Consider the following 140,270-nt stretch of genomic DNA (forward strand, 5'->3'; position numbering starts at 1 on the left):
AAATAAATGGTCCTTCTCACTGTGTATTTATTATCACAATATGAACTCTGGTAGGAAGCTGCCGTTGGTTGCTTTTCTTCTGCGTTCCGGGGTCCATACATGAACCGTTATGGCGTGTGTGTAGAATAGACGGTACTCCTGTTTATGCTCTGCAAGGAGAGCGACAGAGTTCACAGGGTTAGTCACCCTGTCTACGGTCACCCGGAAAGGAGGGGAGCTGAGATTGGGGCGCACGCTACGCGGAAGGCAGGTGAACAGACTCCCATCCTCCCGCCCTCCGGCTCCTAAGGGAGGCCACGCATCTGAGACGCTCCACCCTAGCCTAGACTGCTGACACTACCTCAGTGCTTGGATTTTCTTCAAAATACGTGGAGTGCCCCGAGTGTGGCTTCCCTGCTGAGGACGGGTCTTTGTCTCCATGGGTCCCTGTGCACTATCCTTGCAAGTTGCAAGGAGATCCGCTCTCAGCGTCCTCCCGGTGTTACCTTCCCCTGAAGTCCACCCACAAGACAAGTCATCAGATCCTGCTCCCAACGCCGCAGCAACCCCAGGCGGCCGGGCAGGCCCCAGTCCCCTCGGCCTGTGCCCAGGCCCTTCCCCACGCCGCCCTGGGGGAGGGGCCCCGCGGAGGACACGTCGAAGAACGCTGTGATATCATAAGGAAATTTAAATAACATTTTAACTGGGACTAGCTCTTAATTCATAAATCACAGTGAAACTGACATGTTCCTAATATTGGGCTTTCTGGGCTGACTTACAGCCTCTGATGTGTTCTCTGAAGTGCAATATCAAGTGCCATTCTCTTTGCATTTGTCTGTATTTTTCTTGTTTTCTTCAAGTGCACACACATGTTTACAAGTCGTAAAGAGATTCTTCTGTACATGCTAGGCATCTGCTGATGATACACTAGCATGACATCGTCACGTAGCCTAAAATATCACTTCTTTATTAATTGTAGTGGGGTTTTTTGCTAAGTCTTTTGAACTTCCATGTAGATTATTTAGTGTTAGCTTTCGGTAGTGATGGGGCATGGAGTAGTACCTCCGTGTTGCATCTCCCACAGACTACGGTGCCTTCCACCCTTTTCCCCTCGCCATCCCTCGCCCCTCACCCCAGGACAACGCCACCAGGTTTCACTGTTCCATTTTCAGAGTCGCAAATCATCTCTTCCAACACCAATCAGCTTCCTGCGCCCTCCCTCCAGGAGGATGCTTTTCACTTCTGCAAGGACGGTCCAGTCTGCTTACCTCTGGTTCTCATAGACCGTACATTTTTCTTACCTTGTTGCATTGGCCTGAACCAACAGGACAAATGGCATTATGGACTTTGAGATTTAAAAAAAAAAAATCTTCCTAACATAAAATTCTCACATTTCAATTCTGAGTCTGATTTTAGCTACCTAGTTTAGATGGAAATATTTGAGAATGATTTAGAGATTATAGTTTCTTTACATCACTAAGAATGCTTTCCTAATCGTTTTGTTTTCTAAATAGCATGTGGTGATATATTTTTGCCTAGTGGCTCACGAATGTGAGGACCTCATCGATTCTAACAGAGACCACGGCGTTGGGAGGGTGGAAGTCAACTGACACGTAGTGAGTCACACGAGCGTCATGCTCGTGTCAGGAGAAGCAGCCTTGCCGGAACTGCGTTCCAGCTTCACCCATGTCCCGCTGACAGAGGGGATGGAGACGCGGGAGAACTCCGCAGGCCGAGCGGGCACCTGCGCTAGCAAGTGAGCTCCATGGGCCCCGGGCCTGGGGGAGCGAGAGGGAGGGGAATCGCACGCCACTCGGTCCCCACTCGGTCCCCCGACCCCTCCAGCCCTGTCCCAGCCCCGCGGGCTGCCACGCCACACGCCACGGCCCGGTGACCTTCTAGCAGCAGAGGTGCGCCCTGCACTTCCCTGGGGACGGGCGCTCCGGGACCCGGGCGCTGGCACCGCCAGAGCCTCCCGGGCGCCGCGCTGGGTCACAGAGGGGGCTGCTTTCCGGGGCCCCGCCTCGGGAGGGGGCGAGGCGGCCCTCTGGGACCCTTCTACAAGGAAGCCAATCTCCCCACCCCCACCCAAAGGCTCCTTCCTCGGCACCGCTTCACCTCCCAAGCCGCCCACCCTAAGGCCGGCCGCTTGGAGGCCGGGACTGCAGTGAAGAAGTCGATGGGGCACAGGACTCAGACCGCAGCACCCCTATTCAGGACTCAGACCGCAGCACCCCTATTCAGGACTCAGACCGCAGCACCCCTATTCAGGACTCAGACCGCAGCACCCCACCTAGACCCAGCCCTGCCTGGAATCCCTCATATACTTATCATGCTGTGGTCTTATTTTTCTGTCTCTAATCCAAAGGGCCTCATCTTCATTTCAATGTACTTACGTGTTTACTATTTTGAGCATTTTCTTTTATTTAAACGGCCTCGCGTCCATCCTGCCTTTCGAGCCAGTCATTTTGATATATTTCAAGCTTGGTCGCTTTTCGGCATAATGTTCTTAAAGGTGATTTTTTTTCTTCCAGTCTCAGGACATGAAGAGGAGAATGGTATTGGAGTGACGTGGGTCCCTTGCACGGGTTCATGTCCGTAGTAACGTTCAGCAGAAATCAACCAATCAGAGAACTGGGACGATCAATCAGGAAGTTGAGGGGTTCCAGTGAGCACACATTGTTCATGGGGATCCTTCATTGGGTGTCTGTCGTTGGTCGTGGATTTCCAGCTTGCCGCTGAGCCGCCTCTGCTCGTTGCTCGACGTGCACGTCAAAGCTGTGCTTCCACAAAGCTCAAGAAGCATCTGGAAAGGCGGGCGCCGTGGATGCTCTGAGCTCACTGCCAGGACGCGTCACCGTGCCGGAGTGCGACTCTGGTCTTCTAAGCGCACAACCGGCCCTTCCGCAGTCAGTTTGAATCTCCGTTCCTTCACATAAAATATTCATCGAGTGCGGCTTAAATAGTACCCGATGTCATTTTAATAAATCTCAGCTTCCCCGGCGAAGGCCCCGCTCTCGTGTTTATTTGGTGTCTAAGCAGCAGAGCGGCCACTCGTTTCTGTCCCCGGGGTCTGCCTTCGTGGTCCCCGGCCCGCGGCCCCGGGTCAGAGCCCGACCACGCGCGGTCTCCGAGCGGCAGCTGTGCTCACTCAGCGCTGGGAAGGTGGAGCGCGGGGCTGGGGCTCCCGGAGCGAGGGGCGCGTGCCGAGCCCTCCGGGGCGATGGCCCGGAATCGCCTGCGCTCCCGCGTCACGGGCCAGCCGGGTGGACGGGGCGGACGCTCGGCGTCCACACAGGCAGGAACCACGTCTGTGGGAAAAGCCAGCGCCGGCGGGTCACAGGCAGGACCCCGGGGGCGACCTGGGGGACAGCGGATCGACTCCCGCGTGGTTTGTTTAAACTCAGACGTCCTTCTGAGAACGGCATGGGGACGCAGAGTGTCGGGAACCGCAGGACCCGGGTTTCCTCAGAGCTCCGGAGCGGAGACGTTGACGGATGGGCTGAGTGAACGAGCGGCCCCTCCCGGGACGTCTGGATGTTGGCTGAATGACTCTAATCTGCGACCGCAGGCACCGAGGACAGCCCACACCGCACCGGGGCTCGGCCTGACCTCTGGCCTCTCGCCCACAGTTGCCCAGCCCAAAACAATCTCTCCTGTCACCTTCGATGTGTTACAGTGTGAATCGTAGCAGATTTGAAGTTTCCTTTGTGTTTGAGTTGAAATCTGCTTTGATGTCGTGGCTGCCCGAACGTGACACGGAAGGGTCACCCCCCACCCCCACACACACACCTTCCTTCCCGTTGGCACGGATCCAGACGCATCCTCACGCGCGCCACTGGTGGGGACACAGCAGGTGCGCAATTGCACGCATCCTTGCCTCGACCAAAGAGGAACAACAGAACACGCATCATTGTGGAAGCTGCCCCCATCACACACTGCTGGTAGAAGGTGGCAGCCTCGTAAAACTGTCCGTGAATCTTTGCTCGTGAGCACAGCTACCTCTTGAACCCACAGCCGGCCTGGGGCAGAGACTCCCCGCCCCCTGGGCCACAGCCTCGGCCCCCGGCTGGCAGCGGTGACCCAGATGTGGTACCGGAGGCCAGCGCCGGGGGAGGCCAGCGCCGGGGGAGGCCAGCGCCGGGGGAGGCTAGCGCCGGGGGGGGGCAGCGCCGGGAGGGGGCAGTGCGGGGGGGCAGTGCCGGGGGGGGGTGCCAGCGCTGGGGGAGGCCCCCCGCACAGGCCGCCGAGGCCGAAGGCCAGGCTGGCTTGAGCACCCAGAATGCACCCTGTCTGCTTCCGGCCTCCTCCCGGCTCCTCCTGACCTGGACCGGCTCCTGCCCCTCCCCGGACTCCCTTGCCACCCCAGGAGAGCCCCAGGGGGTCCTGCAGCCAAAGGACGCCATGGAGCTCTGGAGCTGGGCCACGAGAGGTCACCCCCAAGGATGGGCTCACCACTGGGCCTGGGGCTCCGTGACCGTGCCACGGACAGCGGCCTAGCGTTCCAGCCAGGCCCTCCCTGTCCACGGCAAGGCCGCCTGCCGCTCCCCGCGCTCCTCCATGAAGTGGGTTTGCCCGTGGCTCCCGTGGGGTCTGTCCCTCCTCGGTGCGATTCTCCGGTCCTCCTGGCCCCTCCTCGCAGCTCACCTCTCCCTCCTCCACCTCGCTCCTCCTGGAAGGTGGTGACCCGAGGACAGCACCTCCTGGCCCTGGAAGATGACCGCAGCCACGCTCCGGGCTTGGACCAACAAAACACGCGAGGCAGGTGTTTTGTGTCACCTCTGGGCGGAGGAGCAGAGAAGCGCACGGCAGCCTGGGCTCTGATTTCCAGGCTCTTCTTCCCCTTCCCGGAGCCCCCAGGAAAGCAGGTGGGCCGATCAGGGTGAAAGGCAGAGCGCTGGCTACCCGGCAGCGCATGGAGAAGGCTAACACGGAGCCCGCTTCCCCACAGGGAATAACCTCCGCTCTGTTCGACGCCGTCAACCAGGAGTGGACAGTCCCAGCAGCATCCCTGCCCCGCCCCCCAGGCGAGCCCCGCGCCCCAGGTGAGCCCCGCCCCGCCCCGGGAGAGCCCCGCCCCGCCCCAGGCGAGCCCCGCCCCCCAGGTGAGCCCTGACCGCAGCACCAGGAGAGACCAGGCCGTGTGGAAATCTGGTCACCAGTGCCCAGCTCACAGCTGCCCGGGTGGACGTCTGTCCCTCTGTCAGGTGTGAAGTCCCCTGGCGTTCCCTGTGTGTCAGGTCAGGTGTGAAGTCCCCTGCCGTTCCCCGTGTGTCAGGTGTGAACTCCCCTGGCGTTCCCCGTGTGTCAGGTGTGAAGTCCCCTGGCGTTCCCCGTGTGTCAGGTCAGGTGTGAAGTCCCCTGGCGTTCCCCGTGTGTCAGGTCAGGTGTGAGGTCCCCTGGCGTTCCCCGTGTGTCAGGTGTGAAGTCCCCTGGCGTTCCCCGTGCGTCAGGTGTGAAGTCCCCTGGCGTTCCCCGTGCGTCAGGTGTGAAGTCCCCTGGCGTTCCCCGTGCGTCAGGTGTGAAGTCCCCTGGCGTTCCCCGTGCGTCAGGTGTGAAGTCCCCTGGCGTTCCCCGTGCGTCAGGTGTGAGGTCCCCTGGAGTTCCCCGTGCGTCAGGTGTGAGGTCCCCTGGCGTTCCCCGTGCGTCAGGTGTGAGGTCCCCTGGCGTTCCCCGTGCGTCAGGTGTGAGGTCCCGTGGCGTTCCCCGTGCGTCAGGTGTGAGGTCCCGTGGCGTTCCCCGTGTGTCAGGTGTGAGGTCCCCTAGCGTTCCCCGTGTGTCAGGTGTGAACTCCCCTGGCGTTCCCCGTGTGTCAGGTGTGAAGTCCCCTGGCGTTCCCCGTGTGTCAGGTCAGGTGTGAAGTCCCCTGGCTTTCTCCGTGTGTCAGGTGTGAAGTCCCCTGGCGTTTCCCGTGTGTGAGGTGTGAAGTCCCCTGGCGTTCCCCGTGTGTCAGGTCAGGTGTGAAGTCCCCTGCCGTTCCCCGTGTGTCAGGTGTGAGGTCCCCTGGCGTTCCCCGTGTGTCAGGTGTGAAGTCCCCTGGCGTTCCCCGTGTGTCAGGTCAGGTGTGAAGTCCCCTGGCGTTCCCCGTGTGTCAGGTGTGAGGTCCCCTGCTGTTCCCCGTGTGTCAGGTCAGGTGTGAACTCCACTGGCGTTCCCCGTGTGTCAGGTGTGAATTCCCCTGGCGTTCCCCGTGTGTCAGGTGTGAAGTCCCCTGGCTTTCTCCGTGTGTCAGGTGTGAAGTCCCCTGGCGTTTCCCGTGTGTCAGGTGTGAAGTCCCCTGCCGTTCCCCGTGTGTCAGGTCAGGTGTGAAGTCCCCTGCCGTTCCCCGTGTGTCAGGTGTGAGGTCCCCTGGCGTTCCCCGTGTGTCAGGTGTGAGGTCCCCTGCTGTTCCCCGTGTGTCAGGTCAGGTGTGAACTTCCCTGGCGTTCCCCGTGTGTCAGGTGTGAATTCCCCTGGCGTTCCCCGTGTGTCAGGTGTGAAGTCCCCTGGCTTTCTCCGTGTGTCAGGTGTGAAGTCCCCTGGCGTTTCCCGTGTGTGAGGTGTGAAGTCCCCTGGGGTTCCCCGTGTGTCAGGTGTGAAGTCCCCTGGCGTTCCCCGTGTGTCAGGTGTGAAGTCCCCTGGCGTTCCCCGTGTGTCAGGTGTGAGGTCCCCTGGCGTTCCCCGTGTGTCAGGTCAGGTGTGAAGTCCCCTGGCGTTCCCCGTGTGTCAGGTGTGAGGTCCCCTGCTGTTCCCCGTGTGTCAGGTGTGAGGTCCCCTGGCGTTCCCCGTGTGTCAGGTGTGAGGTCCCCTGGCGTTCCCCGTGTGTCAGGTGTGAGGTCCCCTGGCGTTCCCCGTGTGTCAGGTGTGAACTCCCCTGGCGTTCCCCGTGTGTCAGGTGTGAAGTCCCCTGGCGTTCCCCGTGTGTCAGGTCAGGTGTGAAGTCCCCTGGCTTTCTCCGTGTGTCAGGTGTTAAGTCCCCTGGCGTTTCCCGTGTGTGAGGTGTGAAGTCCCCTGGCGTTCCCCGTGTGTCAGGTCAGGTGTGAAGTCCCCTGGCGTTCCCCGTGTGTCAGGTGTGAGGTCCCCTGGCGTTCCCCGTGTGTCAGGTGTGAAGTCCCCTGGCGTTCCCCGTGTGTCAGGTCAGGTGTGAAGTCCCCTGGTGTTCCCCGTGTGTCAGGTGTGAGGTCCCCTGCTGTTCCCCGTGTGTCAGGTCAGGTGTGAACTCCCCTGGCGTTCCCCGTGTGTCAGGTGTGAAGTCCCCTGGCGTTCCCCGTGTGTCAGGCGTGAAGTCTCCTGCCATTCCCCGTGTGTCAGGCGTGAACTCCCCTGGCGTTCCCCGTGTGTCAGGCGTGAACTCCCCTGGCATTCCCCGTGTGTCAGGTGTGAAGTCCCCTGGCGTTCCCCGTGTGTCAGGTGTGAAGTCCCCTGGCGTTCCCCGTGTGTTAGGGGTGAAGTCCCCTGGCGTTCCCCGTGTGTCAGGTGTGAACTCCCCTGGCGTTCCCCGTGTGTCAGGTGTGAAGTCCCCTGGCGTTCCTCGTGTGTCAGGTGTGAAGTCCCCTGGCGTTCCTCGTGTGTCAGGTGTGAAGTCCCCTGGCTTTCCCCGTGTGTCAGGTCAGGTGTGAAGTCCCCTGGCGTTCCCCGTGTGTCAGGTGTGAGGTCCCCTGCTGTTCCCCGTGTGTCAGGTCAGGTGTGAACTCCCCTGGCGTTCCCCGTGTGTCAGGTGTGAAGTCCCCTGGCGTTCCCCGTGTGTCAGGTGTGAAGTCCCCTGGCCTTCTCCGTGTGTCAGATGTGAAGTCCCCTGGCGTTCCCCATGTGTCAGGTGTGAAGTCCCCTGCCGTTCCCCGTGTGTCAGGTGTGAAGTCCCCTGGCGTTCCCCGTGTGTCAGGTGTGAAGTCCCCTGGCTTTCTCCGTGTGTCAGGTGTGAAGTCCTCTGCCGTTCCCCGTGTGTCAGGTCAGGTGTGAAGTCCCCTGCCGTTCCCCGTGTGTCAGGTGTGAGGTCCCCTGGCGTTCCCCGTGTGTCAGGTGTGAGGTCCCCTGGCGTTCCCCGTGTGTCAGGTGTGAGGTCCCCTGCTGTTCCCCGTGTGTCAGGTCAGGTGTGAACTCCCCTGGCGTTCCCCGTGTGTCAGGTGTGAAGTCCCCTGGCGTTCCTCGTGTGTCAGGTGTGAAGTCCCCTGGCTTTCCCCGTGTGTCAGGTCAGGTGTGAAGTCCCCTGGTGTTCCCCGTGTGTCAGGTGTGAAGTCCCCTGCTGTTCCCCGTGTGTCAGGTCAGGTGTGAAGTCCCCTGGCGTTCCCCGTGTGTCAGGTGTGAGGTCCCCTGCTGTTCCCCATGTGTCAGGTCAGGTGTGAACTCCCCTGGCGTTCCCCGTGTGTCAGGTGTGAAGTCCCCTGGCGTTCCCCGTGTGTCAGGTGTGAAGTCCCCTGGCGTTCTCCGTGTGTCAGATGTGAAGTCCCCTGGCGTTCCCCATGTGTCAGGTGTGAAGTCCCCTGCCGTTCCCCGTGTGTCAGGTGTGAAGTCCCCTGGCGTTCCCCGTGTGTCAGGTGTGAAGTCCCCTGGCTTTCTCCGTGTGTCAGGTGTGAAGTCCCCTTCCGTTCCCAGTGTGTCAGGTCAGGTGTGAAGTCCCCTGCCGTTCCCCGTGTGTCAGGTGTGAGGTCCCCTGGCGTTCCCCGTGTGTCAGGTGTGAATTCCCCTGGCGTTCCCCGTGTGTCAGGTGTGAAGTCCCCTGGCTTTCTCCGTGTGTCAGGTGTGAAGTCCCCTGGCGTTTCCCGTGTGTGAGGTGTGAAGTCCCCTGCCGTTCCCCGTGTGTCAGGTCAGGTGTGAAGTCCCCTGCCGTTCCCCGTGTGTCAGGTGTGAAGTCCCCTGCCATTCCCCATGTGTCAGGTGTGAACTCCCCTGGCGTTCCCCGTGTGTCAGGTGTGAAGTCCCCTAGCGTTCCCCGTGTGTCAGGTGTGAACTCCCCTGGCGTTCCCCGTGTGTCAGGTGTGAAGTCCCCTGGCGTTCCCCGTGTGTCAGGTGTGAAGTCCCCTGGCGTTCCCCGTGTGTCAGGTGTGAAGTCCCCTGGCGTTCCCCGTGTGTCAGGTGTGAAGTCCCCTGGCGTTCCCCGTGTGTCAGGTGTGAGGTCCCCTGGCGTTCCCCGTGTGTCAGGTGTGAGGTCCCCTGGCGTTCCCCGTGTGTCAGGTGTGAACTCCCCTGGCGTTCCCCGTGTGTCAGGTGTGAACTCCCCTGGCGTTCCCCGTGTGTCAGGTGTGAAGTCCCCTGGCGTTCCCCGTGTGTCAGGTGTGAACTCCCCTGGCGTTCCCCGTGTGTCAGGTGTGAAGTCCCCTGGCGTTCCCCGTGTGTCAGGTGTGAAGTCCCCTGGCGTTCCCCGTGTGTCAGGTGTGAGGTCCCCTGGCGTTCCCCGTGTGTCAGGTGTGAGGTCCCCTGGCGTTCCCCGTGTGTCAGGTGTGAGGTCCCCTGGCGTTCCCCGTGTGTCAGGTGTGAGGTCCCCTGGCGTTCCCCGTGTGTCAGGTGTGAAGTCCCCTGGCGTTCCCCGTGAGTGAGGTGTGAAGTCCCCTGGCGTTCCCCGTGTGTCAGGTGTGAAGTCCCCTGGCGTTCCCCGTGTGTCAGGTGTGAAGTCCCCTGGCGTTCCCCGTGTGTCAGGTCAGGTGTGAAGTCCCCTGCCGTTCCCCGTGTGTCAGGTGTGAAGTCCCCTGCTGTTCCCTGTCTGTCAGGTCAGGTGTGAAGTCCCCTGGTGTTCCCCGTGTGTCAGGTGTGAGGTCCCCTGCTGTTCTCCGTGTGTCAGGTCAGGTGTGAACTCCCCTGGCGTTCCCCGTGTGTCAGGTGTGAAGTCCCCTGGCGTTCCCCGTGTGTCAGGTGTGAAGTCCCCTGGCGTTCTCCGTGTGTCAGGTGTGAAGTCCCCTGGCGTTCCCCGTGTGTCAGGTGTGAAGTCCCCTGGCGTTCTCCGTGTGTCAGGTGTGAAGTCCCCTGGCGTTCCCCGTGTGTCAGGTGTGAAGTCCCCTGGTGTTCCCCGTGTGTCAGGTGTGAGGTCCCCTGCTGTTCCCCGTGTGTCAGGTCAGGTGTGAAGTCCCCTGGTGTTCCCCGTGTGTCAGGTGTGAGGTCCCCTGCTGTTCCCCGTGTTTCAGGTCAGGTGTGAAGTCCCCTGGCGTTCCCCGTGTGTCAGGTGTGAAGTCCCCTGGCGTTCCCCGTGTGTCAGGCGTGAAGTCTCCTGCCATTCCCCGTGTGACAGGCGTGAACTCCCCTGGCGTTCCCCGTGTGTCAGGCGTGAACTCCCCTGGCGTTCCCCGTGTGTCAGGTGTGAAGTCCCCTGGCGTTCCCCGTGTGTCAGGTGTGAAGTCCCCTGGCGTTCCCCGTGTGTTAGGGGTGAAGTCCCCTGGCGTTCCCCGTGTGTCAGGTGTGAACTCCCCTGGCGTTCCTCGTGTGTCAGGTGTGAAGTCCCCTGGCTTTCCCCGGTGTCAGGTCAGGTGTGAATTCCCCTGGTGTTCCCCGTGTGTCAGGTGTGAAGTCCCCTGCTGTTCCCCGTGTGTCAGGTCAGGTGTGAACTCCCCTGGCGTTCCCCGTGTGTCAGGTGTGAAGTCCCCTGGCGTTCTCCGTGTGTCAGGTGTGAAGTCCCCTGGCGTTCCCCGTGTGTCAGGTGTGAAGTCCCCTGGTGTTCCCCGTGTGTCAGGTGTGAAGTCCCCTACTGTTCCCCGTGTGTCAGGTCAGGTGTGAAGTCCCCTGGTGTTCCCCGTGTGTCAGGTGTGAGGTCCCCTGCTGTTCCCCGTGTGTCAGGTCAGGTGTGAAGTCCCTGGTGTTCCCCGTGTGTCAGGTGTGAGGTACCCTGCTGTTCCCCGTGTGTCAGGTCAGGTGTGAACTCCCCTGGCGTTCCCCGTGTGTCAGGTGTGAAGTCCCCTGGCGTTCCCCGTGTGTCAGGTGTGAAGTCCCCTGGCGTTCTCCGTGTGTCAGATGTGAAGTCCCCTGGCGTTCCCCATGTGTCAGGTGTGAAGTCCCCTGCCGTTCCCCGTGTGTCAGGTGTGAAGTCCCCTGGCGTTCCCCGTGTGTCAGGTGTGAAGTCCCCTGGCGTTCCCCGTGTGTCAGGTGTGAAGTCCCCTGCCGTTCCCCGTGTGTCAGGTCAGGTGTGAAGTCCCCTGCCGTTCCCCGTGTGTCAGGTGTGAGGTCCCCTGGCGTTCCCCGTGTGTCAGGTGTGAGGTCCCCTGCTGTTCCCCGTGTGTCAGGTCAGGTGTGAACTCCCCTGGCGTTCCCCGTGTGTCAGGTGTGAATTCCCCTGGCGTTCCCCGTGTGTCAGGTGTGAAGTCCCCTGGCTTTCTCCGTGTGTCAGGTGTGAAGTCCCCTGGCGTTTCCCGTGTGTGAGGTGTGAAGTCCCCTGCCGTTCCCCGTGTGTCAGGTCAGGTGTGAAGTCCCCTGCCGTTCCCCGTGTGTCAGGTGTGAAGTCCCCTGCCGTTCCCCGTGTGTCAGGTGTGAACTCCCCTGGCGTTCCCCGTGTGTCAGGTGTGAAGTCCCCTGGCGTTCCCCGTGTGTCAGGTGTGAACTCCCCTGGCGTTCCCCGTGTGTCAGGTGTGAAGTCCCCTGGCGTTCCCCGTGTGTCAGGTGTGAAGTCCCCTGGCGTTCCCCGTGTGTCAGGTGTGAGGTCCCCTGGCGTTCCCCGTGTGTCAGGTGTGAAGTCCCCTGGCGTTCCCCGTGTGTCAGGTGTGAAGTCCCCTGGCGTTCCCCGTGTGTCAGGTGTGAACTCCCCTGGCGTTCCCCGTGTGTCAGGTGTGAAGTCCCCTGGCGTTCCCCGTGTGTCAGGTGTGAACTCCCCTGGCGTTCCCCGTGTGTCAGGTGTGAAGTCCCCTGGCGTTCCCCGTGTGTCAGGTGTGAAGTCCCCTGGCGTTCCCCGTGTGTCAGGTGTGAGGTCCCCTGGCGTTCCCCGTGTGTCAGGGGTGAGGTCCCCTGGCGTTCCCCGTGTGTCAGGTGTGAGGTCCCCTGGCGTTCCCCGTGTGTCAGGTGTGAGGTCCCCTGGCGTTCCCCGTGTGTCAGGTGTGAGGTCCCCTGGCGTTCCCCGTGTGTCAGGTGTGAAGTCCCCTGCCGTTCCCCGTGAGTGAGGTGTGAAGTCCCCTGGCGTTCCCCGTGTGTCAGGTGTGAAGTCCCCTGGCGTTCCCCGTGTGTCAGGTGTGAAGTCCCCTGGCGTTCTCCGTGTGTCAGGTGTGAAGTCCCCTGGCGTTCCCCGTGTGTCAGGTGTGAAGTCCCCTGGTGTTCCCCGTGTGTCAGGTGTGAAGTCCCCTACTGTTCCCCGTGTGTCAGGTCAGGTGTGAAGTCCCCTGGTGTTCCCCGTGTGTCAGGTGTGAGGTCCCCTGCTGTTCCCCGTGTGTCAGGTCAGGTGTGAAGTCCCCTGGTGTTCCCCGTGTGTCAGGTGTGAGGTCCCCTGCTGTTCCCCGTGTGTCAGGTCAGGTGTGAACTCCCCTGGCGTTCCCCGTGTGTCAGGTGTGAAGTCCCCTGGCGTTCCCCGTGTGTCAGGCGTGAAGTCTCCTGCCATTCCCCGTGTGTCAGGCGTTAACTCCCCTGGCGTTCCCCGTGTGTCAGGTGTGAAGTCCCCTGGCGTTCCCCGTGTGTCTGGTGTGAAGTCCCCTGGCGTTCCCCGTGTGTTAGGGGTGAAGTCCCCTGGTGTTCCCCGTGTGTCAGGTGTGAACTCCCCTGGCGTTCCCCGTGTGTCAGGTGTGAAGTCCCCTGGCGTTCCTCGTGTGTCAGGTGTGAAGTCCCCTGGCTTTCCCCGTGTGTCAGGTCAGGTGTGAAGTCTCCTGGTGTTCCCCGTGTGTCAGGTGTGAAGTCCCCTGCTGTTCCCCGTGTGTCAGGTCAGGTGTGAAGTCCCCTGGCGTTCCCCGTGTGTCAGGTGTGAGGTCCCCTGCTGTTCCCCGTGTGTCAGGTCAGGTGTGAACTCCCCTGGCGTTCCCCGTGTGTCAGGTGTGAAGTCCCCTGGCGTTCCCCGTGTGTCAGGTGTGAAGTCCCCTGGCGTTCTCCGTGTGTCAGGTGTGAAGTCCCCTGGCGTTCCCCATGTGTCAGGTGTGAAGTCCCCTGCCGTTCCCCGTGTGTCAGGTGTGAAGTCCCCTGGCGTTCCCCGTGTGTCAGGTGTGAAGTCCCCTGGCTTTCTCCGTGTGTCAGGTGTGAAGTCCCCTGGCGTTTCCCGTGTGTCAGGTGTGAAGTCCCCTGCCGTTCCCCGTGTGTCAGGTCAGGTGTGAAGTCCCCTGCCGTTCCCCGTGTGTCAGGTGTGAAGTCCCCTGCCGTTCCCCGTGTGTCAGGTGTGAAGTCCCCTGGCGTTCCCCGTGTGTCAGGTGTGAAGTCCCCTGGCGTTCCCCGTGTGTCAGGTGTGAACTCCCCTGGCGTTCCCCGTGTGTCAGGTGTGAAGTCCCCTGGCGTTCCCCGTGTGTCTGGTGTGAAGTCCCTTGGCGTTCCCCGTGTGTCAGGTGTGAAGTCCCCTGGCGTTCCCCGTGTGTGAGGTGTGAAGTCCCTTGGCGTTCCCCGTGTGTCAGGTGTGAAGTCCCCTGGCGTTCCCCGTGTGTCAGGTGTGAAGTCCCCTGGCGTTCCCCGTGTGTCTGGTGTGAAGTCCTCTGGCGTTCCCCATGTGTCAGGTGTGAAGTCCCCTGGCGTTCCCCGTGTGTCAGGTGTGAAGTCCCCTGGCGTTCCCCGTGGGCTCCAGGTTCCTGGTAGGTGAGATAAGTCAGACAGGTTGATGAGAACAGGTTGATAGACAAATGGTGCCCACTCTGCTCAGGAAGTTAGACCTGATTCCCCAGGCTGGATGTCAGAAGGCGGGCCTTTGGGAGGGAGCGTGGCGAGGGCGGGGCCCCCCGAGGGGGCTGGTGCCCCCCACCTCTCCTGTGAAATTCCCAGGAGACACCCCGCCGCCCCAGGAGCCGCGGCCGTGGACTCCGTCTGTCTGCCAACGCTGTGGAATGGTGGCGACCTCTGTGTCCGTCACCTTCCCGCGGCGTCCTCGGGGCCGGCTCGTCGTCCCAACTCCGCCCGGGACCCACTGGCCAGGGGTGAGTGTGGGCGGTGGCCCCGTCTCCGAGCTCTCCGGCCCCTCCGTGTGAAGCCCCTCCGGGCATCACTTCCTGAACAAAGGGCGGGCGGGGAGGGCAGCGAACTCCTCTGTACGCGCGTCCAATCTACTCTCAGCTCGGGGCTGGTAGCCCAGGCCAGGAACCCCAGCAACCCAAGAAACCCAGTCAGGAGGAAGACAGCTGGAGCCAACCCCAGGCCCAAAGTCTGAGAGGCCATCTCTGATTAAGCAAGCCTGGACGCAGAGCCCGGGGGCAGAGGCCCCGCCAAGCAAGCCATGCGGCCACAGGCCCGGAGCTCAGACTCTGGTACTGGTGTACACGTGCGCACGCACACGCGCACGCGCGCACACACACACACACATACACCCGCTCTGCACTTCAGCCTTTTCAGGAGTGTATTCTAGAAAAGCACACCTGGCTCGGTGGCCCAGCAGGGCGCCTGGCTTTGCCCAAGTGCCTGTCACCGGCCCCGGCGAGCCCCCAGCCCACCCCGCAGCCGCGCGTTGCGGAGGAGGCTTTTCATGGGTGCAGGTGCGCACGTGCGGATGGCGGAGCCTGCCGCTCGCTCTGGGCTGCGGGGAGAGGATGCGTGGGCCCCGGCTGAGCTCGGCCGGCCGGGCGGGAAGCTCCCGCACCCCACGCGGGGCAGCCACGTGGACGGCAACCGGGAGAGCTAGCCAGGTTCCCAAACCCCGTCCATCCTGCCCGTGGCAGCCTCGAAAGCCACGGATTCTGAGCCTTCCGACACAACTCTTGCAGGGTCTCCTAGAGTCTCAGAGTCCTGAGTGTCACCTGATGGAAGGGACTCGCAAGGGCTCGGGGCAGGGCCTCCTGCCCTCCTCCTCCTCGCCAGGCATCTCCTTGAGTCCACGCCACCTACACCAGCCCAGGAGGTGACGAGATTTGCCCCCACAATGCTGTGCCAAATAAACGAGGTGCTTTGTGTTTTACTTAGAGACAATGTCGGGGATGCATGGTGAGATGTGCTGTCACCAAAGAAGCAGAAGGAGAGACGTCCACAGAACTTTCCCTCCCTCCCTCCCTCCCTCCCTCAAGCCCATCTCCTCTACTCTGGGCTTGGCGTTTGGGTGAAAGAGTGAACTTCTTGGCGGGCGGAAGCGTCTGGATTTCCGAGGATGGAGAGATCGGGAGGTTCACACGCCGTGCTCTGGTGTAAATGGAGTCAAGGTTGAGCAGAAGCCACTCCCTGAAGAGCATGTGCACACGCGGCCGCAGGGCGCCCTGAGAGCATCCAGCCGGGCCCCCCTCCTTCTCCCACGCCCCCCTCCCCCGCACCCCTCCCCCCAGCACCCCTCAATCATTCCTTCTTGCTCGGGATGTTTCCGCCAACCGCGAGAGACGCCTTAGGGCCGGGGGAGTACGGTTTAAGAGTGACCAGTGGAGCCCGCGCGTGCGAGGCCCGGGCTGTGTGTGGTTGTGCAGCATCACACTGGCGAGCCGTGGCTGGGGGCTGCGGGCACAGCCGCAGGTCGGTGAAGCCAGGGCTCCCGCATGCCGTGGGTGGGCTCAGAAAGGACCTTCCTTCGTAGCGGGGTTCCTGCCTGGGCGGGGGGGGGGCGGGCACTGGTGTGGGGGGGAGGGGAGGGCTCTGGTGAGGGGGGAGAGCCCATCCTAGTCCACATTTCCCTAACGTAAACCCCAGGAAATGTGCGATTCACCACACACTGGTCTCAGAACCCCGGCTGACTTGCCTGCTCACGTGAAGAGCCTGGAGTTGGGGAAGATCACCGTGGGGTTAGCAGGAACAAGGGCGTCTCAGGCCCCCTGTGCGCTGGGCGCAAGAACACGGGGTGTCCCAGGCCCCCTGTGCGCTGGGCGCAAGAACACGGGGCGTCCCAGGCCCCCTGTGCACTGGGTGCGGGAACACAGGGCGCCCCTGGCCTCAGGGGCACTGGGCACGGGAACAAGGGCGCCCCTGGCCTCAGGGGCACTGGGTGCGGGAACACAGGGCGCCCCTGGCCTCAGGGGCACTCAGTCCCACACCGGAAGGGAAGCTCTCCGTAGCGCCCTCCTTGAAGGCTCGGGTCTCCGCAGAGCTGCCGAGCTCTGGGCCGATGCACAGCGCACAGGGTCCTCACAGCCAGTCCAGACGTTCGCGGGTGCGTGAGCTTTCCGGGGACGCTCCGGTGCGGCCTTCGGGGCCCCCGCGGACTGGGAGAGCCCGCTGTGCTCCCCGGGACTTGCCGTCCGCCGTGGCGCCACGCTCAGGACAGACAGACTCGCCTCGGGACGCTGCCCGTCCCCAGCCCCGGCCGGCCTCAGGATTCCCAAGCTGCCTGCGCACCGCGCGCGTGTGGAGGGAACTAGTCCGGCTGAGCCCCCCGGGTGGAGGGGAGACTCTGGATATAATAAATGACTGCTGAATAATAAGCTAAGAAACGGGGTGAAAGAATAAAGAAACGGAGCACAAAGACAAATTGCAAAACCAACAATAATCATATTCTAACAATATGCATTTTAGCAGTGATTTGTAGACAAAGTCGGATTTTCAATCAGAAAAGGGAAGTAAGAATGATGGATGAAAGACGTATAATCTTCAGCTGAGAGACAAAAGAGTCCGGGGTATTAATCACTGTCTCATAGAAGTCAGTAGAAATCTGTAAATGGAGACCACCTTTTAGTTTTCCTTCTTATAATTCAGTTTATTTTGATGAAAGTCAAGCTCGGGCTTCACTCTGTGGATGTTGAATAGAAGGAGGGCTGGGTGGGAATTCACTGTGGTTCTCCCTTCCACAGCACCTGCGCACCCAGACGCCCGATGTCAGGTACAAGCGCAACTGGCCTTGAACTTCCAGGAGCCGGGGGACGCCAGGCTTATTCCCAGTGCCGGTCTCCACGTGCTGGAAAGGGCTGGGGGGCCGCTGCCGCCGCGGCCTCCTCCCAGAGCCGGGCCCGCCGGGGCCTCTGCCGCCCCCCTGCGGCCCCTCTCTCCTCTCCGCTCCCCCGGCTCCCAGCCCCCCGCACCCTGCGCCTTCCTCCCTCCCCCCGCTGGGCCGGGGGCTGCGGAGGGGCCCCAGCTGGCCCCGCGTCTGGGCCGTCGCTCCTGGTCTTGGCCCCCGGAGCCGTGTGCCCGCGTCCTTAGGCGGGAGCCACGCAGCTCGCCGAGGGGCCTCCCTGCTCCCTGTTCAGAGGTTCAGAGCTGCGACGCTGGGGGGGAGCCCGCCCCGCCCGTGGTGGGTGTGGGGGGCTCGGGGGGCCACAGACTGGGTGGTGTGAGGGGATGTAGCGTGCGTGGTGAAGGAACGATGTGTTAGAGGCTTGTGCTGGATATGGTGTGTGAGGGCTAGGGGGGTGCGTGTGTGCGCGTGCGCGTGTGTGCGTGTGTGCGTGTGTGCGCGTGTGTGTGCGTGTGTAGGACACACCCCTGAGGTGAGTGCTCAGAGTGGGGCAGATCTCCCCTCTAGCCGCCCCCCCCCCCGCCTCTAGCCGCCCCCCCGCCCCGTTCCACTTCCGGCTGCACAGGATCAATGCAGGCCCCTTCCCCCTCCCCCCCCCAATGCCCAGCTGTGCAAGTCTCACAGGGGCGAGGCCGGCCAGCTGGGACCGGAAGCCGTCCTGGTGGGGACCCCGCCGGGAGTCTCACACCTGGGGGTGGGCGCCGTGGCCCCGGGCACCTGTGGGGACTCCCCGAGTCAGGGGTCCACGGGCCAGGCCTCCCACTGACCGGCAGGCGCGTCTGTGCACCCCGGGGGGGCACAGGGCGTGGCGCCCCCAAGGGTGCCTGGGACGGCTGGGCGGGTGGGCCTCAGCACCCTGCCCTGGCGGGTGATCCGGCGGCAGGCAGAGTGACAGGAGCGTTCTCTAATTTGGACCATTTAAAATGAGCTGATTTTATGGCTCTCATCTGTGAAATGAAAAGGAAAAGAGCATCTTTCCTCTGAGTAACGCCATGTAAATTAATTAACCAGAGTTAAACATACGGAAAAGTGAAACCGTCGATAAAAGCGTTCGCAGCAGCATGGCTCCCGTCTAAGGGGACAGGAGCTCCGTCCTCACCGCGCCCCACTCGCCAAGGCTCCTCCCCGGCACCCAGGGGCCAGGGTGCGCAGAGAGACCCAGGCGCGGCCCCCGTGGGCACCGCCGGCTCAGAGTCCACCCGCAGGACGCTTCTGCAGCGCCCCCGCCCCCCCAGCCCCCCAGGCCTCCCCTCCGCGTGGCTCTGACCACAGACTATGCCGGGGCGGCCAGCGGCATCGCGAGCTCTCTCCTTCTGCGTGGCTACGGGCTCTGATCTCACTCCAGATGCAGTGAGTGCGAGCGTGTGTGTGCGTGTGTGTGCGCGCGTGTGCCTGTGTCTGCGTGTGTGTGAATAGTGGCAGTGGCGGCGGGTCCTCTGGAGAGGCGTCATTCCTTTACATAGTGGGGTGCGGCATGAACCTGGGGGAGGGAACTTCAACGGTTCCCCTCTCGGCTCCAGCCTTGGACCTGAAGAAAGGGCGTTTTCCCCTTTAAGGAAAGCACTCGGGGGAGCTCCGTGTCCACCGTGGCCCCCAGAGCCTCTGTGCCTCAGTGTCCCTCTGCCCCTCTGCCCCCCACAGCAGCTGTGGATGAGTTGCCCCCACCACTCCTGGGCTCGGCGGCGGCTTCCCTCCTCCCTCTCCCCCCCTCCTCAGGTGGACTGTCCACCCTCTCGTCCTGTGACCTCCCCGTCCCCGGAGCCCCTTGGCACGTGTGGCCCACCAGTTCTGGCGGTAGACCCCCTTCCACGGCCGTGCGGCACCCCGGGCCCGGCCAGCTGGGAGTGTGGACGGCACACAGCCAGAGCTCAGTGGACGTGTGCTGAGGCCCGGTCTCGGCCGGCACCGCCCCGACCCAGGCAGGCTTCGGGGCCGGTAGACAGGGCCCTCTGGACAAGCGGCTCAAGATGGAAGAGCCTGCCTTCACACAGGATCCACGACCGGAATCTGCGCCCTCCAGGGACTCCACCCACCCCTCCTCAGGGTCGAGCTTAGCCGCCAGGACACCCAGGACACACCCAGGACACACCCAGGACACACCCAGGACACAGGTAGGGCACTAAGGACACAACCAGGATGCAATCAGGACATATCCAGGACATGCTCATCACATGCCGACACTTGGGAGACACGGGACATTCCCAGGACACACTTAGGACACAATCAGGACACACTTAGGACACAATCAGGACACACCCAGAACACACTCAGCACGCCCAGGACACACTCAGCATACTCAGGACACTCAGGACACACTCGGCACACCCAGGACACACTCAAGGCTGGCCACTGGCCATTCAGCTTGGCGGTGCCTTCCTGCTCTGTGGGCTGCTGGCCGTCCCGTGGCCGTCAGCTCAGAGCCACAGCCCTCGGCCGTGGGCTGGGGCAGCCTGTGGGGGTCACAGGCCCCTCTGGGGTCGGCGTCCCAGGGCCTGAGTGGGCCTGAGAGGCTGTGTTGGCAGACGCTGAATCCCCACACCCAAGAAGGTGGTTCTGGAAGTTCATCTCTGCTTCCCAGAACAAAAGGAAGCATGGCATTGTCACCGTAGCCAGACAGACATTCGATGGGAAATAAGCCAGCTCCTCCCCAGTACTGCGACCTTCCCGTGCCAGTTTCCGCGTCTGCACCTGCCTTCCAGTGTGGCCGGGGTCTTGGGATTTGTCCCCCAGCAGGGGTGGTGGCTCTGGCACCCAGGGTCACCTTCAAGAGCAAGCGCGCGAGATGGAAGGAGAGGAGGAGGAGGGAGGAGCTGGGCCGCCTCTGGCAGCCTCCGCCCTGAGGGCGCGGGGCGGCGGTCTGTGCCCTGTGCCCGGCCGCCCGGTGCAGGGCGGCGCGAGCTGGCGGGTTCCAGCAGCGGCCTCTCCTCCACACCTCTGATGTCTTTCCAGACTGCGGCTCCTGCGTGGATGAAACAGATGACTTTCTGGGCCGGCTCCCGCTCTCAGCAGGCAGGAGCAGCAGTGACTGATTGGTTGAAACATGAGGATTAATGGGTATTTATATTTCATTAAATTTTATGCTCACTGGAGAATAATGTATCACTCACAGATATTGAAACATATGTCAACCCTATCCACTTACATATAATTCAATTTGACTTAAATGCATTGATCAAATTTTATTAAAGTCCAATATATCTTCCAAAAAGGCCTGCTAATGCGGGGCTGTCCCTTCAGAGTTGCCGAGGGAGAGGACGGCGGGGAAACGCTCACCGCAGGCTCACCAGGGCTGCCGGAGAGAGGTTCAAGTGGGAAGAGGAGGCAACCTCCCAACAGAGGCCTGACTGCGTCACACACACACTTACCCCCCCCCCCCCCCCGCCCAGGGGCTCACATCCACCGTCCAGCTCCAAAGGTGGGGGGAACGGCCCAGGGCGGGCTCAGGGCAGCCCTGGGGATGCCTCCCGGAAAGGAGTCAGGGAGTGGCGGGGGCTGTGGTGTGGTGTGCCTGGCTGTGGTGTCGCATGAAACACCCGTCCGGAATCCTACCAAGGCGATACTGGAACAGACCGTCTGGGTTCCTGTCCCGGCACTGTGCTCAACTGTGCCGCTCCCTGCCCTCCCTACCCGGCACCCACTCACAAGTTCAACTCTCCACCATCCTCCCCGGCCTCTACTTACAGGTCTGGTTCTCTACTTCCCCTTACCCACCCCCCCCACCTTGCAAGAAGCATCTCATCCCTGGTGTAGGGAGCATTTGTTCCTAGTTCATGGATTGGATTGGAAACTCAGCAAGGCGAGTCCAACAGAACAGCCACGCCCTGTAGGGTGGGCATACACAAAGCACTTGCCTTCTCACCATGACACCAGGCCTACCTCTGCAGGCTATACGCAAGGGCCCCCCCCCAGGCCTACCTCTGCAGGGTATACGCAAGGGCCCCCCCCAGGCCTACCTCTGCAGGGTATACGCAAGGGCCCCCCCACAACCAGCTCCAGGTCTAGTCAGCGAGCTCTATGAATGAGCAAATGATGGATGGATAAGTTAGGGGTGGATAAATGGGACAGAGGATGAATGGATGAATCGATAGGTGGGTGGAGAGAGGGATGGAGGGACGAGTAGATGTTAGATGGATAGGTGGGTGGATGGCCTAGTGGGTAGATGTTAGGTGGATGGATGGATGGCCTAGTGGGTAGATGTTAGGTGGATGGATGGATGGACTAGAGAGTGGATATTGGACGGATGGATGGAATGGTGAGTGGATTCTATATTGAAGTGGTAACACCATATATAAAGATGATGTCATGTGAGAAACATCATGAAGCTGGTCCAGGACCTTACCACAGGGCTTCATAGAAAATGCTGTGTGGGTGGACAGCTTTACTCAGAGCAGGGCCATCTTGAGCTGGCTGGTGCATCAGAGCGCACGGCCAGCCACAAGAAGGGGAAGGGCTCAGGGGCAATGTGTGTGTTTGCATGTGCGGATGAGTGTGCCCTTTGCTTCAGCTCTCATACCGTCATTTCTGCAGCCTCATTTTTCACACGTGTGTGATGTTCGCCGGTGATCCCACTGTCTCCAGAGCTGTCTGGTGAGTCTAAATGCAGAACGGCACCAGCACGTCTTACGGAGAAGATGCCAGTGTCAGATAAGCTCCTTCAGGCAGAAGTGAGAGCGTGTTGCTCAGAATTCAGCGCAGATGGATCTATGCTGTGTATTAAGCAAGAGGCCTTCAACAGAATCACACAGGAAATTAGTTTACGTGTGGACTGGGTGATGAAATGTGCCCCAGGGATCACAGGAGCCTCTGCCTGTGTCTCTAGAGCGACGGTCAGTGTGCGCTGGCTCAGTGTTTGTGGGCATTGCAGGACCGGAGCGCCGTGGGTCTTGGTGATTGACTGTTCTTGTCCCCCGAGCTGGTCCGGTGGTGGCAGCAGATTTCCTCAAGTGAGTGATGGGCGAGAACCTCGTGTCATGTGTTCTCATCCTTGGGGGAGGAGCCTGCCCGCTTGGGGGAGGAGCCTGCCCGCTTGGGGGAGGAGTCTGCCAGGCAGACCTGCGGGGCCCAGCCCAGCGTCCTTCCAGAGTCCCTGGTGATTCAGTCATCAGGCAGGGCCGGGCGCCTTCTGTGACGTCATACAATAGTTTCCTAGAAACAAAACCTAAACCAGTGAGTCTTAAAAGTTAAAAAAAAAAGAGCCAGTTTTAATCTGCATATATGGGACTGTCACAGTGAAAGCCCTCTTGTTCAATGAATGTGTGCTCGTAAAAAAAAAATCCCTTAACTACAATAGCTCAGCAACTAAGAGCAAAGCTTGACAAATGATACCGCATCAAACTGAAAAGCTTTTGCACAGCAGTCACTAAAGAGATAGCCTACAGAAGGAGAGATCTTTGCCAGCTACACATCTGACAGGAATTGAAAACCAAAATATACAAGGAGCTCAAAAACCTAAAGTCCTGAAGAAGAAAAGAAAAACTCAATTCATAAATGAGCAAATGAACGGAACTGGCAATTCTCAACAAAAAGTGGGCAAGTCAAAAAGCACATGAAGAACACTCAAAATCCTCGGCCCGACGACACTGAGATTCTGCCTCACTCTAGCCGGAATGTCGGCCATCAAGCGTGCATAAAACACTGGTAAAGGAGTGGGGGCGGGGGGAGGCATGTTCACTGTGAGGGGCTACACCCGTGCCACCACCGTACGAGTCAGTGTGGGGGTTCCTCAAAGCTCCGAAAACAGAGCCACCCTACCATCCTGCTGTGCCACTCTTGGGTGGAGGCAATAAAGACCCTCAGACACCCGGGTCCACTGCCGCGGTGCCCACCGCAGCCAAGACAGGGAAACAGCCAAGATGTCCTTCAGCTAACGAGTGGGTGGAGAAGATGTCACGTCCATGCACGTGAGAGCACCGTGCAGCCACGAGGAAGAATGAGATGATGTCAATTGCAGGGAAAAGACGGAACTAGAGGGTAAGCGTGTTTGAAAAAGACAAGGACCACATGATTTCCTCGCGTGTATGAGTGTACGTGCGTATGGGCGTGTAATGAACTTGTAACTGTGGAACTCGGAGGGGCTTAGATGGGGAGGAAAAGAGAAAGGCACAGGGTGACCAACACCAAAATACAGGAGCCTGCGAACTAAGAAAGGGTAATAAAGCCAATGAACGCCACTGAGTAATACCTGTTAGCGGGGAGGGAAAGAGCGAGACTAAGCAAAGGAATGGATCTGATTGAAAGAGTACACAGGCATGTTTAAAATTCCAGCGAAAGCCCTTTGGACAATTAGCAAACGTGTGAAAATGAAGGAGCGGGAATCTAAAACAGGCCCTAACAGGATAGGGCTAATAGTGGGCAGGAAGGGCAAAGGAAGAAGGTAAAAGCGGGTGGATGTGTGGAAATACTGGATATGCGGGTATGGAGTGAAACCGTGGTCACGTGGGGAGAGAAGGGAGATGCGGTAGCTCGAGAAGCTGCGGGTCGACCGCCCATTGCCAAGAGGCGCTGGCCACCTCTCCATTCCCCCCCAGTCCCCAGCCGAGCTGCCCGTCACCTCCGCTCGGATACCAAGTGCCAGAAACAGGTTTCATCACGAAGAGCGTCCCTCAAGCCATCCAGAGACCTGGGTGAGGGACCCCCAAAGCCCTCTCTACCAGATGCACTTACTAGAGTGCCGGCTCCGGGCTCCCGGGACATGGCGCTCACGGGACCCCAGCGCGGGGGTGCGCGCTTCCAGGTGCGCCGGCTCTTCTTGAGACATAACCCCTGCGTTTATCCACCGCCGTGGAAAAGCATTCATTCGTTCCTGAGCTGACAAACCTGCAGCCACGGTGCGGAGCGCTCGGCACTGCCCACTGCAAGGGCGGGCGGGGGCCCAACAGCTGCGGGTGAACTTGGGGTGCTGAACACCGAGCCCCCGTTACATCATTAAGCATCATGATAAAGGAGTCCTTCTCCAGAACCGTGAAGTCCACGAACCAGTGGATCCTTAGAAAGAGGGGTTCACACGCTTCCTTGGCATGGGCAGACGCACACTGAGCAAGCAGCTGGAGTTAGGGGACCTGGGTGGGAGCCCCGAATCTGTCAGTGTTTGTAGCCAGGCCGTCTTGAGGAAAATCAAAGCCAGGAGCTGCCCATCCATCGTCGAAGGCTGTGGTCGCCTACACCAGCCCAGAATGCCATTTCTGTTCCTTCAAGGAAACCAAATGTCCCCATTCCCCCCCCCCTCCCAAACCCCGACCCCAGTTCTGGTACAGGGCCCCGCTGGGTGACAGAACTGCCCAGGACACAGGCACTCCCTGTGCGCTCTGGAATAAGGGCAGGGAGTGAGCCCGGGGTCGGTCTCTTCACAATCAGCCTGGAGAGGAGAGGGGTTGAGCTACCGGAAGCTCGCGCGCCCTGCTTCTCTGGCCCAGCGAGGTGCAAACCTGCGCACAGGGCTGGTGGCTCTGTCGGGGTGCACAGCCCCGTCCCTCCTCACCATCCCCAAGTCTGCAGAACCCTGGGAAGACGTGTGCACCAAGAAGCTGGCTTTGTTCCGAGGTGACTCGCCCAAGAAGGTGGCGCTTCCTGCGTGCGCTGTGCTCTTCCGGAGTTTTGCTGTGTCGCCTCATGCGCTCACTACTGTGAGAAAATTGTGTGTTATGAACTTCTGTGTTTCTCTCTGATGGTGCGAGGAGTCCAGAGAGAAGGGGCGGTGCTGCCTTTGTGTCCTGCCATCTCTTCCTCCCTCCTTCACCTCTCTAGCCCCGCCTCCTGCCTCTGTCTCTCATACACACGTAAGAAGAGAAGAAGATATGACAAGCTGGGCATATGGCCTAGTGGCAAGAGTGCTCGCCTCGTATACATGAAGCCCTGGGTTCGATTCCTCAGTACCACATAGATAGAAAATGGCCAGAAGTGGCGCTGTGGCTCAAGTGGCAGAGTGCTAGCCTTGAGCAAAAAGAAGCCAGGGACAGTGCTCAGGCCCTGAGTCCAAGGCCCAGGACTGGCAAAATAAAAAAGCCATGACAAGCCCCCTGCCTAGGAAGGAAGGAAGCGTGCAGAGCTTCCAGTTCTGCTAGTTCCCTCGCTGGGCTGCTGATCCTTGCTGCCTTGGGTTTTGTTTTTGTCCTCGAGCCGGAGTGCAGCCCTGGAAAGGGGGGCACCCTTCAGTGTTGAGAGCCGGGCTTCAGCAGAAGCGGTGCCGGAGGAAGGGCCCCCGTGGTCCTCACTGGTCCTGCTGGGGGCCGAACCTGCAGAGCCTCACGCAGGGATCCGATCCCAAGAAGCAAAGTCCTGCTGGGGGCTGAGCTCTGAGGGAAGTACGGGCCGGCACTGGAAGAGCCCACCCGGCAGGGCGGAAGGGCGGCTCCCAGTGCCCTCTCTGTGGCCTGCGGCGGGGTGAAGCAGCCCCCGAACCGGCGGTGTCTGCGTGGCCCGGTGGTTTCCTGATCTTTACCTGGCCACAGTGAGAACCACCAGAGGCAACGGTGGCTTATAAACCCATGCGCTGTCTTAGCTAGAGATGCTTCTGGAAAGACTGTTAGAAGGTTTTGGTGAGCACATTCCATTTTGTTTGTTTTACAATTTTAAATCAATAGAGGGCAGGAGTTTCAAACTGATTTCAGGACTCGTGTAGTATTCCTCCTTCCTCTAAGGAGGTCCCCCCGTGGACTGTGTGTTAATCATGGGCCGCAGTGGGCCCAGATGCCCTTCTGACACCGTTCTTCAGTGCCATCACAGAATTATTCAGTTGTTCCTGATCTCATCACATTCGTTTTACCCAGAATGACCAAAGTCTTCTTAGCTATTTCAACCCATCTCTCCAGAGCTAGAGATGAATAGATCATAAATGGATGGGCGGATAGATAGGTATACAGATGGAAATAGATAAGTAAGCAGATAGATGGAGAGGTAGATGGAGATACAGATAGTAAGTCTAAAATAAAACCAGTAAGGTGGGCTCGTGACACTCGGTGGCAGAAGAGCGAGATCCAGCACAAACTGCCTTGTGCCTTTGTTCCCTGTCTCAGGGGCTTCGTGGCCCGGGGGTCCGGGACCGCCCGGACGGGCTCAGCTGGGGGGAGGACGACGGGGTGGTCGGTGCCCAGGGGAGGCTTGGCCGGCCCCAGCTGGTACCCCGGGACCCGTGGAACCGGCAGAGCCCAGGTGCCGCCCCAGAGGGGCGCCGCGCCTGTCCCCCCCTGGTCTCGCCGTGGCTGAGGACGTGGCGGTCGCAGCGTGTGGCACCTGGGGCTTGAGTGCCGACGGGAGGTCAGCGCCCCCCATGCAGCTGGCACGGCGACGCCCAGCTCGGCGTAACAGCTCGTGCTGCGCGTTCAGATGGCGTCCCCGAACGGTCCACACTGCTGGCTCTTGCAGCTGCGGTGAAGGGGACGTGCCCCATAGCACGCAGCTTTGTGAACCTGGGACATCGGGGTGCATCTGTTCCGCCAAACTGTCCTCTTCCACACTTCCCCAGAAGACAAGGGGCCACATCACCCACACTGGCCCTGCCCGGCCCGGCTGCCGGGCTCACACCGGGCACTGGCAGAGTTTCGGATGAGCCCGCCCTGAGCTGGCCGGCCCCCTGCGGGCCCGCGCTGCCCCTGTGCCGTGGCCAACGAGGCCACGTCCACGGCAGCACTTTGCTGGCTGCCACAGGTACAAACTACCTGGGTATTTAGCTAGCAGAGTATCTAATAGGGCGGCATCAATCTTTCATAGTCAGAGAATACATAAATTATAAACAAATATGTCCTTTGGTCTCGTGGAATAGCATAATGATCAAAGAGACACAATGGAAATGCATTTGCTTCTGCGGGCGCCGTATTCCCCAGCTCTGGGCTGTGCTGACGGACAGCCAGTGGACTGTCAGCTTTTGTTCCATCTGTCAGAGTACACTTACCTCCTGTGGTTTTAAGTAATCAATATGGGGGCTGAAATCACCTACTGCTACCTCCGCTACCTCCTATTTTGTCCACTCATAAATTATGGATCGCTGCACAACATCAAGTCTACAATTTCGATTGCATTTGCTAATCATTGATCAATAATTCAGGAGCTGCCCCTCCCTCCGGGGGCCCGGTCTCCTGGAACATATGGCGCGGGCTGACAGCTAGCGGCGCGCGAGTCCCTTATCACAAAGAGCAGCCGCAGAACAACTTGTTTAAAGTTGTCCCTGCTCCTTCCCCTTCGTATTCTTTATGGGGACGACTTTGTACTTCGCCAGGCAGAGACATAATGAGTGCCACTCGGTCCCCACAGAGGGGCAGAGCGGCGGCGGCGGGGCCGGATTGACACGGACCCGCACCCCGCAGCCGCGCGCAGCTTTCGGCTTTATTTTGTGGGTCTGTGTTCTTGCATTTGTCACCGATCCAGCGTCCCCCCCCACCCCGGGCATAGGGGTCCCATCCTGTGCTATCCATGGCCCCGTGTCTGAGGGTGCACCGTGGAGCTCTGCGGGTGCTCTCAGCCTCTGTCTCTCTCTCTCTCTCTCACACACACACACACACACTCACGCACACGCCAGGAACCCAAATGGAGGCTCTGCCCTTGCGAGGACTCCTTAGCAGAACCAACCGGAAGCCCAGGCTGTGGAAGGCTGGCTTGTGCTTTTGCCTTGGTGGACACGGTGCCATTCAGCTCCGCGCTTGCGTGCGCCTCTCAAGGAGGCGTCCACTTGAAGAGCAACGTTGCTTTTCCCAAGCCCCCCTTCCTTGCTGGGACCGAATCCCTTCCTCCCAGCTGGGTGTGGGGGGAGGACGGAGGGGGGGACGGAGATGTCGCCCCGCTCCCCACCCCTGCAGCCCTCCGCGGCTGCTGCTATTCATGGCTCAGCACCGGGCAGGGTGCAGACAGAAGCAAGCCATTCGGGCCCCGATCTGGGAAGCCTTCCCCACAAAGGCGGCCTGGGAGCCTCGGTTAACGGCCTGGGTGCAGCCCGCAGCCCCCGTGGAAGGAGGGAAAGGGCAGGGGGGAGCCGTGGCCGTCTCCTCCCCCCGCTGGACGCAGCTTCTATAGAAGCCCAGCCCGGCCCATTGTCACAGCCCCCAGGGGGGCGGCCGCCCCGGCTCTCAATAACTGTAACTTTCAGAAAGTGTGAAAAAGAAACAGCGGGAAGGGCCAGAGAGGAGGGCAGGAGGAAAAGGTTTAGAACAATTTCCTGGCAGACTCAGGCCTGGCAGGAGGAGTGGGGCCAAAGGGAGGAAAACAAAAGTTTCCCTTTGAGTCAAAGAGAAAAGGCGGGAATGGGAAGTGGCTTTTGAAAAAAATCTAAGTGAAAATGGGGACTTTGAGGTGAGGTGGGAAGCAAAGAAAAGGGTCGAAAAGAAAATACCACTCAGAGAGCGCTCTGGGAAGCCCTCTGACCTCTGGCTTTCCCTTCCCCCGGGGGCCTGGCTGGGTCCTGAGAGAAAGGACTGCGGGGAGACTGCGGGGGACGGGCCATCTTGTAGCCCAACTTGGGTTGAACACAGAATGTAACACCGGCGACAGGTTAACAGGTAGAGCTGCTATCTGGCTAGCCTCTGCCTGTTTGTTGGTCTGTCTGTCTGTCTTTGGGTGCATCCGCGTCCTCTCACCTCGGAGGGTCAGAAGCAGCCCCGCCCAGCCTCAGAGCGCGCTCTGCTCTTGCGGCCCCCACCTCCCCTCCTGGCCTCCGGTCTCCACTCCAGAAACGTCCATGACCTGCTCTATTTCCTGCTGTCCCAGAAGTCTCACTTCACGTTCCTCCTGTCCTGTTTCACTTGCAGCTCAGGTTGCCTCCTGCTCTAGCTTTGGGGTGAGCACTGTAAGGATGGAGACAAGTTTGGGGGCACGGGTATGAGGTAGGGTGGAGCTCCCGCCGCCTGTGTGAGCGGCCCTGCCCTCTGTGGACCCGTCAGAAAGCTTTCCTCCTCCCGTCCCCACACCCCGGGCTGCTCGGGCCCCCGGAGAGCAGCAACAGGTGTGCAGAGCCAGGGGCTCCCACTGTTTTCTCCTGACTTTGCTGGACGCTCTGGTCTCTCTCCCAAGGGTGTGCGCGTGCGCGTGCGTGTGTGTGTGTGTGTGTGTGTGTGTGTGTGTGTGTGTGAATGCAGATGTACGCCTGTGGCTCCTTGCACCTGTCTGCACCGTGCATAGAGCAGCGCCTTCCTCTGGGGGGGAAGAGCAGCGCACAGCCCGGCCCCAGCGCTGAGGCGGGAAGGGGGGGGCTGTCCCGCGGACCCCAGTCCTGCTTGCCTTCCTGCCTGCCGGCTGTGTCACACACGGCAGAGTCTGGAGTTCCAGTCCCTCTCCGCTCTGCCCCGCAGCCGTCCTGGAGCGGGGCTCTGTGCCCGGGGCCTCGCCTTCCCCCCCCCCCCCGGCGGGGTGTTCCCCCTGTGCCGTCCACGTGGCGGCCCCTCCGCGCTGGGCACCCCAGTGCGGGGCTGTGACTGCGCCCCGAGGCCCCGCCGGGGCAGCCACCCCCTCCCCCACGCGGGTGACTCCCGCGCAGGGCGGCGGTTCCGGAACCCTGGACGCACACCGTCTGGCTTGCGGTTTGGGACACACTGGCTTTGAGTCGCCGCTGCTTCTCGTTCCTGCCCTTGAACACGGGTCGAGTGTGTAGATGACATTGTGTCTCCACTGGAGATCGCCAGCCTAGAGGGGAGGAGTCCGGGACTCGGGATGGGCACCGCGTGCGCAAGCCGGCCATGAACCTAGCGCCGGAGAGCACGGCCGCCCCGAGCCGCTCCCAGGGCTCAGCTCCTCAACCGTGAGCGGCAAGCCCAGAGCAAAGGCTTCTCACGGCCACCCTGCGGGCCCGTGTCCCCTCCCTCCCGGGACAGACCCACTCCGGACCGGATGGGACACGGTGGAACGCCGGTGCTGGTCTCATGGTCAGCCAGGCGTTGGTGAACTCTCTAGAAGCAGCTGATGGGACTGTGGAAGTAACTTCCCCCGGACGTTTAGTATACACAGTCTCCCTGCCGCATTCCAACGGTGTAGACCTTGGAAATGGAAAAGCGAAACTCAAATATTTTAGATAACTGAAAGGAGAACGAGAGCGTTTTTACCGTTTGCTCATGGTCCCACGCGGCATGCTGTTTGAAAGCTTCTGCACGGATGATGCTCAGTATAAGCTATTTCTCATTCATTATTCTATTACAAAATAATAAATGAGAAGCAGGGGCCCTTCACAGGCCTCTTTGTTCTGTGCTCGTAGCGTAAGCAAGCCCGCAGAGATGGGTGTGTCTCCGCAGACCCTTCCGTCCCATCCCGGGGGGGGGGGGGGGGGAGCACGGGGGGGGGGCGCGGGGGAGGGGAAGTACAGAAGAACCTGCATCCATGTGTATTAAAATTCTCCCCATGTCCAGGCAAGCAAATCAAAGTCCAAGGAAAAGACTAATATTTTTATTTTGCTGAACACATGGCTCCATAAACAGTCACTGGCACTTTTTCTAGTATTTATCGACATATGATCCAAGTGGCATAAAATTCCCTATTTTCTAGGGCACAATTCAGTGCCTTTTAGTGAATCCACAAAAATTCACTTTTTGTACCACTGGCACTACCATCTCATTTGAGAACACCTTCATCCCCTCTAAAATAACCTCCATCTTTCCCCCTCCCCTCTCCCTCACAACCGCTGGTGTATGTTCTGATCTTGAATGCTGCCTCTCTGGGCTGCGAGCACAGACAGGGGTCAGGACGTGAGCCTGGTCTGTTCAATAAGAGTGGTTTAAACACCAGGTGTCATTTAGGTACAGTGTAGACGTCGACCCAGCTACCCTATAGAAGAGTCGGAGCAGCCAGGCACCAGTGGCTCACGCTTGTAACACTAGCTCCTCAGGAGGCTGAGATCTGAGGTTCAAGATTCAAAGGCAGCCCCAGAAAGAGAGTCCAATAGGCTTTTCTGGAAGTGAAGCTGTGGCTCAAGTAGTAGAGCGCTAACATTGAGCAAAAAAGCTCAGGGACAGAGCCTATGCCCGGAATCCAAGCCCTGGGACTGGCAGAAAGAAAAGAAAGGAAAAGAAGACAGAAGGAGAAGAAACAGAGAGAGAGAGAGAAAGAGAGAAACAGAGAGAGAGAAGAAAGGAAGGAAGGAAGGAAGAAGGAAGGAAGGAAGGAGGGAAGGAAGGAAGGAGGGAAGGAAGGAAGGAAGGAGGGAAGGAAGGAAGGAGGGAAGGAAGGAAGAAAGGAAGGAAGGAAGAAAGGGAAGGAAGGAGGGAAGAAAGGAGGGAAGGTAGGAGGGAAGGAAGGAAGGAAGGAAGGAGGGAAGGAGGGAAGGAAGGAGGGAAGGAAGGAAGGAAGGGAGGGAGGAAGGAGGGAAGGAAAGAAGGAAGGAAGGAGGGAAGGAAGGAAGGAAGGGAGGAAGGAGGGAGGGAAGGTGGGAGGGAAGGAGGGAAGGAAGGAGGGAAGGAAGGAAGGAAGGAAGGAGGGAAGGAAGGAGGGAAGGAAGGAATGAAGGAAGGAGGAAAGGAAGGAGGGAAGGAGGGTAGGAAGGAGGGAAAGAAGGAAGGAAGGAAGGAGGGAAGGAAGGAGGGAAGGAAGGAGGGAAGGAGGGTAGGAAGGAGGGAAGGAAGGAAGGAAGGAGGGAAGGAGGGTAGGAAGGAAGGAGGGAAGGAAGGAAGGAACAGTGTGTCTTCATGGAGCTGGGCAGAGTGAGAAACACAGATGAGAAAACAGAATGAGGAGAGAACTAAAAACAGAAGCAGAGCCTAACCTGACTGGACCTCCATCGTGTGTGTGCGTGTGCGCGTGTGCGCCTGCGCGTGAGCGCGTGTGCGTACCTGCGTGTCGCTGGGGGTTGGACACAGGGGCTCACACGTAGGCAAGTACTCTAGCAGCTCAGCACATCCTCAGTCCTGTGCTTTCTGGCTTGTAGCTAGACGGACACTTCGCAGGGCGCGCCTCTGTTCTGTGCGCGGTCCTTTCACCCGCAGGGCTGGCGTCGCGCGTCTCTGTGGAGGTCCGGCCACGCTCGCTCTCCGAGCCCGTCCGCACCCGGCCCCCTCCCGCCTTCCGACCCGGGTTACCTCTCCGAAGCGTGCTCCTGCGCTCGCGCAAGCCCATCCCGCTGCGGCAGGATCACAGCTGAGTCCTTGCCGTGGGGACTCGGTCCCCCACCTGCACCCCCCGTTCTCTTAGGTGGGATTCCCACCAGGGCTGACGTTTGACCCCCATTCGTTCCCAGGTCTCCTGAGCTTGCGCCCCGTCGCCTTCCGCCGCGGCTGACGATGCGCACGAACCCTCGGCAGACTCCAGAGCCTTGGCCATCACCGCCCCACCTTGGAGATGAGAGGCTCGCTAACACCTGCCTTTGTGCGTGACCCCTAACCCAGGGATCTGTTCTGCCATCGCGGCAGGGCCTAGGGCGGCCTCTGCCGCCTTGTGCCCTCCCACGGGGGCCGGCTTCTACGGCAGGTGGAGAGGACAGACGGTCCCCATGGACAGATTCAAGTCACCCCGATAAAGTGGGGCTGTGAACACCCACGGGCCCTGCCCGAGCCACAGATGGTGCTCCAAGTGGATCCCCACGCCACAGACCCCTCAGAGTCCGCACAGGGGGTCTAGGCTCCGTGGAAGGAGGGAAAGGAAAGTGTCATTGTTGAAGAGCCAGCCACCACACTGGACAAAGACTCCTGGTCCTTAGAGGAGGAAAGCGGCAGAGCGCGCAAGGGTCGGGCAGGACCGTGATAAAGCCGATGCACCGTGCGTAGAGCAGAACTGAGGCAAACCAGGGGGAAGTGGGCTCAAGGGAGGTGAAGGGGCCGAACGACCCAGGTCAAGAGGCTTTGCACACATAAACTGCTTTGTAAAACGGCAAAAAGTCAATACGTGCCCTAAAAATTAAGAAAAGTGAGCGAGGGGGTGGGTGAGAATGTCGAAAGCGGTGGCATCGGTCACTCGGCACGGTATTCTTACACTTCTTTGTGCAACGGCAGCTCCTTTGTGAAGCTACTTAAAGAGAATACAAATATCCCCCCACACTGCCCCCCCCCAAAAAAAAAGGAAAGGAAAAGGAGCACGATTCTGAATTCTACCACGTGACCACACCTGAAACTCCAGATGGCTCTAGATGACTGCAAGCGTGCTCTGCTGCAGAAGCTTCTGGAAGCTACGTCGTCCACCTGCCTGCCTGCTGAGGTTTGGATTCTAAATGTCTGCCCCAAGGCCCGCATGCAGAGGCCCGCAGGCCCCGGGTGGCGAGGCCCCAGAGGCGGCGGCGGGCTGCGTGGGGTGGAGGAGGAGATGCCGGCGCCCTGCGCCCTCTGCCCTCGCGGCCTCCCGGCTGCCGAGGGATGAAGCTCTGCTCTCCTGCACGCTCCTGACACAGTGCTCCGCCTCAGCCCAGGCCCAAAGTCAACACGGCCACCGCCGACAGAAATCCCGGGAGCCGGGAGCCGCGCCAGACCTTCCCCGTGGAAGACGGTTGGCCGGGTGCGGTGGCCACAGGCCGCGGTAGGGAGGCGGCAGCGGTCTCCGCTTGCCCTGTGCGGTCCTCCGTGACCTCCGCTCCCCCGCTTGCCCTGTGCGGTCCTCCGTGACCTCCGCTCCCCCGCTTGCCCTGTGCGGTCCTCCGTGACCTCCCGCTCCCCCGTCCCGGCTGCGGGAGCCGCTCGGATCTGCGCCTCGTGGCGTGCCGCTCTAGTCCCCGCTCGCGCACGCCCAGCAAGCTCTCGGGAGGAAGGAGCGTGGGATTCTCTCGTCCTGTCTCGCGGCGCGACGCACGATTGAGTGCTTAAGCCAGGGCCTTTCGTGACAATAGTGACGTGTTGATGATAATGGGGCTGAATTTCCTTCTGGGAAAAGTCTCCGCACTCTGAGAGCACGGCTCCCTGGAATTCAGTTACGATGGGAAGTCAGCTCCTTCATGTCTTCCGTGCGCCACGAGGCTGGTGGTTTAATGAAGGTTAGGATGATGGATAGGAAGCCCCGGGCACTGTGCTCGTCTCCTGTCCATTCCCCTCTGGCTCAGAGGGGTTTAAATCTGCCCACTCCACTCCAATCCCACGTGCTCCCCACACCCTGGCGCGTGCATGAGATAGATTAGCATGCAAAGCCAGTCCTCAAAATGGCAGGCTACTTTTTAGATGGAGGTGAGCTTGGAAATACAAAGCAAGCCCAAGTCCCCTAATGGTAGCAGGAGTTCTGATCCCTGCCCTGCCACCACGCTGAGTCCTCCCTCATCACAAGGCCCAGCATCCACGGGGGTCAAAACACCGGTGGGCCGAGGCTGCAGGACGGGCCTGGCCCCTGGGCGAGGCGGGAACTGGGAGCCGGGGTCCAAGCCAGAGAAACCGGGGTTCATCAGGCGGTCACGTGAGGCCAGCCCCCAGGTGAAGCGAACCTGTTGCTCAGCTCCTGTGCTAAAGACGGGGGCTCGGGGCGGGCACCTGAACCTCTCTGAGAGGTACGCCCGGGATCGAGGGTGGTGCTGAGCACCCAAATCACCTGCCGTGCCCCCTACATCCGGACCCAAAGCTCCCGCAGCGCTCGGTGCCTCCTCAGGGGCTACAAGGACTGGGTACTGTGCCCAGAGCCACGGATCTGGCCCACTAACAGCACAGGTGGCCACGAAGGTCCCTCCATCTCCTATCTTCATCCCAGAGTGCACTGCACACATCCAGTCCACCGGAAGGCAAGCCCGCCATTAAGCTTTGCCTTACATCTGGACTCAGTGGCACTCCTAGAGAGGTATCAGCGTGCCCACTGGCCCTCTTCTTCTTGTTAGGGCGGGGAGGGACTGCGGGGTGGCTCCCACACAGAAGGGAGGGGAGAGCAGAGCTGCCGTGGACAGCCTCTCCTCCACAGAGACCGAAGTTGGTTTTCTCCACCTCCTTCCCGCCAGCTCCGCAGGAACGGTTCGGGGATCTTGTTCTGGATCCAGCTCAGCCTGTGAACTGGGTGGAGCCCCCTAGAACAAAGATCACTGGCTAATGAAAGCTCCTAAAGGAAGCACAGGGCTCCATCCTCCTGTGATGTCATTTATCGTCATGGATACCCCCGGTGACACGCAAGCAGAGAGGCCTCGGAGCACCTTCCGCCTGTTCACTCAGACAGGCCACAGGTGTGTCCCTCACTGTCCATATGCGAACCATTGTTCCCGGCACGATGGGTAATAAACCATCCAGAAGCTGCCGCTTTGGGCTGAATTGGTAGAACATCACTTTAAGATTTAGAAACGGCAGCCCGTTGGGCAGCGGCCTATAAACAAAAGCCGTGCGCTTTCTCTAAGGGCGGGCAGTTTCTAAGACAGTCGCGCGGAGCCCGAGGAGAGGAGAAGCGCACGCGGGGGTCCAGCCTCCTCCCCCAGCCCCCGATCTAAGGGCCACACACGAGAGGCACGCTACACCTCCCGGCTACCCGGGGGAAGCGCCGCACGCCATCTCCCTGGGAATGAAGTTAATTGGGTTTGCTGTAGGGTTGCTGATCTTCCTGCTGGAGCCTCTGCCCGGTCTCTCTCAGCCCTCCTGGTCGCCAGACTCCGAGGCCACCCCGTTAGTGGGGACTTTAATTAGCTCTGGCGTCCCCTTCATCATGGTAAACGCAGAGATGATGAATGGAGATGCAAATGACGGCGAGGTGCCCGGGCCATCGGCGCGAGCATCATTAATACCTTGCCACCGCGGAATCGATCACTGTCAGCCCCGAGCCGCGTGCGGCGGGGCTGGTGGCGGGGCGCCAGAACGCCTTCGGGGGGGGGGGCGGGCCTGGCGTGGGAAGCTCTCCTCCCGCTGGCTTTTATTCATCTTTTGCTGAATATCGGTTGGCAACCACAGTTCCAATATATTTCCAGCTGGGATGATAACTATTTTGGGTCAATAAGCAAATAGCTAATTTAGAGCAAAAGAAATACCAATAAGAAACGGTGCTCGGGGCGGAGATGGCGAGGCGAGTCGGTGCAATGGGTAAATCCGACCGTGCCGGGGCTGACGGCCATCCCGCCGTGAGAGACCCTGGGCCGCCGGGGCCTGGGGGGGAGGGCGGGGGAGGGAGGGTGCCGCCGTCCTCAAGGGCCCGGGAGGCTCCCCAGGCCTCTGAGGCCCCAGCCCTGCTGGCCCCGTCACAGGACGGCCTTCAAGCAGCCGAGCACGCTCCCAGCTCGGGGCCTCCTCCCTGGAAGCCGAAAGCCCAGCCCCAGCCCCTGGAGACGGGGCCACAGCGCTGCTCTGGGGTTGTCAACTAGGTCTCCACCCGGCAGGCCTCGGCGACCCTCCTGGCCTTCCGCCAGACCCCCTCGAGTCCCTGACCCCTCACACCTCTCCTTAGCTACGGGTGCTTGCTCTCCCCTCCTCTACCTGACCTGCCCCCCCCAGCCACCCTCCCCCCAGGCTTCTGGATCGCGCGAGGTCTGCGTGCTCACACCCCAACACTCAAGGCTCTAGGTGGTCACAGACCCGCCCCTGCCTGGGAGACTCGGGGCGCGCAGGGGTTTCCAAGCCGGGGGCCTCGCCCACCGAGGACGCCCCGGGCTTCCCCCAGCCTCCGTGGTCCTCGTGCCTGGAGGCGGCGGGGTCCCCGGGCCGGCAGGCCCCACCTGCAGGATGACGGGCTGTGGCTGGTGGCAGGAAGGACCGGGCGCCCCTGCCGTGGTGGGGCGGTGGGCGGGGGGGGGGGCTCGCCTCAAAGCCAGCAGCCTAAGCAGTCCTTGCTACCTTCTGCCAAAGCCGCCTGGTCCTCATGGGAGCCGGGAGCCGTGCGTGGGCAGCTACGGGGATGGAGTGAATGACCGCGAGCACAGGCCATGTCGTCCGTGCCGGTGCCCGCCTGGCCTCACCGACGGCCTCTGCGTCAAGGTCGCGGGATCCCGAGGAGCTGCTCGATGGGACGGTCCCGCCGCTCCCAACACCGGCACGCCGCCCTGGTGCCCGCTGGCTGCCACCCCGGGGAATACTCTCGACTTGCGTGAGCTGATCCTGGGACCGTACGGCCAACCGGCTCGACCGAAGCGGCACCCAAGAGTCTGGGGGGGTCTCTGTGAGCCCCTCTCCCTGCCCCCCATGGGGCCCCACAGCTCCTCGAACCCCGGCCCCCGGGAGCCCCTTGGTGACCCTCCGCCCCTGAGCTGTAAGCAGCTCCATCAACAGAGCGGCTACAGCGCGGGCTCCAGTGTTCAGCTGAGCCACCAGGCGGCTGTCAGAAGCGGCCACCAGCGGTGCGGTCGCCATCTTGGACACGGGCCGGTAGAGCCTGGAGGGAGTCAGGTTTGGTCAGCATATGACTCTGACAGAATGACAGGCCCAGGATCCAGCTCCCTGTGGGCACCAGCACGCCCTAGAATCCTGCGAGCTAAAGCAGGTGACTCTCAAAAGCCACTGAGGGCATCGTGTTGGCCAATCAGGCCAGCACCCCCCCCACCCCCGCCCGTGCTCTCCCGGCCGTCCCTCCACCTGGACTGACCTCTCCTGGTGGTCAGGAGCCAGCGCTTTGCCTTTCCAGCACAGGAGGTGCCCGGGCCTGGTCGGATCTCGCGAAGCGTTTGCAGAATAAATGGGCGTAGATAAATGATTAGCTCTGATCTGTTGGGACACCTCTTCTCCTGGCCAGCGGAACGGGTCCCGGGAGCAGTGATGTGTGAGAGGTCAGAGCTGGCTCGCGTCCCTCGCCGCTGGGAGCCTGGCCAGAGCCTCGGTGATCACTCAAAACCCAGCTGCCAGAGCCCCGGCCCCGCTTGGCTCGGCTCAGTGGCTCAGACCTACCTGCTGTTGGTGACTTCACAGCCATTTTTCAGTGGCTTCAAAAGTTTCTCCTAGCAAGGAATAAAACTTCGCAAGGGCAGTCTTGAGTGGCAAAGGCAAAGCAATTAAATTTGAGGTTATATATGAAATTTTCTATCCAGTTTTTTTTTTGTTATCAGGTTAATAATTTATAGACACGTCAACCTAAAAAGACAAATGAGGTGGAGGGTAAAACTGCTCTTGTTCTTTCCACTGATATCTCTAGCTCTCATATGTCTTTTAAAAGAGTTGTTTTGCTGCCATTAACATCTTAAGATACTATTTTCAAGCAATATTTCTTTCCTTAATGAGCAATCATAAACACTCATTTATTTAAGGCAACTTAATTTCTCCCTAAAATAAGTAAAAGTAATTCCCATACGACTATAGGTTATTTTGTTCTGTTAATGTAATGACAACAAAATATAAAAGGAGACAAAAATGTTTTGTTACCTCGGTACCTATTAAGGCTTTGGCATTCTTTCTAGAGCGCTCGCCAATTTCAATAACATCAGGGACATGAGGAAATAAATTAGACATTTTAATTGTGAGATTATACCACGCTGATGGAGGAGCTGGAATGGAGCCAAAACAAATGTTAATGACAAAACAATAATCTGAGCGAGGCAGAAAACATGAGGCTCTATGAGCTTAAAAGAAGCAAAATTAGAGACACTGCTCCGCCTGTGAAAGTGGCTAGCGGCACACCGTGTAATGGCGGCCAGAGACCACAAGCTTATTCTAGAGAGCACGGGCCGCTTTGAATGGCAATGCAAAAGTATGATTGGGGCAAGCTTCGGGTAGCGCCGATACCTGATGTTTCAGGTAACTGCTGGAAAATTAGATTCCTCAGGAAAGTTTAGAACCGTCCACGCAGGGAGGCCAAAGCAGCCAGGCATCTGTGACCCTCGGTAAGGACACACGCACCCCCGGGGAGCAGGACGGTGAACAGTCACGCCTGGCTGGGAGCGCGTCACTCCTCAGTGTCCAGACAATAGGTCTCTTCTCACACAATTAGCGACTTGGCAGCGGGGCAGGCCCGGCGGTGCCCGCGCGAGCGCCACTGGGCTAGAACCCGATCAGACGCCGGTCACAGGATCCGGACTGCACGGAAGGCCTGGAGGGACGGCAGCGATGCCCGGTCCGCGGGCTCACCGGGGTGCTCGTATCTCGTTGTCTATCTACATGTGGGGTCCACAGGTGGAATCCACACCCAGGGTCCACACGTGGAGGGCCACATGTGGGGGTCTGCGGGCTCCCCAACCTGCTAAGAGCAGACACGGGACACAGAGTGTGGCTGCCAGCCCAGGGCGGAGGCTGGGTGGCTCAGGGAACCCTAGCTGGCTAACTTTAAATCCACGTTATTTTACCTTACATACAGTTAAACACATAGGAAAGTGTTGGGTGGGTGAGCTTTGATGGATATCGACCCCTGACACCCTGCTTCAGCCAACACAGGGCACACCTCTCACCCGCCACCCCCCCCCCCCAGCCAGCACCGGGGGGGACAGGTGCCCCGCAGATCGCAGCTTCTCGGCGTTCTGTGCATCGCGGTCACTCATTTTTACCGCAGAGCATTGTTCCACTGAACACATACGCTGCCTTTTACCCACTCGAGTTTTCCTAGCTCGGGCCCAGAAGAGTACACATCCCGTGCTAGGTACCAGTGGCTCATGCCTGGGACCCTCGCAATGTGGGAGGCTGGTATTGGAGGATCATATTCGGAAGCCAGCCCAAGCAGGGGGGTCTGTGAGACTCTTTCCCAATTACTAGCCACCCCAAATCCAGAGATGGAGCTGTGTCTCGCACGGTAGAGAGAAAGCCTCGAATGAAAAAGTCCAGGGACAGCCCCCAGGTCCTGAGTTCAAGCACCAAGACAGCACGTGTGCAAGGAGGGGGGTGGGAGGGAGAGACAGAGACAGAGAGAGAGAGAAAAAATGCTAGTCCCTGGGACATTTCACAAGTCATTTCATCGATGGGCCTTGTCATTCTCTGAGCTGGATGTTTAGGAGTAGGTCACATATTGAGCTTGTGTTTGGTTTCACAGCTGCTCTGCCTCTGCTGGACCGCGTCTCCGTCCTGCCAGCAGCCCCCGTGGGCCACGCTGGAGCCCACGAGAGCCCCATTCGCTCCATCGCTCCATCCCTTTGCAAGGCTGGTTCTTCACATTGTAGTGGGGTTGGGGATTGTCTTGCAATAAATGTGCATGCGCCTGATGTATCTTGCTGCTCCATGCTTGCTTAGGTAATTTGCACATCTTTTATACAAAATAGCTATTCAGATAGTTCACCATTTTTATTAGAATGTAGGTCATGAAGATTCTTTTATTATCGTAGTCTATTTCTTCTTGGAGATAGATGAACGCCTTACACAAACACATGGTATAAAATAAATGCCCATATATATAGTATATATATACATATCTATCTATCTATATATTAATCAAACACACATGGATATTGTGGAAGAAATCTTTGATCATATACATGTAGTGTGGCTGTTTTCTTCAAGGCTACCCTTCATGTAACTTAACATAGTCATGACCCCAACATCTTAAAATAGATACAGACCATTTAATGAATTTTACTTTCTATCAAAATGAATTTCTCATGACAATTTTGCATGACATATCTATTCTCTCATTTTAGTTCCAATGTTTATTTTTATATTTCAAATGTAGAGGCTTTTGGTTGCTGAAAATCAACCCCAGGGCCTTGTGCATGTAGGTGAGCACTCTACCACTGGGCTACATCCCCAGTTCTTGTAAGTATGAATCAGGGTCTCACTGTCTAGCCCAGGCTTACCTTGAACTGGTGATCTTCTTATGTCATCTACCAAGTGCTGGGCTACAGCCATGAACCACATGCCTGGTGCCTAAAGCACATCTAGCACAGGCAGACAGTTACTTGGGTCTGCTGTTTTTTCCACCAGCCTAAAGCCTCTCCTTTTTAATGCCCTATTGAAGGAGCTGGGGTAAATCCACCATCTTGCTATCCAGTTATTCAATCTTTAGTTTTGTTGTGCGATTCTATTGCTATTCTGTTTAAATTAACAGAACAGTCAATATTTCTTTTTATCTAATCTATTATCCTCTAACCTGTATTGATTTTTAGTTTTTAGAGATTCTTCTAAGGCTAGTAATATTCTTCCTTAAGTTACCAAGATCCACTTAAGTTACATATTGGGGCTCAATATTCAATATATTCATTTGTCAGACTTCTCATTTTGTGCATAATACATTAACTTCAAAAGTGCCTTTTCTAAATAGAAATGATACACCCACGAAACATGCATCATACAGGGCTATCTTTCCCCTTGTAACGTCAGTTGTGTCTTAAACTATTAGAAGAATGAAAACCAAGAGTTTCACATCCACTTAGTCTATTTCCCCTTCTGTTATTTTTTTTCTTCCCTAAGATCAGGGCCACAACTCATGAGATTTTCTTCAGCATGAAACTTCTGCTGGTAGCTCCGATGTAGCTGAACACAGGGCTTCGCTTTTCACCACGTCTTTTCCTCCGTGATTTTTCAGAGGATGTTGTGATGATGTAAGATCGGCTTTCTGCTTTGGAAGGCAGAAGTTCGCAGCCCCTCGACACCCAGCCTCGTTGTTTCTTCACGGCAGTGAGCCCGCTTCCTCCTCCCCAGCTGGCCCATTGGGTTTGGATGATGGTTTCAGGATCTTTTTCATCTGTGGAAGCACTGTGCATGTAATTCTCTACCACTGTCCACCTCTTTTTGGATGTCTCCCTCTCCGTACACTCACACACACACAGACACATATGTGCATACACGCGCATACTCATGTACATGCACACCAGTGATCGTCTTTGATCTGATCACTAATTCCTTATAATTAGAACACACAAGTTAAAGAAGTTTTAGTCCTTGCTTTCTCAATTTTTTTCTGTCTAAAACTTACTTCCTGCTTCTGACTTCCTCATGAGTTTGTGAGTGTTAGGCTGTGTGATCTTTTGCACAAATCCTGAGGTGTGGTCTCATTCCTCAGTCTGTCCTCCCTGTCTTTGGATTCTGTCCTGTCTTTCCCTTATCCTCCAAGTTTATTGACTGTCTTGGCTGGCAGTCATGGGGTCTGCTCCTAGGTTCTTCGCTGGACCTTTTCTTTTTCAGTTCTAGAGTTTTCTCTTGGTTCATTTCTATACAGTTCCATTTCTCTCTCTAGTCTTCCTCTGTCAGTTGTTTATGGTGTGTGCATGCGCGCACGCGCGCGTGTGTGTGTGTGTGTGTGTATTTGGTTCTTCAAGTGCAATTGTAATAAAGTCTTTGACTACTCGCACCCCTTTCCTAAGGTCTTTGTACCTTTGGCAATCTCTCATGCACTGATGGGCCGAGTACGTAGTGTGCCTCGGCAATCCTCACGTCCATTATGTTTCTCTGAAGTGTCATGCTTTTTGTTTCTGCAGCAGTCACTAACTGCTAATCTCATTTACTTGGGACAGACTTGATTTTATCCTTTGTAACGTGGACCTGGTGCATTGTCCTTGTGGCTAAATGAAGTCTTACTAAATGCCGGGGGCTGACTGCGGAACCTCCCAGACCTCCAGATCCTGTCGGAGTTGGAGCTCAGCAGCCTTTCCTCTGGGTGAGCCCCGGCTCAGCCTGGCAGCCTCTCTAGTCAGTGCTCCTCCAGGTCTGCACTCCGGGGGCCAGCTTCCCTTAGTCAGGGGCTCCTCACCCTGGCCGGCCCTCGCCCTGGCCGGCCCTCACCCTGCCCGGCCCTCACCCTGGCCATTCTCCTGTTCACAGAGCACATCTCCTCCGGCACTGGTCACCTCACTGTGGGTGCAAAGGCCTGGCCTGAGTGCCTGTGAAAAGCTGGCTTCCAGTCAGGAGGGACGGGTTTGTGTGTTCCAGGAAGTAGCAAGTCTATTACCTAACCTAAAGCTACCTCAGGGGAGAATGAGGTAAAAATGGTGCAACTGGCGGCTTAGTTTATTCTATGTAGATAGCAGATTTAGATAATTATGTTCTCAGAGTCAAGTTGTTTGGCTTGAAACAATCAAGTTGACTCTTCTTGATTAAATAAGAAGATTTTTATGGAATCTGCACCTTTCCTCAAATCACAGAGACACATTCTGAGATACAATCTTTGTATGTGGAAATAATTACAGTTTTAACATTATTTTCTCTGTTCTTCTCATTAATTTACTATCATTCCCATGTTTGTATGTGTCATTAGGCAATTTATGTCTCCTGATTTAACAACCTCTCTTTTGTCCACATAGACTCATAATTCAGATGGAACGTAATTGTTCATGTATTTTCCAAGTTTGTAACCTCACATTTTTACCCTTTGCTCTGCTGGGTGGCTTCGCAGAGGAGGCCCTGGAAAACTGGGCTAACGTGAAGGTTGTAACTTGGAGCAGGGAAGGAAACCCCATTAACTCCAAACTCTCGACGCTGCTTTATCACTTTAAATACAAATCTAGGATCATCCACCGTGTAATTTCTGTGTTCATGCAGAAGCTGCAGAATGCCGGCAGCAATGACTTCATCCACTGCACCGTGTGTAAGGAGCCGTCTCTCACCGGATCCCTATTTGGAGATCTGATGCTAGGATAGGCCCACACCTGGCTGACAGACAGGTCCTGGGCCAGGCAGGTGTGCAGAGGGCCACGCCCCTGCCTCTGGACAGCAGGGGGCAGACGGGCGAGAGGAAGACGTCCTGGCGGAAACCAGCACCTTTGGGACCAAGAAATGCCTAATGAAGTTAGGGCAGGGGAGGAGCCTGCAAGTTCCAGGGAAGCAAGATCAGCGGGAAATGGAGGCCATGAGCATGAGGGGAGGAAGGAAACAAAGAATGAGAGGATAGAGGGAAGGAAGGGAGAGGGAGGGAGAGAAAGGAAGGGAAGAAGGAGGGAGGGAAAGGGGGAAGGGAAGGGGGGGGAAAGGTGGGAAAACACTGAAGCAGGCAACGCTCCCTGAAGATGGAGGGAGAGGGCTCAAGTCCGGAAGCTTGAGACGAGGTCCTGACCACGGCCGGGACGCTGTCTGCGCTGAGGGTACTGAGAGGGGGCACGCACGCGGAGGGCTGTGTCCTGGCTAGGCCTCCAGGGACACTGTGGCGGCTGGCGAGGAAGGCCACAGGAGAGCCAGCACGCTGGGCTTCTCCGTGGGGGCCGGGGAACCCCGCTCGGCTTCGCCTGAGCCGCGTGGGAGGGTTCTGCACCGCCGTCGCTCTGGGGAAGGGGCCTCGCCAGGCCCTTTCGGCTTCTGCAAACACGTCAGCACGATGCTGAGCGGTGTCTCCCGTGGCGGAGACGTCGGCACCACCGCCCCCACGCTGGCCGTCTGTGCAAACGGCAAGGCTTCCACCTTTGAGCTTCTTCCCCGCCCGGCGTCTCGCCCTCCCCCGTGGCCGGGGCCTCGGCTCTGGGAGCAGGCTGCGGGCTCAGCGGCTCGGCCCCGTCGAGGCCCGGCGCCAGGGCCCAGCTGCACAGGGCAGCGTCCTTGGAAACTTGCTCGCCCCACCTGGACCTGGCCTGCCATCTTTTAACAGCGTGTCTGGGCCTCCGGGCTTGCTGCTTTGGGCTGTCACTCGGCTGCGTGGAGAGGGCCGAGGGCAAGATTGGGAGCTCCTTTCTGCCAAGATCCACTCGGATGTTTACAACCTAAGTCCAGGGCCACGCAAAATTGTCAACTTAAAAATGAGCCAGCTGTATTTGGTTAAACTCTTCACTAGCTGCCCCCTAACGCGGTTGCCGGAGCGGTTCTTGGTGAGGTGCGCGATGCTGGCGAGTGGGGAGCTTGGTATTTGTAACTGTTCCAGGCTTGTGTCCGCTCAGTCAGTCTCGAGTGAGCTGGACGAGAGCTGCTCATAGCACCCAGTTGCTGAGAACATCGATGCTTGTGCCCTCAACGTTCAGCACTGCTGCGTAAGGCTTCCAGAGCTGGGGGGGGGGGGGGGGGGCGGGGAGTTCCGCTCCTCGTCGCTGAGCGACTCCCAGCTGGAGGTTATCAGGCCGTGGCCGGTTCCAAATCAAATTCCACCCCATTCCGTTGTCGACGTCCGTCAAACCTCTCACCAAATGTCTCCGTTAGTTTCCCACGGTCACCCGCGTGTTCAAGTGCACGGAGGCTTCGTCCTTCCAGAGTGGGGGACGCACCGTGGCCCTTTCCACAGCCTCGGTGTGGCTTCGAACGCTTCCTGTGCGGAGCCAGGTTGCTGAGAAGCCGGTTGGGCCGGCGGGTTGACGCTCACTCTGGGAAGTACTCGGCGATGTCCACCACACACGCCACATCACACAGCCACACGCCGCACTGTGCTTCCGGACCGGGGTTCCTCCTTCTCCACGACCTGCTTGACCTCATCCTGGAGTTCCTAAACCTCACGAGCACAGTCCTGCACGGCCACAAAACCACGCAGTGAGAAACAAGGTCACCGTGCTCACAGTCAAGGTCATTCAGGAACTGCTTCAACTGGACACTGTTAAACCAACCCTCTGCTTTTGACAAAACATATGAATGACGCAATAGTTCGTGTGTGTGTGTGTGTGTGTGTGTGTGTGTGTGTGCGTGCAGCAGCACTGGGGTTTGAACCCAGGGCCTCACACTCTCCCGTAGTTTTTTCCCTTGAAGCCGGCCCTCCACCACGTGAGCCGCGTCACCACTTCCATGACACTGCTGTTTACATCACGCTGCGGAGTCACAGCCGCGCACAGACTTTCTTGGTGTCTGATGCAGTGGTGTATAATCAAATCACTTGGATCAAGACTGAGACAATTTGGTTCTTTCTTGACAAATGTGATGTAATTAACCCTTCTTGTGAGCCAAGCTTGGCTGCAGCCCTATCCGTTGTAATCCACCTCATTTCCAATGCTAGCTCACGTGTTTTCATTGCTAGAACAAGGTTCTCATAGTCCTCACCTCCTGGAGCTTGGTGTGTAGCCTTTGGTTTCTTGTGTGTGTGTCACACTGGGGTTATTTAACTAATAAAAGCAGCAATTTGGGTGATATTTATTATGTCCATTGTCTCATGAGCGGGGGGGGGGGGGTGTGGATAAGGGAACTAGGAATCTTTAGAATCCTTCAAAGTTGCTTTAAGTATCTTCTTTTAAATCAGTAATATGATCTGACATCCTTCTTTGAAATACCCTAACACCCTGAAACAATTTTAGTTCTCCAGGCACTAACAACATCATGGCAGACGGCCCCCACCTTCCCACAAAGTCTCCCTCTAGGGGAGACCTCAGCTTCTTAGCACTTAGGGGTCTCAACACACACTCCTGTCATGCGACTCCTGTGAGTAACACTGTCTCCATCATGCGACTCCTGTGAGTAACATTGTCTCCATCATGCGACTCCTATGGGTAACATTGTCTCTGTCACATGACTCTTGTGAGTAACGTTGTGTCCACCCCATACCTCCCAAGAGTAACATTGTGTCGCACACCACTCCTGTGAGTAGCATGGTCTGGGTCGGTGAGGCCCAGGGAAAGCTCTTCTCTGGGAGAGTTTATTCTGATGCAGTTGGCCTCCCAATCCAGTGGGTTCCGGATTTAAAAGAGATCTTTAAGAAGTTGTGCAAATGAGCTGTAATTTGACAAATCAGTTGGTGCATACTGTACATCCTGATGAAGGTCATCCTGTTCCACATCCGTGCCCATTCCTCCCAGCCCTCCTCGAGGACAGACCTTGGGTTCACAATCGTATCCCCCCTTCTTCTCCTCCCAGCCCACCCCTCCTCGAGGACAGAACGTGGGTTCACGATCATATCCCCCCTTCTCTTCACCTGCGTTTCCCCTCCCCTTGATCCTATGGAACCCCTTTCAAGTGTTCATTTTGTTACACTTTGACTCCACTTTTCTAAGGAACTATACGACTTGAGTTTTCTGTTAGATCTACCATATTTTAGTTAACACATTTGTACAAACACGCATGCCACCCAACATATTTACTTCTAAGCTTATAAGGCAATTCTAGCCTTCCACATATAAGGGAAGACATGACTCCATTGTCTCTCTGGGCCTGACTTACTTCACTTAATTTAAGTTTTTCTAGATCTTTCCATTTCGTTACAAATGATAACAATATCATTCTTTTTTTTTTTTACAAATTTTATTTTTTTTTGGCCAGTCCTGGGCCTTGGACTCAGGGCCTGAGCTTCTGTCCCTGGCTTCCTTTTGCTCAAGGCTAAGCACTCTGCCACTTGAGCCACAGCACCACTTCTGGCCGTTTTCTGTATATGTGGTGCCAGGGAATCGAACCCAGGGCCTCATGTATACGAGGCGAGCACTCTTACCACCAGGCCATATCCCCAGCCCCAACAATATCATTCTTTTTTTTTTTTTTTTTGCCAGTCCTGGGCCTTGGACTCAGGGCCTGAGCACTGTCCCTGGCTTCTTCCCGCTCAAGGCTAGCACTCTGCCACTTGAGCCACAGCGCCGCTTCTGGCTGTTTTCTGTATATGTGGTGCTGGGGAATCGAACCTAGGGCCTCGTGTATCCGAGGCAGGCACTCTTGCCACTAGGCTATATCCCCAGCCCCAACAATATCATTCTTGGATGAGTAGAATTCTATGCATTGTGCCATCTTGACACTCCAGATCGGCTTTTCTTTGATTTTTGCTAACATATCACCTCAAACTTTGGTTTGCATATGACTGCAACAAATGAAGAAGCATGAGTCCACTGCTGTTGGGAAGATAGACACTCAAGGGGACCTGCATTTGTGGGATGTTCCACCACTTAATGTGATGACTCTCCAGTGTGTGTGTGTGTGTGTGTGTGTGTGTGTGTGTGTGTGTGTGTTGCCAGAGGCACACTTATTTTGCTCTACTTGTTCTGATCCTGAATTTTGGATCTGGGGCACATCCAACATTCATGTCATCGACTCTTGAGTTCTTTTCTGTGAACTGTAATTTGCTTAATCTTCCTCTGAGGTTCAGGTTTTACAAGGATCCCTGCCATGTGGGTCAAGGTAGGACTGGAGATACCGACTGTTGACAAAGAAGTCGACAGCTTTGTCGTTGTCACGGGCGGTAAGGCCCTCAGTGCCTCCGGGAATCATCTCAATGCCTCTCATCTCATGGGCACCGGGCACCAGGGTTCTGCCACAGTGTGGGAACACGCGTACCGTGTGAACACTCACAGCCAGCCGGGCATTGACTACCCCCCCCCAAGGGCAGAGAGGTGGGCTGCAGGCCGCTGACGGGAAGCAACCGAGTCTCTCCTGCCGCGCGCGTGTGTGTGTGTGTCCTGACCGAGTCTCTCCTGCCGCGTGTGTGTGTGTGTGTCCTGACACTGAGTCTCTCCTGCCACGTGTGTGTGTGTGTGTCCTGACACTGAGTCTCTCCTGCCGCGCGTGTGTGTGTGTCCTGACACTGAGTCTCTCCTGCCGCGTGTGTGTGTGTCCTGTGAATCCCGTCTTTGTGTGTGTGTGTGTCCTGTCATGCCTGTGTGTGTCCTGTGAATCCCGTCTTTGTGTGTGTGTGTGTCCTGTCATGCCTGTGTGTGTCCTGTGAATCCCGTCTTTGTGTGTGTGTGTCTGTCCTGTCATGCCTGTGTGTGTCCTGTGAATCCCGTCTTTGTGTGTGTGTGTGTCCTATGTGTCCTATGCATGTGTGTCTGTCCTGTCGTGTGTGTCCATGTGTCCTGTCATGCATATTTGTCTGTCCTGTGTTTCCTGGATGTTCTTCAATTGCACCTCAACATTTACATTATTATTGTGCCTTAAAATTTACATTATTATTGTGATCCCCATAATGTAGATTTATGCTGCTATGATAAAAGCTCCTAGAGTTACTGAGTTTGTGATTTCTTTTTCCTTTTACGTCCTTACCTCTGGCCTCGAGGGATGAAGTTGGTGTACACATGTGCCCCAGCACACTTCTGTGGTGTGTGTGTGAGGCGTGTGTCAGGAACCCTAGTGGGGAAGGCCCACCTGGGGTGTGCGCAGCGGCATACGGCGAGACCGGCCCGTGGGGGAAGCTGGACGGGGACTCTCTCTTCCTACTCACTTTCGCGTTCCAAGCTGGCGACGTCCTGTGATTGCCCCCCTTGAACTTTAGACTCCGGGGCACACTCTGGGGTGCTCGGCCTTTGAACACGGGCTCTTCGTCACCAGGGCTCTGCGGAGGACTCGAGGCCTCTGGACTTCTTTGGGGGGAATGGTGCTCGCTCCCTGAGGTCGGGGGGCTCTACATCTCTCTGAGGGTCCCGCTGCTTGGACAGAGAAGGGCTGCCGCCCCAGGGGACCGCTGCACGCCTTCCCTCTCTCCGCGATCGTGTGAGCCGGGTAAGCTTCCTCTCAAGATGACGGGCACCCGGCCCGCGCCTCGGGAAAGCCCGGGGCGCCGCAGGTGGTTGCTGAGGAGGATGTCAGGGGGGATCGAAAAACGCTCGACTTTGCCGCTCAAAATAAAATGTGACTTGAAAGGGCGACACTGGTCGCGATGCACTGGATTCATACGTTGCTTTGCTAGATGGCGGCTCCTTTCTACCGCTCCTTAAAGATAATAAAAAATACGGCGTGTTTCTATCCAGTAAATGGTTCCAGCGCCTTCAGTAGTCCCCTCATTTCAGGTAGTTTTGAACCACACTATCGCTCCGTGTTAACTCAGCGTCGTAAGTTCCTCCACTTTCCCCGGTGTCACTTGCGGTGTGTGACAGTTCCGCAGCCGCCCCCGCGCCTGTCACCGAGGCTCCGGCAGCGGTGCCCTCCGCGTGGAGGTGTCTTTGTGGCCGACGGCCGCCTTCGGTGCCGCGCCCCCTTCCCCTCCTCCGTCCAGAGCGTGGCTGGGGAACGCAGGCGCGGGAGGAGAAGGCACCGGGGTCCGGACGGGTCCTGGTAACCGAGTGTCGGCTCGGACGGAAGTCCACGGGCCCCATGACACGCGGTGCATGCGTGGCCGTGGGGGGGGGCACTCCGCCCCCTCCAGAGGGCCTGTGGACCCCTCGTGCCACCCCAAAGCTGGGCTCTGGGGCCTCGCGTGTTCCTGCCATCGCCAGCTCTCCCCACACACTTATGGGGCTCCCCCGCCCTGTCCCCCGCTCCCTCCAGCCTTCCCCAGCGTCTCTCTGAACCGGCACCTGACCCGGCGCCTCCTCTTCCCATACCGGCCGAGGGCTCGGCTAGAGCAGCCCCGGCAGCCAGACAGAGGCAGCGGCTAATAAACCCACCCGTGACCCGGCGCTGGGGACGGAGCCGCGTGCCAGCGTGGGTGGAAGGGTTTGCAGGGACAGACAAACCGTGTGGGATCCCAACGGGTGGCCTGGCATCTCCTGCTGCCCACCGCGGTCGGCTCTCCCATCCGACCTGGCGACCGGCCGCACTCACCCGGCGAGGACGAGCTCGGCGACCCACCGCGCGCGGTGTGCGGATCGATTCCGGCACCTCCGAGAGCGCCGTGCGCAAGAGCGGGGCCCTCCCCGCAGGTTAGGACCCCCCGCCCCCCCCTGCCCCAGCACGCCTCATCCGGAGCCCGAGGGGGGGGGCCTCTGGTCAGTGGTCATACATGGAGAAGACCCGCGGCCCGCAACGCAGCGGGAGTGACAGCCCCGCGCCGTCGCCCCCCACGCGGCCGGACAGGTGACGTGTCAGCAGGAGTCTCCTGCGGTGTGCTGGTCGTGTCCCACAGCCAGGGACACGAGGGCTCGGGGGCGCCTGCAGCAGTGCAGCCCCGGCCGTCGCCAGCCCCCCTGCTGCGGGTAGGGCGAGGGCGGCCATGCGCCACGGCCCAGGGAGAGATTCCAGAGGATTCGGGGCCCGACATTGTTCTCCACTTCTTTTGTTGCCGTGAGCTAGGTGCGTCCTGATGGGGCCCCGCGTGCGGTTTCCAGGCCTCGCCCCGTCTCTCCTTCCCACACCGCCCGCCCCTCCCCCACGCCCTCTGCCGGTTTCGAGTTCACCGCGGCGGCCGTGGCGTCTGGTGTGTTGACTGTTGGTGTGTGTGTGCTGAGCGGGGTTGCCCTACGTGGCCCCCGCTGGGCCGCACCTGGCTGCGTCTCCCGGCTCTCTGGGGTGCTGGGGTCCCAAGCACGCCCGTTACATTGGGGATGGAAGGCCCAGGCTGCTCGGGCCCGGCACGAGGGCCGCTCGGGTAGCGGGAGCGTCGACGGCACCCGGAGACGCACGCGTGTCACTTCCCGCAGGAGAGGCCTCGCCGTCGGCCGTGCTTCTTGACTTCCTTGTTCCAGTGCAGGGAGTACACATTACGTTAATCGTCAGAACAATATAACTTCCGCTTCATTCGGGCGGGGGGGAGAAAGGAAGTCACTCCATCACACAAAACCACACATTTTCCTGCACATTAGACTACCCCAGTCCAGTGGAGCTCTAAATTACATTTATACAGAATATGCACCCTAAGAATCCCAACCATTATTATGATTTTTAAAGAAAGTATTAATAAACACCCCTCCGAAGCCTGTCTAAGCACACTGACATGTTTACTGGTAAGTTTCTAGAGATTGCCAAACTTCATAGTTAACCTTAGTTAATGTGAAGGAGCAAGTGACTTAGTTAAAGAAGACGAACCGCCAACAATACCTCTGCTTTCCCTTGGCAAAATGCGGCTCTCTGATGTTACAAAAGAAAGACAAGCAGCTCACTTAATAGGCCTTTTATTTGCTAATCAGACCGCCCATTAACAATTAATTGGATCAAAAGTTCATAGGCCATTATTTCTATGTCAGTTCCATGCACTGCCCTCGGGGCTGAAAGCGAATGACCTGCTCAGGTTATAAATAATTTCCTACAGGGACTCACCTTACCACCGCCACCCGAGCTGAGGTCACGCTGCTGGCCGCGGTGGACGCGCAGGCCGCCCTCTGACAAGAAAAGATGCAGCTGCTCTTATCAGACATGCTAATTTAAGCCCCGTAATCTAAAACGTGCAAAAGACATCTTGGGCAAATCGGAGCTGCCTGGGCCGCGTCTGCCGGTCCCCGCAGGTGGCCCACGCTCTCCGAGGGACGAAGCAGGACCCGGCACCTGCGGAGAAATCGTCCCGCCTGACGGCCCTGTGGGGCCGTGCCGTCGAGGTCCAGACCACGAGTCACCACCTGTGGAGCGGTGAGCTGACCTCTCCTGACAGCGCCGCCACGGCCGGTCTGCCCTAACCTCGCTAGTCCTGGCGTGACTCACGCCTTTGATCTCCTTCCTCCTGTAAGGGGAAGAAATCCCCACCAACCAACCAAGAGCTGCAGTCTGAAATCTCCTAGTGTCACAAAGATTGTCATTTGACAGCAAACTTACCGCAGGTGCCCTGCAGCTGCCCAGTTGCTACTCAGACAGAAACAAGACAGAATTTAAAAAATTCATTTCAAAAGCACAGAAAGTATTTACAGCAAACACTCCTAGAAAATAAACATGAAATGCAGCTTACCATCAGTTCTTTGCATGGAGCCTTGATTCAGAATTCCTTCCTGTTTTCAGGGAGCAATGTCCCCCACAGGAGGGGATACAGGTCCCATCAGGAGCAATGACCTCCAGAAGAAAACTAAGGTGTTGGCCAAAGCAGAAAACGAGGAGGAGTCATAGCCTGCTCTTCCTCCTTCCACATAGATCCTGGACCCACCTGAACCTGCCCGGAGGCCAGAGCAGCCAGGGTGGGAGGATGTACAGGGGCTCCAGGCTGTCTGTTTTCAGGGGGAACCTCGTAGCCTTGAAGGGCAGTGGCAAACCTGGAAACCGCTCATGCTGAATGGGGCACCTGCCAGCAGCCCCAGGACTAGGGGAGGCATCGTTTAGGACGTTATTATCAGTGCCTTGGCAGGCTTACTGAAGCCATGCGTCAGGTTTCAATAAGAAGCCGCATTCACTTCCAGAGTATGTGGGGGCAGGGCAACTTCTGGAAGCAGAATATCCTAGACTTTGGCTACAGACAGGGGGGCAGCGAGCCCAGGCATGCACTGGAGGAAGGGGTCTGTGCTCCTGGGCGTGCACCGGAGGGAGGGGTGTCCGTTACAAGGCATGCGCAGAGCGAGGGCTCTCTGCTGTGATTGGTGGGGCTCTCGATACCCGACCTGCAACACAAGCCTAGGTCATGGCAGGAAAGGCTGCTTCCGACGGGGCGCACCGAGAGGGCCCCCTTCCCAGAAATGGAGCCTGCGTCTTCAGGCACCGTGAGCAACTGGGACGGTGAGGCCCGGTGAGCTGTCAGCCGCCACCCGGAGAGGTCACCCGAAAGGAAGAGCTGCGGGCGCCAGTCACAGACAGGTTATCCCCGAGGGCTTAGCACACCCCGTGACTCGGAAACACCGCGCTGACGGTGAGTGATCAGAAACCAGTTCATCGTGTTGGAATAGTTCTGCTTCCTGGGAGTTCACTGCCGCTCAACAGATACTCATCATCAGCTAATTCTGTGCAGGAGCCTGGGGTGACGCGGGGGCTCCGGAGAGGGCGATGGGGAGCCGAGGCTCCTGGTGGGCACGGCGCTGCCCTCAGTCTACCAGGCGGGCCTCCGAGACCCGCATGGGCAGAGCCAGAAGAGCTGTGGCCCGAGCCTGGGGCCCTGGACTCCACCGGGCCCGAGTCTGGGGCCCTCGACTCCGCTCAGCCTTGAGTCTGGGCCCCTGGACTCCACTGGGCCCAAGTCTGGGGCCCTAGACTCTGCTCAGCCTTGAGTCTGGGCCCCTGGACTCCACCGGGCCCGAGTCTGGGCCCCTCGACTCCGCTCAGCCTTGAGTCTGGGCCCCTCGACTCTGCTCAGCCTTGACCCTGGGCCCTGGACTCCACTCAGCCTTGAGTCTGGGCCCCTCGACTCCGCTCAGCCTTGAGTCTGGCCCTGGACTCCACCGGGCCTGAGTCTGGGCCCCTCGACTCTGCTCAGCCTTGACCCTGGGCCCTGGACTCCACTCAGCCTTGAGTCTGGGGCCCTTGGCTCTCCTTAGGCTCTGGGGACATCAAACCCGCTCCCCAGCGCCTCTGCCGTCTACTGTGGGCCTTCCTTCTGTCCTTGAAAGGACACAGAGTAGGGCTTAGCGGGGTCTCCTTCCACGTTACCCCAGACACCGCCGGGGCCAGCTGTCCTGGAGACATGCTGCTGCCAGGCACTGCAGTCCATCGCTGCATGAAGGGCGACCCTGTCGCTGGACGGTGCCCGTCCCCGGGACTCCCAGACGCTTTGGTGTGGAGTCCGAGCCCGTGAGGCCGCCCCGTCACCGGGGAGCGCTGGGCCACCATGCTCAGTTCACATCAGCTCGCGGGTCCCGGAAGCCATGCTGGCTGTGCTTAGCACCCTGCCTCCTCCACTCGGGAAGCCTCACAACCTGGTGGCAGCTCCCACCTCCACCCCTCCGTCACGTCCCCAGGGAGAGAGTCCAGGCGGGACCCCTGGAGGGCTTCCGTTGGGTCGCAGACTGACTCCTCCCACACCAGGGCACCGGAGCTGCCTGAGAAAGCAAGAACTACAAAGCCGAGGGCGCATGCCGGAGCCGCCCGGGACTCACGCGCCCTGGAAGGGGCGAACCCCGCAGGTGGGATCTTCCGCAGACCTGGCGTCTCCCCCCGCCAGTGAGCGAAGCAACCCATGTGCAGAAGCGCTCCAGGGGAAAGCCAGAAGACAACAGACGTGAGCGAATTAGCTTCGTGATGAACAAAGGATTCATCGCCTATGAAAGAGATGGGCGAACAAGTGCGCGTGTTTATTATTTTAAGCCCCCAAAGGAAGGCTCTAAGCCACAGGTTTCGGTCTGTGTTCTGACTCACAGCCTTGCCTTGTGGCCCGGGCCGGTCTTGAACACCGAGGCTCAAGTGGTCTTTCTGCCTCAGCTAACCCAGAAGCTGGAACTGGCAGTGCACCCCACCCTCCCAGCCAACTGCAAGTAGGTCACAGCCCGCGGAACTTTAAAGATGCTGGCGGCTCCACGGAAAGCATGGAGGATAGTCCCACAGCAAAGCAAGCACGCATCGGACAGCAAGGACGGCCAGCTGAGGGGGCTTGAGTCCCATCAGATTTCTCAGGGAGAGGAAGGAGGTAAAGAAACAGGGAAGAGCGAGCTGTCGCTTGCTTGCGCCTGTAATCTGAGCTGCTCAGGAGGCTGAGATCTGAGGATCAGAGTTTGAAGCCAGGCTGGGCAGGAAAGTCCATGAGACGCTTATCCCAAATAAACCACCGGAAAAGCCGAACGCGCGGCCGTGAATCGTGATAGTGCTTACCTGGAGCAAAAAAGCTCAGGGATAGCACCCAGGACCTGAGTTCAAGCCCCCAAACTGGCAGGCACCCGCGCGCGCGCGCATGTGCGCACACACACACACACGCGCGCACACACACGCGCACACACACGCACACACAATGTGCAGAGGATAAAAGGAGTGGCCCTCGGGGGAGGACGTATTTTTGGAGTCAAGCTGAGTCAGCTCCCATCCCGGTTTCCAGACACCCTCCGGGAGGCTTGTCCAGCCCGACGCCTCTCAGTGCCTGCGGTGGATGCGATGGGGAGGACGGTTCACCCGCTCTCGGGCGCTCGGCTCACGGGGAGAGAATGCAGGAAGCACAGGCGCGGAGCTGCGCGCTGACGGCGTGACCGCCGCGGACGGCCCCTCTGGGCCCTCGATCACAGGTGCTTCCCGCGCTAATAACACGCACAGGTGTGGGGTGTGTGCCTCACAACCCTCCCCAAGAGATAGGAAGCGAGCCACGGGGAGTGAAGGCGCTGCCGTCCCGTCCCTCCTCGCGTCAGCCCCGGGAGGATGCGCGCCGCTCTCCAGTGTCAGCACGCCACCCTCCAAGCGGGGTGAGTCTGAACGTTAGGCCGTTCCCTTCCCTGAGCAAGCCGGCGATAAGCAAAGCCACGCGGGGTCCCAGGCGTCCCCCAGGGCCGAGGCGAGTCACCCGACCACGGCAGGAAGCGAGGAAGGAGCGGAGCGGGCGCCGCTGGGGATGAGTTAGCTCGAGTCAGCCCCGCACTGAGCTCAGTTCCCGCGGGTGCCGCGGGCGGGTCTGCTCGGGCTGGGGCCGGGGCCGTCTCCAGAGCTCGGCGCGGTCACTCTTTGGTGGCCGGCCTCGGTGCTGGGAGGCCTGGTGAGCCCTCGACGTGGCGGGCCGTGCTAGGAGGAAGCCAGGCCACAAGGCTGTGGCTCGAAGAGGATATTGGCACCTGTCTCCTGTAGCTCTCGACCCTGGCTTCCATGGGGGCCGACGGCCCTGTGAGCCAAGAACGCACGCCACGGTGCTCCGGCCTGCCACAGAAACGAAGCCAGGGGCCAGGAAACCCAGGAGGGAACCTCCGCAGTCATGAACCAAAATAAACCTTCCTCTCTGTAAGTTGACTGTATTCGATATTTGTCACTGTGACAGAAAGCTGACTAACACGGTGCCGAGAGTCAGGAACGAGGGATGGAGTACCATTGCCTCCAACAGACACCTCACGGTGCCAAGATGGGGGAGAGAGCATCTCGGCAGATCCCACAGACACCCACCAGAACACGGGGCTTCTGAAAACATCATCCGCAACACGGACGAAATGGGGAAAGGTCTAGACATAAACTGACAACCATCCCCGGGAAAGAAAGAAATGGTACGCACAGCCCTCGTTTATTTCTATGAATGACGGTAACTATTACAAATCTATGACAAAGTAACTCCCAAGCCCTGGGGGCCTAGCTGATGAATCCTGTCACAGCTAGCCCTGTCAGCACAGAACACGAAGGCCAACTCCAGGCCAGACAGGGGATGAAGAGAGACTTTGTCTTGGAAATAGTCAGCCTACAACAGGGCTAGTGGAGTGGCCAGAGGGGCTCAGTACCTGCCTACCAAGCTGTGTGTTCAAAACCCCAGCGCCATCAAAAACCTGGTACTATCACAATCCCGGTACTATCAGGGCTCTCTTATCACCAAAAAAAGTCCAGAAATAGACCTGTACATATGCAATGAGCCAACTTCCAGCTTTCGATCACTATTGCAAATCATTTGAGATAATAAAGAAGGAAGATGGCTTTGCTCATAGTTGTAGAGGTGACAGTCCATGGTCTGGGAGAGCCAGCTCCTTCTAGGTGTACGAGTAGAGCGAACTACCTGCCACACAGCCAGAGACCAACAGAAGGAAGGGGAGGTGGGGGGATCCCACCCCTCCCCAGGGACAGGACCCCAAAGGCCTACGACCTTCCCCCGGGCCCACCTCCTACCCTGAACACAGCGCGCAGGAGCAAACTTCAGCTCTGTGACCCTGCAGACGCTCAAGGTCCCAATGACCGCAGAGGCCAGCAAACTCCATCAGAGAACGAGAAGTCTCTAGACAACTAGATATTTGTCTGCAAATTCAAAACTGCAGAGGGACTTGCGTCCTCGCTTGGCTCTCTACAGGAAGACACTCACGCAGCTCGTAGACCGACGTGGAGGGGCTGCAACCATGAGCCCTGCGTTCCCTGCGTTTCTGGAGCGGAGTCCTGCCGCCTCGGGCTGGTGGGAGTTTGGGGAAGCAATGGCAAGGGGCAGACGCCATGAGGAAATGTCCTGAGTTGGACACGGCACCACACACCACACGATTCGTTCTGTGTGGGTAAAATCCTAGAAAGGGCGACAACACTGGAGTGACGGCAATGTGACCGTGACTGCTGAGCGCGCATCCCATAACCATGGACCCTACTCAAAAGTGCCTCCCGACGCCTGCGGCGGACGCACCGCACTGCGGTAAACCGTCCCTCCGTCACGGCGAGGCTGGCGGATCGTCCCGGCAGCCGCGCAAAGGGGGTGCAGAGACGCTAGCACGTCGCCACGGCGGGCCTAGGACACGAGGTAAGACACGGCAAGCCCAGGACACGAGGTAAGACACGGCGAGCCCAGGACACGAGGTAAGACACGGCGAGCCCAGGACACGAGGTAAGACACGGCGAGCCCAGGACACGAGGTAAGACACGGCGAGCCCAGGACACGAGGTAAGACACGGCGAGCCCAGGACACGAGGTAAGACACGGCGAGCCCAGGACACGAGGTAAGACACGGCGAGCCCAGGACACGAGGTAAGACACGGCGAGCCCAGGACACGAGGTAAGACACGGCGGGCCCAGGACACGAGGTAAGACACGGCGGGCCCAGGACACGAGGTAAGACACGGCGGGCCCAGGACACGAGGTAAGACACGGCAGGCCCAGGACACGAGGTAAGACACGGCGGGCCCAGGACACGAGGTAAGACACGGCGGGCCCAGGACACGAGGTAAGACACGGCAAGCCCAGGACACGAGGTAAGACACGGCGGGCCCAGGACACGAGGTAAGACACGGCGAGCCCAGGACACGAGGTAAGACACGGCGAGCCCAGGACACGAGGTAAGACACGGCGAGCCCAGGACACGAGGTAAGACACGGCGGGCCCAGGACACGAGGTAAGACACGGCGAGCCCAGGACACGAGGTAAGACACGGCGAGCCCAGGACACGAGGTAAGACACGGCGGGCCCAGGACACGAGGTAAGACACGGCGAGCCCAGGACACGAGGTAAGACACGGCGGGCCCAGGACACGAGGTAAGACACGGCGAGCCCAGGACACGAGGTAAGACACGGCGAGCCCAGGACACGAGGTAAGACACGGCAAGCCCAGGACACGAGGTAAGACACGGCGAGCCCAGGACACGAGGTAAGACACGGCGAGGTACGCGCCAGCGTTCTCAACCAGAATTTTTATAGAGTGAAGTATGTTGTACGTCAGCGATTGAAACCGCTTTGCCTCGCAGGCCCAGTGGCCATGCCCCCAGGGCCGCACCCCGAGTCTCCCAGGAGGAGGGGCACTTTTGATGACCCGGCTGGCCCAGCAGCCCCCCTCTGGGCAGCCCCCCAGCAGGTCCCCTGAGCTGCAGGCCGGCTGTACCCAGCCCTCGCCCTTCCCAGCCAAAGCCGCCCAGGCCCAGCTCCTTGTGCGTTCCAACAGTCCACACTTCGCCAGAGGCCCCGGCCTGCTCTCCGCGGTGACCCTTGAAACGATTCTGGCTGCAGGCACCCTGCTACATTTCACGAGAAAAGAAGACCTGCTGTGTGTTTATCAGATCATTCAAAACCCTTTGCACACAGAGCGACTGAGTTCCATCAGACAAGTTTAGTACACAGTCAGTGAGCCCTCCAAACAGGAACGGTAGCTGAGCACACCCAGCCGTGGAGACAGCCGCTATGGGAAGGCTGGCTCCATTTGTTATTTGTCTTTCATCCACTTAATCTTCAATACTCTGGACATTTCCAATAGAGTTTTCCACTCATGGCTCAATGATTTCTGTCTGTTATTTGCAGCACTATTAAGCATTGATTTTGCCTCTGTGTGATTAAGTTATTCCAGATACCCAATAGATTACAGGGACAATATTAGTTAATAATTTACTTACTGTATTATTTGTCTCATAACAGATTCATATATTTTCATAGGCTACTGAGCCACTGACTCAGAGCTGGAAGGGTTGAAGCCTATATTTGCTGTAGGCAAGTTGGAAACAATACCCGTATTTTACCAACAGTTAAGGTCTGACCATTTAAAATATTTATTTCAACACCCTATTTCTGCCTCCGCCTTCATTCAGCTGAAGAACTGATATAATATGCGATATGCACATCAATTATCAGTGCAATAATTTGGAAAGGAAAACTGTTAGGGAACTGGTTTGTGATGGCCTGGATGTATTCTTGGTTATGTGTTGCCTTAACTCAAAACATCTCCATTCAGATAAGACTTGCCATAAAACATCAGAGACGCTGTGATGTGTGTTTGGTGTGCAAGAAGTGCTCTCCTTCCCTCACCTAGGTCCCTCGCCTGCAGGAAACACCTAGGAGCTTGGCTATGTCTTGCTCCTAATGGGATAATAGACACCAGCTGTCTCGCTTTTCTCTGCCGCCTCTTGGGCTGTGGCAGATTGGCTGTGTCCCACGGGCTCCTGGGTTGACCCTTGGAGATGGGCCCTTTGCAGCTGCCCCAGGCACGAGGGGGCCCACGGGGTCGGCCTCACCGGCGACGACCACGGTGCTGACACAAAGAGGAGACCTGGATGCTGACGCACAGAGAAGAGTGGGTCTGGGCTCAGCGCCTCGCTTTGCCCCTCCAGCCTCCGGGACAGAATGGTTGCCTGTGGAGATGGGTGGGGAGCACACCACCGCTGCTTCCTTCGGGTCCTTCTCGTGGGCCTCACACACGTGCGGAGAGGCGGGGACGCCCAGGCGGCCCAGGGGCTCCCCGAGGGGACACACGGCACCGCTTCTGGAATGCGCAGCTCTCTGCACAGCACCAGGCTGTCCAGGCTGTCCATAAGTTTCTCCCTGCCCACTATTTGTTCTCTGTGATGTCCCCTGGTCCATAGATGCCCTGGCGCTTCTGAATACACTTTCCGTTTGCTTTTCCGTCTGCCCTGTTGGGATGTCAGGTCACAGAAGTCCACTTGTTTTCCCAGTGGATAAAACATGGGTGGAAGGAGGTAAAACACTAGCCTGGAGCACAAAGCGCAGGGACAGTGCTCAGGCGAAGGTCAAGCCGTGAGTCTGGCACAAAAAACAAACAAACAAACAAAAACCTGATAAAGACACAATTTACAAAACAACCTACACATCAGTATTGATGAGGAACAGATGACAATGTGCACCCTACACAATTAAGAAGAGAGAGGGAAGGGGTCGGTACAGGAGGGATGGGCGAGGGTGTAGAAAGGATGACTTTGGTCAAGATATATGGCTATTCATACGCTGCTTTGTTAAATGGCAACTCCTTTATTCAACTACTCAAAGATAACAATCACTTGAAAAAGAATAGACGCTTAAATTACACATATACTAGAAAATCCCATCCTGAGCACAGTACAAAGATGAATCGTGTGATCAGCAGGAATTATCCCTATGGGTACAGTCACGTCAATGAACACGTTCTAGTACGGCAACAGGATGAAGTATAAATTCATGAAATTATCTCAGTAGGTGCAGGAGAAATGCTTTATCAAATTCAAAATTCAACATGTCTTTATGATCCAAGCACTGAGCAACTTAGGTGTAACAGGAACAAACTTCAACATACTAACTCAGCCAATATCACAGTGAATGGGGGAAAGTTAGAGTTTCCCATAAGATTTGGAATAAGACAGCATGTCTTCCCTCGCTACTATTATTGAATAGAGTACAGGGGTTTGTGCCAGATCAATTTGGCACATAAAATTAATGAAACGATAAGCATATAGGAAAGATGGAAGTTAAATTATGTCCCTTTGCAGATGGTACAATTCCATTTATAGAAAGAAATAAAGACTTCACCAAAAGACTAATAAAACAGATAAGTAATTTAGAAAAGTTGTAGAATGCAAAATCAACAGCATAGAAATAGAGTAGAACAAAATAAATTGGAAAAATTCATCATATTTTATACATGAATAACTAACAACAAAATTTCTGAGGAAGAAATCTCATTCATAATAGCTATGGAAAGAACACAAAACATGTAAGGATAACTTTAACTAAGAAAGAAAAAGATCTCCACAATGAAAATTATACAACTCTGATGAGGACAACTGCAGAAGACACCAAAAAATGGAAAGACTTTCATGTTCATAAGTTGGGAGAATTGACATTATTAAAATGTCTATACTACCCAAAGCAATCCGCAGATTCAATGTTTTTTCCATCAGAGTACAAATAATACTTTCCACGGAATTAGGACGAACAATGTGTAATGACGGAAGATATTAATAGTTAAAAGTAATCTTGAGCAGCAACAACAAGCTGGATGCATCATGGTACCTGATTTCAAGGTTGCACTAAAGAGCTATAGGAACGGAAACCACATAGAACCAAATGCACACACAGAGGGAACAGATTATAAATCCTGGGAACAAACCCACATATCCATCCCAATCACCCAGAACTCTACACAGAACTCTAGGCCACAAAGGCCAAGGCAGACAAATGGGAATCAGTGAAAACCAACTATTCCGCAGGGCAGAAGAAACAACCACAAAGCTGAAGAAACAGCTGAGAGAATGGAAAACATATTTGTAAGGATTCATATGGCAAAGGACACAAGGAACTGGGAACACACGCAACACCAAAAACTCAAGAGTCCAATGACGTGGACAGATACTCCTCGATACCAGAAGAAAACTATTCAGTATAACCACGAGGAGGACAACCAAACCCCAGCAGAGGCGCAGCTCATGCCACTCAGAAGGACTAGCCGCAAAAATGGCACAATTGGTTTATTATAAATTAAAAAAAAGCAAATGCTAGCGAGGCCATAGGGAAGTCAGAACTCTTGCACACTGCTGGGAATGTGGCCCAGGGGTAGAGCGCTTGCCTAGCACGACCCCAACCCTCGGGACACACGGAAGCGCCGCGAGGCTCAAAGTGGCTGTGGAAGTCCCTCCAGCGGAGGGCTTTCTGGAACGTTCCTCCAGGATTCCCGCGCACCCAGCTGGAGCTCCGTCACCGGCTCCTGTGAGCACACAGCCAGCTTGTGTCACCTGTGTTTTAGGACAGGCACTCCGTGAGCGCGGCGATTGTCTTCCGTAGTTACGCAATCATAAAAGCACAGGTGTTCTGTGTGAGACTACTAATTGTTCTCGCCTTGTTACCTGATAGGAAATAATGATGATGAGAGTCAGCTGCGCTTGGAGCGGCACTGGCTCATAGCCACTTTGTCCGACCGCTTGAAATCTCTGCGATCGTTTCTTTTGTTTCTTCCTATTCTCTTTCCTTTGGAAACGAGTTTGTCGTATGTTTTGAAATCCCCTTGAGCTTCAAGAATGAGATAAACTTCAACAATTCCTCATGTTGTGGAACAAAGAAAAATAAAAAAACCAAAAGCCACCTGAGTGAACTTGGGAGCAGAGATGTGCATGGTGAACTCTGGCAAGTGCACGCTCTCTCTCTCTCTCTCTCTCTCTCTCTCTCTCTCTCTCTCCCTTTTTCTCCCTGCCCCATGTCAGTGTCCTTAGCTCCCAGGTCTTGAAGCAGAAGCGAGGCTGGGCTGTGACCCCTAACCCTCCCTCCATTCCCAACTCCCAGGCCCAGGAAGACACGTGACCTCTGACCTCTGCATAGCCAGCTGTGCTGTCTGTGTGACAGGTCAGTTCCCAGGAGAAGCAAGGCTGAGTCTGTATCTATGCGTGTGTACATGTGTGTTCTCTGTGTGTGTGTGAGTGTGTGTGTGTGTGCGCTGGGACTATGGAAAGGTTCAAAGAGACAGGAATAAGTGGAGAGTAGGTGGTTCCTGTTGCACAGGAGGTTTTTATAGTGATGTGAGTAAATTATTTTCTCTAATGAGAGTGACATCATGGGCCAGGTCTTCAACCCACACTGTGTCTCTGACTTCATCCTTGGCCGTACGTGCTGGGAGCGCTTGGCTGGGCTCCGCGCGGAGGCTGGGCTGGCTGGAGGGGGGCTTCCCGCACCGCGGGGAGGGCAGTAGCGCGGCGGGGGCTGGGCAGGGCCGTGGTGGGGCGGGCGGGCGGGCGGGCGGAGCTGTGCGGCGTCTGCCCCGTGTTCCCACGGCCCGGGGCCCAGGTGTTCCCGGTTCTCCTGGAAGCTCGGGGTCTGCGGGGGGCGGGAGCCAACGGTAGCCGGGATGCGCCCCGACCCGCCGCCCCTCCGCTCCCTCCGAGAGCAGCTGGCCCGGGGCCTCGCGGGCGGGCGCTCGGCCTCCGCCGCCCGGGCTGCGGTTGTGAATGCGGCGCTGGCTTCCATCAACGGATGGAAAGACAAGATCAGTCTGGGAGCTCGGCCTGGGGCTCGGTGGGGGAGGTTGCTGTTTCCCGGCTCGCCCCACGGCTGCGGGGGGGCCGGGGGGTTCGCTGTGGACGCCAGGCCCCTCGCCATGGGAGCCTCGCCGTCACCAGCACCGGCGCGCCGTGCTACTTTCTCAACACCTGCTCACGGAGAGCGCTGGTCCACGCGTGGGCACAGGGCCTCCCTCCCCGCGCCCCTCCTTCTCCGTCTGTGTGCCGGGGCCCCTTGCACGCCTGTGTCTCCTCGCACATTCGACAGCGTCCTGCGCCCATTAGGAGCACTCAATTAAACCTGGGGTACGGCTGAAGGGTGGAAAGAGAAGAGAGTCGGGCACGAACGTGGGAGGTTGAAAACGTTTGGCACTGGGAACAAATTGAAGCCTAATTAGTAAACAGGAAGAACTTGAAGCCGCGCTGGCGCGGGAGGCGGCCACGTCCGCCCAGAGACGGCGGAGGTGAGGCTCCCGCGCGGAGGGCGAGCCGCGAGGGTGGGCGCGGGGGTGGGGGGTGCCCCGAAACGCCGCCCGGCTCCGCCAGGGACGGGGAACGGGCTTTCTGGGTGGAATCTGTACCCCAAAGGCAGCGGAGAGAGGAGACCTGGCAGGGTTTCTGTGCAGCGCTGCCCCAAGGGGGTCGGTCCACGCCCGGCAGCCCCCCCCCAGCTCGGGCAGAGGGAGGAAGTGAGGGCCGGCTGGCAACTTGGGGAGACCAGGTGAAGGTGCATTAAGGGAGTTGGTGCCCCCCGCCCCGGGGGTCACAGGTCACACCACACACAGGCCGGTCACGAGCGCCCACATTAAAACGAGGTGAACTGCGTTCGCACGCCCGGCTGACCTCTGGGGAGGGAGCGACATGTCTGTCTCCACGTGACTCTCCAACTGGAGCGGACCCACGGGGCTCCGCGCCTGCAGGGGCTCATGGGAAGCCCACAGGAGGGGTTTGCAGGACACCCCCCCCCCGAAGGTGCTCCTCCATGCCGGGGGCCTGGTCCTCTGCCCCTGGCAGCGCCAGCGCTGGGTGCTTCCAGCCAAGTTAAAGTGTCTCCCAGGAAAAGAGGCCACCGGAAGCGGGCCAGGGCCTCGGACCCATCGCCGTAGCCGCCTGGAGGGGGTCAGGAGCTGCCGTGTCCCCGGACCTCAGGGACGTCGGTTTCTCCTCCAGAACAACGGAGGCCTCGGCAAGGAACCGAACGTGACCTCCGTCTCGCCAGGGCCGGCGCGTCCCACGCAGACGCTCCCTGGACCTCGCCCCGCGTGCCCGTGAGCCACTTGCGGTCGCTTCCTCCACTGAGTTGGCGAAGGAGAGGTTTCGCTTCGCCCTGCGTGCTTCCACCCAGCTCCACTCCAGCATCGGCTTCCTCTCCACCAGGCGGCTTTCCTCATTCATCCCGTCACTGTGCGCCCGCCGCATACGCTAGCCATGTCCGTAGTGAACCCCTCGCCCAGCGCGGAGACGCACACCCCCCCGCCCCCCACGGGAGGCTCACCCCGGGACAGGCGGCTGCACGCACACCGCGGGGCCGTGGCCTCGCAGCCTTGAGCGGGAGGAGGTGGGGACCGGGGCAGCCACGTTGACGGATGGTCATGGGGCCGTGTGGACGGCCATCCACAGGGAACATTCCAGAAGCACCCATGAGCTAGGAAAGGCTGAGGAGTCAAAGCATGCCCCTCCGTTGCGAGTGTGCGCGTGCGCGTGCGCGTGGAACCTGGGCATGGACCTCCGCGCCCGGGGCCGGCACCCCGTCTCGTGAGCCACGGCCCCACGTCCGGCTTCTCGGAAGCGCGGGGCCTCACGCACTTTCCCGCCCCAGCCGTCTTTGCGCGGCAATCCGCGCGTCTCGGCCTCCTCCAAATCCGGGGTGACACGCGGGAGCCACCCGCCCAGCGCGTCGTCTCTGTGATTCGAGGACGGCGGAGAGGAAGGGTGCACACCCAGGGGGCGGGACGCCGGATGGAAGGAGGGCAGCCTCGGGCTCCTCGGGGGAGAGGGAGGGCTGGGGAGGGAGGGGAGCTGGAGGGGGGCCCTGTGCCCCTGGGGAGGGATGGATGCCTTGCGGGATGTGGGAAGCTCCACAGACAGATTTCTCCCCCCCACACACACACGTCTAGAGTTTTCCGCCGTGTGACTTTGGGCTCTCCCACCGTGGGCGGCCACCTTCCCCGGTTCAGCAGCGAGATCGCAGCCCCTCGGCCTGCCCGGGCCGCCCCAGCACCCGGACCCCAGCACCGGGACCCCACACGGCGGTTTGTTCACGGAGAGGGGTCGGCCACAGACCGGCTGCATGCAGAGCTAGGCCTGGGAGCTGGGGACGGCTTCCTAGGCAGGAGGACCGGCTGCGTGCAGAGCTAGGCCTGGGAGCTGGGGACGGCTTCCAAGGCAGGAAGACGGCTGCATGCAGAGCTAGGCCTGGGAGCTGGGGACGGCTTCCAAGGCAGGAGGAGCCTCTGAATTCCTGAGAACGCAGGCGTTCTTGGAAGAGGCGTGAGAAGCCGCCGCCCGGGGCGGCACACCTGCGCACACCTGTGCACACCCGCCCAGCCTGCCTCCTGGGAGTGGCCAGGCCTGCGCCCCCGAGACGTCGCAGGCGGCGATGTCAGCGCTGTGGGGGGGGGGGGGGGGGCCTGCGGGTCCGCGCTCCGCTGTCCACCCCAGGCTTGGGCCGGGGAATGGAGGCGGCCTCGTCCCCGGCGTGCCTCCAGAGCCCCACTGAGGCGGACACGCTGGTGCGTGGCCCGGCCTCCCGTTGTTCCACGGTGAGCTCGCTTCTGACCCACCGGCCCCCTGACCGGCCCAGCGGGCAGCACGGCCCCACGCCGGCATCTCGTGGACCCTGGTGACGAGGTTTGGAAATGGTTAATGTGCAGACAAGCGCACGTCTCTGTCACTGGTTGAAACAATTGGACCGCGGGGGGACAGCGAGAACGGGGTGGGGCGAGAGTTAGAATTCCAATCACACAGCTACGCCTGGAGGAGATGCCGGCGCGTTCTCCCCGCCTGTTCCTCTACACTGGGATCAGGGTGACCACCAACGAGGCGCAGTCAGGGCTGGCCATCGCCGAGCCGTCGCGAACGGGCCCTGTGCGCTGACGAAGGCGATGCGGATTCTGCGTGAGTGGCGTGCTCGCACACGCGCGCTCTCTCCCCCCCTTTCTCCCCCCCCCCTGCTGTCTAGTCTTGCGTGGCACCTGGGAAGGCGGTGTGGGATCTGTGCATGGGTCTGTACTTACTGCACAGATCACAATGGCTGTGTGTTTTGAAAATATACATGACACAAATGCCCGGGGGGGGGGGTGTTGTTGCGGAGACAGTGACTTCATAGACCTAACTACACAGGTAGAGAGAGGGGCGGACCGCTCGTGGTAGCCCTGACTACCACAGAACGAGCGCACACTACCACCGAGTCTGCCAGCTTTGAAACATGGATTACATAAGCTAACAGGGTAAATCCAAACTGTGCAGAGCTACCTCAGAGACCAGGTACGACTAAAAGGAAAGCAGTAAGCACACGTGTGTACATGTGTGCACACATGCAGTGTATATGGCTCACGGTCACAGGGCATGTGTGTGCTTGTGTCCATGCGTGTACATGTAAATAGATTCAGACGCAGTATATATGGGCACGTTCATGCACTCACGTGCACACACATGTGTGTACCTGTATGTGTGCAATATAGCTTTGTAGACACATCACACTGTGTATGTGCAAGTGTAAGTGCACATACATCTGGATATGTCTGTGTCTTGCGTGCCTGTGTTCGTGCGTGTGCGCGTACGCATGTGCATTTATTCACGTGCCCACGGTCACATGAGTGTATGTGCATGTATACGCATGCACGCATGTGGTGTGTGGCGCACACAGTTACATGTATACACGCGTGTACTCATACGCATGTGTGTGGACACGCCATCACACAGACACCCAGGTAGTGGCGTGTGTATACGCACACGCGTGTGTGTTCGCGGTGGGTGCCGTGTTTATTATTGGCGGGAAGGCACAGAGGGCAGGAGACGTCGTTTCAGTGGCGTGGGGGGCTTCACGTCACGGCTCGGATGTGGAGCAGCGGTTAATCACGGCGCAAGGCGGGAATGACGGGAGGAGAGGGCCGGGAACGCACGAGCAGGGCCGAGTTCCCGCAGGAGCCGAGCCCGCGACCCGGAATCGCTGCGCACGCGCGGAGCCCCACGCACAGCAGGAAACCTCACGCTCCGGGCCCACAGCTCCCGCCGCCGGAGCGAGCCCTCCCGCCAGAGCCCGCGGCCGCGCGGACGCAGCGTACCGGGAAGGCGCAGAACCGCGGACGCGCGCACCGGCACGCGCACCGGCACGCGCACGCGCACGCGCACGCGCACGCGCACGCGCGCCTCTGGCTTTGAACGAGCCCTCCCGCCAGAGCCCGCGGCCGCGCGGGACGCAGCGCACCGGGAAGGCACAGAGCCGCGGGAGCCGCCGCCACCGGCACGCGCACGCGCACCGCCAGCGCGCTCTGGCTTTGAACGAGCCCTCCCGCCGGAGCCCGCGGGCCGCGCAGACGCAGTGCCCCGGGAAGGCGCAGAGCCGCGGACGCCGCGCACCGGCACGCGCACGCGCACGCGGCACGCACACGCGCGCCTCTGGCTTTCTCACACTACACACCAGGGGATTTCTTCAGTGAAGATCCCCGGCTTTCCACCGCAGCAGACGACACGGAACAAACGATGACGCATGGGGGGGGTGCGGTTTGGCTTTCGGAAGCTGAGGACGGAACGCGGGGCCTGGCCTGTCCCAGGCAAGGGCTCGTCCCCTGAGCTCAGGGCTCACCCGCGTGGGAAGGGGCGAAGCACAGACTCTTCTGAAAACCCCTCGAGAGTTCTCAGGGGAAAACAGGAAATAATGTCCTCCTCCGTCCTCCATCCTGCCCTCCCCCCGCCCTCCCCCGCCCCTCCCCGTCCTCCCCGTCCTCCTCCGTCCTCCATCCTGCCCTCCCCCGTCCTCCCCCATCCTCCTCTGTCCTCCATCCTGCCCTCCCCCGCCCTCCCCCGCCCTCCCCCGCCCTCCCCCCGTCCTCCTCCATCCTCCATCCTGCCCCTCCCCCGTCCTCCCCCATCCTCCTCTGTCCTCCATCCTGCCCCTCCCCTGTCCCTCCCCCATCCTCCCCCCGCCCTCCCCACCCTCCCCCGCCCTCCCCATCCTCCCCCGTCCTCCCCATCCTCCTCCATCCTCCATCCTGCCCTCCCCCGTCCTCCCCCATCCTCTTCCATCCTCCCTCCCTCCTCCTTTATCCTCCCCCCATCCTCCTTCGCCCTCCCCCGTCCTCCTCCATCCTCCATCCTGCCCTCCCCCGCCCTCCCCCGTCCTGTCCTCCAGCTCCAGGCCGCGGGTGCCCGGGCAGCCCCTCGTGGCTCCAGCCCCCCCCCACCCCGCATGTCGTGGAGAGGCCCCGCGCCTCGGCCCCGGGACGCCGCCCTGCCCGGCCCCCGCGCCGCGGCCCTCTCGCCGCCCCTGGAGCTCTGCTCGAGGTGGGGGAGGAACCGTCAGCCACGGGTTGTGGACGTCGGCCGTGTGCACCCACAGGGCATTGAAACCAGATCGCGGCGCTGATTCCCCTGTGAACTCGTGGTGCCTCGCGCAGGCGGTCAATAGACGGTGAGGACGCACGACCAGACAGACAGAACCTCCTTCTGCCCCGCAGTGGCGCCATTTTCACACGCGTGCACATTCGCTTCACACCTCACGCGCACGTGCGCACGGCTGCCGGCTCAGGTGTCTGTCAGCGCTGGAGTGCCCGCCCCCCAACCCCCCCTTGTCCCTCCATGCCCCATGTGCGCTCCTCCCCCCTCCCCCTCCCCTGTCCCCTTCCCCTCCCCCTCCCCCGTGCCTTCGGTTCCCGCAGGAACAGGCAGGGAGCATCTCTGTGCCATTAAAATACCCCTAAAATGGAGTTCTTCTGTGCCCCACTGTCTAGGGTCGCAGTTGAAGTTGCCTCCGCCAGCCATGGGGCCCCCCACCCCCCCCCCCGTGGGGCCCAGCCCTCCCCACCCCCCCCGTGGGGCCCAGCCCTCCCCCACCCCCCCCCTGTGGGGCCCAGCCCTCCCCACCTTGCTGCTTTCCTCAGCCTGTGATTCCCCCCCCCCCCCCCCCGCGCCCCGGGCACTCCTCTGTCCTGTGGCAGGCTCTTGGGGAGCACCCTCCCCCCCGCGCACGCCCCGTCACACCCGCGATTGTGCTGCCCCCCGGTGCAGGGTGGCGGGAAGCGCTGAGACGCCACCGCGGCTCGCACCTGCGGCCGCTGCTCCCCGAGAGGCGGAGGCCGGGAGGCCGCAGTGGGAGGCCCGCCCTCCCCACACGGATGGCTGGACGCGGCTGCCCTCCCACCTGTGTCGGGCATGCGTGCGAGGATCCAAGTCCACGCTGGCCCAGCACACTGAGATGGAGAATAACAGAAGCCGGGCGTGGGGGAGGGGGGGTGGGGGGGCACTGCTCGATCTCAGAGCGCCTGTGTGGCAAGCCTGAAGCCGCGAGTTCTAGTCCCAGCACGGCTAAGTGAACAGACCCACAGGCTTTCCACGGTCTGTGACCGTCTTGGCCACCATTAGATGACGTGTAGAGGCTTCCGCATGCTCCTGTGGTAGAAGAGAAACCGAGGCAAGGGGAAGGCGGGGCAGGGGCGCGGCCCTGTGTCCTGGGCACCGCTGGGCCCCACGGGGTGCAGAGCCTGGGGATGCAGCCGCTGGCGGTGCCTGGCAGCGAGGGGCCGCTGCTCCCCCCACGCCCGCGGGCGCCGGCTCCGCGCGGGTCATCATCTGGTCTTTGATGGCGTCTAGGGGCCTCGCCTTTGATATCTCGCCCCTGGTGAAAGGCAGTTTCAGGTCTATAAATGACTGCACCCGGGACTCTGGCCTGCAGCCGGCTGTGTCCCCCGTCCCACGGGAAGGGCCCGTGGGGGGAGGGGGCCGGGGCCGCGCTCCAGGCAGCCCCACGGCGGTCACACGGTGCCCCCCGCGCGAGAGGAGCGCGTGAGCAGGGCCGGCCCTTGGGGGAGGCGGCAGCTCCGCTCCACGGGCGGCCGAGGGGACCCCCCCCACGTGGTAGCTGCCCCCCCGCCCCACGGTGTCACCCGGTGTCGCGGGGGGTGCAGTGCCCGCGGGAGGGGAGGGGTTGGAGGGACGCACAGGGACGGGCGGCTGGACTTGGGCGGAGAGATGTCCCGGAGGAGTCGGCGCTGAGGAGAGCCGGCCATCGAGACTCGCGTCGTCCCGGGGGGGGGGGGGGGGGGGGACGCCGAGTGGCCTCCCGACCGGCCTCCCGAGGACGGAGCCTGCATCGCGGCCCGGGCCGTCCCCGACCCCGCCCGCCCACCGCCCGCGCCCCTCAGGTCGATTCCAAGGAAGCCACCGCAGACCCCCCACGGGCAGACCACGCCGCGAGAGCCCCGCCCCGCACGGCGGTTCCTTTTGGTAGCCGACGCTCACGGGGGAAACTGGAGGTGGGCGGGGGGGTTAACGACCTAATTCCCCCAACCTCGTAATGTGGTTATAATGAAAGCGAGTATTAGACTCAATTAGGTTACATCTGTGAAACCTCTTAAACACACCTTATTAACAAGCAGGGATGAAATTCCCGCAACCTGTTCTGTAGGTTTGACAGAGCCCAGACCTTCCCTCGGAGTGAGGGCGTCTCTCCCGCTCTGAGAGCGTTGGGGTGCCGTTTGTAATGGGAGCAGTGGTGAGCCGGGACGGGCCTGGCCCGGCGGGAGACGCGGCCACGGGGTGCGCGTCTCCGCGTGCGCTGGGGCGACTGGCCGTGGGTCCCGCGGCTGGGACGGAGGCTGAGCCGACGCCACAGATCACTCCTGTAATCCTGGCGGCGTAGGGGGCAGGCGTCAGGGGACAGCGACCTTGAAGACAGCTTAGGCATAGAAGGAAAAAGTTCCCGGCGCTGGTGAGTCCCTGCGCTGCGGAAGTTCCGTCCCAGAGCTGCTGGAATCGAGCTCCTCCTGCGACGCGGGAGACATCTTAACCCAAGCGAGGTCAGAGGGCACAGGAGGTCTGAGCTCAAGACTGCTCTGCCCGGCTCCGCACTTTCTGGAAATCCTGACAGAGGAGAACCGTTTCCAGGGAGGTGGCTCTCCCAAGCGATTTCTTTTACCCCAATGCTTACACAGAAGACTTGGTGATCAACACAGACGGAACCCCACATTCCGAGTGGGGGTGGAGCCCCGGGGCCGGGACTCGGTGTGACCAGGAGCTGTAGAAATGGGGGTACCACCCACGCACTTTCTGCTCAGCCACTTTCGGGGGGGTGAGCCTAGGCCCCCCACCCCTAAATCTTTCATTCTTGTTTTGTTCTTGAGGCAATCTCGATAACTTTGCCCAAATGACCCTTTGCCTCCCAGTTGGCTGAGATCACAGGTATGACCACCCCCCCTCCTGCCTTTCCTGGAGCCGGGCACATGGTGAAATGTGGTCTGTATGGGGCGAGGTGTGTGCTCCTGCCATGAATGTCAACAGGTTTTTTTGAGGTATGCATAGAATCTTTCAGACCAACGTTGGAGATCCAACTTAGCGCTTTTCTGCTACAGACCCTTCATGGAGAAAGTTTGGGAACGAAGTTGTTTCTGTGGGTTAGAAAAGGCGATCGTGCGACGTTCCATTTTTCTCATGAAGAACGTCTTTGTGGGTTCTCCTTACCCTTATTACCTGGAGTGGGACCGGTGTCGGCCGGTGGCTTTCCCACGTGGTCCAGTGAAGGAAGGCTCCTGCCACGTGGGGCCTTGGGCCCTCAGCTCGTGTAGGATTTGCTCCACACTCTTGCAGAGATGTGCCTGGTCTTTGTTTCGTCACCTCCTTACCTGGGCCTGCTAGGGGGCGTCGCACGGGCCCAGGTCTTGTCCCGGGCTGTGCCCTCGCACAGGGTCGGCTTGGCAGAGGGGAGTGTTGGGAGGCTGTGTTCTCCACATGCGGAGAGGACACAGAAAGGGATGTCAAGTAGTTGACACACGTCCTTTGTTGTCTGAAAAGTGTTCGCATCGGAACCATAGGCTTTTTCTCTGACCATGTGATCTTGGTATGCATGGGAACCTAGCATCAGAGAACAGAATGGTCATCATTTCTAAGAGACAGAAACCTGTGTTTTAAAGGAAAAGTTGAAAGACGAGAGGCTATGGATTTATGGCAGTTGTCGTGCTTGAAAGCAGCTGCTTTCCCAGAGTTGAAGTGAATTTCAATTTTTTTAGAGAAGAGAAGAAAGAGGAGGTGTGGAGAGCCAGATGTAGAGACGGATAGGCTCTGGGAGGCTCCGTGACCCAGATCCCCATGAAGGACAGGCTCTGGGAGGCTCCGTGCTCCTCTTCTCTCCTGTCTGTTGAGCCCATCCAGGGTCCTGGGTCTTCTGCAGATCCACCTATCCCTCTTAGGTAGACTCCTGCTCTCCACACAGCATTTTGCCATCAAAAGCCCAGTGTTTGCGTATGTGGAGCGACGGATGGGGGCAGGGTATGTCTCCTCACTTCGTGCTTTCCTATGTGTGTATATTACCTCATTTCACAAATGAAATAGAAAGCATGGTGAAAGCAAACAAAGAAAAAGAAGATATATGGCATATATGGTAAAACGTATGACAAAAGCATAAAATACAGAAGAAAATGAAACTGTAGGTCAAACATTATACATAAATTACTATTTGAAAATGAAATATGGTAAGATAAAGTGGTATATTGTAAATGTTGGCACAATCACTACAACCACAATTAGAAGAGTGGACATACAACAGCATACAAATAAAAAGAGACAAACAACAAAAAAGTATGCAATGTACGTGGGGGCCAAGCTGATCACCTGTGGTTGGGCCCAATCTTTGGTCAGCGTGGTCATCTGATTGTGAAAACAAGTGGCATGAGCCCAAGTAAGTGTCTACAAGGCAGACATTGTAGTAAAATTCCCTATTTTACATGGAAAGATCCACAATATCAGTGTGATATACTGATAGATTTTTTTTTAAATGTGGATCTGTTTTCTTTCTTTCTCTCTTTCTTTTTCTCTCTTTCTTTCTCTCTCTTTCTTCCTTCCTTCCTTCCTTCCTTCCTTCCTTTCTTTCTTTCTTTCTCCTCTCTCCCTTCCTTCCTTCCTTCCTTCCTTCCTTCCTTCCTTCCTTCCTTCCTTTCTTTCTTTCTTTCTTTCTTTCTTCTTTCTCTTCTTTCTTTCTTTCTTTCTTTCTTTCTTTCTTTCTTTCTTTCTTTCTTTTTTTGCCAGTCCTGTGCTTGGTCTCAGGGCCTGAGCACTGTCCCTGGCTTCTTTTGGCTCAAGGCTAGCACTCTGCCACTTGAGCCACGGTGACACCTTCTGACTTTTTCTGTGTATGTGGCACTGAAAAATGGAACCCAGGGCTTCATGCATGCTAGGCAAGCACTCTAGCAGTAGGCCACATTCCCAGCCCTGGATCTATGTTTTCTTTATTCATTTTATGATCAAAGAAACACCAGTTATATTTATTTATGAGTAGAATACAGTCACTCCCATTCCCAAGTTTTAAAGAAACATTAATCATCTTAGAAAGAATCACAAAAATCATTTTCTATTGAATGAGAAATGTCCATTTATCAACTAAGATTTATCCACCTCGTAAATCGATGGGTCTCCTGGGGTGATACTTCCGCCCTCAGTGAAATGAGCTTCCAGAATTTAAAGGTGCAGAACATGTCTGTCTGTGCTGAACAAAATGTAACTCATCCAAATGCTGCTCAGGCACCCACCCACCCACTGGCTCACTAGCTTGCACACTTATTCTTCAAACGCCCTCCTGGAGACATGAGCGTGTGCCAGTGCTCCTGTTCATTGAGCCCATCCATCTTAGGGCCCGGCCGTCTTTCCTCGGCTTCCTGACCCTAGGAAAGGTTCCTCTGAGGACATCCCCAGCGGCCTTGCTCAAATAACACCAGCCACAAGTCCCCACCTGCTCTCCTGGCCACCCGGACGGTCGAGTCAGGGAGGCAGCCCAGCCCTGAGTGCACACGGAGAGGCCGGGGGGGGGGGGGGGACCCACGTCACGAGACTCCTCAGCAATCCCTTGTGCAAACTGTGGTCCCACACGGGTTTCTAGAGGGTGTGCGTAGAATGGCCAGCGACAGACATCCAGGTACCTCGTCCCAGCGTGCTCCGAACCGCCGCTGTGCGTTCTACTGCTCTGATGACAGGGTACATAGAAAAAAATATCAGTGTGTTCAAACTCACAGCAGTGTGTGTGTGTGTGTGTGTGTGTGTGTGTGTGGTGCGTGCGTGCACACACCAGGCCGGGGCTCAAACTCAGGGCTTGGGAGCCGCCCGTGAGCTTTCTGTGCTCGAAGGCCATTGCTCTACCTCTTGAGCCACAGCTCCACTTGCGGCTTTTGGGGCGGGTGAGGTTGGAGTCTCGTGGACTTGCCCACCTGGGCTGCCTTGGAGCCCGGTGCTCAGACCTCAGCCTCCCGAGCAGCTGGGGTGCCGGGTGCGAGCCACGGGGGCCCGGGGATGGGGATGCGAGGCGTCGCGGGCGCTGGGCGCCCCCCGGCGGCGGCGGGGGACGGCGGCACGGCACCGCGCCGCGCCCGGGGCCGGGCCGCACCGGGCCGCAGGCTCCCCGCCCCCGCCGCCGAGGCGACGTGGCAGGACGGGAGCCACGCCGGTGGACGCCCGAGACGTTCTGAAATGCTGCCGCTCGGCCTCGCCGTCGAGCTCGTGACTCGCCAGGGCCCGTCGCAGGCGGCCAGCTCCCGCGCCCCGGTACAGGGGGGGGTGACGGAGCCGCGGCGATACACGCGCTTACCCGAACCGCGCCGGCCGCGTCCCAGGACCCCGCGCGCCGACCCAGCGCCCAGAGCCGCCGGGCGTCCCCGGGGGAACGGAGGCGAGTCACGCGTGCGCGTGCGCACACCGCCTCCAGCCCCGGGGTCGCGAGAGGGACGGGGAGGCGCGCGCTGCCCCGTCTCCCCGCTTGCTAGTCGGTGCGGTCTCCGGCACGTGCGCGTGTGCGCGGAGCTGGAATGCGTGACAATTACAACCTCCTGGAAGCAGTCCTTAGTTAGTTAGGTAGACGTGTCGTCAGAGGTTCTCATCGTCTCCTCCATCACCTGACCGCCGTCAGGCATCACGTGAGGCTCGCCATCACGAGGCACCTCGCTTCCCCAAAGGCGGACGCGCGGGAAGCCGCCGGCGGAGGCGGGGCGGAGGCGGGGCGGAGCGGACTGCGGGGCGGAGCGGACTGCGCGCCCGGCTCTGCGGGCGCGGGGAGGGGACTCGGGGAGCCTGCCGTCTGCCTGGGGCGTCTGTGGGGCCGCGGCCGCGGGGTTTGTCTCCACGGCCCCCGGGCGGCACCCCCAGGTGCCCCGGAAACGAAAGGCAACGGGAGCCACGCCCAAGCTACGGAATCAGCCCAGAGGCCGCGCGGCCCAGGACGGAGCCAGAAAAGGTGGCGTGAAGATGCCATGCGATTCTACTCCTCTGTCAGGGAAAAACAGTGCCGTGTCATTCTCAGGGGAGCGGACGGACCTAGAAAAAAAATCCGTTACGTGCAGGAAGCCGGGCTCAGAGGGAAAAACGACACGTATTTTCTGGCATAGGTGGAAGCTGGTTCAGAAACACACGTGACAGCGTAGACAGGGCCCTGTGCACACGGCCCACGCGGACTACCGAAGGACGGCGGGCGTGGGGAGGAGGGCAAGGGCGCGGTCGCTCCCAGTCAGCTGGGAGAGAGCCACGTGCACGCGTGGACTGGACACCCGGCGGGGTGGGGGCCGAGCCGCGTGAGGGGGCGGGACGGGGCCTGGCTTTCCTCGGAGAAGGGGCGAGTTCGGGGCGGTGCTCGGCGGAGGGCAGGGCGGCAGGAGGGCAGGGGGGGCCGGGCCCCGGCCAGGGGTGGGTCCCCCGGGGGGGGGGGGGAGGGCTTGCACCCCAGAGGGCCAGCCCAGCAGCGTGCCTGGCCTAGCGTATGGCGCCACACCCGTGCCGAGCCCTCCTGGCACGCCTGCCTTTGCACTCGGGACACGGAAGGCGAGTCCCTCCAGACAGCAGCATCGGAAACAGTCCCCCACCGGGAGGGAGAACAGGTCAGACCTCAGGCCCGGCGTCTCTCCGATTGAGCCACCAAGTGTCACCCTAGTCCTTCCTATGGGACACAGCCGGGGGAGAGGGGGAGAAAGCTCCAGAAGGATTTGTCTACGGCGCAATGGTCAAACCCCAGGGGCGGGGGGGCCTGGACGCGGGGCCTCGGGTTCCCACGTGGGGGGCCGGTGCCGCCCCGCGCCCCGCTCTTTCCCCTCCTTGCGGGCAGTGGGAGCCGTTTGAAAGGATGGGGCTCCCTGACGCCACGCGCCGTCGGTCAGGCCTCCGTGACGGGCTGACCCGGGCACGCACGCGGTGCGCCACGGCGTGGGGTCCACGCGGGAGGAATCCGGCGCCGCCGCGGCCACCGCGGCCCGGAGCCTGGGCCCGGGCGACCGCTGGCCGCAGGAGGCCTGGTCTTCACCCCACGCAGGGCACCGGGGCGGCACCCGGGCGGCCCCCCGGGGAGCCGCAGACCGTGGGTGCTCACCGGAGCTCGGGGGGCCCCGCAACCCCGTCACTCGCCTGGGGAAACTCGGTGCCTTGGAAGCACCCCTGTGCCCCAGGGATAGATCCCGTCTGTGCCCACGCTGGACAAAGGTTGGCTGTGTTTGTCTAGAACACTGTGGTGAGGGGATTCATCTCGTTATGTCGTGCGTGGCCTCTTGGAGGTCTCCGTGTGTATATCCCCCCCCCAGGCGTTCCCGCCTCTGGGGGTGCGTGGGCCGCTCTGCAAAGCCTCCAGTCCCGGTGGCGGAGCACCTGCTCTGTGCGACTCCTTAGCAAGCTGCCGGGAACCTGGAGGGGCGCCGAGCTGGGCCGCCCTGCCGGGGGCTTCCGGAAGGGCCACGCCGCAGTCCACCCTGCTCACTGAGCCGCAAGCCCCTGAGCTGCAGAGGACGGAGCTTGCTGCCTGCCGGGACGCCGTTACTCGGTGCTACGACTGCCTCGCGCAGGCGGTGCTGCTGGCCACTCTCCCCCCACGACACGCGGTCACGCGCGGCACGCGGCTGTGCACCGAGCCGCCGGGAGCGAGGGGACGGCGCGGGAAGCCTCGCCTTCCACGGCGGACGAGCCGAGGTCTGTCGCCATCGCCTCTGCCGTCCGCGGCTTTCCACTCGGCACTGGGAGGATTCACATTCAAATGGGAGTCATTGAAATGATTTTTAATGATGTGGTTACGTTACAGACCAAATCTGCACAGCTCTGAAACCGATCTACTTTCCCCGCCCCCCCCCTTTCTTTTCATTGGTGAAGTTAAGCAGACCCATTTCTCACTAGATACGCGCTATTCACACGCACCGGGAGAGCGTTTGAGGCAGCGCTCGGCTTCGCGCCCGTCGGCCCTGGGTCGCCTCGGCACAGTGCCCCGCCTGCCGGAGGGCAGACTGCTCTCTACAGCATCGCCGCCAGTGCCACTGCCACGGGGCCCCGATGCCCTCTGACCTTCGCCGGTGGGGACCCCACATCCACCAATTACCGGGAAAATGCCAGCAAGCACCTCGGGGCTCGGGGCAGCACAAGCGGGAGCGCACGCGGACACGACACCCCAAGAAAGTCAGGCACCCCGAGCCCGACACCACCTCCTCTTCCGCCAGGAGGGACGAGTCCTCCGCTCACCGATCGCGCTCCACCCGTTCCGTGGAATCTAAGCGGCGCGAGGCAGTCACGGCAGGAGCGTCCGCCCCATCCGGACTCTCGGGACAGTCCCACACTGAGACTCCCGCGCAGACGCACTCAGCGCCAGAGCCTCGAGCTTTCCGTCTCCTTCTTCTTTTCTCTGTAAAGTCCAGCAACTCACTGGGGAACCGTGTAGCCCCATCAGCGTGGCTGCCTGGTGGATTTATTTTGCTCTTACAGCGCTGTAGGCGGAATGTTTGCGAAGTGTGTCGTACGGACTTTCCAACTTAGATTTCACTTAAGAAAACAAACACCCCGAGCGAGCGCCGCGGCGGCTCCAGTGGTACAGGCTCCTCCTCGAGCCGGAGAGCGCAGCCACAGTGCCCGGGTCCTGAGTTCAAGCCCCAGGACAGCACCAAACGCCAACGAGCGCCCCCCTCGGCTCGTCTCATGTACACGAGCGTTTTCTGTCCCGGTAACCCTGCCTGCTATTTAGCCGAGCCGCGGGACTTAATAACCGAGGTCACCGGCGGCTTTGCCCGGGTGGAGGCCGGGGGGCCGGCGTCGGGAGAGGCCCGGAGGCGCCTTCCCCTCGGTGCCACCGGCGTGCAAAGCCGGCGCCTTCCACGTCCGCCCCGGCTCACTGGGCGTGTGCGGGCTCCTGAGCAAGAACGTCAACCTTCTGGAGAGCCGGAGCTCACCGGAAGGCTCGCGCCAGCCCGGATGGACACACCGGAGGCACCCGTGCCCGGCTGCGCCCCGCAGAAGGGGTCCCCGGGGGCGAGGGCCCCCCCCCCCCCCGCTCCTCCCGGCGGCCCAGGCGGACTGAGTGTCCATTCCAGGCGACGGCTGCCGGCCAGCCCCGCTGTGCGACCGCCCAGCCGCCGCGCGTGCTTCTCCGCTGAGGAAGCCCGTGGGGTCCCGCGGCCGGCCTGCCGACGGAGCCGCTCGGGCGACCGGGGCTCCGCGCCGCGCTCCTCGCCGTCCTCAGCCGCGTCGCCTCACCTCGGCTTCAGCGCGGGGAAGGGACTCGGCCCAGGCTCCTGACGCCCTGCGCGCAACAGACACCGCAGGGCGGAGCCCTCGGCCGTCGCCGGAGAACAGGGCGGGTCTCTCACGGGAAGCGCCGCGGCCCCGCGCCGCGGGGCCCTGCAGCCCGGCCTCCCGGGGGCCAGGCCTCCCTGCACGCCCGGGAGAGGAGAGCCGCCACATCCTCCACACACACACACGTGCCAGCACGCTCTGGCTCTCCCCGGCACTGGAGCACCACCGCCCCGCGAGCAGCGACCGCGCCCTTGCAATGGGGACGTCACTCCTGGAGCGGTGACCTCACCCTTGGAGCATGGCCTCACCCTTGGAGCAGTGACCTCACTCTTGGAGCGGTGACCTCACTCTTGGAGCGGTGACCTCACTCTTGGAGCGGTGGCCTCACTCTTGGAGTGGTGACCTCACCCTTGGAGCAGTGACCTCACCCTTGGAGCGGTGACCTCACCCTTGGAGCAGTGACCTCACTCTTGGAGCGGTGATGTCACTCTTGGAGCATGGCCTCACTCTTGGAGCGGTGACCTTACTCTTGGAATGGTGACCTCACTCTTGGAGCGGTGACCTCACTCTTGGAGCGGTGACCTCACTCTGAGGGCTTCCTTTCTCCTTTCTCCTTCTCCACTTGGGGAAACGTCCCTTCTGCCTCCTTCCTCCCCCCGCTGCCTCTGCAGGGGCCCGGCCTTCTCGGGGGCCGCGGGTCAGGGCTTCGGGCTCCCCGGGGCGGGGGCAGGCAGCTCCCCTCCAGCGCGTTCCTCGGGGGTCGGCGGAGCCCAGCGTGAGCCGGGCCGGGCGTCCCGCAGCCCGCGTGGCCACAGGGAAGCACGTGCGCGTGAGTTCACGAGGGGGACTTGCAGCCTGCCTCGACTCTTCCTAGGATGCTGAACTGCGGGATGAGCGGGGAACTCTAGGAGGGAGGAGGCGAGCGCCACTCCCCAGCACGCCTGTGAGTCGCTGTGCTAACCCGCTCCCGATGACCGAGCTAAGTTATTTGTGCTCGGGGGACATGTGCTCATCCGCTCACCCATCCTGCACACACTGCCGACAGTCGGCAGGAGGGAAATCCTCGGAAACCTGTGCGGAGCAGGTGGGTTGTGCCGCCTCCTTCCGGTGAGTCAGCCCGCGCTCCCCGCCGCGGCGGCGGGGCCGTCAGCGCAGGCGGCCCCTTCCGGGCTGGCGGCAGACGGGGCCCGAAACCACGGCCAGGCTTGGGCGCGGCTCTAGAACTGTCAAGTCGTCCTGGGCGAGGGTCTGGCCAGCCACAGTCCTGATCTCCCAAAAGGAAGCGTGTCCCCCGTGCCGGAACCCACGCAGCCGCCGTATTCCTGGCCGGGCCTCGCGCAGGGGCCGAGACCGACCTGTCGTCTGGGGGGACTGGGCCCGTGCGCCCCGTCGCCCTGACAGAAGCCGCGCGGGGGGCGGCCGGGGCTCGCGCGGAGCAGCTGCGCGGGAGGAGAGCGTGTCTTGGCCTGGGCGCTGACCGCAGCGGGAGGAGAGCGTGTCTTGGCCTGGGCGCTGACCGCAGCGGGAGGAGAGCGTGTCTTGGCCTGGGCGCTGACCGTCACGGCCCCGGGGAAGCACCAAGCGCTGGGCCAGCCTCCCCCAGACGGGGGGCGGCCGCCCCAGGCCCGGCCCTCACGACGGTGGAAGAGAAGTCACGCCCTAGGGCCCGCACATTCCCTTCTCCCGCCCCAGCAGGAAGGGACGCGGTGACCCCTTCCTGCGCACGCTCCACCGTCAGGTGCGGGTCTGGGGCCTCCCGGGGTCCCCGGTCCTCAGCCGAGGACGCTCCAGCGGGGAGTGGACTGTCGGGCGTCAGGGACTGAGCTGGGGAAGAGGAGCTTGGAGGCGGGGAAGCTGGGTCCGTGGGGCGTGTACCTGGTCTTTCCTGCCTTCCCAGACGCCCTGAGGTGGGAAGTTCTGCCCCGCCTCGGGCTCCCCATACTGCTCGCTCTCTCTCCACCGGCCCCAAAGGCTGGGTCCACGCAGCCGTGCACTCGAGCCACGGATCGAAAGCCAGGCCAGCCTTCCTCCCCAGCCAATTAATTACCCCACGGAGCCCCTACAAAGGCCCGAGTGGCTCACGCATCCCCAGATCACCTTGAAAGGCGAGCTGCCTTCCGGTGCCATCCGCAGAGACAAAGGCCCCGCCCGCGTGCGAGATGGAGCCAGGCCACTGTTCCGGCCGCATGCCTTCCCCTCCCCCCCACGCCTCGGCCCCCTCCCCCCCCACGCCTCGGCCCCCTCCCCCCCACGCCACGGCCCGGGAGAACTCCATAGCAGGGCCCTTCCGCCGTGGAATGGACCCTTCCTGGACAGGCTTCCTCTGGCGGCCTCCCTCACAGAGAGTCCCTGTGCACGGAGGAGCATTTTCCTCAGCTGCGGGGTAGATCTGAGGACATCAGCCCCGCGCGGGGCAGGTGGGCAGGCCACCGACACTCAGTCCCCTGTGTTAAACCCGTCGGCCCGGTGCTATGGACGTGCAGAGACTCTCGGCTGCCACAGCACCGGGACTTCAGGTGGAATCGAACCTCCCACACGCCTGCAACGCAGCCCGCGGGCCCACGCGGTCACCGCGGTGCAGCTGAAGGCACGGGGAGGAAAAACAGGAGAGCGCAGCCGCCCGCCAGCCGCTCCCGGCCGAACGTCGTGGTTCCAGCGTGTCCGTGTCCGGGGAGAGCTCGGCCCCGAGTCCGCCCCGGCCCGGTGGGCACGCGGGCTCCGCCCGGCTCGTCCCCCCCGCGGGGCGACCGCGACCTTGACCTCCTGCCGGCCGACGAGGCCCGGTGAGCGGCCAGCCGCCGACCCGCCCAGCCGGGCACCGGGGCCCCGGGGCGCCCGCCGAGCCCACCTGGCGGCGGGGAAGACGTGGCCGCCGCGCGTTCCCAGGCCCCGTGGGTCCCGACGGATGGCCGGCCGCCCCCTCCGCCGCCCCCTCCGCCGCCCGCGCCCGGCTCCCCGGCCACTCCCTTCCCGGCTCAGGTCAGAGCAAAGGCAGCCGCGCACGCACGGCCGGGCCGGGGCTGACCGCGGGGAGAACCGTCCCCCTCGCCGTGGGATGATCAACTGAGCAGTAAATTAATTAATCATCGTTTTATGCCTCATCAAGCGCTTTGCCGAGGCGCTCCGCGGGGGCCTCGGAGGAGCCAAGGCGAAGCAGACTGTTGTGTTTAGCTGGGTGAGCCTTCCACAAACAGGGGAGGCTTTGACAAGCTAATAAATACGCCGTCCGTCTCTGCCGCGGCGCAGCCCGCTCCCCCTGCCGCGTGGCGGGGCCCGGCCCTGCCCTGCCCGGGGGGGGCCGCGTCTGGGAGGAGGCGGCCGGAGGGGCTGGGGGAACCGCACGGCTCTGCGGGACCAAGGCTCGGAGCCCACTCCTCCACCGCCCGCCAAGACCTGAGCGCAGCAGGGCTGCCCTGGGCTGCGTCTTGGCCTGGCCAGTCCTGGGTCTGTGCAGGGTCGCCCGGGGCCACTTCCTCCCAGCTCCCTTGGGGGGGGGGGTGTTGTATTGCAAGACTAGGCGGGGAAACTTGAAGGAATCTGCCCAGTGCTACAGGTCTGCCTTCAGAGAGCCAGGTGCCTTGCTCCCCTCCCCGCCCCCTTCTCCCCTCTCCTCCCCGCTCCACTCCTCTGCTCTCTTCTCCTCCCTTCCTCTTTCATCTCCTCTCCGTTCCCCTTCCCTCCCCTCGCCTCCCTTCTCCTCTCATCTCCCCTCCCCTCCCCCCCTTCCCCTCTCCTCCCCTCCTGTCTTCTCTTCCCCACTCCACAAAAATTATCCTAAGGAAAGAAGTTTCCATCGAGCCTTCCCTCATCATTGTCAAAAGATGAAAGAAGGGAGGGAGGGAAGGAAGGAGGGAAGGAGAGAGGGAAGGACAAAGGGAGTGAGGGAAAGAGAGAGAGAGAAAGAGATAAAGAAAAAAGAAAGAGAAACAGAAAAAGAAAGGAAGGGAGGGAGGGAAGGAGGAAGGAAGGAGGGAAGGAAGGAAGGGAGGGAGGGAAGGAGGAAGGAAGGAGGGAAGGAAGGAAGGAAGGAAGGAAGGAAGGAAGGAAGGAAGGAAGGAAGGAAGGAAGGAAGGGAAAAGCAAGAACAAAACCAACCGAGTTCAGCACCCTTCTGATTCATGCCACCCCTTGAGTCACAGCTCCGCGTTGGGCTTTTTGGCAGTTAGAGTCTCAGACTGTCCTTCCTGAGCCGGCTTTGACCAGGATGCTCAGACCTCAGCCTCCCGAGTAGCGAGGACGATGGGGGAGCCACCAGCCCCAGCATAGAGATCAGGTCTTAGGAAGCAAGAGAAGAGCAGGTAGAGTGAGACACACGCCACGATGAGCGTCGGCCTTGTTTTGAGTTTGGAATACAAAGTGCGGCGAGCCCGAGGTGGCTGTCTGGGCAGGGAGCAGCAGTACCGACAAACGCGGGCTCCTTCGCGTGCCGCGGGCTAGCCGCACGTGCCCAGCAGCCGCCTTTGCAGTGACTTTGCAATGCTCTCCGTGGGATGGGAAGAAGATCCGCTTAGATACAGACTCAGTTTCTACCGCACAGGTGACCCTTCGGTCCCGGTGAACTCTAGTCCTTCCCATGCCGTTTCCATTCATGCAATAGCAATAGAATAGCAATGGCGAAATGTCAGCCCTCGTTCCTGCCTTACGGGGTCACTGAGCCCCTGGCGGGGCTCACTGCACGCCCCAAGTGCCGGGCCTGCCGCTCGGGGAGAAGGAGCCGGGCTCCCACCTGCCGTCCGGCAGGGAGAGGCTGATCCTGTCTGGACTCTGAGTCTCACACAGAAATTGCTTCTAGCGTGCACGAAGCCCTGCGTTCGAATCCTCAGCACCACATAAGCGGCAAAAGCCGGAAGTGGCGCTGTGGCTCAAGTGGTAGAGCGCTAACCTTGAGCAAAAGACGCTCAGGGGGCAGTGCCCAGGGCCTTGAGTTCAAGCCCCAGGACTGGCAAAAACAAAGAAAGAAAGCAACTGCTCTCTTGGCTTCCTGCGGTGACTGGGGAGAGGGAGAAGCCTGCCTGGGTAACCGCGGGCATCCTGAGCTCGACCCCGGCTCTTCAGAGCGGCAGGCCAGAGCCACGGAGCGCCGTGTCACGGGAGACTTGACTTTGTGGCTGCCCTCAGCGCGACCATCCCGACTGCCTCCCCTCCCAACACCTGCTGGAGAGGCTGCCACGCGGCTGGCGACAGAAGGCCGGCCGGCAGGAGCTCCCCGCCTCTCTTCCTGCTCCAAATCACCTTCGAGTAGCAGGAGATGGCACCATTTTCTTCTAAAAGGAAGCAAGAGGGGGAGATTTTGGAACGCGCGCCGGGCTCCTCGCCCCGCCGGAGCGCACGGGAGAAGGACATTATTCTTCGGGAGTTTTATTGTGCGGATGCGTCTAGGAGACAGCTTGCGGGCTGGCGAGGCGCCGGCCCGGGCCGCAGCTGCTGCACCTGCTCCTCCCGCGGCCTGGGCTGTCGCGGGGCGGCGGGGCTGTGCTTGGGGATGGGGGGCGAGACCCTGCCTCGTCCACAGGTGTGCAGCCCGTCCTTGAGGTCGGGGTAAGGCGGCACTGGGGCGGCGGGATGGGGCAGGGCCGCGGGGACTCCCGGCGGAAGCCCGGCGACCCTGGCGCGGACCCCTTCCCTTCACGTTGCCCTTCCACGCCCATGGGCTTCATCGTTAAAACCTGGGTGACGGCAGAGGTGAAGAACGGGGTGTTGCCCGGGCCTCACGGACCACCTGCTCTGTGGAGATCGCCCGGTGGCCCGGACCGCCGTCCGTCCTGGGACGCTCCGGCGTTGCGTCCCCCGATGTCCGCAGAGCTCTCCCGGCAGCCCTTGCTGCCTGTCCCAGCAGGGGGAGGAGACAAGTGTCGTTGTGCAAAGGTCCCCACGTTCAGCACTTGCCTCCAGGCGTGTTCTAAGTTCAAGACGGCAGGGATTGATCACCATTGGCCAACTGCTTGAGGGTTATTTGCCTTGATCTTCTGGACACCTAGACCAAACACGAGAACCTAAGTATTCTGCCTGCTGGACTGACTGGGACTCTAGTGCCTGAGTGATGGGGTGGTTTCAATAGCAATGTCACCCCCATGACTCTCTCATACACCTCCAGCTCCAAAGTATGCACGCCAGCATGCCACGTGGGCCCACCGCGACCATCTGCGTACAGAGACACATCTAGAAACAGACGGACAGATACACAGATTTGGCTGTAGACACACTGAAAAAGGACAGATGGGTAGTTCGATAAGCAAGCAGATATGCACCTTTCCAGATACGCATGGTGCGTGGAGAGATAGAACTCCATCTTGAGCAGGCTGCTCTGAAATAACAGATGCTGGGCCTTGTGACTTAGCTCACAACTCAAGAACAAGCTCAACCAGCCAATGTCTTTCTTACCTGTAACTTGACAAACGTTCTCCTAAGTCCTTGAGCTTCAAGCCAGAGAGCAGGCGTAGGCACACACACTAGTGAGAGCATTTTTCCTAAAGTCCTCTGGAACATGGCAGATCGAGTCTCGGCATCAGAGATGGATGGGAACTGACGCTCCTGGCTTCTGGCTCCATCTCTGACTTCTGACTTTGTTCCCTAAATGCTGCAGAGTCTTCATTCACGAAGCACGCATGGGTGGTTGGTCTTCTGGGGCTTCACACGGAGAACGTTTTGAGACATGAAGATGCTTCTGAGAATGGACTCCTGAGAGTAGGCCAGGGCCCCACCCCTTCTAAGACATCAACATCCTCCCCAACCCCCAACCCCCTACCACGTGTGGTAGACCCTTGGGTACCGGGGAGAGGCTGCAAATCCTCAGTTCCGTGCTGGGCAGTAGAGTCGCGATTCGTTTCTCTCCTCATGCCTTCCCACCAGCGTCGCCCCCAGAAGCACGCCACGCTTGGGAGTCGGCATGCATTGTCGGGATAGGAAGCTCACCATGAGCTCACTGCACAGGCAGGAACTGGCCAGCATCTCCTCAGCCACAAAGCCCCAAGGCTTGGGTCTGCCTGAATAAGGAACTCAGCCCTTCTCCCTCTCTCTCTAGAAGAACGGGTTTTGTCAAGGTGAGCTGAAGTGACAGGGCGGAGTCCCTGCAGAGGCAGGTGCACCTGGGTCTGGGCAGGGTGCCTGGGTCCAGTCCCCATGTGGCCAGAACTCTCGGCCCCCCGGCCACCGAGCGGGCCTGAGCCCAGTCCCCGTGTGCTCAGCCTCCCCACGCTCTGACCACCGTGCGGGCCTGAGCCTCCCCGCGCTCTGACCACCGCGCGGGCCTGAGCCTCCCCGCGCTCTGACCACTCTGGGGGCCTGAGCCTCCCCGCGCTCTGACCACCGTGCGGGCCTGAGCCTCCCCGCGCTCTGACCACCGTGCGGGCCTGAGCCTCCCCGCGCTCTGACCACCGTGTGGGCCTGAGCCTCCCCGCGCTCTGTCCACCGCGCGGGCCTGAGCCTCCCCGCGCTCTGACCGCCGCGCGGGCCTGAGCCTCCCTGCGCTCTGACCGCCGTGCAGGCCTGAGCCTCCCAGCGCTCTGTCCACTCTGCGGGCCTGAGCCTCCCCGCGCTCTGACCACCGTGCGGGCCTGAGCCTCCCCGCGCTCTGACCACTCTGCGGGCCTGAGCCTCCCCGCGCTCTGACCACCGTGCGGGCCTGAGCCTCCCCGCGCTCTGACCACTCTGCGGGCCTGAGCCTCCCCGCGCTCTGACCGCCGCGCGGGCCTGAGCCTCCCCACGCTCTGACCACCGTGTGGGCCTGAGCCTCCCCGCGCTCTGACCACCGTGCGGGCCTGAGCCTCCCCGCGCTCTGTCCACTCTGCGGGCCTGAGCCTCCCCGCGCTCTGACCACCGTGTGGGCCTGAGCCTCCCCGCGCTCTGTCCACCGCGCGGGCCTGAGCCTCCCCGCGCTCTGACCGCCGCGCGGGCCTGAGCCTCCCTGCGCTCTGACCGCCGTGCAGGCCTGAGCCTCCCAGCGCTCTGTCCACTCTGCGGGCCTGAGCCTCCCCGCGCTCTGACCACCGTGCGGGCCTGAGCCTCCCCGCGCTCTGACCACTCTGCGGGCCTGAGCCTCCCCGCGCTCTGACCACCGTGCGGGCCTGAGCCTCCCCGCGCTCTGACCACTCTGCGGGCCTGAGCCTCCCCGCGCTCTGACCGCCGCGCGGGCCTGAGCCTCCCCACGCTCTGACCACCGTGTGGGCCTGAGCCTCCCCGCGCTCTGACCGCCGCGCGGGCCTGAGCCTCCCAGCGCTCTGTCCACTCTGCGGGCCTGAGCCTCCCCGCGCTCTGACCACCGTGTGGGGCCTGAGCCTCCCCGCGCTCTGACCACTCTGCGGGCCTGAGCCTCCCCGCGCTCTGACCACTCTGCGGGCCTGAGCCTCCCCGCGCTCTGACCACTCTGCGGGCCTGAGCCTCCCCGCGCTCTGACCGCCGTGCGGGCCTGAGCCTCCCCGTGCTGTGACCACCGTGCGGGCCTGAGCCTCCCCGTGCTGTGACCACTCTGCGGGCCTGAGCCTCCCCGCGCTCTGACCACTCTGCGGGCCTGAGCCTCCCCGTGCTGTGACCACCGTGCGGGCCTGAGCCTCCCCGCGCTCTGACCACCGTGCGGGCCTGAGCCTCCCCGCGCTCTGTCCACTCTGCGGGCCTGAGCCTCCCAGCGCTCTGTCCACTCTGCGGGCCTGAGCCTCCCCGCGCTCTGACCACCGTGCGGGCCTGAGCCTCCCCGCGCTCTGACCACCGTGCAGGCCTGAGCCTCCCAGCGCTCTGTCCACTCTGCGGGCCTGAGCCTCCCCGCGCTCTGACCACTCTGCGGGCCTGAGCCTCCCCGCACTCTGACCACCGTGCGGGCCTGAGCCTCCCCGCGCTCTGACCACTCTGCGGGCCTGAGCCTCCCCGCGCTCTGACCACCGTGCGGGCCTGAGCCTCCCCGCGCTCTGACCACCGTGCGGGCCTGAGCCTCCCCGCGCTCTGACCACTCTGCGGGCCTGAGCCTCCCCGCGCTCTGACCGCCGCGCGGGCCTGAGCCTCCCCGCGCTCTGACCGCCGTGCGGGCCTGAGCCTCCCCGCGCTCTGACCGCCGTGCGGGCCTGAGCCTCCCCGCGCTCTGACCGCCGTTCGGGCCTGAGCCTCCCCGCGCTCTGACCACTCTGCGGGCCTGAGCCTCCCCGCGCTCTGACCGCCGTGCGGGCCTGAGCCTCCCCGCGCTCTGACCGCCGTGCGGGCCTGAGCCTCCCCGCGCTCTGACCGCCGTGCGGGCCTGAGCCTCCCCGCGCTCTGACCACTCTGCGGGCCTGAGCCTCCCCGCGCTCTGACCACTCTGCGGGCCTGAGCCTCCCCGCGCTCTGACCACCGTGCGGGCCTGAGCCTCCCCGCGCTCTGACCGCCGTGCGGGCCTGAGCCTCCCCGCGCTCTGACCACCGTGTGGGGCCTGAGCCTCCCCGCGCTCTGACCACTCTGGGGGCCTGAGCCTCCCCGCGCTCTGACCACTGTGCGGGCCTGAGCCTCCCCGCGCTCTGACCGCCGTGCGGGCCTGAGCCTCCCTGCGCTCTGACCACCGTGTGGGGCCTGAGCCTCCCCGCGCTCTGACCACCGTGCGGGCCTGAGCCTCTCCGCACTCTGACCACTCTGCGGGCCTGAGCCTCCCCGCGCTCTGACCACCGTGTGGGGCCTGAGCCTCCCCGCGCTCTGACCACTCTGGGGGCCTGAGCCTCCCCGCGCTCTGACCACTCTGCGGGCCTGAGCCTCCCCGCGCTCTGACCGCCGCGCGGGCCTGAGCCTCCCCGCGCTCTGACCGCCGTGCGGGCCTGAGCCTCCCCGCGCTCTGACCGCCGTGCGGGCCTGAGCCTCCCCGCGCTCTGACCGCCGTGCGGGCCTGAGCCTCCCCGCGCTCTGACCGCCGCGCGGGCCTGAGCCTCCCCGCGCTCTGACCGCCGTGCGGGCCTGAGCCTCCCCGTGCTGTGACCACCGTGCGGGCCTGAGCCTCCCCGTGCTCTGACCACTCTGGGGGCCTGAGCCTCCCCGCGCTCTGACCGCCGTGCGGGCCTGAGCCTCCCCGCGCTCTGACCACCGTGCGGGCCTGAGCCTCCCCGTGCTCTGACCACTCTGGGGGCCTGAGCCTCCCCGCGCTCTGACCACCGTGTGGGGCCTGAGCCTCCCCGCGCTCTGACCACCATGTGGGGCCTGAGCCTCCCCGCGCTCTGACCACCGTGCGGGCCTGAGCCTCTCCGCACTCTGACCACTCTGCGGGCCTGAGCCTCCCCGCGCTCTGACCACCGTGTGGGGCCTGAGCCTCCCCGCGCTCTGACAACTCTGCGGGCCTGAGCCTCCCCGCGCTCTGACCGCCGCGCGGGCCTGAGCCTCCCCGCGCTCTGACCGCTGTGCGGGCCTGAGCCTCCCCGCGCTCTGACCGCCGCGCGGGCCTGAGCCTCCCCACGCTCTGACCACTCTGCGGGCCTGAGCCTTGGCTCCTCAGGACCCTCAAGAAGAACTAAGGAACGGTGGCATGGCCCGGGCAGGAAGCCTCCCGGGCCCACTCCGACGGGGTGACAGAAAGGGAAGGGCCAGGCTCATTGGGGAGACACAGGAAGGGGCGGGGCCAGGCGCACAGGGAGACACGGGAAGGGGCGGGGCCAGGCACACGGGGAGACACGGGAAGGGGCGGGGCCAGGCACACGGGGAGACACGGGAAGGGGCGGGGCCAGGCACACGGGGAGACACGGGAAGGGGCGGAGCCAGGCTCATTGGGGAGACACAGGAAGGGGCGGGGCCAGGCGCACGGGGAGACAGAAAGGGAAGGGCCAGGCTCAATGGGGAGATACAGGAAGGGGCGGGCCAGGCACACGGGGAGACACGGGAAGGGGCGGAGCCAGGCACACAGGGAGAGATGGGAAGGGGCGGGGCCAGGAACATGAAGAGACTCGGGAAGGGGCGGGGCCAGGACACAGCCCAGTGGTGGGAGAGTCCAGGACTGGCGACCTCCGTGGAGTGGCACAAAGGTGTGTATTCCAATTCACGCAGACTGCTTGTTCTGTGGGGTGGGGACGGGCGGGGTCTGCACACAGAGGACTTGCTCCTCGAGGCCACCTGTGACGTGGTGGGGCAGCGCGGCAGGTCACCTGCTGCTCGGGGAAGGTTCACCATGGAGCAATTCACGCAGATTTCAGGGGCCATGCAGGTCCCCTAAACACCCATCTGGATGAGCCTTGTGAGAGGGTCCTGGCTCCAGGGGCCAAGTCACCTCTCTGTCTGTCTGTCTACCTGCCTACCTATCATATCGATCTATCTACCATCATCATCATTTATCCATCCATCCATCCATCCACCCATCCATCTATCATGTATTACCTAGATATCTATCAATCTATCCATCCATCTACCTAGCATCTACCTCCTACCCATCATCCATCACCTCTGTCCTCAGAGAGGGAGACATGGCAAAGCTTTACCAATGTGAAGAAACAAGAAGGAATGTGAGCACTATCAGAAAAAGGCAATAGATAAAAGAAATCCACTTTAAACCAAGCTGTGTATACGTATTACCACTATTAGAAGTTACACTTACCGATCCCCACCCCACCCACCTACTTAGGTACCAGAGATGGGGAGAATTTTGATCCAAAGCTATCTGAGGGGGAAAAAGGTTCATGGAGACTCCATCTCAACAAATAAGCTAGTTCTAGCGGTGTATTCTTTTAATTCCAGCTCTGTTGTAAACATCAGTTAGAAGATCAGGGTCCATGTCTAGCCCTGGGCAAAAAGCTTGAAACCCCATTTGAAAGATAATCAAGGCAGACAAGGGCTGGTGATATGGTTCAAGAACATCTACCTAGCAAGCGCAAGGCCCTGAGTTCAAACTTCAGTATTGCCAGACCAATAACAATAATTTGCCATGACTGATTCTGTAGGACTTGCTAACAGTCTGCTTTCCAGCTTCTAAACAGATCCTTGTGGTTTATTAAATGTAAAGTTTAATGACAATAATGTTTACAAAATGTGACTTTCCAAGAGTTTCCCTCAGAGACCAAGTGCACAGGTACCTGTCCTGGGCCCACTCTCTGGTCATGTGGCATGCCCTCTGGAACGTGCTGGAAGAAGCTCAGCGTATTGGGGAAAGCGGTTTCAATGATGTACATTGCGGCTCTGATGACCCGCTTGTTGGTACAGGCATTGAATTCATGCAATATGATCTATAATTGGTTCTATAGTTTTACTTTAAGGATTCCTTTGTTGGTGGTGGTGGTGAGCCTCCCTTTTTCAAGTTGTCTGTTCCATTGGCGCTATACGGTTTGATCCACATCTGTAGTTCTACTTTTTGCTAGTTAATTGGAGGTATAGTCTAAAAGACTGTTGTGCCCAAGGTGGCTTTTAAGCACCATCCTTCGGATTTAGCCTCCTGAGCAGCTAGGATTACAAACCACCCATGCTCAGCTTTATTTTAAGGATTTCAACGAACTATTATCCTCAGGTGATCTCATTAGATGAATATTTTATTCAATTTCGTATAAAGACAATTGTGGGAAAAATATTTATAGACTGTGTTTCCCACACGTTATACTAAGAGGACATGGGGGTGCTGCTCCTCAAGTCTTTACCTACAACCCATACCCTGTGACCCCCTCAAAGGGGTGCTCCGGCCCAGAAGAGAAACTCCCCAGTCTGTGGGACAAGACTTCAGAGGAGGATTGCATGGCAGGAAACCAGGGGGCCCTATGGAATTCCTGGACACAGTGTTTAGGAGAGGGCAGTTGGTGTTTGCCAATGCCTGGGGCCCTTTCTGTCACACCGGGGCCTTTCTGGAGAATAAAATTACCCTGGGTGGGAGGTAACACCGGGGGGCATTCTTTAGTTTCCTGGGTCAAGCTGCAGAATCGCCCTTCCACGGTGCCCGTAAGAGTGTTCCTCGGCACACAGGCAAAAGGAGGAGAGAGCAAGGCTGGAGGGAATTTCCGGACAGAGGGAGGGGAAAGGGGGCTTTGCACAAGGTTGTAGAGGGAGGGAGAACTGCATAGCCCCTGGGGTCCACGGGGGAGCCACGGGAAGGGGCGGGGCCAGGCAAACGGAGAGACACGGGAAGGGGCGGGGCCAGGCGCACGGGGAGCCACGGGAAGGGGCGGGGCCAGGCGAACGGGGAGCCACGGGAAGGGGCGGGCCAGGCACACGGGGACACACGGGAAGGGGCGGAGCCAGGCACACGGAGACACGGGAAGGGGCGGGGCCAGGAACATGAAGAGACACGGGAAGGGGCGGAGCCAGGCACGCGGGGACACACGGGAAGGGGCGGGGCCAGGCACATGGGGACACACGGGAAGGGGCAGGCCAGGCACCACGCATGCAGGGACACACGGGAAGCGGCAAAGGCAGGCGCACGGGGAGCCATTGGAAGGGGTGGGGCCAGGCACATGGAGAGCCACGGGAAGGGGCGGGGCCGGGTGCACGGGGACACACGGGAAGGGGCGGGGCCAGGTGCACAGGGACACACGGGAAGGGGCGGGGCCAGGCGCACAGGGACACACGGGAAGGGGCGGGGTCAGGCACACGGGGACACACGGGAAGGGGCGGGCTAGGCTCATTGGGGAGACACAGGAAGGGGCGGAGCGAGCCTGCGGGGTGGCGGGGAGACCTGGGAGGCCGGTGGAGTCCTGGAGGGCAGAGCCGGTACGGTAGGGAGCTCCTCCCCACCTCCTCCAGGGAGCTGGCGCATGTGCTAGCTGGGCTCTGCGGATTGGCTGAGCCAGCACCCAGGGCATTCTGGGAAGAAGACTGCCATGATGGGCCGTGTGTTGCCTGTGCTGTGCTGTCTGCCCTTTTATATCCCTACGTTCCTGACCCAGGAGGCTTCACTCTGCCCCACGGGGACCCTTCCTCACCAGGGAAACCCGTCCAGCTGTGCAGGAAACCCAGCCACAGCCCAGGGGCCTGAGGGGAGTGCACTTCCGGGGCGGGGACTCCTTTCAGCTCTGAGAGGGGAGCCTGCTAGTAGAGGTGGCCGGCTGCGGGGCGTGGCCTGCTGCGGGGTGAGGCCGGCTGCGGGGTGAGGCCGGCTGCGGGGCGAGGCCTGCTGCGGGGTGAGGCCGGCTGCGGGGTGAGGCCGGCTGCGGGGCGAGGCCGGCTGTGGGGCATGGCCGGCTGTAGGAGTGGCCCGTTGCAGGCATGGCCTGGCATGACCCGCCGCGGGGGCGTGGCCTGCTGCGAGGCGTGACCTGGTGTGGGTGTGGCCTGCTGCAGGGCGTTGCCCGTGGAAGGGTGTGGCCTGTTGCAGGGCATGGCCTGGTGTAGGTATGGCTCGCTGCGGGGCGTGGCCTGTGTTGGTGTCACCTACTGAGGGTGTGGCTGGCTGTGGGGGCGTGGCCCGCTGCGGGGGGCGTGCCCTGGTGTGGGTGTGGCCCGCTGTGGGGCATGGCCTGGTGTGGGTGTGCCTGCTGTGGGGGCGTGGCCCGCTGCAGGGGGCGTGCCCCGGTGCGGGTGTGGCCCGCTGTGGGGCATGGCCTGGTGTGGGTGTGTCCCACTGCGGGGTCGGGGCCTGCTGTGGGGGCGTGGCCCGCTGCGGGGGGCGTGGCCCACTGCCGGGGGCGGGGCCCGCTGCGGGGCGGGGCGTGCACACAGGCTGGAGGCCGCCTCTCCCCTCCGCTCACCTCACTGCCGAGGGTCCTGGACACGTGGGCGTGCGCCCTGGTGCGGTGTGCAGGCCGAGAGGCGTGTGCTGGAGAGCCGGGCGGGGTGGACCGGCCTCCTCACCCCGCCCACCGCGCCCGCGCCGGGCGGCATCTGGAGGATCTGCCCGAAGCCCAGCCGCTGGAGGAGCAAGCCCTCCTTCACCAAAGCCTGGCCGGAGCGCAGAGCGCCCGGTTCTCTCGGGCCGAGGCTCCAAGGAGCTCATCCCCAAGCGGCCTCTGCTTAGGGTTCCGCAGTCAGCAGAGACCCAAGGTGCCCAGTCTCCCCGGAACAGAGCGGCACCCTCTTCCTCCTCCAGGGCAAGGGTTCTGCCGACGCTCCCTCCACCACCCCGAGGATCTGGTAACACAGCGTCAGGGCCCGGGTGCTTCCCTAAAGGACTTCTCACTCCATGTCAGGTGGCTCTCCAGGGGCGGGCCACTGTCCTGTCGGGGTCAGGCCTCCTGGGTCGCCCCAACGGGACAGAGGCTGGCCAGGCCTCCTCCCCCTGCCTTTGGCTTCCGTGTGCCGTGGGCTCCAACTGGGCTCTGGTCCAGAGTGCTCTAACCATGGCTCTTACCTCGATCCCTAAGGCAAAGTGACTCATCCAGTCTGTGACAAAGATCACACCCTCCTCCCTCAGGGCCTCCACACACCCCACATCTCCTTCCTCCTGGGGGCCTCCACACCCCTCCACATCTCCTTCCTCCTGGGGCCTCCACCCCCCCCACATCTCCTTCCTCCTGGGGGCCTCCACACACCCCACATCTCCTTCCTCCTGGGGGCCTCCACACCCCCTCCACACCCCCCCCACATCTCCTTCCTCCTGGGGGCCTCCACACCCCCTCTACACCCCCCCCACATCTCCTTCCTCCTGGGGCCTCCACCCCCCCCCACATCTCCTTCCTCCTGGGGGCCTCCACACCCCCTCCACACCCCCCCCACATCTCCTTCCTCCTGGGGGCCTCCACACCCCCCCACATCTCCTTCCTCCTGGGGCCTCCACACCCCCTCCACCCCCCCCCCACATCTCCTTCCTCCTGGGGCCTCCACACCCCCTCCACACCCCCCCCCACATCTCCTTCCTCCTGGGGGCCTCCACACCCCCTCCACACCCCCCCCACATCTCCTTCCTCCTGGGGGCCTCCACACCCCCCACATCTCCTTCCTCCTGGGGCCTCCACACCCCCTCCACACCCCCTCCTCCTTCTGGGGCCTCTACACCTCCCTCCTGCGGGGGGGGGGGGGGAGGCTCTCCCTCCTCTTCTCCAGGCCTCCACAGACTTTCTCAGATGGCAGACAGATGGGAGAAAATCAAACGAACTGATTTATTGGGCTCAAATTCCACTTCCCTTTGCCTCATTGATTTTTACTTGTTAGAATTATGGAAATCTCTTAAACAGACTATTTGAAAAGAAAACAAAAAACCAGCTTCATCAGAGTAGAATCAGGTGGTGTGCAAGGGTGCGTCTTGGTCCTCACGTCTCTCCTCTTTCACCTTTCAAGGCCAGGGCTGGGCTAGGGAGCACCGGGGCCCCCCGCGTATCCAGGGAGCAGTGAGCTCACCAGCCCTGCGAACAGTGTGACTGCCATGGATCAAGTCCAGGCTCCCAAATTTAGTCATCCTTTACTTACTTACGTACAGCTGCTTGAGTCGCAGCCACCTCTCGATGATGAAAGAAAAGAGCAGGCAGCCCATTCAGCCGCCTCTGATGGCTATCTGGAGTTTGAGCTACGCGGCTGACAGCTTGGAATGAAAGAAGATACACGACTCTGCGCAGCACGTGCACACGAAGCTTGCTCACGCCACGCCTCACACATGGGGACAGCAGATCACGTCCTCCCCCTAAGCCAGCTGCACGGCCAGACTACCCCACGAGGCGAACCCCGGCCCCCCTGATAACCGGGCTGATGAGGAGGCACGGGGCTTGCCGGAGCAGCCGGCACAGATGATCAGAAATGCACTGATCAGAGCCGGGGTGCAGGCAGACCTGGGGGCTGCTTCATCTAGACTCAGTTGTCCATGGATTTTACAGGCTGAGAAACGCAAACACCAGCCTGGTGAGTGCTCTGGATTTGTGAGCGAAGCCTGCCCTCTCTTTTCTGGAAACATCCCAACTGCTAGGAAGTCAATCTCAATCTGCATGGATGTTCATCAGGTTGGGGAACAGGCCGGGGGCAGCAGTGAGGGGGGGGTGTCGGGGGGAGGGGGGACTCTGCCTGTAGAATGACAGCGAGATGGGCTCCCCACTGCCTTCTGAGCCTCTTCCAGGGTCTGCCGGGTTGTTAGTAGTGGAAACACCAAGTTGGGCCTTCATAATGAGCTGCTAGTCTTGCTGGAACTCCCACCTCCACCCCTGCCAGGCATTCTGCATCCTGATAACATCGGTCCAGGTGTTGTAAGTCTTTAAAAACCCTAAATCTCCGCCTGTCACTGGAGGGAGGGTAGAGAAAAGGTTAAACAAGTTTGTGGAAGAAGATTTCCCAGGTGCGATTTTGCAAGTGGAGAGCTAATTGATGGTTTGTGCCACAAGAGTTACTACTGATAGCCATCTGTAAACACACCCGGCTCCCAGCCCTGCCTGGAGCATTCTCAGGTCGTCAGAGGAGCAGCCCCCTGGATTGAGTCGTCTCCATCCTGCCCTGAGCACCCCCATCGCTGCCGTGGAGGGGGACTTTGAAGCCGCGGCAGGCGCTGGAATCTGACCAGATTCCAGGGTGAAGAAACATCAAACATCCACCCTGAAAACAGAAACCTAAGCCGGTGCAGGGGAGCCGTCCATCGCTGCAGCCCAGTGACGCACTCTCCGGAGGGCCGTCCAGGGGCAGCGACTTGCAGAAACAACCGAGTGGCCGAGGAACTCCGGCTCCAAGAGGGTGGGTGTTCGTCTTTCCTCAGCCCAAGTTCACTTCTCAGAGAGCTTAAATCTATCCCTTTTCAATTTTAAGGCTCATAATTCTTTTGCAAGATGTAAAAGAAGAGGCACACTTTCTCATGGTCACATCCTGAAAGCAGAGAAAAGACTTTAACTTGTGACCTCTCATCTCATTTTCCAGCTTCCCCCCCCCCCCCGCCCCCTCCCGCTCGGCCCTGGGCCCTGCGTTTGGACCATGGGTAATGTAATTGGATTCCAGGGCCAGGGTGTGGGAGGCCGATAAAGCTGGGGAGAATTCTCACACAAAAGCTCTCAGCCATTTGCATTTCCATTGGCTTCACAAAGAGAAAATAGAGAGCCACTAGACAGGGTCTAATTTTTGCCCTCATTGGAAAATTAGCATTTTCCTGGGCAGAGAGAGTCCTGCACTAATATCATCCAAGATATAGCTCTTGACCTAGAAGGGATCTAGAGTCCCCCCACCTGAAAATTAAAGATGATAACAACACTTGCATTTTTGCCTTTATATTTCTGTAACCTCATTTTAGCTGCCTTTGCTTGGAGATTTTTTTCTTATGAAAATAATATTATGTGTGACTTTCAAGCTTCCATAAAAATGATTAAAATGACGGTGTCTTTGATGATGGGAGTCGGAATCTATAAATAACACCAATATAAATAAATCCCGAAGCAACAATGGGTAGAAATAAGTCGTGTCAGATTTCATTCACTGTTCAGCTCAATTGCTTTGCCGGTTTAGCATTTGTCAGCTCGGGAGCAAATAGCTGCCAATTTAAGGAAGCAGGTGGCTGGGTGTGTGGTGTAGCTCCCGTCCCCTGGGCGGCACGGGGCCGCTGGGTCAGGACGCACAGCAGCTCTGTAACGTAGGTCCCCATCACCTGAATGCCCTAGCTCCCTGGCTCTCCTTCCTCCCGGCGCCTGAGACTGTCTCTTCATCACAGGCTTCCTCCAGGTGAGTTCCTTTTGTGCACGATGCTGCTGCTATTAAAAGTCCACATGCTTCACCGGCGCTCCCTACATGTGCTGGCCATCTTCACAGAATCCACACGGACACGAAATGACTCGGGGGGGGGGGGGGGGGAGCGGTGCTGAACAAACTGGGAAAGAATTGCAAACTATGGTGCCATTCATCTCACTAACTCCTTAGGTCAGTTCTGTGCAATGATAAGGTCAGGTCACTGAAGCCATTGATGGCTGTCGTACAAGCTGAGGAAGTAAGTAAGACCCGTATGCTCTCTCTTTCCAAAAGTAAAATAAAAACCCACCCGTGACCACGTCTCATGCCTGCATTGGAGGCAGAGATCAGGACCGTGATGTTTCAAAGCCATTCCGAGCAAAATGTTTCAGACATGTATTTTACCTCAACCAATAAAAACCTGGGTGTGGAAGCGTGGGGGGGAAGCACAGAAGGATTGGAGCCCACGCCAGTTGTGCAAAAAGACCAGACCCCATCCAAAACAGGAGAATAAATGATCGCTTGTAGAAAGTTGACTAGAACTGGAGATCATCACATCAGACGAAGACAGCTTCAGAGGTACAAAGGCCACATCTTTCTCTCATCCGGATGCAGGATTGAGAGACAATCGTGTAAACGTACCCAGGGGTGAGTGTGAAACACGTGTAGTTGTAAACCTGAGGGGACCGGAAGGGGGGACAGAGAGGAGAACAAGGCAAACGGTAGGGAAACACAGCGCGTGTGTGAATGGCGGAAGGAACCTCGCTGAGAGATGAGGGCCAGTAGGAGGGATTTGAGGGTGGGAGGAGGGGGCGGTGGGGGGGGGGGCGCCCATTGAAGGATGTCGCGTGCATGTGTGAGACCCCCTAGAACAAGTGCTGCACAGGAATTTAATCCTGGGCCTGTCCAGGAGTGAGACCCTGTGGGGGGGCAGAGGCCCAGCAGAGGGGGGGCAGGGCCTCACGGGTGTAGATGGCTTGGGGAGAAGGAGGGAGGGAGGGCGAGGGCACCCGCCCAAAGCAAAGCCCTGGAACATGCCATCGAGGCGGATGCACGCTAGGAGAAAGGAAAACCAACGAACGGGAAGAGGGGAAAGAGCTCCTGAGCCGAGACTCGAGCACTGTGAACGACTCTCTAAAATAAACGTGTGTCCGCCAAGAGACGTGCCGGGGCTGTGGCCCCGGGTGCGGAGGTCGTGGGGCCCGCGAGAGCTCCCGTGTGCCCACGCAGCGCGCGGCCCCCTGGTGGGGAGTGGCCGCCCCGGTCCTGCAGCCGGGCCCTCCACGACGCGGCGCCAGGCCGGCACCCAGCGCCCGCACTCGGGAGAGGACGTGGCACGGGACTGGCGTCGGTGCTGAGTTCGAGACCAGCCTTCCCTTCTCTCTGACTTGCACCACCTGCCTAGCAAGCAAGCCCGGATGGTGACCGCGCACGGCTCTGTGTCGTTCCTGTCACCAGCAGGGCTGCCCGTGTCCAACGCAGATCTACTAACCGCCCCCATCAGACCCGCGCCGGCTCAGGAGCAATGGCTGACGCGGGGAGGAGGTGGGAGTCTCGGGCTGACGGGACTGACGGAGGCGGCGGAGTCCACAGGGGGCGCAGCGCACCAGGGCCACACTGTGTCCTGAGTGCCGCTGAGCCCGGGGGGTCTCTGTCCGGGTGGCCCTGGTCCCTGGAGGACACGGTGGTCTCTGCCGTGCACTCTTCCCCCGCCCCCCCCCATCGCCCAGGCCTCAGGCCCGGGGGGGGGGGGGGGGGGGAGTTCTGACCGTCCCGTCTCCCTCCCCGCGGGCTTAGTGCACAGGATGCCACGGAGCCTCCCGAACCTTGCAGTCGGGATGGGGTTCCCCACCCATGGGGTCACACAATCGCTGGCCCTGGGCCCCCACTTTGGGCCTGGGTTTTATTCAGTGTGGGGGGGCCCTCTTGTTCCCGCACCGCTGTCCACATCCTCACCAGGGAAGTCGAATGTAAACACTCTCAACAGTCATGGGAGGAAGGAACCTCACTGTAAGGTCTCCAGCCCAGGGATGGCCTAGAGTGCCCGGTGCCCGCGCGCCCCTAGGAACCCGTTACTTCCCTCCTGGCTGACCTCTTCCTCCTCCTCCTCCTCCTCCTCAGACCCGACTGAAAGGATCTCCTGGGTGACCCACTGGCGGATCTCCAAACACAACCGTGCAGAACCATTTCCCCAGGAGGCCGCCGACCTCCAATCTCTCCCCATGGCTCACCGACGCGCACAGGGGACGCTGGAGCCAGGACTCTGCTCAGCGAGAGAGCGGCAGGACCTCTGACTTGAGAACGTCCAACATGGCCGACGTAGTTACATTAAAAACAGGCCATTCCGCCACACCGCAGAGTCAGATTGCTTCTCGGCCGTTTGTAGCGGTACGGGCACACACAGATGCCTTCTCATGGCGGCCTGGCGCGGCACCCCCGTTCCCGTGAGGACAGAGAGCCCACGGCGCGCGCGCCCCCGGGCTGCATCTGGAAAGGGGCTGGCCTGCGGGTGCGTACCACGTAGCCACACACGGGCCAAAAGCCCTTCGACGTGTGTCCTGCTACTTAAATCTCAGGGCACGAGCGGGAGCGGCTCGGCTGTGGCCTGCAAGTCAGTAGCTGAAGAACACACCGCTTTGGGGATACTCTTCAGCTTCTGTTGTTATTTGAGTTTAGTCCCGCTCACAAGGACGGGGAAACGGGGCCCGGTGGGACCCGCCCTTTACCCCCGCTACGAGGGACGCTCGGGTCAGCCGGCTCATGGTTCCGGGCCAGCTCAGGTAAAAAGATGACAAAGCCCTTCTTCCACCAACAGCTAATCAAAGGAGCACGCACCTTTCACCCCAGGAAGGCAGCAGCTGTAAACAGGAGGCTTGAGCTCCAGGCCAGCTCGGGCACCTGCTGGCTAGCAGGAACCCACTCACAAAGAACTACCGTGGAAAGGGGTGCTGGACGCGTGGCTCAGCAGTAGAGCGCCCAGAAAGCACAAAGCCCCGAGCCCAAGCCCCAGGGATACCTCGTTAGCTAACGAGCTCAGCTACACACAGCCTGGGAAATGCCCGCGCACGCTTGTGAGCTAAGAAACTAAACTCTGGGACCCTTGTTAAATCTCTCCCTTCAATTTTATCCTCCCATGACCCTGAAGAAGCCCTTGCCCACGCAGTCACGCTTCCTGCTTCTTAGGACCTGGGGCCCCGGGGCAGCGTGGGGACGGGGAGGTGCCCTCGCTTTGCTTGCAGAGCGCCACACACCAAGCCGCTGGAGGCTGCTCGTTGTAGTTGACTCGCTTCCGTTTGACAGGAGGAGCTAGAGGGAGACGGAGGAAAAGACAGAGGTAGTCGAGAGGAATGGAGAGAGAGAAGAGGCTCCGGCCAGGGTGGTGCTGGGGTCGGCAGAGGCGAAGCGAAGGGACAGGAGGGAAGGACGGGAAGGCGCACGGATTGGGGGGTGCTCTCTGCAGTTCCTTTTCTCCCTCCTTCTCTCTCTCTCCCTTCTTTTCTTCCCTCCGGCCCTGGACGGCTCCTAGCTGCTCAGGGCTGGGACCCCCAGCCCCCTACACCCCGTTTACTTTCTGCACTAACAAAACTCACCAACAGAGCAGACACACCCGTGTGCCCGTGTGCTCTGGTCATAGTGTCATAGCACAGGACACAGACAGTGTCCTCACGCACTCGCAGGACACCCCGCCGGCCGACTGGAGCCGTGTGTGGGGTTCCGGGTCCACAAGCCCCTGCTCTGACGCTTGCACCTCTGTTCCTGGCCCCCCGGCCCTCCCGTGCTCGTTGCACTTTACTGCCCGCGGCTCCCGGTGCTCGCACTGGCTGTGAGCCGGGCACAGGGGCCGAGTGACACTCGCACACTGTGCAGCGCCTTCCACCAGGCCCCCCAAGCTCAGCCGCTCCGCGCAGACCCCCCAAGCTCAGCCGCTCCACGCAGGCCCCCCAAGCTCAGCCACTCAGCCGCTCCGCGCAGACCCCCCAAGCTCAGCTGCTCAGCCGCTCCCCCAAGCTCAGCCGCTCCACGCAGGCCCCCCAAGCTCAGCCGCTCAGCCGCTCCGCGCAGGCCCCCCAAGCTCAGCCGCTCAGCCGCTCCGCGCAGGCCCCCCAAGCTCAGCCGCTCCGCGCAGACCCCCCAAGCTCAGCCGCTCAGCCGCTCCGCGCAGACCCCCCAAGCTCAGCCGCTCCACGCAGGCCCCCCAAGCTCAGCCGCTCAGCCGCTCCGCACAGACCCCCCAAGCTCAGCCGCTCCACGCAGGCCCCCCAAGCTCAGCCGCTCCGCGCAGGCCCCCCAAGCTCAGCTGCTCAGCCGCTCCGCGCAGGCCCCCCAAGCTCAGCCGCTCCGCGCAGACCCCCCAAGCTCAGCCGCTCCGCGCAGGCCCCCCAAGCTCAGCCGCTCCGCGCAGACCCCCCAAGCTCAGCCGCTCCACGCAGACCCCCCAAGCTCAGCCGCTCCACGCAGACCCCCCAAGCTCAGCCACTCAGCCGCTCCGCGCAGGCCCCCCAAGCTCAGCCGCTCCGCGCAGACCCCCCAAGCTCAGCCACTCAGCCGCTCCGCGCAGACCCCCCAAGCTCAGCTGCTCAGCCGCTCCGCGCAGGCCCCCCAAGCTCAGCCGCTCCGCGCAGGCCCCCCAAGCTCAGCCGCTCCGCGCAGACCCCCCAAGCTCAGCCACTCCACGCAGACCCCCCCAAGCTCAGCCGCTCCACGCAGGCCCCCCAAGCTCAGCCGCTCCACGCAGACCCCCCAAGCTCAGCCACTCAGCCGCTCCGCGCAGGCCCCCCAAGCTCAGCCGCTCCGCGCAGACCCCCCAAGCTCAGCCGCTCCGCGCAGACCCCCCAAGCTCAGCCACTCCACGCAGACCCCCCAAGCTCAGCCACTCAGCCGCTCCGCGCAGACCCCCCAAGCTCAGCCGCTCCGCGCAGACCCCCCAAGCTCAGCCGCTCCGCGCAGACCCCACAAGCTCAGCCGCTCAGCCGCTCCGCGCAGACCCCCCAAGCTCAGCCGCTCCGCGCAGACCCCCCAAGCTCAGCCGCTCAGCCGCTCCGCGCAGACCCCCCAAGCTCAGCCGCTCCGCGCAGGCCCCCCAAGCTCAGCCGCTCCGCGCAGACCCCCCAAGCTCAGCCGCTCCACGCAGACCCCCCAAGCTCAGCCACTCCGCGCAGACCCCCCAAGCTCAGCCGCTCAGCCGCTCCACGCAGACCCCCCAAGCTCAGCCGCTCAGCCGCTCCGCGCAGGCCCCCCAAGCTCAGCCGCTCCGCGCAGACCCCCCAAGCTCAGCCGCTCTCTAGGGCTCCACGCGCTGGCTCCGACTGTGACGGGCACCTGCGCACGGCCTGTGGTCTGTGCGGGCAGATCTGTCTCCTCCAGGACACCGGGGTGCTGCAGGCGGGGCCCTGTTCCGCAGGGAGCAGAGTACAGAACGTGGAGCGGCGCGCTGCCCAGCACTCCAGGACCGTGAAGGGGGCGGCCACTCGGGGACAGTCCCTTGACTGTCTTCCTTCTGCGGCTGGCAGATCGCCGAGCCCGCGTGGAAGAAACGCCCTTCGTCCCCTGCTCAGGCCACTGGGTCCCTGAGCCCCAGGTTCACAGCTGGAGCTGCCAGGCCCCGGGAATCCTTCCAAACGTGGACTAGCCCTCCCCGGCCCACGCGTTGCCCCACAATTGCCCAGGAAAACGCCCGGGGTCTTCTGCACAGGGGGCCCCGATGGGCTCCGCCGTGGAGACCTCAGAGGGACCGCGGGGGGACGCGCGACGGTCGCCCCACGCGGACCCTGCTCTCACCACGTGGAAGGAAAAGGGCCAGGGTCTTATTTTCGTAGTCTTTGACCAGCCAACACATTAGCATAGTTTGACAAAACCTAAGCCAGAGAAAATGGAGACGGTGAGGAAAGCATTCTAATATCCACTGGAACTAAACCGCGATTCCACACCCGGGGCCCTCGGCCCCGCTCCCATTTCAGTTGCCCTGTGAGGAAGGAGAGGATTGCCAGTGAGCTCATACATATTTCCCCCGTGACCGGACGCACTTTAAGTCCGTTGTTATGGAAGGCGGCTTGAGAGCACTGTCTCTAATTTCTTTCCACATCTAGGCCGGGTGCGCGGTGACCTGCCGGGTGCCGCCGCGGGGGCAGCGGTCAGCTGGGCGGTGGACGAGGAGCCCGCGCCGCGGGCCGAGGCGGGCCGCAGAGGGCACACGCGGCCGGGCCGGCGCGGGCAGCCCAGCCTCTGCGGTCGCTCAAGCGCGGCCACCGTGGCCGTGGCCTGGCTGGCCTTCGGCCTCCGGCGGGGTGCGAGGAGGAGAGCCAGGCTCTCGTCCCGAGGGCCCTCAGATGCCCCTGAGCCAGCCTAGAAACCCCTCACCACGCCCAGGGCACCGGCCTGCCAGGCAGGGCTCTCCTCAGCCCCGTGCGATGGAAGCCACGGCCGTCGGCGTCGGGCCGCGCAGGGCGGCCTCCTCACGGGCCTCCTGGGCCGCCACCGAGGGAAGGCTGGGGCGGGAGGTGGAGCCATTTGTAGGATGGAGACTTGCAGGACGCTGTGGCCTTGAACAGGACAGCCTGGGAGTGCACGCACCTGCCATTTCCAAGGAAGTTAGGAGGGTGTGTAAATACAACCTGAACACAAGGTTCCACCACCAATCACGCGTAGAACTCCATTTTCCTAATAAGTAAGGAGGAGCCGAGCCTGTCATTGTAGATGCAAGAGTGCGAGGGCGGGGAGCGCAGTTCCAGCCAACTGGGCGGGCAGAAAAGTCCGAGAGGGAAGCTAGACGCGGCGGTGGGTACCTGTGGTCCCAGTGACGATGAGATGCCTAAAGTGGGCACCATCCCAGCCCATCTAGTATGAATTCAGACTGCAGTGCAGAAGGGGAGGAGAAGGAGGGGAGGGGAGGAGGAGGAAAAAGAAGAGCAGGAGGAGGAAGGAGAATGAAAAGAAGAAGAGGAAGAGAGGAGGAAGAGGAGAAAGAGGAGGAAGAAGAGGGGGAGGAGGAGAGGGAGAAATGGAAGGAGTGGAGAGGAGGAAGAGGAGGAGAGGGAGAAATGGAAGGAGGAGTGGGGAGGAGGAGGAAGAGGAAGGAGAGGCGGCAGCAGTAGCCTGGGGCTTGTCACTGCTTCCCCAATCCAACAAGAAAATGGGGCTCTATTCCTGTGGCCAGGAGATTTCCTGTGTAACCAGGAGCGGGCATGCTCTGGGAAGCCAACGTACTCAGGCCTCCAGGTAGGACAGCGGCCTCCAGCCAGGCCTGAGTGGGCTCAGAGCTCTTCGGGCCACAGCTTTCCCAGACTGCGGACCGGCAGGGCCGCAGGGGGAACAGGGTGCTGGCAGCCAATCAGGCTGTGTGGTCAAGACGGCTTTCTTACACACAGGGGCAGAAAGCAAGTGCAGGCAATTCTTTATGGTTCATTCTGTTCTCAAGAAAGCGAGAGTTCTAGAAGCCTTTCATGAGGGAGCCTAGAAGATGCTATAGAAGCCTGATCAGGCCCTTTGAGATGTGCGGGCTGCTTCCTGGCTCCGTAAACCCTGGGCCTCAAAAGAAAGAGTCACTGATCCAAAATGAAAGAAGACAGGCTCTGAGAGGGGTTGGCGGCGTCCGGCGCTGGACAGCCAGGGGGCGTGGAGGACTCGGGGGTGCCATGACAGCGTCTGGGTCACATCACTGGGGCTCAGCGTCTCCCACCCCACCACTTCTCGCCATCCTGTGCACCAAGAGTCAAGGAAAACCAGATTCCTTGCCCCACACATGGACTGGAAGCTCTACTAAGATAGCAGCACCTATGTAAGGTAGGCCCTGAACCCCTGGTGTCAGAAGATGCCAGACAGCAGCCTCTCGTGTCCTGATCCCTCTCACCATGCCCCTCCACCCCCTCCACACAGCAGAAATGCACCCCTTCCCTCTTAAGCAGGCCAGCCCCGCCCCCCCAACCACCACCCAGGGCCTCCAGCTCCAGTCTCCAACCTCCTCGCCATCCCTTCGTCTGCATCATCCTTCCCCGTCACTCCCAGCTTGCTCCTCTGAAATGGCTCCCAATGGTGCCAGGCAGGCTCCTGGTGCTCAGCCTGCAGGCAGCAGGGCAGTCAGTCTGCGTCCAGGCTGGTGTCATGCCGGCCGCCGGCTGGACCTCTGCAGATCCACACTGCGCCCTGGAGTCGGGGGAAGCGGTGGACGCCAGCAGCTGCCGGCCGAGTCCGGCTCTCCTGGCTGCTGTAATGAGGGGCTGGCGCTGCAGCCGTGTCTGTGCCTTTGAGTGACACGCGCAGGTAAAGATCGCCTTTTCAGAAAGGAACCTCGGGAGGAACCGGGCCTGGAAGTTGCTGTACAGAGCTGACAAGAGGGAGACGGAACAGATGTGCCGTCTTGTGTTTTGTGCTTGCTCTTCACACTTACACTGCAACCCGTTCTAAGCATGCGCTCCTCTTGCCTCCGACCAGTCTGTCTGTCGGCCACATCACCCACCAGCAGAACCCACAGGCCCACGCGCCAGCCAGATTCCCGGGTGGAAAGGCCGAGACCTTGATGCTGGGCCATCGTCAAGAGAATGACTGCTATTTTGTGTGTGTGTGGCAAAAACAAAGCCGTGTAGGATGCTGAAAAGGAAGAAGACATTTATTCCAACGACCCTGAACGCTGAGGAGGACCACACCCTAGCCGTCAAGCTTGACTGCCCAGGGCCCCTGCCCGGGGCTCCGCGGAGGGCTCGGACGGAAGCCGGGGGGGCTGTCCTACCGGGCAGAGCGGACGTGTGCCCTGGAGGGAAGCCGATGGAGAGAGCCTTCGGGAAGCAACTCCACCGCCTGCTTGTCTTTAACTCAGTTCCCAGAGGAGGAAGTGGGTGCGGGCTGCTAAGTGACGGAGTTTCCACAGACCTTCCAGGACTGGGGTGGGGGGGAGGCGTGGCTCAGTTGGCAGAGCATTAGCCAATGAGCATGGGGTGGGGCGTGGCTCTGTAGTGTACTAGCCAATGAGCACGGGGTGGGGGTGTGGCTCAGTAGTGTACTAACCAATGAGCACAGGGTGGGGGCGTGGCTCGGCAGAGCACTAGCCAATGAGCATGGGGTGGGGGCGTGGCTCGGTAGTGTACTAGCCAATGAGCACGGGGTGGAGGCGTGGCTCAGTTGGCAGCGCATTAGCCAATGAGCATGGGGTGGGGCGTGGCTCTGTAGTGTACTAGCCAATGAGCACGGGGTGGGGGTGTGGCTCAGTAGTGTACTAACCAATGAGCACAGGGTGGGGGCGTGGCTCGGCAGTGTACTAGCCAATGAGCACGGGGCGGGGGCGTGGCTCAGTCGGTTCGGTACCGCGTTCAGATGGAGTCCTAGCCCCAAAAGAAACCATGCACTTTGGGTGGGTTTCAAGGTGAAACCCAATCGCGCTTGAGTTGCTCCCTGTTCTGAAACTCAGCCATCCTATACTTGGGAGAGCAAAATGATCTTTCTACAATAAAAGGCGATCGCTTTTGTATATTTTTAACATCCTTATTATTATTTTTGCAAAATAAAAGTTGACAGTCATTTGTGCTGACTATATAGTACGTATTTTAATTACTAGGCTTTTAATCAGGTCCTTTTGCGAGTTCACTGTCTCCCTCTTGTTGACCTTACTGGCTGGTTTATCTCTTCCTTGACCGTGGTTTGAATTTTGCAGGCCTGGGAGCACTTTGGGGGCTTGTTTTCCTCTTGTTTTCCATGTGTCCTGTTTTGTGTGATAGAGTTCATCTTAAAATCATTTTCCATATTATGAAAGGGCTCCGTGTTTGTGAGAAATGATCCAATGCACGAGATCCTAAATTCAACCCCTAGTCGTGCAGAGAAAAACGAATTTACATTTAAAGAAATAACGCAGGCCAGGCAGAGCAGAGCACAGGTGGCTCACGCCTGCAATCCTAGCTACTCAGGAGGCTGAGATCTGGGGCTCATGGTTTGAGACCAGCCCAGACAGAAACGTCCTTCAGACTCTGGTCTCCAATGAGCCACGGAAAAGCTGGAAGTGGAGCTGTGCTGTGGCTCAACCTAGCTTGTGTCTCCTTTCAGCAAGGTTAGGAACGGCTCAGCGGCTGGTGTTGCACTGATGTCTCTATTTTCCTGTTCATGCGTACACTTCCCTAGTTCCCGTTTTGTCACTAGTTTTAATTTAGTTTTGTTCTTGTTTGCCCTAAGAGGACTTTGTTTTGGCACGAGACAAGGTGTTGCTTTGTAGTCTAGGCTGAACTCAAGCATTTTCCTTGCCTCTGCCTTCCAACTGCTGGGATTCTAGACATTCACAACCTCTCTTACATCACACTAGTCAAAATTCCCTCTTTTCCCCTCACCTCACAATAATTGTAGTAGAAACTTCTCAAATCAAACTAATGTAACAAAAATCCTGATTCATTTTCTTCCCAAACCTCTGAAAGCTTTATTTTTCATAATTGAATGTTACACATTTTAATTTCATTCTTGTGTTAGAAGTATATTTGTATTCAGAATTTTTTTTTATAGAATACGTATTTCTGCCTGAGTTTCATTCTTTCCCCCTGCCCAAAAGGGAGCACAGACTCGCACAGCACAGTAACTCCACCCCACTCCACCCCGCAGTGCTTCCCTTCCAGTCTGCGGGTGCCAGGCTCTGCGGGGCTGCTCGGGCTGCTCTGCCTGCCCCGGGCATGGCGCACCTCGCCAAGACGCGTGGACCGATCGCCCGACCCCCAGGACGGCCGTGTGGGGGAGAGCCCGGTGGGAGGTGACCGGGTCTTTGCGGACATTGCCCCAGCAGCGTAAGGGGGCTCTTGCAGGGCTGGGGTGGCTCCCAGGAGAGTGGGCTTCTTTGTAGGGGCCTGGCGTCGGCCCTCCGTCTCCTCGCTCTCCCGGCTGCCCTCCCTCCTCTGCACGCACACACCTGCCCTGATGACGTCGGGGCGAGGCCCTCTCCAGAGCGGCCCTCCCGGTGACGTCACAGTGAGGTTCGCCCCGGAGCTGGGAAGACACTGCGCCTCCAAGCGCAGGTGCCTGGAGCCTGGTCCCTCAGATCCCCGGATAGCATGGCCCTGCGCCTCCCAGCGCGGACCCCCGCATAGCATGGCCCTGAGCCTCCAAGCGCGGACCCCTGGAGCTCCTGGCCCAGCGTCCCCAAGCGCAGGTGCCTGGAGCCTGGTCCCTCAGCTCCCCGGAGGGCGCGGGCCCCCGGCCGGCGCAGCCCTGCGCCTCCAAGCGCGCAGACCCCAGCGCTCCGAGCGCAGAAGCCTGGAGCTCCCCGGGCTGTCTCCGCCCTTGCCTCTCCTCCTGGGCGCTGGAGACCAAGGGCGGTGGCTGCCTGGAGCCTTTGGGGTGGATGCTAATGAGGAATATGTATCATCCAAGATAAAGTCGGGAAATAACCAGCATGGCAATCTGCAGGTAGGAATCTTCGGAGCCACAGGCTGCACCAGTCCAGGCTGCTCGTTATTTTAGCCTTGTCGCCAGCCACCATGAGAAAAGCAACACGAATGCTTGTGTACCTGTCTACACAGAGCCTAGGAAGTGGCAGGCTACACCGGGATGCTAATTGGTACCAAAATATTTGTACGTCAAGTAAACAGTTATAGATTAAAGAAAGACGTTGGTCGGGAAATGGATTAATTAGTATTTAATTGGTATAACTTGCAATGAATCCCCTAATATTAGGAAGCAAGCTTGTAACAAATTAGGAAGAACAAAGGAAATGAAGGCAGAGTGAAGGCTCCTTTGCCAAACCCCTGGGCCTGGAGGTGGGTCTCCCGTGGCTGGAGGCAAGGCGGCCACGCCAGTGTCGAGGCAGGAAAGGAGATTTGAACTCCGTTTCTGAGGCCGTTTGCCTCCCAGGTTCTCAGTGGCGAACGTGCTCCACAGCTGAAGCGCTCATTTGATGATGCGTTCCCGCCCCGGCAGCAGGGGCCTCTTCCAGAAAGCAAGCGGCAACCTGCGGGGCGCCCGGAGGCCCAGGGGGCGCTCAGAGGAGGAGGACGTGCTCGGAGTCCGGTCAGGAAGGGTTCAGGCCCCAAGCGCTCACCGCTCGCACGCCCGCCCGAAACCTGACCGCTCGGCTCACACACCAGCCGCCCTCGCCCAGCCCAGCTGCAGTGCAGAGCAGACCAGAGCGTGCCGAGCCTGTTCTCCTGGGGCTGCCTCGTCCCACCCGCTGACCTCGGGACCAGGCGGGTTTGGGAGCACTCTCAGGGGAGCACATGCCCCGCGTCCGTGCCCCACAGGGCCCTGGAGACCTGGGAGGGGATCCCGCACGCCGGGCCTCCTGCCCAGCCGCCCTGCCCCCGTTTGTGGAGCGCCGACTCCAGCTGCTAATTAGAAAGGAGACCCCCCAGACGAGCGGCTTTGCGAGTACCCAGCAGCTCCCTCCCACCCCCTTGCACCCGCCGGCAGCTCTTCAAGGCCTCTCCGAATGGTTTGCTGTCAGCAAAACAAGCGTGTGCCCCTGGATCCCAGACAGAGAAGCCCAGCAGCCGCAAGGCTAGCAGGTGACGCCACCCAGGTAAAATTGCACTGACAAGCTTTTAATTAAAGTGCTCCCACACTTCTTTCCGCAGTCCCCGGAGCGATTATTCATCATGAGCCGACTGCCAGCCAATTGTGAGTTGGGAGGGAAGTGTTTTATTTTCAAAGCTCTTGCTGACAGCTAGAGTACACTTTGTTATACAATCTGTTTATGCTTTATTCACACATGCACACACACACTCACACCCCCTCTCGCTACAGGGGAAATGGCTGTGCAGGCATTTAGCATGTGTGGCAATCATTAATTACATCTGCTGCTGAAGTCGGTGCAGGGCACGGCAGAGGCCTCTAGGAACAGTCACCCTGCCCTGGAGAACCCCCCAGCTTGTCAGGAAGAGGCGACGCCGGGGTTCACACAGGTGCAGGGGACACGTGGCAGGTCGCAGGCCTGTGACAACGGGAGCAGAAGCAGTCAGACTGAGCAGGAGGCAGATGGTAGACGGTAATTCCAGGAATGGTGGCCTAGAGAGGACGCTCAGATGCTGTTCCGCGCTCCAGGGCAGGCTGTAGAGGACACTCGGACGCTGTTCCGTGCTCCAGGGCGGGCTGTAGAGGACACTCGGACGCTGTTCCGTGCTCCAGGGCGGGCGGGCTGTAGAGGACACTCGACGCTGTTCCGTGCTCCAGGGCGGGCTGTAGAGGACACTCGACGCTGTTCCGCGCTCCAGGGCAGGCGGGCTGTAGAGGACACTCGGACGCTGTTCCGTGCTCCAGGGCGGGCTGTAGAGGACACTCGGATGCTGTTCCGTGCTCCAGGGCGGGCGGGCTGTAGAGGACACTCGGACGCTGTTCCGTGCTCCAGGGCAGGCTGTAGTGGACACTCGGACGCTGTTCCGCGCTCCAGGGCGGGCTGTAGAGGACACTCGGACGCTGTTCCGTGCTCCAGGGCGGGCGGGCTGTAGAGGACACTCGGACGCTGTTCCGTGCTCCAGGGCGGGCTGTAGTGGACACTCGGACGCTGTTCCGTGCTCCAGGGCGGGCGGGCTGTAGAGGACACTCGGACGCTGTTCCGTGCTCCAGGGCGGGCTGTAGTGGACACTCAGACGCTGTTCCGTGCTCCAGGGCGGGCTGTAGAGGACACTCGGACGCTGTTCCGTGCTCCAGGGCGGGCGGGCTGTAGAGGACACTCGGACGCTGTTCCGTGCTCCAGGGTGGGCTGTAGAGGACACTCGGACGCTGTTCCGTGCTCCAGGGCAGGCTGTAGTGGACACTCGGACGCTGTTCCGCGCTCCAGGGCGGGCTGTAGAGGACACTCGGACGCTGTTCCGTGCTCCAGGGCGGGCGGGCTGTAGTGGACACTCGGACGCTGTTCCGTGCTCCAGGGCGGGCGGGCTGTAGAGGACACTCGGACGCTGTTCCGTGCTCCAGGGCGGGCGGGCTGTAGTGGACACTCGACGCTGTTCCGTGCTCCAGGGCGGGCGGGCTGTAGTGGACACTCGACGCTGTTCCGTGCTCCAGGGCGGGCGGGCTGTAGTGGACACTCGGACGCTGTTCCGTGCTCCAGGGCGGGCGGGCTGTAGTGGACACTCGACGCTGTTCCGTGCTCCAGGGCGGGCGGGCTGTAGTGGACACTCGACGCTGTTCCATGCTCCAGGGCGGGCTGTAGTGGACACTCGGACGCTGTTCCGTGCTCCAGGGCGCGCTGTAGTGGACACTCGGACGCTGTTCCGTGCTCCAGGGCGGGCTGTAGAGGACACTCGGACGCTGTTCTGTGCTCCAGGGCGGGCGGGCTGTAGAGGACACTCGGACGCTGTTCCGTGCTCCAGGGTGGGCTGTAGAGGACACTCGGACGCTGTTCCGCGCTCCAGGGCGGGTGGGCTGTAGAGGACACTCGACGCTGTTCCGCGCTCCAGGGCAGGCGGGCTGTAGAGGACACTCGGACGCTGTTCCGTGCTCCAGGGCGGGCTGTAGAGGACACTCGGACGCTGTTCCGTGCTCCAGGGTGGGCTGTAGAGGACACTCGGACGCTGTTCCGTGCTCCAGGGCAGGCTGTAGTGGACACTCGGACGCTGTTCCGCGCTCCAGGGCGGGCGGGCTGTAGTGGACACTCGACGCTGTTCCGTGCTCCAGGGCGGGCGGGCTGTAGTGGACACTCGACGCTGTTCCGTGCTCCAGGGCGGGGCGGGCTGTAGTGGACACTCGACGCTGTTCCGTGCTCCAGGGCGGGCGGGCTGTAGAGGACACTCGACGCTGTTCCGTGCTCCAGGGCGGGCTGTAGTGGACACTCGGACGCTGTTCCGCGCTCCAGGGCGGGCTGTAGAGGACACTCGGACGCTGTTCCGTGCTCCAGGGCAGGCGGGCTGTAGTGGACACTCGACGCTGTTCCGTGCTCCAGGGCGGGCGGGCTGTAGTGGACACTCGACGCTGTTCCGTGCTCCAGGGCGGGCGGGCTGTAGAGGACACTCGACGCTGTTCCGCGCCCAGGGCAGGCGGGCTGTACTGGACACTCGGACGCTGATCCGTGCTCCAGGGCGGGCGGGCTGTAGTGGACACTCGGACGCTGTTCCGTGCTCCAGGGCGGGCTGTAGTGGACACTCGGACGCTGTTCCGTGCTCCCGGGCGGGCTGTAGAGGACACTCGGACGCTGTTCCGTGCTCCAGGGCGGGCTGTAGAGGACACTCGGACGCTGTTCCGTGCTCCAGGGCGGGCGGGCTGTAGTGGACACTCGACGCTGTTCCGTGCTCCAGGGCGGGCGGGCTGTAGTGGACACTCGACGCTGTTCCGTGCTCCAGGGCGGGCTGTACTGGACACTCGGACGCTGTTCCGTGCTCCAGGGCGGGCGGGCTGTAGTGGACACTCGGACGCTGTTCCGTGCTCCAGGGCGGGCTGTAGAGGACACTCGGACGCTGTTCCGTGCTCCAGGGCGGGCTGTAGAGGACACTCGGACGCTGTTCCGTGCTCCAGGGCGGGCGGGCTGTAGTGGACACTCGACGCTGTTCCGTGCTCCAGGGCGGGCGGGCTGTAGTGGACACTCGACGCTGTTCCGTGCTCCAGGGCGGGCGGGCTGTAGAGGACACTCGGACGCTGTTCCGTGCTCCAGGGCAGGCTGTAGTGGACACTCGGACGCTGTTCTGTGCTCCAGGGCGGGCGGGCTGTAGTGGACACTCGACGCTGTTCCGTGCTCCAGGGCGGGCAGGCTGTAGTGGACACTCGACGCTGTTCCGTGCTCCAGGGCGGGCGGGCTGTAGTGGACACTCGACGCTGTTCCGTTCTCCAGGGCGGGCGGGCTGTAGTGGACACTCGGACGCTGTTCCGTGCTCCAGGGCAGGCGGGCTGTAGTGGACACTCGACGCTGTTCCGTGCTCCAGGGCGGGCGGGCTGTAGTGGACACTCGACGCTGTTCCGGGCTCCAGGGCGGGCTGTAGTGGACACTCGACGCTGTTCCGTGCTCCAGGGCGGGCGGGCTGTAGAGGACACTCGGACGCTGTTCCGTGCTCCAGGGCGGGCGGGCTGTAGAGGACACTCGGACGCTGTTCCGTGCTCCAGGGCGGGCTGTAGTGGACACTCGGACGCTGTTCCGTGCTCCAGGGCGGGCTGTAGAGGACACTCGGACGCTGTTCTGTGCTCCAGGGCGGGCGGGCTGTAGAGGACACTCGGACGCTGTTCCGTGCTCCAGGGCGGGCTGTAGAGGACACTCGGACGCTGTTCCGTGCTCCAGGGCGGGCGGGCTGTAGTGGACACTCGACGCTGTTCCGTGCTCCAGGGCGGGCGGGCTGTAGTGGACACTCGACGCTGTTCCGTGCTCCAGGGCGGGCGGGCTGTAGAGGACCCTCGGACGCTGTTCCGTGCTCCAGGGCGGGCGGGCTGTAGAGGACACTCGGACGCTGTTCCGTGCTCCAGGGCGGGCTGTAGTGGACACTTGGACGCTGTTCCGTGCTCCAGGGCGGGCTGTAGAGGACACTCGGACGCTGTTCTGTGCTCCAGGGCGGGCGGGCTGTAGAGGACACTCGGACGCTGTTCCGTGCTCCAGGGCGGGCTGTAGAGGACACTCGGACGCTGTTCCGTGCTCCAGGGCGGGCTGTAGAGGACACTCGGACGCTGTTCCGTGCTCCAGGGCGGGCGGGCTGTAGAGGACACTCGGACGCTGTTCCGTGCTCCAGGGCAGGCTGTAGTGGACACTCGGACGCTGTTCCGCGCTCCACGGCGGGCTGTAGAGGACACTCGGACGCTGTTCCGTGCTCCAGGGCAGGCGGGCTGTAGTGGACACTCGACGCTGTTCCGTGCTCCAGGGCGGGCGGGCTGTAGTGGACACTCGACGCTGTTCCGTTCTCCAGGGCGGGCGGGCTGTAGTGGACACTCGACGCTGTTCCGTGCTCCAGGGCGGGCGGGCTGTAGTGGACACTCGACGCTGTTCCGTGCTCCAGGGCGGGTGGGCTGTAGAGGACACTCGGACGCTGTTCCGTGCTCCAGGGCGGGCGGGCTGTAGTGGACACTCGGACGCTGTTCCGTGCTCCAGGGCGGGCAGGCTGTAGTGGACACTCGGACGCTGTTCCGCGCTCCAGGGCGGGCGGGCTGTAGTGGACACTCGGACGCTGTTCCGTGCTCCAGGGCGGGCTGTAGTGGACACTCGGACGCTGTTCCGTGCTCCAGGGCGGGCGGGCTGTAGAGGACACTCGGACGCTGTTCCGTGCTCCAGGGTGGGCTGTAGAGGACACTCGGACGCTGTTCCGTGCTCCAGGGCAGGCTGTAGTGGACACTCGGACGCTGTTCCGCGCTCCAGGGCGGGCTGTAGAGGACACTCGGACGCTGTTCCGTGCTCCAGGGCAGGCGGGCTGTAGTGGACACTCGACGCTGTTCCGTGCTCCAGGGCGGGCGGGCTGTAGTGGACACTCGACGCTGTTCCGTTCTCCAGGGCGGGCGGGCTGTAGTGGACACTCGACGCTGTTCCGTGCTCCAGGGCGGGCTGTAGAGGACACTCGATGCTGTTCCGTGCTCCAGGGCGGGCGGGCTGTAGAGGACACTCGGACGCTGTTCCGTGCTCCAGGGCGGGCGGGCTGTAGTGGACACTCGACGCTGTTCCGTGCTCCAGGGCGGGCGGGCTGTAGAGGACACTCGGACGCTGTTCCGTGCTCCAGGGCGGGCGGGCTGTAGTGGACACTCGGACGCTGTTCCGTGCTCCAGGGCGGGCGGGCTGTAGAGGACACTCGGACGCTGTTCCGTGCTCCAGGGCGGGCTGTAGTGGACACTCGGACGCTGTTCCGTGCTCCAGGGCGGGCGGGCTATAGAGGACACTCGACGCTGTTCCGCGCTCCAGGGCAGGCGGGCTGTACTGGACACTCGGACGCTGTTCCGTGCTCCAGGGCGGGCGGGCTGTAGTGGACACTCGGACGCTGTTCCGTGCTCCAGGGCGGGCGGGCTGTAGTGGACACTCGGACGCTGTTCCGTGCTCCAGGGCGGGCGGGCTGTAGTGGACACTCGGAGGCTGTTCCGTGCTCAAGGGCGGGCGGGCTGTAGAGGACACTCGGACGCTGTTCCGTGCTCCAGGGCGGGCTGTAGAGGACACTCGGACGCTGTTCCGTGCTCCAGGGCAGGCTGTAGTGGACACTCGGACGCTGTTCTGCGCTCCAGGGCGGGCTGTAGAGGACACTCGGACGCTGTTCCGTGCTCCAGGGCAGGCGGGCTGTAGTGGACACTCGACGCTGTTCCGTGCTCCAGGGCGGGCGGGCTGTAGTGGACACTGGACGCTGTTCCGTGCTCCAGGGCGGGCTGTAGTGGACACTCGACGCTGTTCCGTGCTCCAGGGCGGGCGGGCTGTAGAGGACACTCGGACGCTGTTCCGTGCTCCAGGGCGGGCGGGCTGTAGAGGACACTCGGACGCTGTTCCGTGCTCCAGGGCGGGCTGTAGTGGACACTCGGACGCTGTTCCGTGCTCCAGGGCGGGCTGTAGAGGACACTCGGACGCTGTTCTGTGCTCCAGGGCGGGCGGGCTGTAGAGGACACTCGGACGCTGTTCCGTGCTCCAGGGCGGGCTGTAGAGGACACTCGGACGCTCTTCCGTGCTCCAGGGCGGGCGGGCTGTAGTGGACACTCGGACGCTGTTCCGTGCTCCAGGGCGGGCGGGCTGTAGTGGACACTCGACGCTATTCCGTGGTCCAGGGCGGGCGGGCTGTAGAGGACACTCGGACGCTGTTCCGTGCTCCAGGGCGGGCGGGCTGTAGAGGACACTCGGACGCTGTTCCGTGCTCCAGGGCGGGCTGTAGAGGACACTCGGACGCTGTTCCGTGCTCCAGGGTGGGCTATAGAGGACACTCGGACGCTGTTCCGTGCTCCAGGGCAGGCTGTAGTGGACACTCGGACGCTGTTCCGCGCTCCAGGGCGGGCTGTAGAGGACACTCGGACGCTGTTCCGTGCTCCAGGGCAGGCGGGCTGTAGTGGACACTCGACGCTGTTCCGTGCTCCAGGGCGGGCGGGCTGTAGTGGACACTCGACGCTGTTCCGTTCTCCAGGGCGGGCGGGCTGTAGTGGACACTCGACGCTGTTCCGTGCTCCAGGGCGGGCGGGCTGTAGTGGACACTCGACGCTGTTCCGTGCTCCAGGGCGGGCGGGCTGTAGAGGACACTCGGACGCTGTTCCGTGCTCCAGGGCGGGCGGGCTGTACTGGACACTCGGACGCTGTTCCGTGCTCCAGGGCGGGCGGGCTGTAGTGGACACTCGGACGCTGTTCCGTGCTCCAGGGCGGGCTGTAGTGGACACTCGGACGCTGTTCCGTGCTCCAGGGCGGGCTGTAGAGGACACTCGGACGCTGTTCCGTGCTCCAGGGCGGGCGGGCTGTAGAGGACACTCGGACGCTGTTCCGTGCTCCAGGGTGGGCTGTAGAGGACACTCGGACGCTGTTCCGTGCTCCAGGGCGGGCTGTAGTGGACACTCGGACGCTGTTCCGTGCTCCAGGGCGGGCTGTAGAGGACACTCGGACGCTGTTCCGTGCTCCAGGGCGGGCGGGCTGTAGAGGACACTCGGACGCTGTTCCGTGCTCCAGGGCGGGCGGGCTGTAGAGGACACTCGGACGCTGTTCCGTGCTCCAGGGCGGGCTGTAGTGGACACTCGGACGCTGTTCCGTGCTCCAGGGCGGGCTGTAGAGGACACTCGGGACGCTGTTCTGTGCTCCAGGGCGGGCGGGCTGTAGAGGACACTCGGACGCTGTTCCGTGCTCCAGGGCGGGCTGTAGAGGACACTCGGACGCTGTTCCGTGCTCCAGGGCGGGCGGGCTGTAGTGGACACTCGACGCTGTTCCGTGCTCCAGGGCGGGCGGGCTGTAGTGGACACTCGACGCTGTTCCGTGCTCCAGGGCGGGCGGGCTGTAGAGGACCCTCGGACGCTGTTCCGTGCTCCAGGGCGGGCGGGCTGTAGAGGACACTCGGACGCTGTTCCGTGCTCCAGGGCGGGCTGTAGTGGACACTTGGACGCTGTTCCGTGCTCCAGGGCGGGCTGTAGAGGACACTCGGACGCTGTTCTGTGCTCCAGGGCGGGCGGGCTGTAGAGGACACTCGGACGCTGTTCCGTGCTCCAGGGCGGGCTGTAGAGGACACTCGGACGCTGTTCCGTGCTCCAGGGCGGGCTGTAGAGGACACTCAGACGCTGTTCCGTGCTCCAGGGTGGGCTGTAGAGGACACTCGGACGCTGTTCCGTGCTCCAGGGCAGGCTGTAGTGGACACTCGGACGCTGTTCCGCGCTCCACGGCGGGCTGTAGAGGACACTCGGACGCTGTTCCGTGCTCCAGGGCAGGCGGGCTGTAGTGGACACTCGACGCTGTTCCGTGCTCCAGGGCGGGTGGGCTGTAGTGGACACTCGACGCTGTTCCGTTCTCCAGGGCGGGCGGGCTGTAGTGGACACTCGACGCTGTTCCGTGCTCCAGGGCGGGCGGGCTGTAGTGGACACTCGACGCTGTTCCGTGCTCCAGGGCGGGCGGGCTGTAGAGGACACTCGGACGCTGTTCCGTGCTCCAGGGCGGGCGGGCTGTAGTGGACACTCGGACGCTGTTCCGTGCTCCAGGGCGGGCAGGCTCTAGTGGACACTCGGACGCTGTTCCGCGCTCCAGGGCGGGCGGGCTGTAGTGGACACTCGGACGCTGTTCCGTGCTCCAGGGCGGGCTGTAGTGGACACTCGGACGCTGTTCCGTGCTCCAGGGCGGGCGGGCTGTAGAGGACACTCGGACGCTGTTCCGTGCTCCAGGGTGGGCTGTAGAGGACACTCGGACGCTGTTCCGTGCTCCAGGGCAGGCTGTAGTGGACACTCGGACGCTGTTCCGCGCTCCAGGGCGGGCTGTAGAGGACACTCGGACGCTGTTCCGTGCTCCAGGGCAGGCGGGCTGTAGTGGACACTCGACGCTGTTCCGTGCTCCAGGGCGGGCGGGCTGTAGTGGACACTCGACGCTGTTCCGTTCTCCAGGGCGGGCGGGCTGTAGTGGACACTCGACGCTGTTCCGTGCTCCAGGGCGGGCTGTAGAGGACACTCGATGCTGTTCCGTGCTCCAGGGCGGGCGGGCTGTAGAGGACACTCGGACGCTGTTCCGTGCTCCAGGGCGGGCGGGTTGTAGTGGACACTCGACGCTGTTCCGTGCTCCAGGGCGGGCGGGCTGTAGAGGACACTCGGACGCTGTTCCGTGCTCCAGGGCGGGCGGGCTGTAGTGGACACTCGGACGCTGTTCCGTGCTCCAGGGCGGGCGGGCTGTAGAGGACACTCGGACGCTGTTCCGTGCTCCAGGGCGGGCTGTAGTGGACACTCGGACGCTGTTCCGTGCTCCAGGGCGGGCGGGCTATAGAGGACACTCGACGCTGTTCCGCGCTCCAGGGCAGGCGGGCTGTACTGGACACTCGGACGCTGTTCCGTGCTCCAGGGCGGGCGGGCTGTAGTGGACACTCGGACGCTGTTCCGTGCTCCAGGGCGGGCGGGCTGTAGTGGACACTCGGAGGCTGTTCCGTGCTCCAGGGCGGGCGGGCTGTAGAGGACACTCGGACGCTGTTCCGTGCTCCAGGGCGGGCTGTAGAGGACACTCGGACGCTGTTCCGTGCTCCAGGGCAGGCTGTAGTGGACACTCGGACGCTGTTCTGCGCTCCAGGGCGGGCTGTAGAGGACACTCGGACGCTGTTCCGTGCTCCAGGGCAGGCGGGCTGTAGTGGACACTCGACGCTGTTCCGTGCTCCAGGGCGGGCGGGCTGTAGTGGACACTGGACGCTGTTCCGTGCTCCAGGGCGGGCTGTAGTGGACACTCGACGCTGTTCCGTGCTCCAGGGCGGGCGGGCTGTAGAGGACACTCGGACGCTGTTCCGTGCTCCAGGGCGGGCGGGCTGTAGAGGACACTCGGACGCTGTTCCGTGCTCCAGGGCGGGCTGTAGTGGACACTCGGACGCTGTTCCGTGCTCCAGGGCGGGCTGTAGAGGACACTCGGACGCTGTTCTGTGCTCCAGGGCGGGCGGGCTGTAGAGGACACTCGGACGCTGTTCCGTGCTCCAGGGCGGGCTGTAGAGGACACTCGGACGCTCTTCCGTGCTCCAGGGCGGGCGGGCTGTAGTGGACACTCGACGCTGTTCCGTGCTCCAGGGCGGGCGGGCTGTAGTGGACACTCGACGCTATTCCGTGGTCCAGGGCGGGCGGGCTGTAGAGGACACTCGGACGCTGTTCCGTGCTCCAGGGCGGGCGGGCTGTAGAGGACACTCGGACGCTGTTCCGTGCTCCAGGGCGGGCTGTAGAGGACACTCGGACGCTGTTCCGTGCTCCAGGGTGGGCTATAGAGGACACTCGGACGCTGTTCCGTGCTCCAGGGCAGGCTGTAGTGGACACTCGGACGCTGTTCCGCGCTCCAGGGCGGGCTGTAGAGGACACTCGGACGCTGTTCCGTGCTCCAGGGCAGGCGGGCTGTAGTGGACACTCGACGCTGTTCCGTGCTCCAGGGCGGGCGGGCTGTAGTGGACACTCGACGCTGTTCCGTTCTCCAGGGCGGGCGGGCTGTAGTGGACACTCGACGCTGTTCCGTGCTCCAGGGCGGGCGGGCTGTAGTGGACACTCGACGCTGTTCCGTGCTCCAGGGCGGGCGGGCTGTAGAGGACACTCGGACGCTGTTCCGTGCTCCAGGGCGGGCGGGCTGTACTGGACACTCGGACGCTGTTCCGTGCTCCAGGGCGGGCGGGCTGTAGTGGACACTCGGACGCTGTTCCGTGCTCCAGGGCGGGCTGTAGTGGACACTCGGACGCTGTTCCGTGCTCCAGGGCGGGCTGTAGAGGACACTCGGACGCTGTTCCGTGCTCCAGGGCGGGTGGGCTGTAGAGGACACTCGGACGCTGTTCCGTGCTCCAGGGCGGGCGGGCTGTAGAGGACACTCGGACGCTGTTCCGTGCTCCAGGGTGGGCGGGCTGTAGAGGACACTAGGACGCTGTTCCGTGCTCCAGGGCGGGCGGGCTGTAGAGGACACTCGGACGCTGTTCCGTGCTCCAGGGTGGGCGGGCTGTAGAGGACACTAGGACGCTGTTCCGTGCTCCAGGGCGGGCTGTAGAGGACACTCGGACGCTGTTCCGTGCTCCAGGGCGGGCGGTCTGTAGAGGACACTCAGACGCTGTTCCGTGCTCCAGGGCGGGCTGTAGAGGACACTCGGACGCTGTTCCGTGCTCCAGGGCGGGCTGTAGTGGACACTCGGACGCTGTTCCGTGCTCCAGGGCGGGCTGTAGTGGACACTCGGACGCTGTTCCGTGCTCCAGGGCGGGCTGTAGAGGACACTCGGACGCTGTTCCGTGCTCCAGGGCAGGCGGGCTGTAGAGGACACTCGGACGCTGTTCCCTGCTCCAGGGCGGGCTGTAGTGGACACTCGGACGCTGTTCCGTGCTCCAGGGCGGGCTGTAGAGGACACTCGGACGCTGTTCCGTGCTCCAGGGCGGGCGGGCTGTAGTGGACACTCGGACGCTGTTCCGTGCTCCAGGGCGGGCTGTAGAGGACACTCGATGCTGTTCCGTGCTCCAGGGCGGGCGGGCTGTAGGGGACACTCGGACGCTGTTCCGTGCTCCAGGGCGGGCGGGCTGTAGTGGACACTCGACGCTGTTCCGTGCTCCAGGGCGGGCGGGCTGTAGAGGACACTCGGACGCTGTTCCGTGCTCCAGGGCGGGCGGGCTGTAGAGGACACTAGGACGCTGTTCCGTGCTCCAGGGCGGGCGGGCTGTAGAGGACACTCGGACGCTGTTCCGTGCTCCAGGGTGGGCGGGCTGTAGAGGACACTAGGACGCTGTTCCGTGCTCCAGGGCGGGCTGTAGAGGACACTCGGACGCTGTTCCGTGCTCCAGGGCGGGCGGGCTGTAGAGGACACTCAGACGCTGTTCCGTGCTCCAGGGCGGGCTGTAGAGGACACTCGGACGCTGTTCCGTGCTCCAGGGCGGGCTGTAGTGGACACTCGGACGCTGTTCCGTGCTCCAGGGCGGGCTGTAGAGGACACTCGGACGCTGTTCCGTGCTCCAGGGCAGGCGGGCTGTAGAGGACACTCGGACGCTGTTCCCTGCTCCAGGGCGGGCTGTAGTGGACACTCGGACGCTGTTCCGTGCTCCAGGGCGGGTTGTAGAGGACACTCGGACGCTGTTCCGTGCTCCAGGGCGGGCGGGCTGTAGTGGACACTCGGACGCTGTTCCGTGCTCCAGGGCGGGCTGTAGAGGACACTCGATGCTGTTCCGTGCTCCAGGGCGGGCGGGCTGTAGGGGACACTCGGACGCTGTTCCGTGCTCCAGGGCGGGCGGGCTGTAGTGGACACTCGACGCTGTTCCGTGCTCCAGGGCGGGCGGGCTGTAGAGGACACTCGGACGCTGTTCCGTGCTCCAGCGCGGGCGGGCTGTAGTGGACACTCGGACGCTGTTCCGTGCTCCAGGGCGGGCGGGCTGTAGAGGACACTCGGACGCTGTTCCGTGCTCCAGGGCGGGCGGGCTGTAGAGGACACTCAGACGCTGTTCCGTGCTCCAGGGCGGGCTGTAGAGGACACTCGGACTCTGTTCCGTGCTCCAGGGCGGGCGGGCTGTAGAGGACACTCGACGCTGTTCCGTGCTCCAGGGCGGGCGGGCTGTAGTGGACACTCGGACGCTGTTCCGCGCTCCAGGGCGGGCTGTAGTGGACACTCGGACGCTGTTCCGTGCTCCAGGGCGGGCGAGCTGTAGTGGACACTCGGACGCTGTTCCGTGCTCCAGGGCGGGCTGTAGAGGACACTCGGACGCTGTTCCGTGCTCCAGGGCAGGCGGGCTGTAGAGGGCACTCCGACGCTGTTCCCTGCTCCAGGGCGGGCTGTAGTGGACACTCGGACGCTGTTCCGTGCTCCAGGGCGGGCTGTAGAGGACACTCGATGCTGTTCCGTGCTCCACGGCGGGCGGGCTGTAGGGGACACTCGGACGCTGTTCCGTGCTCCAGGGCGGGCGGGCTGTAGTGGACACTCGACGCTGTTCCGTGCTCCAGGGCGGGCGGGCTGTAGAGAACACTCGGACGCTGTTCCGTGCTCCAGGGCGGTCTGTAGAGGACACTCGGACGCTGTTCCGTGCTCCAGGGCGGGCGGGCTGTAGGGGACACTCGGACGCTGTTCCGTGCTCCAGGGCGGGCTGTAGTGGACACTCGACGCTGTTCCGTGCTCCAGGGCGGGCGGGCTGTAGTGGACACTCGGACGCTGTTCCGCGCTCCAGGGCGGGCTGTAGAGGACACTCGGACGCTGTTCCGTGCTCCAGGGTGGGCGGGCTGTAGAGGACACTAGGACGCTGTTCCGTGCTCCAGGGCGGGCTGTAGAGGACACTCGGACGCTGTTCCGTGCTCCAGGGCGGGCGGGCTGTAGAGGACACTCAGACGCTGTTCCGTGCTCCAGGGCGGGCTGTAGAGGACACTCGGACGCTGTTCCGTGCTCCAGGGCGGGCTGTAGTGGACACTCGGACGCTGTTCCGTGCTCCAGGGCGGACTGTAGTGGACACTCGGACGCTGTTCCGTGCTCCAGGGCGGGCTGTAGAGGACACTCGGACGCTGTTCCGTGCTCCAGGGCAGGCGGGCTGTAGAGGACACACGGACGCTGTTCCCTGCTCCAGGGCGGGCTGTAGTGGACACTCGGACGCTGTTCCGTGCTCCAGGGCGGGCTGTAGAGGACACTCGGACGCTGTTCCGTGCTCCAGGGCGGGCGGTCTGTAGTGGACACTCGGACGCTGTTCCGTGCTCCAGGGCGGGCTGTAGAGGACACTCGATGCTGTTCCGTGCTCCAGGGCGGGCGGGCTGTAGGGGACACTCGGACGCTGTTCCGTGCTCCAGGGCGGGCGGGCTGTAGTGGACACTCGACGCTGTTCCGTGCTCCAGGGCGGGCGGGCTGTAGAGGACACTCGGACGCTGTTCCGTGCTCCAGGGCGGGCGGGCTGTAGTGGACACTCGGACGCTGTTCCGTGCTCCAGGGCGGGCGGGCTGTAGAGGACACTCGGACGCTGTTCCGTGCTCCAGGGCGGGCGGGCTGTAGAGGACACTCGACGCTGTTCCGCGCTCCAGGGCAGGCGGGCTGTACTGGACACTCGGACGCTGTTCCGTGCTCCAGGGCGGGCTGTAGTGGACACTCGGACGCTGTTCCGTGCTCCAGGGCGGGCTGTAGAGGACACTCGGACGCTGTTCCGTGCTCCAGGGCGGGTGGGCTGTAGAGGACACTCGGACGCTGTTCCGTGCTCCAGGGTGGGCGGGCTGTAGAGGACACTCGGACGCTGTTCCGTGCTCCAGGGCGGGCTGTAGAGGACACTCGGACGCTGTTCCGTGCTCCAGGGCGGGCGGGCTGTAGAGGACACTCAGACGCTGTTCCGTGCTCCAGGGCGGGCTGTAGAGGACACTCGGACTCTGTTCCGTGCTCCAGGGCGGGCGGGCTGTAGAGGACACTCGACGCTGTTCCGTGCTCCAGGGCGGGCGGGCTGTAGTGGACACTCGGACGCTGTTCCGCGCTCCAGGGCGGGCTGTAGAGGACACTCGGACGCTGTTCCGTGCTCCAGGGCGGGCGGGCTGTAGAGGACACTCAGACGCTGTTCCGTGCTCCAGGGCGGGCTGTAGAGGACACTCGGACGCTGTTCCGTGCTCCAGGGCGGGCTGTAGAGGACACTCGGATGCTGTTCTGTGCTTCAGGGCGGGCTGTAGTGGACACTCGACGCTGTTCCGTGCTCCAGGGCGGGCGGGCTGTAGTGGACACTCGACGCAGTTCCGTGCTCCAGGGCGGGCTGTAGAGGACACTCGACGCTGTTCCGTGCTCCAGGGCGGGCGGGCTGTAGAGGACACTCGGACGCTGTTCCGTGCTCCAGGGCGGGCGGGCTGTAGTGGACACTCGGACGCTGTTCCGTGCTCCAGGGCGGGCGGGCTGTAGAGGACACTCGGACGCTGTTCCGTGCTCCAGGGCGGGCGGGCTGTAGAGGACACTCGACGCTGTTCCGCGCTCCAGGGCAGGCGGGCTGTACTGGACACTCGGACGCTGTTCCGTGCTCCAGGGCGGGCTGTAGTGGACACTCGGACGCTGTTCCGTGCTCCAGGGCGGGCTGTAGAGGACACTCGGACGCTGTTCCGTGCTCCAGGGCGGGTGGGCTGTAGAGGACACTCGGACGCTGTTCCGTGCTCCAGGGTGGGCGGGCTGTAGAGGACACTCGGACGCTGTTCCGTGCTCCAGGGCGGGCTGTAGAGGACACTCGGACGCTGTTCCGTGCTCCAGGGCGGGCGGGCTGTAGAGGACACTCAGACGCTGTTCCGTGCTCCAGGGCGGGCTGTAGAGGACACTCGGACTCTGTTCCGTGCTCCAGGGCGGGCGGGCTGTAGAGGACACTCGACGCTGTTCCGTGCTCCAGGGCGGGCGGGCTGTAGTGGACACTCGGACGCTGTTCCGCGCTCCAGGGCGGGCTGTAGAGGACACTCGGACGCTGTTCCGTGCTCCAGGGCGGGCGGGCTGTAGAGGACACTCAGACGCTGTTCCGTGCTCCAGGGCGGGCTGTAGAGGACACTCGGACGCTGTTCCGTGCTCCAGGGCGGGCTGTAGAGGACACTCGGATGCTGTTCTGTGCTTCAGGGCGGGCTGTAGTGGACACTCGACGCTGTTCCGTGCTCCAGGGCGCGCGGGCTGTAGTGGACACTCGACGCAGTTCCGTGCTCCAGGGCGGGCTGTAGAGGACACTCGGACGCTGTTCCGTGCTCCAGGGCGGGCGGGCTGTAGAGGACACTCGGACGCTGTTCCGTGCTCCAGGGCGGGCTGTAGAGGACACTCGGACGCTGTTCCGTGCTCCAGGGCGGGCGGGCTGTAGAGGACACTCGGACGCTGTTCCCTGCTCCAGGGCGGGCTGTAGTGGACACTCGGACGCTGTTCCGTGCTCCAGGGCGGGCTGTAGAGGACACTCGGACGCTGTTCCGTGCTCCAGGGCGGGCGGGCTGTAGTGGACACTCGGACGCTGTTCCGTGCTCCAGGGCGGGCTGTAGAGGACACTCGGACGCTGTTCCGTGCTCCAGGGCGGGCTGTAGAGGACACTCGACGCTGTTCCGTGCTCCAGGGCGGGCGGGCTGTAGAGGACACTCGGACGCTGTTCCGTGCTCCAGGGCGGGCTGTAGAGGACACTCGGACGCTGTTCCGTGCTCCAGGGCGGGCGGGCTGTAGGGGACACTCGGACGCTGTTCCGTGCTCCAGGGCGGGCGGGCTGTAGGGGACACTCGGACGCTGTTCCGTGCTCCAGGGCGGGCTGTAGAGGACACTCGGACGCTGTTCCGTGCTCCAGGGCGGGTGGGCTGTAGAGGACACTCGGACGCTGTTCCGTGCTCCAGGCTGGGCGGGCTGTAGAGGACACTCGGACGCTGTTCCGTGCTCCAGGGCGGGCTGTAGAGGACACTCGGACGCTGTTCCGTGCTCCAGGGCGGGCGGGCTGTAGAGGACACTCAGACGCTGTTCCGTGCTCCAGGGCGGGCTGTAGAGGACACTCGGACTCTGTTCCGTGCTCCAGGGCGGGCGGGCTGTAGAGGACACTCGACGCTGTTCCGTGCTCCAGGGCGGGCGGGCTGTAGTGGACACTCGGACGCTGTTCCGCGCTCCAGGGCGGGCTGTAGTGGACACTCGGACGCTGTTCCGTGCTCCAGGGCGGGCGAGCTGTAGTGGACACTCGGACGCTGTTCCGTGCTCCAGGGCGGGCTGTAGAGGACACTCGGACGCTGTTCCGTGCTCCAGGGCAGGCGGGCTGTAGAGGACACTCCGACGCTGTTCCCTGCTCCAGGGCGGGCTGTAGTGGACACTCAGACGCTGTTCCGTGCTCCAGGGCGGGCTGTAGAGGACACTCGATGCTGTTCCGTGCTCCAGGGCGGGTGGGCTGTAGGGGACACTCGGACGCTGTTCCGTGCTCCAGGGCGGGCGGGCTGTAGTGGACACTCGACGCTGTTCCGTGCTCCAGGGCGGGCGGGCTGTAGAGAACACTCGGACGCTGTTCCGTGCTCCAGGGCGGGCTGTAGAGGACACTCGGACGCTGTTCCGTGCTCCAGGGCGGGCGGGCTGTAGGGGACACTCGACGCTGTTCCGTGCTCCAGGGCGGGCTGTAGTGGACACTCGACGCTGTTCCGTGCTCCAGGGCGGGCGGGCTGTAGTGGACACTCGGACGCTGTTCCGCGCTCCAGGGCGGGCTGTAGAGGACACTCGGACGCTGTTCCGTGCTCCAGGGTGGGCGGGCTGTAGAGGCCACTCGGACGCTGTTCCGTGCTCCAGGGCGGGCAGGCTGTAGTGGACACTCGGACGCTGTTCCGTGCTCCAGGGCGGGCAGGCTGTAGTGGACACTCGACGCTGTTCCGTGCTCCAGGGCGGGCGGGCTGTAGAGGACACTCGGACGCTGTTCCGTGCTCCAGGGCGGGCGGGCTGTAGAGGACACTCAGACGCTGTTCCGTGCTCCAGGGCGGGCTGTAGAGGACACTCGGACGCTGTTCCGTGCTCCAGGGCGGGCTGTAGAGGACACTCGGATGCTGTTCTGTGCTTCAGGGCGGGCTGTAGTGGACACTCGACGCTGTTCCGTGCTCCAGGGCGGGCGGGCTGTAGTGGACACTCGACGCTGTTCCGTGCTCCAGGGCGGGCTGTAGAGGACACTTGGACGCTGTTCCGTGCTCCAGGGCGGGCGGGCTGTAGAGGACACTCGGACGCTGTTCCGTGCTCCAGGGCGGGCTGTAGAGGACACTCGGACGCTGTTCCGTGCTCCAGGGCGGGCGGGCTGTAGAGGACACTCGGACGCTGTTCCCTGCTCCAGGGCGGGCTGTAGTGGACACTCGGACGCTGTTCCGTGCTCCAGGGCGGGCTGTAGAGGACACTCGGACGCTGTTCCGTGCTCCAGGGCGGGCGGGCTGTAGTGGACACTCGGACGCTGTTCCGTGCTCCAGGGCGGGCTGTAGAGGACACTCGGACGCTGTTCCGTGCTCCAGGGCGGGCTGTAGAGGACACTCGACGCTGTTCCGTGCTCCAGGGCGGGCGGGCTGTAGAGGACACTCGGACGCTGTTCCGTGCTCCAGGGCGGGCTGTAGAGGACACTCGGACGCTGTTCCGTGCTCCAGGGCGGGCGGGCTGTAGGGGACACTCGGACGCTGTTCCGTGCTCCAGGGCGGGCGGGCTGTAGGGGACACTCGGACGCTGTTCCGCGCTCCAGGGCGGGCGGGCTGTAGAGGACACTCGGACGCTGTTCCGCGCTCCAGGGTGGGCGGGCTGTAGAGGACACTCGACGCTGTTCCGTGCTCCAGGGCGGGCTGTAGAGGACACTAGACGCTGTTCCGTGCTCCAGGGCAGCCTCCTGATGGGGGGAATCGCCGAGGCTGTGGAGACGCTTGCTGCCCTGTGGCAGCTCCACGTCGTGGCGCTGAGGGTGGGGGCGGAGAGTACACCTCAGACACCCCGCAGGAACGTTGTTGCTGGTCCCTGCTGCTAGGAAACGTCCAGAAAGCCTTGGCAGAGACTCCTGCTGCGACACGAGCGGGTCTGTCCCGACTCGGGCCCGGGGTCTTTCCACCCCTCGCCCAGGGGGCCTCTTCCCGCTTTCCTATCCTCACCAGATTTCTGCCAGACCCATCCACTCCTTGCTGCAGGAAGCTGCGGGCACGCGGCCATGCGGACAAGTTACGGGCACGCGGGCCTCACGAAGTCAGAGCCCACGGGCTCCTTCCCACCCAAGCAAGACACGGGACTCGGCGCCTCTGGCCGGGACGGTGCCCGCCCCGAACACCGGGCTCTGCGGGCCCACCGGGAGAAGGGGAGAAGGACCTGCCTCAGGAGTACCGTGCGTGGGGTTTGGGCTCATGGGACGAATTACAGATAGAAAGGAGACCGCACAACGTTTACAGAAACCGCGCCAGCGTGGACGGCGGCGTAGACACCGTCATAGAAGGCGGCGTAGACAGTGGCACGGACAGAACCATGGACAGCGGCGTGGACAGCGGCACGACAGGGCGAAACCCCATCATGACCGAGCGCCTGTCGTGATGCAGCACCTCTAGCGGAGACCAGCCAGGGGCACCGAGATGGGTCCGCGAGGACCCTCTGGAGAATTCTCACGTCTCCACACACAAATGCCCCATGGACCTGAGCGTCCAGCCGCCAGGGGCTTGGACGGGGAGGCGGGGGGCGGGGGGAGAGGCATTGGAGACACAGAGAGGCATGAGGAGGTCATCCGGCCCAGACGGAGCTGGCGGCGGTGCTATCTGGGCCGGTGGGCTCTGGGTGTACACTGCGGGCCGGTGGGCTCTGGGGAGCCAGGAATCTCCTGTGCAAACCCTGAGGGCCGTCTCTGCAAGGAGGCCTGGCCCCACCCCGCGGACCTACCGTGCAGGGCCCGCAAGGAGAGGGTGACATTTACCGGGCCCAGGAAGCCACGCAGAGAGCTCACCAGCCCGCCGTGTGCACTGAAAGCCCACCGGCCCGCCCGATGTGTGCACCGAGAGCCCACCAGCCCGCCTGCAGTGTACACCCAGAGCTCACCAGCCCGCCGTGTGCACCCAGACCCACCGGCCCGCCCGATGTGTGCACCGAGAGCCCACCAGCCCGCCTGCAGTGTGCACCCAGAGCTCACCAGCCCGCCGTGTGCACCCAGAGCCCACCGGCCCGCCGTGTGCACCCAGAGCCCACCGGCCCGCCGTGTACACCCAGAGCCCACCGGCCCGCCCGATGTGTGCACCGAGAGCCCACCAGCCCGCCTGCAGTGTACACCCAGAGCTCACCAGCCCGCCGTGTGCACCCAGAGCCCACCAGCCCGCCTGCAGTGTACACCCAGAGCCCACCAGCCCGCCTGCAGTGTACACCCAGAGCTCACCAGCCCGCCGTGTGCACCCAGAGCCCACCAGCCCGCCTGCAGTGTACACCCAGAGCCCACCGGCCCGCCTGCAGTGTACACCCAGAGCCCACCGGCCCGCCTGCAGTGTACACCCAGAGCCCACCAGCCCGCCGTGTGCACCCAGAGCCCACCAGCCCGCCGTGTGCACCCAGAGCCCACCGGCCCGCCTGCAGTGTACACCCAGAGCCCACCGGCCCACCTGCAGTGTACACCCAGAGCCCACCGGCCCGCAGTGTACACCCAGAGCCCACCGGCCCGCCGTGTGCACCCAGAGCCCACCGGCCCGCAGTGTGCACCCAGAGCCCACCGGCCCACCCGCAGTGTGCACCCAGAGCCCACCGGCCCGCCCGCAGTGTACACCCAGAGCCCACCGGCCCGCCTGCAGTGTACACCCAGAGCCCACCGGCCCGCCGTGTGCACCCAGAGCCCACCGGCCCGCCCGCAGTGTACACCCAGAGCCCACCGGCCCGCCTGCAGTGTACACCCAGAGCCCACCGGCCCACCTGCAGTGTACACCCAGAGCCCACCGGCCCGCAGTGTACACCCAGAGCCCACCGGCCCGCAGTGTGCACCCAGAGCCCACCGGCCCGCCGTGTGCACCCAGAGCCCACCGGCCCGCAGTGTGCACCCAGAGCCCACCGGCCCACCCGCCGTGTGCACCCAGAGCCCACCGGCCCGCCCGCAGTGTGCACCCAGAGCCCACCGGCCCGCCGTGTACACCCAGAGCCCACCGGCCCGCCCGCAGTGTGCACCCAGAGCCCACCGGCCCGCCCGCAGTGTACACCCAGAGCCCACCGGCCCACCCGCTGTGTACACCCAGAGCCCACCGGCCCACCCGCCGTGTGCACCCAGAGCCCACCGGCCCGCCTGCAGTGTACACCCAGAGCCCACCGGCCCGCCGTGTACACCCAGAGCCCACCCGCTCGCCTGCAGTGTACACCCAGAGCCCACCGGCCCGCCGTGTACACCCAGAGCCCACCGGCCCGCCTGCAGTGTACACCCAGAGCCCACCGGCCCGCCTGCAGTGTGCACCCAGAGCCCACCGGCCCGCCTGCAGTGTACACCCAGAGCCCACCGGCCCGCCTGCAGTGTGCACCCAGAGCCCACCGGCCCGCCTGCCGTGTACACCCAGAGCCCACCGGCCCGCCGTGTGCACCCAGAGCCCACCGGCCCGCCTGCAGTGTGCACCCAGAGCCCACCGGCCCACCCGCTGTGTACACCCAGAGCCCACCGGCCCGCCTGCCGTGTACACCCAGAGCCCACCGGCCCGCCTGCAGTGTACACCCAGAGCCCACCGGCCCACCCGCTGTGTACACCCAGAGCCCACCGGCCCGCCTGCCGTGTACACCCAGAGCCCACCGGCCCGCCTGCCGTGTACACCCAGAGCCCACCGGCCCGCCTGCAGTGTGCACCCAGAGCCCACCGGCCCGCCTGCAGTGTACACCCAGAGCCCACCGGCCCGCCTGCAGTGTACACCCAGAGCCCACCGGCCCGCCCGCAGTGTGCACCCAGAGCCCACCAGCCCGCCGTGTACACGCAGAGCCCACCGGCCCGCCTGCAGTGTACACCCAGAGCCCACCGGCCCGCCTGCAGTGTACACCCAGAGCCCACCAGCCCGCCGTGTGCACCCAGAGCCCACCGGCCCGCCGTGTGCACCCAGAGCCCACCGGCCCGCCTGCCGTGTACACCCAGAGCCCACCAGCCCGCCTGCCGTGTACACCCAGAGCCCACCAGCCCGCCCACCGTGTACACCCAGAGCCCACCAGCCCGCCGTGTGCACCCAGAGCCCACCGGCCCGCCCGCAGTGTACACCCAGAGCCCACCAGCCCGCCTGCAGTGTACACCCAGAGCCCACCAGCCCGCCTGCAGTGTACACCCAGAGCCCACCAGCCCGCCGTGTGCACCCAGAGCCCACCGGCCCGCCTGCAGTGTACACCCAGAGCCCACCAGCCCGCCCACCGTGTACACCCAGAGCCCACCGGCCCGCCTGCAGTGTACACCCAGAGCCCACCGGCCCGCCTGCAGTGTACACCCAGAGCCCACCGGCCCGCCTGCAGTGTGCACCCAGAGCCCACCGGCCCGCCTGCAGTGTGCACCCAGAGCCCACCGGCCCGCCTGCAGTGTACACCCAGAGCCCACCGGCCCGCCTGCAGTGTGCACCCAGAGCCCACCGGCCCACCCGCCGTGTACACCCAGAGCCCACCGGCCCGCCCGCAGTGTGCACCCAGAGCCCACCGGCCCGCCTGCAGTGTGCACCCAGAGCCCACCGGCCCGCCCGCCGTGTACACCCAGAGCCCACCAGCCCGCCCGCAGTGTACACCCAGAGCCCACCGGCCCGCCTGCAGTGTGCACCCAGAGCCCACCGGCCCGCCTGCAGTGTACACCCAGAGCCCACCGGCCCGCCCGCAGTGTACACCCAGAGCCCACCCGCTCGCAGCCAGGTGTGGGGGGTACGCCACGCCCCTATCTTAGCCTAGATGACCAACTTGCAACCTTCTAAGTGTACATCGCTTTTGCATTCTAGAAATGCTGCTGAAGGAGGCGATCTGCATTCTCAGGCCAGCGACGCAGGAGGACGCCACAGTCCTCATGTTGTTTTTTAAACTGTATTTCTTTGTTATCGAAGTGATGTACGGAGGGGGTACAGCGTCACGCCTTCCTGACAGTCTGGCTACTCTTCCTCTCTATTGTGACACTCCCCCCCCCTCCCGGGACATGAGACGGTCCAGCTGCTCTCTCGACCCTGGGTGTCCACCCCGATGCGTCCATGGCCTGCTCCTTCCTCCTGTGGACAGCTCCGTGGCATGGTGCACAGGGGGCTCTGCTGGGGTGACATTGCACGCCGCTGGTTCACCCCAGCCCCCTGGGAGCCCCGGTGCTGCCTTTGCCGGATCTTCCTGCTCGGGTCCACATCTGCGTGTGCACACGCCTCTATACAGGGCACGCGTGTGTGTGCACACGCCTCTGTACAGGGCACGCGTGTGTGCACACCTCACATGTCTGCGTGTACATGTCACACGTCTGTGTGTGCACACCTCAGGCCCACTCGCCTGCCTTCCACAGGAGCCGTGCACTCTTGGCAGGGGTGTGCCGGTCCCGCCCGCCGGCCCCCCGTCTCCAGTGGGGTCCAGCGGGCCCGAGGAGTCCGCGCTGTCCTTTCCCGTGGCCCTGCAGCCTCGGGACTGCGCCCCTCACTGTGGACAGCGGGCTGTGCACCAGGCGGGGCCCGGGACTGGGCAGCCGTGGGGGTCAGGGGAGGGGCGCACGGCTGCCGGGGGCCCCCAGTCCGCGCCCGGGACTGGGCAGCCGTGGGGGTCAGGGGAGGGGCGCACGGCTGCCGGGGGCCCCCGGCCGCGCCCGGGACTGGGCAGCCGTGGGGGTCAGGGGAGGGGCGCACGGCTGCCGGGCCCCGGTGGCTCGAGCGGCGGCATTGTATTTAACACACACACCAGCGGCCTCGGAACTCGGGCTCCTCCGGCGTCCGCGGCCCCCTGGCTGCCCGCGGAGCCTGGCTCCGGGCGGAGTGGGGCCCGGGGGCCGGTCTCAGCCAGACGTCTGCGGGCGGGGCCCTGGGGCCCAGCTGTGGGCTCCATTCACACGGGCCCCGGGGGGCCCTGCGGGGACCCTCTTGGCACCGGGCCGCCGGGGCTGTTCTGCCCCATTGCTTCACGGAGCAATGAAAATACTAATAATTTCTGAGCCTCTCGGCTGCCGTCTCCCAAAGTACTTTTCCAGGGACGCACTTTGAAAGAACACCATAGAAACTGCGGCCCCGGCGACACAGGGCTTCAGACAGCCTCTTGATTTAGGGGGCGAGACGGCTGGGGGGGCTCTGGGGGCGGGCCCCTCCTTCCGGGGGCGCGGGGCGAGCATCTGCCTCCGACCTGCGCCTGTGCCGCCAGCATGGAAGCTTCTGGGCGCGCCGGGCCGGGCCGGCGCCTGTCCCGAGTCCAGGGGACCCAGCTCGAGCCGGGGGCGTGGGGACAGAGTCTCGCACCTTCTCTGTACAGCGCACAGTCAGGCCAGCGTTCTGCAACAAGGCGCGGCGTGAGGGTGGCGCACGCGGACCGTGCGGAGGCTGCGTCCCTGCGGGGAGCCGCGGGCCTGCACCGCGACTGGAACATGCCGCGGAGCGCGGAGCACCTGCTGAGCCCCGAGTGTGATTCCAGTGGGGGGGGGGGGGGCGGCTGTGCGGCTGCCGTACTCTGCAGGAGGCTCTGCCCGCAGAGGGGCACAGCTTCAGCGGGGAGGCGGGGGGGGGGCAGCTCTGACCTGGGGTGCTGGCTCCCCCCGCCCCAGCCCCGCTCTGACGGGAAGCGCGGTGTCTTCCCGGGACTGGCACTGACACCGTCTCCTCGCACCGTCCAGATTGCCCCGGTATGTTCCAGAAACAGGGCAGGAACGCGCAACATGGAAGAAAAAGACCCCAACCCTCAGCCTCCCTTGAACGCGGCCTCCACACAGTCCCTGGAACTCCGCGGGGAGCGAGGGCGGTGGGGACAGGTGCTGCGATTTCCAGGAAACGCACAGAGCCCAAGCACTGCACCCCCGAGGGGAGGGAGGTTGCGCGTCCCTGTGTGCGGGCGAGTCCGCAGTGCCGGGGCCGGCCATGCTTCCAAGGAGGAGGAAGAGCCTCTCCCCCCCCACCCCCACCCCCACACCCACCCCCCCACCCCCACCCACCCCCCGCTGGCCCTGAAGGGTGCGGGGTGCCTCGGCGGCCACCGGTGGGCAGAGCAATTCGCGTCTGTGCCGAGGCTTCATTGAAGAACTGCCAGGCCCGCATGACAGTTGTACTGTATCTGCAGGGCAAGGAGACAGGACGATGCGCTAGATTAATACTTTGCCTTTTTAATCTATTAATCTACCACCTTTGGGACATGATTTTAAATCCACTCCAGAGAAAAATGACTGGAAATCATTCTGGCCTGACAGCTTTAAAAGATCACAAGTGAAACGTGTTAAGAAGGTCTCACCTCACTGATAGGGAACAAGGACAGAGATTGGGACTGGCCTCACCCTGGACGGCAGACAGCCCGCCCACAGGACAGGGCCCCGGCGCACCGGAAGGGAGCTACCTGCTGCCTGGAAGGGCCTGGAAAGGCCCGGAGCAGTGGGGGGCTGGCTTCCTCCTCATTGGGATGAGGTGTCGGCATCATGGACAGATGTGCACTGAGATCAGACATCTTCTCCTCCCTCCCCCTCCCTCCTTTTCCTTCCTGCAATCCCTCCCCTCCTCCCTCCTCTCCCTTTCTGCTCTCTCTCCCTCTCCCTCCCTCCCTCCCTCCCTCCCTCCCTCCCTCTCTCTCTCCCTCTGTCTTCCTTCCTCCCTCCCTCCTCCCCTTCCTCTACTGGAGTTTATACCCCGAGCATTTCATGTGCTAGGTAAGCCTTCTACCGCTCAAACCACACCCCCAGACATGTGTGTATGTGTGTGTGTGTGTGCGTGCCCCAGCTGTCTGTGAATTTACAATCCTGCCTCTACCTCCTGAGTAGATAGAATTACAGGTGTCTTTCATCACACTCCAAATAAATGTCAAGCTATAGCCTGAAACTTCTTTTAAGCTTAAAATCCAGTGGCTCAAGTGGTAGAGTGCTAGCCTTGAGCAAAAAGAAGCCAAGGACAGTGCTCAGACCCTGAGTCCAAGGCCCAGGACTGGCAAACCCGCCCCTCCCCCCCCCAAAAAAGAAAGAAATCAGACTTAAAAAAACTAAAAAGTTACATTCATAAACTTATATTTTTATTCTCTTTCTGTACATATTGGCAATGATAAAGCTTAAAGATGCATGTCCTATGAAACAAGAAATGAGATTTACATAAATAATTTATACTTCAGAAAATTAAAGTTGAAAAGTATTTCCCACATTATTAGAGTTCACAGTATTGAAAGTACATCAAGCTTTCCCCCCTCTATTTCAAACTCGATTGTCGTAGCAGAGAATAATAATATCTAATCAGAAATTTAAAAAAAGCCAGTGACACTGAGGCAAATGCTTTCTGTATTTTCAGAGCTGACCACATTGTCCCATGGTAGTCAAGGGCCTCTGACGGGGTCTGCACACACCTCTGACGGGATCTGCACACACCTCTGACGGGATCTGCACACACCTCTGACAGGGTCTGCACACACCTCTGACAGGGTCTGCACACACCTCTGACAGACTGTGCACACACCTCTGACGGGATCTGCACACACCTCTGACAGGGTCTGCACACACCTCTGACAGACTGTGCACACACCTCTGACGGGATCTGCACACACCTCTGACAGGGTCTGCACACACCTCTGACAGACTGTGCACACACCTCTGACGGAGTCTGCACACACCTCTGACGGGGTCTGCACACACCTCTGACGGGATCTGCACACACCTCTGACGGGATCTGCACACACCTCTGATGGGGTCTGCACACACCTCTGACGGGATCTGCACACACCTCTGATGGGATCTGCACACATCTCTGGCAGACTGTGCACACACCTCTGACGGGGTCTGCACACACCTCTGACAGACTGTGCACACACCTCTGACGGGGTCTGCACACACCTCTGACAGGGTCTGCACACACCTCTGACGGGATCTGCACACACCTCTGACAGGGTCTGCACACACCTCTGACAGACTGTGCACACACCTCTGACGGGGTCTGCACACACCTCTGACGGGATCTGCACACACCTCTGACGGGGTCTGCACACACCTCTGATGGGATCTGCACACACCTCTGACAGGATCTGCACACAGCTCTGACAGACTGTGCACACACCTCTGACGGGATCTGCACACACCTCTGACGGGGTCTGCACACACCTCTGACAGACTGCACACAGGTCTGCTGCGAGGGACGGGGACAAACATGCTGGAGAGGAGAGGAGGAAACTTCTGACCTGAAATCCCCAGCACCATCCCCATAGATGGGACCCCAAGTGTGCCACTGCTCTGCTCTCCACAGGCCACGGTGCGCGTACGCGTGCCAGGCCCGCCATGTTGCCAGCCTCCTACCTTTCCCATGCCCTCTGGGCTTTCTCAGAGACAACTCCTCTGTCACTCGGAACTCCCTCCGTCAGTCACCCCTCTGCCTGTCACCCCTCTGCCTGTCACCCTCTGTCAGTCTCCCCTCCTCACCCCAGGCTGTTGCTCATCTTTTCCAGAGCCCGCTTGTCCCCCGCCTCGCAGCCCCGGGCGTTGGAGCGTCGGCAGTGCCCCGCGCCGTTGCTCTTCCTCCCTGGAGAAGCTGCTGCTCACACGGCAGGCCTCCCCAGCACCCCGGTGTCCACGGGTCCCGGCTCAAGGCCACGCCCACGGTGGCCGCCCCCCCCCGGCCCGTCTTCCTGTCCTCCGGGCCTCTGTGGCCTCCCAGGGCCGGCAGCCTCCACAGCAGCGTCGAGGCCATCAGGAGACCCGCCGCCCGCCGCCGGGGCCTCGGTTCTTCTCCGTGAAGGCAGCAGACACGTCTTCACTGCGACCCCAGGAACGGCGTGGGCCCCACGCTTGCCGCCATGCAGACTCGCAGGAATAAAATCGTATTTTTTTCCTATGCTATGGGTATCAAATATCTAGGGGAGGCTTTGCAGCAGCCATGCCCTTGGCTTATTCAAAAGCAGTGCTTCAGGCTGGGACTATGGCCTAGTGGCAAGAGTGCTTGCCTCGTATACATGAAGCCCTGGGTTCGATTCCTCAGCACCACATATATGGAAAATGGCCAGAAGTGGGGCTGTGGCTCAAGTGGCAGAGTGCTAGCCTTGAGCAAAGAGAAGCCAGGGACAGTGCTCAGGCCCTGAGTCCAAGGCCCAGGACTGCCCCCTCCCCCCCAAAAAAAAAGAAAAAAGAAAAAAAGACACCTTCTGTATGTAAAGGCATGATTAGATTGCAAAAAACAAAAAACAAAAGCAGTGCTTCCAGGAGGACCACTCAGCCCGGGTGCTGTCCCTGGTCACGGGTGGCCAAGGCTCCCAGAAGCTTCTGGAAGCTGTGCAGACGCAGGGGTCAGAGCTGGATCCCAGCTGGGGCCCCTCGCACCATTCGCACGTTTAAAAGAGCAAAGCGTGTGTGCGTGTGCACATGTGCACAATAACAGGTCACTTCCAAGCCTTCGTTTAGGTGTTAAAATCCAGAGGGGTGGGGGACCCCAGTATTCATTACAGCAAACGGAGGTAACTTTAAATTTACATTAAATTCAATTTAAATGCCACCAGAACCGTGGTTGACAAAGTCCTGACAGATGAATATTTTAGAGTAATTCGGTGGCAGTAAACTTTCTTTTCTTCCCTTCAGGCAAGGTGATGGGGCTCTGCATGCCAGGTTTGTAGTGGCACGGCTCACAATTTCCATAAAGTGAAATTATATCTTTAAAAAGGCGATTTTGAAAGGCTTAAGTCTTGAACTCTGAAAACATTTCTTCAGGCTTCTTTCTGCTTTACTCATTATTTTATGCTGTGAAGTCTAACGCTCATACCATTTTCAAAATATCTTCTGATTTGGAATGAACGATTAGCCATTTTGAAGGATTTGTGCCTGTGTTGTCGGCACTGAGTGATATTTCAGTTTGGTTTCCCACTCGTACCTCTTGATCACGAGGGAAAACTACCTCACATAGCAATTCACTTGGAGTTGGCGTGGAATAATTGCTTGCTGAGTACATGAGAAGTTTAATTAAGTCATTAGTTAACTAGTCCCTGAGAAACAACAGGCAGATCATCGGCCCCAGAGAAGACCATGGAGTGGGAATTTACGGGCCTGGACATGGAGGGACACAGGTGGCCGTCGATAGAGAGATGACAGATAGATAGATGATAGATAGATGATAGACAGATAGATAGATGATAGGTGATAGATAGATAGATAGATAGACAGATAGATAGATAGGTAGGTAGATGTATACATAGATAGGCAGGTAGGTAGGCAGATAACGCACAGAGAGCTGGATGAATAGCAAGGCAGGTGAGGGGCAGGTGGACAGATGGGTGAATAGATGGCGATCACCCCACCCCTAAGCCCTCTGGCAGCGGGCTCCAGCCATTCCCACAGAAGCTCATGGTATTTGGGGCGTCTCCCATGTCCAGACGTTGTGCCTGACATTGAGAAGCTGGCTCTCCAATCGGCCGTCCCTCCTAGAGAATCGCTGTTGTTCACACAGAGGAATCACATTCTAGAAAATATTTCTCAGTGTGTCACTGCAGCTTTGGGCCCAAGAGACTTCTAATTTCGGGTCACTTTTGTGGAGCCCATGGCGCATCTCTCCCTGCGTGGAGAAAGCCTGTGTCTCGGGGAAAGCACAGGGGAGCCTGACTCGGTTTGGAGTGCGCTTCCCACAGCAAGAGCCCTCTGTGGGCCCACAGGAGAGCGAAGAAAGAATTACCGAGCTCCGAGCGAGGGCTGTCCCTCGGGGGTCACAGGTCACAGAGCGAACCCAGTAAATCAGACACAGGCTGTCTTTCCTAGGCGCGAGAGGAAGGAAGTCCGGAGTGCGGGGCCCAGGACAGCGATGCCCACCTCCCGCCCCGTCCCCCCTGGACTTGAGCCCGGAAGGGGGTCACAGAGGCCCGCGCGGCCAGTACCGCGCAGCCAGAGTCCTGGCCGAGCACCAAGCGTGGCGGACTCCAGAACCAAGTCGGGGGCAGCGGGAGGTCCGGGGAGACCCTGTCCTGGGAGAGGGGGCTCCGGCCGCAGCGGTGGAGGAGGGGAGGCGGGCTGGACTCCCCGCAAGCCTCGGCCTGACCCCGGGCAGCGCAGCCAGCGGCTGTGGAGAAGGCTGCCGTTGGAGGAGCCGGGAGGAGCCGGGAGCGAGGGGTGAGGGGGAACGGCCCCTGCGCGGGCCGCGGCCACGGACGTCCCGGGTGCGAGGTTCCGCCTGTGGAAGCAGCGCCGCGGCCAAGGCGCGCGCGCACCGCGGAGGCCCAGCCGGTGCAGGTACGGCAATGAAACGGGTGAGGGAACGGACCGGGCGCTTCCGTCAGCAGGGTCCCCGAGGCCCCGGCGCCCCGCAGGACTCCCCAGGTCTCCCGGGGGGAGGATGGTGGCCCGCGAGGACCGGCCCCAGCGTCATCCCCCCCCCCCCCGTGGCAGGCACAGAAGGCCAGGGGGCAGAAGGGCAGCTGTGGGGTGGCCGGCTGGGGACGCAGCGCCCGCCTCTCCTCGTCCCCTCCTGAGAGTCGGGGCCCCTGCCCCTGCACCTGCACCTGCCAGAATCTCAGGCCACGCCTCCCCCACTGCCCCAGGGAAGCTCAGGATCGGGAAGAAGCCTGGCCCGGGGCCGTCACCTCCCGCCACGCACCCCGGCCGCGCTCTGCCGTCTCGTGGCCCTGACCTGGGTCACGTGGCCAAGCAGGACCGAGCAAGATAGAGGGGGTCTGGGATGAGGAGGTACCCAGGGCCGGCACCCCTGCCACCTCTCCCCGGTCCTGGGTCCCCTACCCCCTGCTGCCCCAGCCCCTCCTACCCCAACCCCCCTCTGTCAGCTCCCTCCCTCTGCAGACACCACCGGCGCAGATGTAGAAATAATCCTGCAGTGCAAAGGAGGACCACCTTGTTATACTTGGTAAGCCCCCTGTGGTTCGTTTAGAATAAAATTACCATGGGGTTCAGTGTATTTACATGTTGTATGACCTGGCGAAAACATCAAATAGGTATCTTAAAAGATTTTTTTCCCCCCATTTAGAATCCCAAGAAAAATACAAAGTGAATTACAAACTCCACCTTGTAATTTTAGAATTATCTGGGGGCTGCTATGATAGAGTCATCTGAATGAAGTATCTCTGTCCATGCATTTAAAGCCAGAAGCCATGAAATTCTCTAGCTCTTGCCACTCTCTAAGCCAGTGAGCTCGGGGAGGAAGAAGGCTCTGCGTGCGGTCACCCCGTGCTCCCTGGGAGTCACACGCAGGGAGCGCAGCGCTGGCCGGCCCTTAACTCAGTCACAAGTCAACTGTGTGCCAGTCTCCGTCGGGCACCAAGGGTCCCCGTATCCTGGCCGCAGAGGTGCCGTCCACGTAGCTACCTTGGCCTCCTGTGTAAAGCAGCAGCCCGGGCACCGGAAACAGCCCAGGCGCCAACACCACAGCCTTCTGGGTGCTCAGAGCCGCCCCGCCCCCCAGGCCAGGGTTCCTCACGCA

Source organism: Perognathus longimembris, chromosome 19, assembly GCF_023159225.1.
Source record: "Perognathus longimembris pacificus isolate PPM17 chromosome 19, ASM2315922v1, whole genome shotgun sequence".
In the NCBI taxonomy this organism is placed as follows: domain Eukaryota; kingdom Metazoa; phylum Chordata; class Mammalia; order Rodentia; family Heteromyidae; genus Perognathus; species Perognathus longimembris.